This window comes from Crinia signifera, chromosome 19 (assembly GCF_055691185.1).
Source record: "Crinia signifera chromosome 19, ASM5569118v1, whole genome shotgun sequence".
NCBI lineage: Eukaryota > Metazoa > Chordata > Amphibia > Anura > Myobatrachidae > Crinia > Crinia signifera.
Window position 1 is genome coordinate 74,326,306 of NC_139226.1, and position 144,179 is coordinate 74,470,484.

At 44.3% G+C, this 144,179-nt stretch overlaps 2 protein-coding genes across 4 annotated transcripts; one reads left to right on the plus strand and one right to left on the minus strand.

The window, feature by feature from the left end:
* Positions 1-32,220: 32,220 nt before the first annotated feature.
* On the minus strand, positions 32,221-69,878 carry AP5B1 (adaptor related protein complex 5 subunit beta 1). The gene is made up of 3 exons (XM_083162782.1): positions 69,722-69,878; positions 65,774-65,963; positions 32,221-35,491 (listed from the first exon to the last, which is right to left on the minus strand). Exons 1-3 carry the CDS (start codon positions 69,829-69,831, stop codon positions 32,864-32,866), a joined length of 2,928 nt encoding a protein of 975 aa, XP_083018908.1. The 5' UTR covers positions 69,832-69,878; the 3' UTR covers positions 32,221-32,863.
* Positions 69,879-70,075: 197 nt separating this feature from the next.
* CDC42 (cell division cycle 42) lies at positions 70,076-115,783 on the plus strand. 3 transcript variants are annotated; one of them, XM_083162783.1, is made up of 6 exons: positions 70,076-70,216; positions 95,072-95,220; positions 97,917-97,989; positions 98,152-98,261; positions 100,718-100,915; positions 114,550-115,783. In XM_083162783.1, exons 2-6 carry the CDS (start codon positions 95,116-95,118, stop codon positions 114,637-114,639), a joined length of 576 nt encoding a protein of 191 aa, XP_083018909.1. In that variant the 5' UTR covers positions 70,076-70,216; positions 95,072-95,115; the 3' UTR covers positions 114,640-115,783. The 3 variants fall into 3 exon arrangements, with proteins under 3 accessions (XP_083018909.1, XP_083018910.1, XP_083018911.1); XM_083162784.1 differs by lacking the exon at positions 114,550-115,783 and adding an exon at positions 112,947-114,309; XM_083162785.1 differs by lacking the exon at positions 70,076-70,216 and adding an exon at positions 70,287-70,402.
* Positions 115,784-144,179: the final 28,396 nt, after the last annotated feature.

Genomic DNA, 144,179 nt, shown 5'->3' on the forward strand with positions numbered 1-144,179 from the left:
GGTGCTGGTGTCTGCCAAGAGGGTATTTTTGTGTTCCATCTCATACACATTGAGGCGTTCTTTAGTGCGCTTGAGCTCATGACCTGCCTCCTCTATGACGAGGACCATCAGGTCATGGCTACATTTATTTAATATGCCCACCCAACGTCGACAGAACTCCGGGCTGTGTCGACCAATGGTGGGCATGTTCCTCACCCGAAAGCCCCGGGGGATCATACGCTCCCGTACATAATCTGACAAGGATACTCCGTGAAGCAGATAGTCGATTTCTCTTTTTCTCAGTTTAAACCAGTCACGGTATAGGATCTCTGAGTTGGGCCTTTCTTCAATGTTCTTAAGGCTCTGGGAGAACAATAATTGTGCTGTGTGCTCCTCTGTGAAACTGTAATGTTCCTTGGCATCCACTGCCATACCCGTGAACCCCGGTGTGGGCTGACTGGCACCCTGGTCCCGGTCACTGGGTCCCGCCTGCGCTTTGGGCTGGGGTAGCGACATGATGTCGACTTTTAGGTAGAGGTGTATAACAGGTTCAGTTGCAGACTGAGGGATTTGTGCAGGAGATCAGTGCACGTGACAAGTGCAGGAAGGGGGAGAGGGGGATGATCACCACTTGTTCCAAAGGTAAAACTTCAGGAAATAGTTGAGGGTGCCTTGGCTCCAGTGGTCCGAAAGGGCCTAGTATTTAGGGCAATGCGGTCCGGCACTCACTCCTCTTGGTCAGCTGCCCTGGTGCCCGACAAGCGGAGATGATGTAAGAATAAATAATCAGGCTGGCACTCGAGGGTCTTGGATACAAAAACAGTGTATTCACAGCAAATAAGCTCCAACGTTTCGGGGGCTGCGCCCCTTTGTCAAGGTGTGTGATAAGCAAGTGACTTTAAGATCTTACCTTAAATAAGAAGTGGTGAGAGAGAGGCAGCGTGGGACGCTGTGCTCAGGCTGCCGCGGCGCTGGGGGTGAAAGCGGAAGTGACGCGCCGGGTGGATGACGCTGCCGGATGTGTCAGACAATCGGAGCTTGGAACGCAAGCTCTGGCGTGGTCATGGAGACCATATTCAACTGGCCTGGAAATACCAACGGCACCTTCGCTGCTAGCGGCTCACGCTGCCTGTGAAAAAAAGTTGTGTACATAAGTGACATGTATTACAATGCATAATAAAACAGTGACAAATCTTGGGCACAAATTTAAATATACATATGATAAAAGTGTTAAGCGAAAATCGCTGTCTAAAACAGTGCTGCTGTGCATTATTAAAAGGTCTGCAAATTGAGTTACCGTTTGTCTACCACATCTATCTCTATTTTAACTCTATGTGAGCGGTCTGGGTCAGGAATAGTTCAGTGTACACCGGGGATATGGGCAGTCAGGGTGACCAGACTCTGATGTCATACTCAAGGAGTCTTATAAGGGGTTATATTAATGCCATACTCTTAGGTGTCCCGTTTCCCCACTTTCTGGATAGACAAGTAGTGGGGAGTCGGTCGGCATTATGATAAATGTCGTCAGAAGTAAATGTCGTCAGAAATATATTTGGGGGGTGGTCCTGTCCCTTTAAAAATTTCTTCTGATTGTATAATTATGTGTCCTGAATGATGTAGTGTATACCATCTGTGCTAGCCAATGTGTAACTTTTTCAATATAATGGCTCATGCCTCTTGGCAGGACAGGACCACCCCCCAAATATATTTCTGACGACATTTACTTCTGACGACATTTATCATAATGCCGACCGACTCCCCACTACTTGTCTATCCAGAAAGTGGGGAAACGGGACACCTAAGAGTATGGCATTAATATAACCCCTTATAAGACTCCTTGAGTATGACATCAGAGTCTGGTCACCCTGACTGCCCATATCCCCGGTGTACACTGAACTATTCCTGACCCAGACCGCTCACATAGAGTTAAAATAGAGATAGATGTGGTAGACAAACGGTAACTCAATTTGCAGACCTTTTAATAATGCACAGCAGCACTGTTTTAGACAGCGATTTTCGCTTAACACTTTTATCATATGTATATTTAAATTTGTGCCCAAGATTTGTCACTGTTTTATTATGCATTGTAATACATGTCACTTATGTACACAACTTTTTTTCACAGGCAGCGTGAGCCGCTAGCAGCGAAGGTGCCGTTGGTATTTCCAGGCCAGTTGAATATGGTCTCCATGACCACGCCAGAGCTTGCGTTCCAAGCTCCGATTGTCTGACACATCCGGCAGCGTCATCCACCCGGCGCGTCACTTCCGCTTTCACCCCCAGCGCCGCGGCAGCCTGAGCACAGCGTCCCACGCTGCCTCTCTCTCACCACTTCTTATTTAAGGTAAGATCTTAAAGTCACTTGCTTATCACACACCTTGACAAAGGGGCGCAGCCCCCGAAACGTTGGAGCTTATTTGCTGTGAATACACTGTTTTTGTATCCAAGACCCTCGAGTGCCAGCCTGATTATTTATTCATATATATATATATATATATATATATATATATATATATATATATATATATATATATATATATTTGTTAGCTGTTCTACGTTGGGTTAGTAAATAGAGTTCTAATTCTATTCTCCAGTGGTAAAACATTGCAGGGGAGCCAATGTTCAATAATATGCAAAAGCCTGCATGCCATTGTTAAATTAATCCAGCATACAATGCTTAGCAAATATACTTCTAGGTAGTAAGACTTTCTTTATTTCACTACTAAATTGCTGCACTTTTTGTTTTTAAAATATAGCTGTTTTGAAGGTTAAAATAGTTTTTTGTTAATTTAATTACTATGCAGTGTTTACATTTGTATGCACTTTATTATTATAATATTGCTCTTTTGAGGTTTGAATTTTACTACTTTCCATAATTACCAATTGTTATTTATTCTGTACATTCAAGAACACATTATATTTAACCTGCATACAAATACATTATTATATATCACATCCATGTCTCATCAATACATATTTAAAAAAAATATATACTGTGGATTAGAAGTTTATTGTGTACAGTTTGCTACACTTATTCACCCTACATGGTGCATTATATATATATATATATATATATATATATATATATATATATATATATATATATATAAAGGGACAGTAACCCCAAGTGTGCCACCAGTGAGCAGCTACTCTATAAGTCACCCCTGTTAGCGGGAGACGAAAAAGAAATAAAGACACCGGAATATAGAGCGCGCTAGTAATCCTCCACCGGTACTTATGTAATATCTGGGCTCCCATTTTTCTTATGAGGCCGCGTCCACTCGCGGAGCTCGCTGCGCTCGCCACGCTTCGGGCACGGTGGCTCGCTGCGCTCGCCACACTATATAAAATAAACTCCATGCGTAGTTGGATAGTAGGGGTATGAAAAAATGGGGTGCATTTAACATGGGAGCCCAGATAATACATAAGTACCCCTCCACCTAATTGGTGTGCAGTGTTTCAAAGTATAATCATATTTGATACAACAATATATTATAAAACAAATTTTTTTTTTTATTAATTAAAAGATTTTTCTTTAAAAAATTTTTAGTTGTATTCAACGATTTCTTTAAAGTTGCCATGTTAACCCAACGTGTTTCGCCCTTTTACAAAGGCTTCCTCAGGGTTTTTTTGATATACACTGCAAATGGTAGAAATGCCATACATAAATATATATATATTGTGAGGATTCTGGGAGTATCCCCGGCAACCTAACTCCGTTGCCTCTGGCTGGGGTCGACGGACGTGTGCAGTGCTAGGCTTCACCTGGGCCCGTCTCGGCTGAAGGGCGAATTAGGTCCGCCCCACTCCGCTACAGGCAGGTCTTAGGAAAATACAACACATCTGCCGAGGCCAGGAGAGAGCAAGGGGACAGCCTAACTAAACCCCAGAACCGGGGAACTCCCAGAAACCCCAGGGGAGCAATACTGCTCACTAGGTGACACAAAATGGCAACAATGCTTGTGAGATGTTATATAAAGAAATGGCAACAATGCTTGTGAGATGTTATATAAAGAAATGGCAACAATGCTTGTGAGATGTTATATAAAGAAATGGCAACAATGCCCAGAAGGTAATATCATAAAATAGCAACAATGCTGGTGAGATATAATAAAGAGAAATGGTGATAATGCTGACTGAGAAGCCCAATACGAAATGGTGCCAAACAGCAGGAGGAGAAACACAGGGTAACCCCTGACTTATCTGGGAAGATGACAGGATCCCAAACAAGCCTCTGCAGAGTTCTGAGGACGATGAATCCCACAGCTGGACACACTGGCAGAATTCCAGACACGGCAGGACAAACCAGGCAAGGCAGAGCAGGCGGCGAACAACAAGGGGACTTCCGACAGGGACCAGGATCAGGAACACGAACTTAGCAACAGCTGACAGAACGCTATAACCGGCGTCAGTGAGAGAAAGACGTTGGCTTATATTTGAAATAGCCGCCCCCTGTGGTGACATCACTTCCTTGTACGCTCTGCATATTCTTCCCCCTGCAGGAGCGGCCGGAGCGGAAGCTCGGGGTGTTGCCTAGCAACATCCCCGAAGCTTCCTGATGACGCGCATTGGAGGATGGCCAGGTACGGCGCCTAACATATATATATATATTCTCCCCAATAGTGGTGAGGCACCAATCTGTCGATGTACAATCCTTATGAAACCAGCACTTTTATATAATGACAAAAATTTGATCCAAGCAATTGCTTTATTTGATTCTTCATAAAACGGAGAAACGACCCAACGCGTTTCGTCAGGTATAGCCAGCAGACTCTGCTGGCTATACCTGTGGGAGATAGAAGTCCTCTAGTGGCTCAATACATTTGTGTCTACCATCGATAAAAAAGTTTCCATCTTTTTATTGGTGAAACTCATAAATTCCTAAAGGAAATGGCCAGATAAGCCATTTGGAAAGTTATTTTACGATTCGTATTCTTTTTTAATAATTATCTAACCCCATTCAAGGGTCTCCTACCAAGGAATAAATAATTTTTGTAGGATTAACAATATGGAACGCACAGGACCTCTATTATGATAATAGGATATCCTATATCAAACAGAAGATTGTACCTGTTATTCCCCTGATGAAGTCTTTTTAAAGACGAAACACGTTGGGACGTTTCTCCATTTTATGAAGGATCAAATAAAGCAATTTCTTGGATGAAATTTTTGTCATTATTTTAAAAGTGCTGGTTTCATAAGGACTGTACATCGACAGATTGGTGCCTCACCACTATTGGGGAGAAGATTGTGGTACTTGTTCCCTTGGCCCTCGGGGAGAATTGTGGTTGGCAGCCTATCTGTACAATTGTTTATATATATATATATATATATATATATATTTCTGTGTATAGCGCGTGGAGGAATATTGGGGTTTTATATTAGGCACCGACTGCAGGTGCCTGTATGTAGCTGCGTGTGGACGGCGGCACTCGGTTTCAAGACCTTTTGCAACTTGATATAAAACCCGCTGGGGTTTGAAACATCGGTTTCCTAAACAAGGTCTCCTGGCTGTTATTTCTTACTGAGCCGAGTGCCGCCGTCCACACGCAGCTATATATATATATATATATATATATATTTATATTATATATATATATATATATATATATATAGCTGCGTGTGGACGGCGGCACTCGGCTCAGTAAGAAATAACAGCCAGGAGACCTTGTTTAGGAAACCGATGTTTCAAACCCCAGCGGGTTTTATATCAAGTTGCAAAAGGTCTTGAAACCGAGTGCCGCCGTCCACACGCAGCTACATACAGGCACCTGCAGTCGGCAGGTGTATCACACGGAGGGCACGGGCATTGCAGATATTAGTGGATACAGACTCATTTTGGAGTGCCGCACCTATGAAAAAAAACAATATATATATATATATATATATATATATATAGTGTAGCAGGGGCTGCGGCACTCCACGGACTAGATAAATGAGGCACAGGGACACAGCGAGTGGCCGACGTTTCGGAACTTTAATCCGTCTTCTAGGCAAATGAACAATAACATAAGGAACAACACATACCTTTAAGTCATGACTGGATCCGCCTCCAAACGCAAGCCTCCCGTCGCGTGCTGGCGTCCTTCAGTACTTCCGGGTTGGGCGACTACTCTGTGGGAGTTGATCACTCATTACTTCCGGAATCCTTACACGGAGCATCAGGTTGCCTAGCGACGGTGACGCAGAGGGAGCGTGGACAGCCCTGTAATGACAGCACACCACAACTTAGTGACAAAGAAAAAGAACAGTGAATAACAATAAGTGAATGAACATAAATGCAAATAGTAGCAGCATCATGACGGCATCAGGGGATACATAGGGGGATTGTCAGAAGAACATTCCATAGGATAGCTGTTCATTAAGACCTTTCGGTCTGACCGTATCGAGACGTGCTATCCATTGCGTCTCCAATTGAAGTAACCGCTTGCTTCTGTCACCACCCCTTAAATCTTCAGGGACCTGATCGATAATGACATATTTCAAACTGGCCAAACTGTGTTTTTCTGTATAGAAATGTTTTGCCACAGGCTGGTCCATGGGTTTCAGATTAATGGCAGCTCGAATGGCGGTACGATGAAGAGCAATTCTTTCTTTAAATGCTCTGATAGTTTTGCCCACATAATAAAGGCCACAAGGGCACTTTATTATGTAGACCACATGTGAACTAGTACATGTGAGGGGGTACCTAATCTTATATTCATGGCCCGAATGAGGGTGGAAAAATGACTTAGTGGACATCATTGAGTTGCAAGTGGTGCAACCAATACACCTATAACAGCCTCCGGGTTTAGACTGTGTACCAGGGGGAAGTCTCTTGGAAATATCCGTCCTCACCACCCAGTCTCGGATATTTCTCCCTCTGGTATAGCATGACATGAGGTTGGTATTTTTAAGCTGTTTCAAGTTTTTGTCATGCTGAATAGTCATAGAAGTTTCGAGGTGGTCTTGATCTCTTTATCGGCAGGGTTGAATGACCTCACCCAGCCAATCACATCCTTCTTCACTCCATCAACAGGTTTCCTTTTAAGTGTATTAATTCTTTCAATTTTGTCAACACGATTTCTGGCAGCTGTCAGGATAGTATCTGAGTAGCCTCTGGACTTAAATTTTGCTTGCATCTTGGACAAGTCCGCATTGAGAGCAGCTGGCGAGCTCGTGACTCTCTTAACTCTCAATAGTTGGGAGAAAGGCAATCCTCTGATAAGTGCTGGTGGATGAAAGCTCTGAGCCAACAGTAATTTGTTCCGATCTGTCTCTTTAGAAAAGATGGAGGTACTTAGTTGACCTGACTGCAATGCAATATGCACGTCTAGGTAATTCACAGAATCTTGACTCATTGTGAATGTGAATTTTATCGGACATTCAAGGGCATTGATGCCGGCGATCAGTTCCACAAAGGCAGCTTGAGGGCCACCCCAAAACAAGATGACGTCTTCTATATATCTCTTGTAAAAGAGAATATATGATGACATATTGGATTTGAAAAAGAGGTTCTGCTCCAGTTCGGCCATATACACATTGGCATACGACGGAGCTACGGGGGATCCCATAGTGCAGCCGGACCGTTGGCGAAAGAATTCTTTATTGAATAAGAAAAAATTCCTATTCAAGGTCAACGATAGGAGTGAAATAAACAAGTCCACATCAGGGCCCTCATAATTAGGTGTAGACATCAGCAGATTCCTCATGGCGCTTATTCCTCCTTCGTGAGGAATGCTGGTGTATAAACTACAGATGTCCAGAGTGACAAGCCATGTCTCAGGGGGTAGGGCATCACATCTATTCAGATTAACCAGCAGGTCAGTGGTGTCTTGGAGATGTGTAGGGAGCTCACGGATGATCGGTTGCAGAAAGTGGTCGAGGACTTCCTTTTTGACAACCTGCTGAAACTTAAGAAAAAGGAAGTAGAGTTCCTATTACACGGCGTGACCCTCTCGGAGTACTTCAGAGAGAAGAAAATTCAGAGAGGATTTAGAATTAGAAACATGCCCACCATAGGGCGCTACAACCATGATTTCTGCAGGAAGTGGTGCGCCATCCTGAACAATTGCTCTTTTGATTTGATGACATTAGTCATCAGTGAGGCCGCCAGAGAACTGAATGTCATTAAAGAGAAAATTGATACATTTGAACATCAGCATTTAACGACTTTAATCGAAGATACAGAAGGTGATTGGGCTAATAAACTGTCGACACAGATTTCAGCTTTCAAGAAAGATTTGATTGATTTCAAGAAAAACAAGTTTCAGAGAGTCAATCGTGACTACACTGAAATGAATGTGTATAGATGGCTGACAGGCCCACCTAAGTCCTTTAATCGAGAGAGACGCCCACGAAGGAGAGGCAATAGAACATTCACTGATCGTGATTCCAATAGTGACACCAGATCTTCTGCGAGCGATGCTGGGGCGAGAGCAACAACGTCAAAAAACGAGATGCGCCCCAAGACTGGGGTAAAGACAAGAGCGGGAAGGGCAAAAGACAACGACCCATTAGAAGAGGAGGACAGTGTAGAAGATCCCAAGCGCTGCGGCAGAGGCAAGAGGACCTAACTTTTAATATTTCTAAAAGAGTGTTGTCACAGACCGAAATTGATGTCCTGAATAAAGGGATGTCTTTCGTTCCAACCAATAAATTCGACCCCTTTAATTAGAAGGTCGAGACTCTCAAATTGAACAGGACCCTCCGCCTCCGCGAGTTCTTCGCACGTGATGACATCGTACCTCCCATTAGAACCCCATCCATCTATGACATCTTTAAAAAGAAGTCAAGTTTTGACCCCACCTCGTCCAATCAAGCAATTAAAAGCTTCACAAGCGTCTTGGAATCCAAAGTGTGTATTGACCACTCCCAAAAATGTAAGACTATCCATCCTAATCTCACTAAGGATGAAAGATTGGCGTTGCGTAATTTACGCACATATGACGATGTCATGATCCTCCCCGCTGACAAAGGGGGAGGGATCGTGATTTGGGACCTAGATGATTATAAGTCTGAAATCTACTCACAAATTAACAACAGTGAGATTTATGAAAAACTCCCTTTGAATCCTACCGCAGCGTACAAGTTAGAATTGGATAAAATTCTCACTGAAGCAGTACAAATGGATAAGCTTCCAGCATCGGTAAGAGACTACCTGACCACTGAGACACCTCGTGTGCCACTACTGTATTGTCTCCCGAAAATCCATAAAAACTTGTCGGCTCCTCCTGGTCGCCCGATAATATCGGCGAGGGATTCACTTTATAGCCCTGTGTCTAGTTTCCTCGACCACTTTCTGCAACCGATCATCCGTGAGCTCCCTACACATCTCCAAGACACCACTGACCTGCTGGTTAATCTGAATAGATGTGATGCCCTACCCCCTGAGACATGGCTTGTCACTCTGGACATCTGTAGTTTATACACCAGCATTCCTCACGAAGGAGGAATAAGCGCCATGAGGAATCTGCTGATGTCTACACCTAATTATGAGGGCCCTGATGTGGACTTGTTTATTTCACTCCTATCGTTGACCTTGAATAGGAATTTTTTCTTATTCAATAAAGAATTCTTTCGCCAACGGTCCGGCTGCGCTATGGGATCCCCCGTAGCTCCGTCGTATGCCAATGTGTATATGGCCGAACTGGAGCAGAACCTCTTTTTCAAATCCAATATGTCATCATATATTCTCTTTTACAAGAGATATATAGATGACGTCATCTTGTTTTGGGGTGGCCCTCAAGCTGCCTTTGTGGAACTGATCGCCGGCATCAATGCCCTTGAATGTCCGATAAAATTCACATTCACAATGAGTCAAGATTCTGTGAATTACCTAGACGTGCATATTGCATTGCAGTCAGGTCAACTAAGTACCTCCATCTTTTCTAAAGAGACAGATCGGAACAAATTACTGTTGGCTCAGAGCTTTCATCCACCAGCACTTATCAGAGGATTGCCTTTCTCCCAACTATTGAGAGTTAAGAGAGTCACGAGCTCGCCAGCTGCTCTCAATGCGGACTTGTCCAAGATGCAAGCAAAATTTAAGTCCAGAGGCTACTCAGATACTATCCTGACAGCTGCCAGAAATCGTGTTGACAAAATTGAAAGAATTAATACACTTAAAAGGAAACCTGTTGATGGAGTGAAGAAGGATGTGATTGGCTGGGTGAGGTCATTCAACCCTGCCGATAAAGAGATCAAGACCACCTCGAAACTTCTATGGCCCACTATTCAGCATGACAAAAACTTGAAACAGCTTAAAAATACCAACCTCATGTCATGCTATACCAGAGGGAGAAATATCCGAGACTGGGTGGTGAGGACGGATATTTCCAAGAGACTTCCCCCTGGTACACAGTCTAAACCCGGAGGCTGTTATAGGTGTATTGGTTGCACCACTTGCAACTCAATGATGTCCACTAAGTCATTTTTCCACCCTCATTCGGGCCATGAATATAAGATTAGGTACCCCCTCACATGTACTAGTTCACATGTGGTCTACATAATAAAGTGCCCTTGTGGCCTTTATTATGTGGGCAAAACTATCAGAGCATTTAAAGAAAGAATTGCTCTTCATCGTACCGCCATTCGAGCTGCCATTAATCTGAAACCCATGGACCAGCCTGTGGCAAAACATTTCTATACAGAAAAACACAGTTTGGCCAGTTTGAAATATGTCATTATCGATCAGGTCCCTGAAGATTTAAGGGGTGGTGACAGAAGCAAGCGGTTACTTCAATTGGAGACGCAATGGATAGCACGTCTCGATACGGTCAGACCGAAAGGTCTTAATGAACAGCTATCCTATGGAATGTTCTTCTGACAATCCCCCTATGTATCCCCTGATGCCGTCATGATGCTGCTACTATTTGCATTTATGTTCATTCACTTATTGTTATTCACTGTTCTTTTTCTTTGTCACTAAGTTGTGGTGTGCTGTCATTACAGGGCTGTCCACGCTCCCTCTGCGTCACCGTCGCTAGGCAACCTGATGCTCCGTGTAAGGATTCCGGAAGTGGTGAGTGATCAACTCCCACAGAGTAGTCGCCCAACCCGGAAGTACTGAAGGACGCCAGCACGCGACGGGAGGCTTGCGTTTGGAGGCGGATCCAGTCATGACTTAAAGGTATGTGTTGTTCCTTATGTTATTGTTCATTTGCCTAGAAGACGGATTAAAGTTCCGAAACGTCGGCCACTCGCTGTGTCCCTGTGCCTCATTTATCTAGTCCGTGGAGTGCCGCAGCCCCTGCTACACTGTCTATCCCCCTCTGCTTGTATGCACCCCGGCACGTTGTATCCATCTTCCGGAGTGCCCTCACTGGCCTGCTATATATATATATATATATATATATATATATATATATATATATATATATATATATATATATATATATATATATTAATATTATAAAAATTTCAGGAAAACAAAGTTTCCCTTTTGATAAAGCTCTGAGAAGAGAGTATCCTTCCTTGTCAACAGAACCCGCCTCTCAGCAGGCTCCGCCCGCTATTAGGGCTGCTTCCAATAATTTCCCGGGCTGGTTTTCCAACCCAATCCGCCCCTGCAGATGGTCGTCCAGTGTTTTAAATAATTTTTTACAATTCTGCCACCGCTGATGAGCACTGCCGCTGCCATTGCTCCTTCATAGTGCTGCCCTTGACCACTCCTTGTCCCTACTCCACCGCCACCAGCGCTCCAGTTCCCTCTCCACTGCCAACTCTCTTCCAGCACCCAATGTGCCATCGCAGATATATAGTTTATGTAACAATACATCCGAGTATAAATATAAAAATAGTGTATAAAGAGCTTGTAAGAAAATATAAAAGAGCAGATTTCATTTTTAATATACACATCATACTTGCCTACCCTCCCGGAATGGCCGGGAGGGTCCCGAAAATCGGGTCCCCCTCCCGGCCCCCCGGGAAGGTGGGCAAGTCTCCCGCATTATAGCCACAATCCCTGCTCCCCCTTCCCCACGATATAAATTGTGTGGGTCCATGGGGAGGGGGCGGGGCTAAATGATGCAAATTGCGTCATTTTGCCCCTCCTCCCATCCACGGACCTCCAAATTAATGCGGCTGTTGGTAATGGTGGCGGGGCTTAGTGACATCAGCATCACCCCACCCCCAAAACGGCGCCTCGTCCAGCCCCCCTTTCACTCCTCTCCAGGCTTCTCCCAGAGAGGAGTTTGCAAAAGTAGGCAGGTATGATACACATTTGTCATAGTTGTGTAGCACCATCTACTGGATGAAGAACATTATTATTAATTCATAAGAGACAAAGGGCTAGTCGATGCCTTCTAAAATATATATGTATCTTTTGAAAGGCTCAAAAAAAAATAATAATAGGAAACTCAATCTAAAATCCTTATAAAAATGAATAGTGAAGGTGATAACAATAAATTTGTCAAATGATCCAGGAAATTATTTTTATTATTGTTAAATGGAAGGAATAATAAAATTTTTCATATTTCTTATTAATGCTGCTCTGTAGGAAAGGGGTAACAGTAATTAAGGCTGAAAAAGACGTTAGTCCATCGAGTTCAACCTATTTCACTTGTAACTACTGACTTGAATAAGTCATATCTATAGGATTCACCTTGTGTACAGTAGCAAAATGTTGTGGAAGATTTTTTTATAGATCATACATGTTCCTGTATTCTAATTCTTAAGAGATTTTTTGTTCCTACCACATATTTCAGGCCACAGGAACATTCCAGGCGGTAGACAACATATTTGTGATACAGCAGTAAATCATCTCTTTAGTTTTATAGTGTTTGGTGAGACCAGAGTTACTAAACTGTTTTCCGTCTTTGGAGTGGTGTAAGTTTGTCCCAGTTGCAAGATGAATATTGGTGCCCCCCCCCCACACACACACACACAATGTTATTCAAAATATATAGTCTGTTATGAAATATATATTATATATATATTATATACTGTATATATATATATATATATATATATATATATATATATAAAGAGAGAGAGAGAGAGAGAGAGAGCACATATATATTTCAGAACTCATATTGAGCATGTCCCCCCCTTAATGTCTCTTCTCTAGTGTAAATAGAATTGAATTTGATTACTAATATGGAGTGTGCATCTGCACCACATGTCTTTCTTTGCAGAACTACAAGTCCCAGCATGATAGCACCTCATGTAAACCGGGTGTGCATTCTAAGATCCCCCCCCCCCCCCAAGCTAACATTGTGTACACCTGAAGGTTGGGACTCCTTCAACTTAGAGTAGCACCCCGCCCACCTGATCTGAACATTAGTTCACCAGTTTGGTCCCTGGTAGCCACAGACTGCAAACTGAGGGCACAATGGGGCAGATGTATGATCCGTCGTTATGGGGGAGAATGGGTATTAGCGCACGTAGCGCATGTGCACTGATACCGCTTCTCCCCCATGTATGAAGCAGGTGAGATGCGGTAATGGACAGGGGCGCTATGCGCCCCTGTCCATATCGGCGCTGCTATCAAAATGATAGCAGGCCGAATGTATGAACGGTCAGCATCGCTGACCGTTCCGCACAAAGCCTGCTTTGGCTTCGCCAGCATCAGGCTGGCGAAGCCCTATCTAAACAGCAGGGACAGCGCTGTCCCTGCTGTTAGGTCTGGGCTGCGCTGGGGATCTCGCGTGAACAGCGAGATCCCGCGCATGCCCAGTGCAGCCGGCCGGGGGACAGGAGATAGCGCATCAGTATTAACTGATTCGCTATCTCCAGAAAGGGACATCGCCGGAGGGGGGAGTTAACGCTCCCCCGCTTCGGCAGACAAGATGTTAATACATCTTGTCGATGTCCCTTCCTGCTTCTTTTGCAAGACAACTGTGCAGAGAAAATGAATGGAGGACACACTGCTTAAATGGTATTAATTTTATATATAAAAGATAGAAGATCACGTAGTACACAGTATAAAAATAATTACATATATAGAAATAAGCAAAACTAAAAAAATAAAAACATATAATTGGATGAGATCAATAATAAAGTAATAAACAATATAATGGGCTTGTTTGAACTAGAGACCATATAATATGGCTTTTTAAATGTAAAAACTAGACGTCTAGTTTGGGCGCTCCGCTTTCACATGGATTTATATAGCAGCAATTTCTGGAAGTCCAAAACAGTTTATTGTGCTGTAGTGAATATATTCGATAAATATCCAGATAAAGTTATTAGAATAGTTGGTAATTGGTACACTGCGTGATTTGTTGAACTGAGCATGTAACTTCACACGCATCCAAATACAGATAGCCGGGCAGTGGCGGGGATTGCGGTAATTGGGAAAGTATGGTTTCAGAGCAGGGCTCTAGTTATATCTCACCCCTCCAATCAACAGATCGTCAGCTGGTTGCTCCTGAACGGTGGGGCGGCTGGAATAGTTCTCGTATGGGACGCTGCAATGCGCCGTCAGCCAGCGCCAATTCCTCCGGCAACAGGAGCGTCCAATTCGTGCAGACGCTGGGAAGGATGTTGGAGATGTGAACCCGGCAGGGTACAGGGTGAGTAGTCCGGCAGGGTAGACGGAGTAGGAGTGAGCTGGACAGGTGCAGCACTCACGTCTGCGGCAGCTTGTAGCCCAACTGCGTCTAAGATCAAGTGACGTCAACGCGTTTCGTCTCCTGGGTCCAATGGAGACTTTCTCAAGACAGATTGATCTGTCTTGAGAAAGTCTCCATTGGACCCAGGAGACGAAACGCGTTGACGTCACTTGATCTTAGACGCAGTTGGGCTACAAGCTGCCGCAGACGTGAGTGCTGCACCTGTCCAGCTCACTCCTACTCCGTCTACCCTGCCGGACTACTCACCCTGTACCCTGCCGGGTTCACATCTCCAACATCCTTCCCAGCGTCTGCACGAATTGGACGCTCCTGTTGCCGGAGGAATTGGCGCTGGCTGACGGCGCATTGCAGCGTCCCATACGAGAACTATTCCAGCCGCCCCACCGTTCAGGAGCAACCAGCTGACGATCTGTTGATTGGAGGGGTGAGATATAACTAGAGCCCTGCTCTGAAACCATACTTTCCCAATTACCGCAATCCCCGCCACTGCCCGGCTATCTGTATTTGGATGCGTGTGAAGTTACATGCTCAGTTCAACAAATCACGCAGTGTACCAATTACCAACTATTCTAATAACTTTATCTGGATATTTATCGAATATATTCACTACAGCACAATAAACTGTTTTGGACTTCCAGAAATTGCTGCTATATAAATCCATGTGAAAGCGGAGCGCCCAAACTAGACGTCTAGTTTTTACATTTAAAAAGCCATATTATATGGTCTCTAGTTCAAACAAGCCCATTATATTGTTTATTACTTTATTATTGATCTCATCCAATTATATGTTTTTATTTTTTTAGTTTTGCTTATTTCTATATATGTAATTATTTTTATACTGTGTACTACGTGATCTTCTATCTTTTATATATAAAATTAATACCATTTAAGCAGTGTGTCCTCCATTCATTTTCTCTGCACAGTTGTCTTGCAAAAGAGTGTTTAAATCTATCCATTAAACTGTCAGCAGCGCAGGTGCACACCTATTTTCTAGACCCAATTTTGCTATCTTCTATTGTGGGATAAGGCATCCCCACAGGTGTTGCATGCAGCAGCAGAACAGCTGATTAATTGAACACCACGGTGTGAATTTATTTTTCTTTACACAGCGCTGGGGACCTTGCTAAACTGAGATCTGGTAGCTTAACCACTCTCAGTAAGTAAGGAACCTCCTTCCCTTCCTGCTTCGCCTCGCTATTGAGGCGAAGCAGGAAGTAACATAGCGGCGCGATAAGCGCTGCTATGATACATCTGCCCCAATGTAGGTAAGACCTAAAAATTTACACTAATTGCTAGTCTTGGAGATGAATTTGGGGCGCGGCTCCCTTTGGGTTGGTGTAACCAAGTTGCTTTCGGGGTGGCACACCCTAACATTTATTTAGCACTATTTATTTTCACTAATATTATACTTCCTAGCACTACACTTTTTAACCTCTAGCTCCTGCTTCTTTCTTATTAACACACATTTATAGCTTAGTTTTTCACTTGTGTGCTGCCCTGGGGTGACTGGCTTATGCTGGCCATTTTGGTGTTCCGCGCCCCAGATTCTTAGTATTAGGGACCCACCAGAAATAAGGTTACCGTGAAGCTGGTTGGTGGGCAAATATTTCTTGGCCAATGGATATACCAAGAACCTCTATTATTGATTGAATTTGATTAATAATATGGAGTGTGCATCTGCACCACATGTCTTTCTTTGCAGAACTACAAGTCCCAGCATGATAGCACCTCATGTAAATCGGGTGTGCATTCTAAGATCCCCCCCCCCCAAAGCTAACATTGTGTACACCTGTACACCTGAAGGTTGGGACTCCTTCAACTTAGAGTAGCACCCGCCCACCTGATCTGAACATTAGTTCACCAGTTTGGTCCCTGGTAGCCACAGACTGCAAACTGAGGGCACAATGTAGGTAAGACCTAAAAATTTACACTAATTGCTAGTCTTGGAGATGAATTTGGGGAGCGGCTCCCTTTGGGTTGGTGTAACCGAGTTGCTTTCGGGGTGGCACACCCTAACATTTATTTAGCACTATTTATTTTCACTAATATTATATTTCCTAGCACTACACTTTTTAACCTCTAGCTCCTGCTTCTTTCTTATTAACACACATTTATAGCTTAGTTTTTCACTTGTGTGCTGCCCTGGGGTGACTGGCTTATGCTGGCCTTTTTGGGGTTCCGCACCCCAGATTCTTAGTATTAGGGACCCACCAGAAATGAGGTTACCGTGAAGCTGGTTGGTGGGCAAATATTTCTTGGCCAATGAATATACCAAGAACCTCTATTATTGATTGAATTTGATTAATAATATGGAGTGTGCATCTGCACCACATGTCTTTCTTTGCAGAACTACAAGTCCCAGCATGATAGCACACCTCATGTAAATCGGGTGTGCATTCTAAGATCCCCCCCCCCCCTAGTGTAAATAGTCCCAGATTGCTTAATCTTTCCTCGTAGCTTAAATTCTCCATTACCCTAAAAAGCTTTGTTGCTTTTCTTTGGATTTTTTCTAATTCTATGATGTCCTTTTTATAGTGTGGGGCCCAGAATTGTACTCCATATTCGAGTTGCGGTGAAACCAATGATTTGTACAGAGGCATATTTACTTTTGAGTCCCTAGTTTCCATGCGCCTTTTAATACATGCTAGAGTTTTGTTGGCCTTTTTTGTTGCTATTTTACATTGAACACTACACCCTAGTTTGTTGTCTATTTGGACTCCTAGATCCTTTTTTGAGTACTGAATTACCCAATTCATCCCCGCTTAGGTTATAACTAGCACACTGGTTATGTCTCCCAAGGTGCATGACCTTGCATTTGTCCACATTGAACCTCATCTTCCACTTTTTTGCCCACTCATCTAGATTGTCAAGATCATTTTGAAGCGTGGTGACATCTTCTGATGATTTAATAACTCTGCTTTGTATCATCCTCAAAGATGGATACATTGCTGAGTAACCCCATCCCAATATCGTTAATAAAAATGTTAAATAAAATGGGCCCTAGAACCGAACCCTGTAGCACTCCACTTAGTACTTGAATCATATTTGAAACGGCACTGTTCACGCCCACTCTTTGTTCTCTATTACACAGCCAGTTCCCTACCCATCTACAGATATTTGCCCCTAATCCCAGGTCCTCCATTTTATTTATCAACCTCATGTGTGGTACGGTGTCGAAGGCTTTAGCAAAATCTAGGAAGATCACATCTACAGCGTTTCCATTATCAAGGTTTGGTACTTGTTTCCTAGCATGGCGCCCACTAAGCAAATAGCTTAGTGGGCTATTCTGCGTAGGAAAATCGATGCAATTTTCCTACGCAGAATAGCCCACTAAGCTATTTGCTTAGTGGGCGCCGTGCTAGGAAACAAGTACCAAACCTTGATAATGGAAACGCAGTAGATGTGATTTTCCTAGATTTTGCTAAAAATGGATACCATCTCTTAAAAATCCTTCACATACAGATGGGTCTTGTCCCATCCTTGCTGGCGGGTCGCCATGGCGTCTGCGCTGGCGACCCGCCAGCAGCCACGCCAGCGAGGAGACTGAGACGCGCGTGCGTCTCACGCGCACGCGCGTCTCAGTCTCCGTCGCTAGCGCGACGGAAACCCTGTCCGTCTCCGCCTCAGGGAGACGGACAGGGTTAGGGGGGGGTTAGGGCAGTCGGCGGGGACCCCGGGTTACCGCCGGCAAGCCGGCGGGGACCCGGGGAAACGTATGGAAGCGCCGTCGGAAGGGGACGCGCGCGCCTCTCGTGCGCGCGCGTCCCCTTCTCACGATCGCCATGGCGCTGGCGGGGGATGGCGGCTGGCGACGCCAGCGACATCCCCTGCCAAGATGGGAAAAGACCCATCTGTAGTTTACCCACTATTGATGTTAAACTAACAGGTCTGGAATTAGCGGGATCCTCCTTTTCCTTTTTTGAATAATGGCACTACCTCTGCTATTCTCCAGTCTTTTGGTACCTTTCCTGATGATAGTGAATTATCAAAGATATAATGTAGAGGGGAAGCTAATTCCTCCCTTAATTCCATTAGTACCCTAGGATGAATCCCATCTGGCCCAGGTGATTTATTTGTTTTGATTTTGCTGAGCCGTGATATTATTTTCTCGGTAGAGAAATCAATATTGAGGTCCGGCTTGTTCATCCCATTTGTGGTATGTGTGCATTCCACAGTCTGCTCTCCCTTAGTAAACACTGATGAGAAGAACTCATTTAACACTTCTGCTTTTCCCTTATCCTCGGTTACTGGAAAAAGTTTTACGGAGGATAAGGGAAAAGCAGAACTGTTAAATGAGTTCTTCTCATCAGTGTAGACCACACTGAGATTTAAATGCGTGGCCCCGCCGTTCTGAATCTGTCCAAGATTCAGAATGGACGGGCCAGATAATTTCAGTGCAGTCGCTCAGAAGCTCCTGCACATCTCCCGCATGTGTGGCATGGGCAGATGAGCAGGGCCTCTGAGCGGGTGATGTGACACCCTCCCCCCCCCCCCCATTTGCAGCAATTCCAAAACCCCCACTCATGCTAATTCCGGCCCCCCTCCTGGCAATTCCACCCCCCCCCCTCGCCCACTCGCGGCAATTCCAAGTCACCCTCCCCCACTCACAGCATGGGCGCAGCCAGCCGGCTTGCCATGTCATTGCCCCACCCCCCAGCTCCAGATGGGGGCCGTCAGTCCAATGGCAGAGGAGGGGCAGTAAAGAGCTCCAGAAGAACAAGCTCTGGGAGGTGGCATCCATGCAAAACAGCTGAAAAGGCTGCCGCCCCCAGGTGAAGAATGCAGATGAAGAGGCTGAAGCCCTGGGAAGCAGGGGGCCAGGGGCTCACAAGCCCCCCTGGGTGAAGACAAGATGCAGATTAATAAAATATTTAAAATCTGGTGTTTGTGTTTTTATTTTAATATTTCCTTTACAGGGGGGCTATAGGTACTGGAGGGCCCTTAATGCCCCACATGCTGGTTCCTGTGGTCCTCCCAAGTACCAGCATGTGGGGCAGGCTTGCTAGGACCTGTAGTCCTGCTGTAAAAGACAATATTACAGTTTAAACAAGCTATCAACCCTGCACCCACCACCAAGGGGTGCAGGGGATAGTCCCAGGCTTCAGCCCAGGCCTGGGGTGCCCTGGAGAGGGGGGAACCCCTTTATTTGGGGGGTCCCCACGTCCTTTAAAAACTCCTGGCCTGGGCTGACTAGTTAGGGTGTGTAATGCTTTGGCCACGGGACCCCATCAAGCGTGTCCCCTGGCTAAGGCATTATACTCCCTGCTAGTGGAGCCTGTTGCTGGTCCCCCAAATACGATGCACCCCTATTCATTTTGTCCCCCGTATTTTGGAAACCTGTGCGGGCTCAAGAGCCTGGGGCTGGTCATGCTTGTGGGGGGGACCCCAGGCTATGTTTTTATTTTTACATTATTTAATTATTTTTCTATTATAGACAAAGAAGATGGCACTCCACCAGGCTCTATTCCAACCCATTATTTCAAGATGCAGATTACTAAAATATTTAAAAACCTGTTTGTGTTTTTATAAAATAAAATATTTAAAAACCTGGTGATTGTGTTTTTTATTATTTCCTTTACAGGGGGGCTATAGCTACCTGTGGGCCTTTAACCCCTTACCGCCGCAGCCTGTTTTTGCCTTCCTGACAGAGCCCTTTTTTTTCAAATCTGACATGTATCACTTAAGTGGGGATAACTTTTTTTTGCTTTTACTTATCCCAGTGATTTTGAGATTGTTTTCTCGTGACACATTGTACTTCAAGTTAGTGGTAAATTTTGGTCGATACAGTCTGTGTTTTTTTGTGAAAAATACCAAAATGTCGTAAAAAAATTGAAAATTTTGCAATTTGCAAAATGTTAAATTTTCTGCTTGTGAGACAAATAATCATACCACTCAAAATAGTTAATAACTAACATAGACCATATGTATACTTTATGTTTCCATCATTATTTCAACCTCCTTTTAATTTTTTTGGACACTAGGAGGCTTAAAATATGAATAGCAAATTCTCAAATTTTCAAGAAAATTTCAAACACTGATTTTTTTAGGGACCAGTTCAGTCCTGATGTGACTTTGAGGGACTTGTATGTGAGACACTCCCATAAATGATGCCATTTCAAAAACTGCACCCCTCACAGTATTCAAAACAGCATTTTGGAAGTTTGTTAACCCTTTAGGTGTTTCACAGGAATTAAAACAAAGTGTAGGTGAAATTTCAAAATTTCATTTTTTTTGCAGATTTTCAATTTTAATACATTTTTCTAAGGAACACAGTAGATTTTACTAGAGAAATGTGACTACAAATTGATTCCCCCAATTCTTTTGTTTTCATAAATATCCTATATGTGGCCCTAGTGTGCACGTTGACCAAACCACAGGCTTCATAATAGAAGGAGCACCTACTTGATTTTGGAGCCTCCTTTTTATGAGATTATTTTTTAGGCACCATGTAGGTTTCTAGGCACCATAAGATGCTAAAAGTTAGGAACCCCCCCACAAGTGACCCCATTTTGCAAACTACACCCCTCAGGGAATTCATCTAGGGGTATTGTGTACATTTCAAACCCCCAGGGGTTTCACCAATTTTGGTACAACTGGGCTGTGAAAATGAAAAATAACATTTTTTTACACAAAAATGCAGTTCTGGCTCAAAATTTTTCATTTTCACAAGTAATGAAGGAGACAAAGCACCCCAAAATCTGTGCCCCAATTTCTCCCGAGTACGGCAATGCCTCATATGTGACCAAAAAATACCATTTGGGTGCATGGCAGGACTCAGAAGGGAAGGAGTGATATTTGGATTTTGCAGCACACATTCTGGTGGAATGAATGGTGGGTGCTATGTCGCATTAGCAAGACCCCTGAAGCACCAATACAGTGGAACCCCCCCACAAGTGACCCCATTTTGCAAACTACACCCCTCAGGAAATTCATCTAGGGGTATAGTGTACATTTCAAACCCCCAGGGGTTTCACCAATTTTGGTACAACTGGGCTGTGAAAATGAAAAATAACATTTTTTTACACAAAAATGCAGTTCTGGCTCAAAATTTTTCATTTTCACAAGGAATGAAGGAGACAAAGCACCCCAAAATCTGTGCCCCAATTTCTCCCGAGTACGGCAATGCCTCATATGTGACCAAAAAGTACCATTTGGGTGCATGGCAGGACTCAGAAGGGAAGGAGTGATATTTGGATTTTGCAGCACAGATTCTGGTGGAATGAATGGTGGGTGCTATGTCGCATTAGCAAGACCCCCGAAGCACCAATACAGTGGAACCCCCCCACAAGTGACCCCATTTTGCAAACTACACCCCTCAGGGAATTCATCTAGGGGTATAGTGTACATTTCAAACCCCCAGGGGTTTCACCAATTGTGGTACAACTGGGCTGTGAAAATGAAAAATTACATTTTTTACACAAAAATGCAGTTCTGGCTCAAAATTTTTCATTTTCACAAGGAATGAAGGAGACAAAGCACCCCAAAATCTGTGCCCCAATTTCTCCCGAGTACGGCAATGCCTCATATGTGACCAAAAAATACCATTTGGGTGCATGGCAGGACTCAGAAGGGAAGGAGTGATATTTGGATTTTGCAGCACAGATTCTGGTGGAATGAATGGTGGGTGCTATGTCGCATTAGCAAGACCCCCGAAGCACGGTGAAATAATGAACCTAATAATCCATAGATGTGTGGTATATTTTAAAGCACTCCTTCATACATAGGCCGGGTTTGTCGGGGCAAGTTTCACAGTGGAAAATAGTTTGCTTTCGTATTCCCTTTTTATAGCAAACTTTGCACCTTTTTTGTGTCCTGCCCTTTTTCCCAGTGGAGGGGATTTCGTTAGGAAAATGCTGCCCTGATACAATACGGGGGCCAGTACTAGAAGTACTGGGGCCAGTACTAGAAGTACTGGGGCCCTCTGCCTGCTGGTTCCCAAATATTAGGCCCTTTATGACTTCCTCTTGAAAGTGCATAAATGTCCCCGTCTGGCTGGTAGAACGGAATAGTACGTAAGCGTTATACAGTGCCATCTGGATGATATACACAGCCAGCTTCTTATACCAGATTTTTGTTTTCCGCAGGGCACTGTACGGCTTCAGTACCTGATCTGAAAGATCCACTCCGCCCATGTACTTATTGTAATCAAGGATACAAATAGGTTTTGAGGTGTGGGTACTGGTACCTCGTACAGGGACGGAGGTGGTACTGTCTCCGTGAATTGTTGTCAGTATAAGGACATCCCTCTTGTCCTTATATTTGACCAACAACATATTTTCGGTGCATATTCCCCTGCTTTCACCCTTTTTCAGTAATTGGGCAACGTGCGTTTTTGGGAGGCCTCTTTGGTTCTTGCGCACAGTACCGCAAGCTGCTGTACCTCTTGAACCAAGGGCCTTAAACAGGGGGATGCTGGTGTAAAAGTTATCCACATAGAGGTGATAACCCTTATCCAGGAAGGGGTGCACTAAATCCCAGACAATCTTTCCACTAACACCTACGAGGGAGGGGGGGCATTCTGGCGGTTCAATTCTTGTGTCCTTCCCTTCATATACCCTAAACCTGTGGGTGTACCCTGAGGTACTTTCGCACAGCTTATACATTTTTATGCCATACCTTGCCCTCTTATTGGGAAGGTACTGGCGGAATTTAACCCTTCCTTTAAAATGTATAAGTGACTCGTCTACAGAAATGAATTTTTGGGGGATGTACATCACAGCAAATTTGGCGCTGAAATGATCAATGACCGGCCTGACTTTAAAAAGCCAGTCAAAGGTGGGATCATCTCTGGGTGGGCACTGTGCATTATCGTTGTAATGCAAAAATTTAAGGATCGTCTCAAAACGAGTCCGGGTCATGGCCATACGATGAAGTGGGGTGCTGTACAGAACATCTGTACTCCAATATTGCCTAATTTCTGGCTTTTTAACTATGCTCATATGTAACACCAGACCCCAAAACGTCATCATCTCTACTGCATCTACAGGGGTCCACCTAGCAAATGATGACGTGGGGTTTTGGGCAATAAACTGCTGGGCATATAAATTACTTTGGTCCACCATTAAATTTATAAAATCATCAGAGAAAAAGACTTTGAAAAAGTCAATTTCTTTGAGGCCTGTACTATCAAATTGGATTCCTGGGTTGGCCAAAAACTCAGGAACCTGGGGCTCAAAATTGTCTGGTGGTGGGGTCCATACGAGATCAATCATTGGGGGGGGGGTCTCAGCTGCTCTACGGGGGCATCTTTGAGGGGGTCCCTCATCACTAGAGGAGGAAGAGGAGCTTAAGACAAATGCCAATTCATCGCTTACTTCACTGGCTGTGTCAGTGTCAGAGGCAAGAAGGGCATATGCCTCCTCCGCTGAAAACAGTCTTTGCGATGATTGGGACATTTTTATTATTTTTAAGTGTAGTGTATAGTGTAGGGGGGGTACAAACTTTATTTCAACACGGGGGGTATGTAGTGTGTATGTAGTGCTTTAACACGTGTAAGTTAAAAGAAAAAAAAAAAAGCTCCTGCGCCAAAAATTGAGCACAGATGTTGGTCAAAAAAATCAGATCAGCCCTGTGCCAAAAATGCTGATCAGTGATGTACGTCACTGATCAGCGCTCAGCGGCCACAGGACACCCACAAAAGCACCGTGGGTGTAAAAACAATTAAAAAAAAAAAAAACCACAGCAGTCTCCAAAAAAAATAAATAAAAAAAAACTGCTGATGAGGCAAAGGCAACAGAAATTTGATAAAAAAAAAAAAAATAATAGATCAACCCTATGCCAAAAATGCTGATCAGTGATGTACGTCACTGATCAGCGCTCTGCGGCCACAGGACACCCACAAAATCACCGTGGGTGTAAAAAAAAAAAAAAAAAAAAACCCCACAACACCCTCAAAAAAAAAAAAAACTGCTGATCAGTGATGCAACACTGATTAGCAGTGAGGGGCAGCAGGCACACAACTGTGGGTGCAACCTGACAGGGTATATATAAAAAAAAAAGGTACTTGTGAGTTATCCGGGCGCCCGATTTTAGATCGGGTACCATCGGATCGGATCGCGTCGCATCGCGTGTTAACCAAATGGCATGCGATGCGACGCGACGAGATCAGCACCCGATTTTAGCAGTGTACCCGATTTTAACATTGGAATCAATGTAAAATGGTCCCTGAGACCCGATTTTACATTTATTTCAATGAAAAAATGCCCAAAACCCCCAAAAAGTGACAAAACTTAAATCCCATCCCCATTGTTAACGCCACTCCACTATTGACGCCAACCCGAAGCGTGGCGAGCGCAGCGAGCCCGCGAGCGGCGGCGGTACGCGTCCTCCGACCTTTTCATGCACTACTATCCACTAGGGCGTGGAGTGAGAATAGAATAGTGTGGCGAGCGCAGCGAGCCATCGAGCCCGAAGCGTGGCGAGCGCAGTGGATACCTGTGAAGCCCCCGAAGGGACGCGCTTACCTGTGAAGGTATCCGCGTGCGCTCGCCACGCTTCGGGCTCGGTGGCTCGCTGCGCTCGCCACACTATTCTATTCTCACTCCAAGCCCTAGTGGATAGTAGGGCATGAAAAGGTCGGGGGACGCGTACCGCCGCCCCTCGCGGGCTCGCTGCGCTCGCCACGCTTCGGGTTGGCGTCAATAGTGAAGTGGCGTTAACAATGGGGATGGGATTTAAGTTTTGTCACTTTTTGGGGGTTTTGGGCATTTTTTCATTGAAATGTGTTAAAATCGCGTCGCGTCGCATCGCATGCCATTGTATACCATACAATAGCATCCAATGCGACGCGATTACGATGCGATTTTGGATACATGGAAATTTCAAGGGAAATCGCGTCGCATCGCGTCGCATCGTACTCTTATTGTACTGACATTCAATTTCAACATCGGGCGCCCGGATAACTCACAAGTACCAAAAAAAAAAACCCTGCACCCCAAAAAAGGTGCTGATCAGTTAGTTTATACTAATCAGCACAAAAGGGGGGCAGCAGGGGGCAGCAGATACAAAATTATAACACACAATTTAAATCTCTGACACAATGACGCTGCTGCAGCAGACAGGAAGCAAGAGCAACCAGGAAGCAACCAGTAGCTGGCAGCACGGATGCCACCAACGCTGATCAGGTCAGTATAGAGGGTGGTGTCAGTGGCAAGCAAAATAGTGGGGGTTGTTCTGCCAAGTATCCACCATGTATTCGAATCCCGGCTTCTCAAGAAGACTAACAGTATTTTGAGGGATTCTTCCCATCCCAGTAGCGACATGTTTTCCTTACTCCCCTCCAACAAGCGTTATCGTTCTGTCTTGTGTAAGTCTAAACGATACAGAGAGAGCTTCTTCCCAACAGCAATTCGTGTTTTAAATTCTTAGTCGGAATTTTTCTGGGTACAGATCTTATTTGCATATTGTTCTACTTTTATTGTCTTTTTCTCATCTTTTGTATTGTTCATAACTGAATTTCGTTTAATGTTCATGTATGTGAGCATTTTATGATAATAAAGACATTATTATTATTATTATTATAGGGCACAGATGGGCACGGAGACCGCTCTGCACGCTGTTCCTGACCGGAATGGCGGCTGCAGGGCTGTCTCCGTTATCTCATTTGAGGTGTAATGGCTGTGATTGGTCCGTCGGTCCGACGGACCAATCACAGCCTTTGGGGGCAGGTGGGGTGACCACCAGTGACACCCTTACACCCTGTGGTGATTGGTGCTGTACTTAACAGCACCAATCACCACCGATCCCTGTGTCACCGGCGAACGTTATTCGCCGGTACACAGAAAACGCTATAATTGGCTGTTCACATTGAACAGCCAATCACAGCGATCGCTGATGGGCAGGGGCATCGCTGCCCCCCCTGGGCAATGAGGGAAGATGTCTGCTGTCAGGGACAGCAGACATCGGCCCTCTGTCACCGCGTCTATAGACGCGGTGACAGTTAAATGGCATGACGTACATTTATGCCATGTGTCGGGAAGTACATCCCGACCATGACGTAAATGTACGTCAAATGTCGGGAAGGGGTTAATGCCCCATATGCTGGTACCTGTGGTTCTCCCAAGTAACAGCATGTGGGGCAGGCTTGCTGGGACCTGTAGTCCTACTGTAAAAGACAGTATTACAGTTTAAACAAGCTATCAACCCTGCACCCACCGCCCAGGCCTGGAGTGCCCGGGAGAGGGGGGACCCCTTCATTTGGGGGGGTTCCCACCTCCCTAAAAACTCCCAGCCTGGGCTGACTAGTTAGGGTGGGTAATGCTTTGGCCTACGGGGGACCCCCACTCACTTTGTCCTCCGTATTTTGGGAACCAGGACCACTCCTAGAGCCCGAGGCTGGTTTACTTTTTTGGGGGGGACCCCACCCCATGTTTTTTTCTTACATTATTTATTTTTCTATTATAGACAAAGGAGACACTCCACCAGACTTTATTCCAACCCATTATTTAAATGTGAAGACTTTTTTTATTCCCCTGAAGTCGCCGAAACACTTTCTGTAAGAGATTTGAAATCGCTCATGCTGAATTTCTGGTACAAATCCCTCTGTGTGTGGGTTCATTATCTGAGAGATTCAATTTAATGGAAATCTCTCATGCTTAATCTTCCATTATGAATCTAGGTCACAACTCTGTTGGAAAACTATGCAACCTGAAGACCTTTTCAGCCACTTTTATTGTACTGGAGTGTTTTCTTCGATATTATAATATACATCACTTTGTGAAATGTTGTAGTTCTATTTGAACACACACACATATATATTAGAGAGAGAATATTTTTGCAGCATAAAAAGCTCTATATAGTACACTTTATGCTCACCAAGCATACACAAGTATATTTAATTATTATACATGTACACTACCTACCATTGTGAAAAAAATATATAGTAAATAAAGCATACATTTTTTTTTAAGGATGTAAATACTCACCAATAACAAATAGAGGGGCAAATGTATTAAACTTTAAAAAGGAGATAAATGCGAGAGTGATATATGTCCAGCCAACCAGCTCCTAGCTGCCATTGTTTAAACACTGCCTAAAACATGACAGTTAGGAGCTGATTGGCTGGACATTTATCACTCTTTATCACCTTCATGTTTATCTCTTTTTTTAAGGCTTAATACATATGCCCCAGAATGTGTATTCTGAGGAATTTTCTCTAAAGCAAACTTTCACTGTTTATTTCTGGTAATGGTGAACGAAGACTCTTTGTTGACAAAGTCAAAGTACTGTAAGCACTGTGATTGGTGACTAGTGATTATTTATTTACAGTTTCTTATATAGCGCAGCATATTCCGTTGCACTTTATAATTGGAAAACAGTGATAAAACAAACTGGGTAATAACACACCGACAAAGGTAGGATTACAGGAGGGGAATATAAGGATTGAGAATATAAAGATAGGATGCAATAGCATGGCAGTCCCACCAGATTACAAGAAAGTCCTGATGGGATGCAATTAGATATGAATGCTACTGAAGATGATGTATCGGAATATAAGCATGTCTGAAGTGGTGAGTTATCAGTGAATGCTTTAAAGTTTGAAGGCTAGAGGAGAGTCTTAATGTGTGTGGAAGGGCATTCCATAGGGTGGGTGCTGGCCAAAGAAATTCCTGCAACTGTGAATGGGATCTACTAATGAGTGTGGACGAGAGACTCAGATTTTGTGCAGAGGAGAGGTCAGGTGGGGATATATTTTGATATAAGCAAAGAGATATATGTTGGTGTAGTCAGGTTAATGGCCTTGTATGTGAGTAAAGTATTTTATATTGAATACAGTAAAATACAGGCAACCAATGGAGGGAATGAGAACAGATCAGCAGATGTTGAACATTTAGTCAGGAAAATCAGCGTTGCAGCTGCATTCAAAATGGATTGTAGTGGCAAGAGGCTTTTCTTAGGAAGACTGGTGAGGTGGCTATTGCAATAATCAATGCATGAGATAATGAGTGCAGTTTTGCAGTGTCTCGTGTAAGATATGGATGATTTTTGTATATGTGAATGTGAGGAATAAAGCACAGTTCACAGTTAAGGAGGACCCCTAGGCAGCGAGCTTGTAGAGTATGATTTATTGATAGAAATATCAGGTTGGTAACTACTCTTGGCTGGTGGGACTATAATTCTGTTTTGGAAATGTTGAGTTTGAGGTGGAGAGTAGACATCCAAGATGAAATGCAGAAAGCCATTCAGAGACATAGAGCAATACAGATAGTGACAATTCAGGGGAGGATATATATATATATTTGAGTATCATCAGCATACAGACGATTTTGAAAACCGAAAGAGTTGATTAGTTTGCCAAGAGAGGAGGTATAGATTGAGAAACCCAGAGGACATAAGACTGAGCCTTTTGGATCTCCAACTGTTAGATGTAGTGAACTTCACTGGATGGTTGTTGTTTGGCCTAGCGCATCCAGTTATCATCCAGCTTGCAAATTCACACGACTGCGATCAAGTTTAAAATACCTCCAATGACTGGTCTTTACCACAAGGTAAAAATGTGCTATAATTGGATAGCTCAATAGTACTATTATTACTGTGTGGTAAAGTAACACATGTAATAGGATGTCCTAAAGTGATTATTTACAGATGGAATCGCTCTCGGAAATGCAATCGCCAGCCCTCGCCACACCCACCAGAATGAGGTGCGAGCACCCCAATCCGCCCCAAACTAAATGGTTTATTTTAGATGTTCTATCCATTTTTGGCTGATTTTGTATCAGATATTTACTAAAGTCAAAACAGACTAAAAATTCATATAATTTAATAGAACTTTACACTTCAATAGAAGCAGGAGCGTAACCCCCAATGACAATACTGGTGCCTGTCCTTGTGTTTCCCTCCTATATCCTTATAGATTGTAAGCTTACAAAAAAGAGAAAGGTGTGTTGCTGGGTGATGCACCTGAAGAATGATTCATTTAAAATGTAACCTTTATTAGTTATATTGTTAAAAAATGTAGCGAAGTATTAGACACACAAATCACACAACACAAAGTGAATAAAAAGGGATAATATACCCCAACTCTGTATTCTCCCCTTTCTGATCTCCCACTAATATCAGTATGGTGTTTTATCAATCCAAGAAAAGCGACACCTGATCTCCTGACCAATGGAGACCCTCACTGCCCCCACTAACTGGACACTATAAGAGGTTAAACACAACCTTAGAGCTCTCTCATTGTGCTTTTTCTTCTTCTTGGAATATATTCTGGATAGAATATAGTGAGCTCAGACCAGGTTTGCTGCAGCGCTATTGAGGAGACGGTAACTGTTGCATTCCTGTATGTGAATACTGTATTGTGGCTGATTGTATTTATCTGTTGTTTTTCCCCTGTTAGTTTAGAACCTATGTTTTATTGTATAGCAGTCTGTATATCTTGTTATCTGCTTCTATATGTCTGTAACCCCCTATTGTCCGCTAGGGACAGAAATACATGATACAGGGACTTTATCCCCTTTTTCCGGAATTTATACAGTCTTAGCTTTTATTCGCAATAAGTGGAAAGGTTTATAATGAAACCGTACCTGATTTTGTACTTACAGATAGCGCAGGCCTTATGCTTGCTGGCGAATCGCCAGCAGCATGCTGCTGGCGATCCGCCAGCAACACGGCGCGCCATCTGACTGAGACGCACGCGCGTCTCAGTATCCGGGCGGCCGGCCGGCGAGGCGGACGCAATACTGTCCGCCTCCCGCTCGAGGGGGGCTGGGGGGACCCGAGGAGGCTGTGGGGGGGTGCGGGCGCCCGGTGTGGGCACCGGGCGACCGAGGGCAGCACCGTCGGAAGGGGACGCGCGCGCACCTCGTGCGCGCGCGTCCCCTTCCGACACACAGATGGCGCGGGAGCAGGGAATGGCGATGGCGACGCCATCGCCATCCCCTGCAAAGATGAGCCCGGCCCCATCTGTACATTTGAGTACCAAGTACTGCGAAAAGATACCGCTTTAATGGTATCGGTATGGCGTGTTTTATACACGGACAAAGTTCGCTACGCTTTGTTCGTCCGTAGCTAGGAATAAAAGGTTATAGGTTTACGGACACAGTACGTAAACTGCGCACTTCACTTATTATCTATCGGTTTAATCTTATATGGACATTGATAAGACACATCAGCTCATTGTCGATCATTGGATATTTGAAAATCTATTTAAAGGATCATTTTGCATTACACTTTCGATTTGTTACCGGTCTGCTTAACTCCTGATGAAGTCTTTATAAGAAGAAACGCATAGGGTTGGGTCTTACCTTGTATTATCTTGAATTGAACTAACAGATGTGGATCACAAGATTTTAATGAATTTGTAATAAAAACCCAAATTGTATTCTCATCAGTTGTGTACATTTCTCCATATTTGTCCAAACTATTGGTGAAAACCTATATGATGGTGGATATCAATAGCGCTCTCTATTTATTCCTTTTCTACCTTCTTCTTATCTCCCACTAACAGGGGGGATTTATAGAGTAGCCGCTCAACCATTTGGGGCACACTTGGGGTCATTATTATTATTTAAATACCTGTTTTATATCATATTAAGCACCATCTGGATTGTTTTAAATTTTATTTTGCTTTTTGGAGGATGGCCGACCCCCTATCGGCTGCTGATATACATATAATATATCTGGAGCACTGCCCACTCTAGCACCTGAGATATTACTGTGTGGTCATTTTTATTGTATACAACATACTTGCAGTTATGAATCTACTCCAGCTGCTAGCTCCAGGGCCTGATTTAGGGGTCAGGCCACCCATAGGCACCACATTTTTGGCCGTCCTCTGGACCTGGAGGGAGGACCCTTTTGGAATTTTTAAAATAGGAGGGAGAACAAGAGGGCTGTTTTCCGGAGTTACCTCTTCCACTTGTCCAGGCCACCGCACTCCTCCTCCTCCTCAGCAGTCACTGGCGGGCAGGGAGAGGGCTATGACACCCGGGTGGCAGTGGTGGTGGGCACCAGCAGCCCAGACACCGCGCACCTCCTCCACAGTCACCGGCAGGCAGAGAGATGGCTGAAACATCCAGGCAGCAATAGCGTGGTGGTGGGCACCAGCAGCACGGACACCACGCTCCTCCTCCCCAGCACCAGTCATTGGTGGACAAGGAGAGGGCTGAGATACCCGGGCAGCAGTGGCAGCAATAACGGTGGTGGCGGGAGCTAGGAGCCGGGTAACACACCCTAACAGGGCTGAGGGAGGGCGCTGCAGCCCAAAGTGTGCCCATGCGGACACTTGGGGAACTCTGCCTAGCCCGGAGATTCCGGCAGCACTGAGAACTCAGGAGAAAGCAGCACCGCAGCCGATGACGTGATGTAGACCGGCGGGATGCTGCTGCTGCTGTGGGATGATGAGCCGCGCGGCCCTCCGCACAGTTCGCCCCCCCCCCTCCCCCATAAAATGACCCTGCTGGCTATCGACCTTAACATAAGCCACCCCTAGGCCCGGGCCTCATGTGCCTAGTGGCAAATCCGGCCCTGGCTAGCTCACGGAGTAGCCTCCACATTCCATTATTTACAGAACCTCTGTGTCCAGGAAGATAAAGAATCGGGAGCTTCCACTTGGAAATATTTTTAAAAAATTGTACAAGTCACCATTAATTACATTTAACTTCAACTATCCTTAACCGTGGAGCTTTGACCACAATTATTTTTTGGTGCATGACATACTGATGTATGAAAAGGAAAAAGTGAAATATGCCTTTACCCTAAAACCTATACATTTTGCATGGTACTGTATACAATAAGATTTATAAAGAAGTTTAAGACATAAAATCACTTTATAGATCAGTCATCTGATAAAAATAACATGCAAAACAAGTGTACCATTCTGCAAATTTACAAGGTTTTAGAATATAAAATTATTTGAATAATAAAATGATAATGCTTTCATTGAGAAAAGCTATACAAAGGAAATATATCAAACACAAACAATATAGCAACATTTTTGCTGGTAATTTCTTCAATGAATATTATAAGCGAAGTTCTTTTTCTATGCTCAACCTCAGCACTGTGCCGTCTTATGTATAGCTCAGGACCTCAATGATCTACTGCTTTCTACCAAAGGTCACATAGCATAAGAATAGATGTAAGGGTGAAATCAATAGGAAATTAATGGTTAGATATACTTGCTAATAATTATATACATTTTGCATTTCTTGATACAGATTTCATAATTAGAATAACTAGCACACATTTTACTGAAAAATAGATTTACTAAATGTGTTGTCCCCTCCTTGATCAAGTGCGTCACATTTATTATCATATTTTCCTATAGATCAGAATTTTAAACAACTCTGAATAGTCAGTATATTTACACACATGTAACATTCAAAGCAATCATTTTAATCATTACAGGACACATCGAAGAGGTGAGTATTTAGATGCAGCAGTAACTTCCAGTTATCAGTTCTAATCTCAAAGTGAGCACTGTCTTTAGAAATGCAAGCCTGCATTAATATATGAAACTGGGGCGGTAGAAGAATACCAATTTTGTATCCATGATCATGATAAGAGACCAGAAATCTGGAGAAATGAGACTGCACAATATTATGAAGAAAGGATTCTGACATCTTATAGCAAAATATGCTCTCTACACATTGGTTCTGCTCATCTGGCTTCAAGGCATCCCAGAGCTTGCCAAACAGATGGTACCGAACACCAAGTGGGGAAGAAGCAGGCAATGGGACAAAAAGGTCTGGGAATGTTATTTTTAGGGGATCAAGCTTTGTATGATAAGTTAGTCCATCCTGAGTACTGTATGTGGCACTCACCAACAGGGAAGATGGACAGGGTTCCCTTGGAACCAAATTAATTGTGACAACAGGTGGATTTCGATCAGTGTACAGGCATGGAACATTTATGTCACCTATTGGTTCATAATGGCTGTCTGTTAGATCAAACTGAAGTACAATACAGAGCAACTTGTGGTACTTTTCTTCAATGTCTCCTCTAAAAATCAAATGGTACTTTAATGTAAGCAAAAAGTTACGATGGTCAGCAAGTTGCCGATAGTGGTCTTGAAGAGAGTATTCCGTTATTGCACTTTCCTCTGTAGATACCTCTGCATTAGGCGAGATAACACTTGCATTATCGAGAACTGGACACAACTGGAGAACTGGTTCTTCTGTGTTGTGAATAGTCAATAAGGTGGAGAAATTTTCACTTTCTGTCATAATTGAAGACAAAGATCTGGCTTTCATCTGACCACTTGTGGGAGACATGTTTAGAATTTTCCAAAGCTTTTCACTGGACACATTAGAAAGGAGAATGTAATATAAACGTGAATGGTCTTTGATATCGATGTCTTCAAAATGATGCATAAGATATTGTAAGAGGTTTGCCAAGTCCATGAATACAATATCAAGATGTTCATGTTGAAGCACATACTTACACACAGATAGGAGTGCATTACCCAAACTCCAGTCTCCTTTTTTACATAGATCATAATGAAACACAACATGCTTCAAGAACTCTACTGTACTTCTCTGGGGAATTGTATTCTCTTGGGCTACTCTTGATAGAATCTTGAGATGCCACTGAAGGAACTTCATGCTCAACCTGTCCATACGAAGATTAACAATTTGCCTTTGTAATGCCTTTGACAAGGAGATTGGCCAAGCCTGAAATTCAAGCAAAGATTGTGTCTGATTAATTAGGTTAATAAAATAAGGGGCCAAACAACTGTTGTGCTGATATAAATCTAAAAGGCTTCCTGTTAGATTATCCATATGCTGCTCACAAAAATGAAAGTACTGAACAAACAAATATACAGAGCGAAAAAAAGTAGCAGTGACCTCTCTGTCCGCATTTTTTTCAACCATACTATACAGGGACAATAGATGTTCAAACAGGTATCCAATGCCCCTCTCAGCATGAAATCCCTCATTTTCCAGGTAAACCATGCTTAATAAGTTCTGCCTGCAGAGCATTGTGCTGCAGTCGTTGAAAATGTTGGGAAACAAAGACGATGTCATTTGGACAGTGAGTAGAACGGGCAAGTTCTCACCAGGGTTGGAATTAAGAGGCCTGTTCTCTGGAAAATGTAACAGACAGTCCATGTAGAATAGTTTGACTGGTGTGCAGAGAAGTGGGTGCTGCGTCATCCCCACCAGCCTCTGAAGGAGGAAGTGTTCATCCTCAGCTGTGAATAGACTGTCTGTAAACACAGCTTTCATTTGAAGAATACTGTGAAAACATGATATATCCTTTGTTCCAAATAAGCGTACAAGCTGTGATTTAAAAATCACAGGTGATATGGTGCGAACTAGGGCCACAATCTGTATTATTTGCCAAAACAGAGTGTTTTGGCACACAGCTGTGAATAGATAGGAGTCCTCTAATAATAAAGCCAAGATAGATTTTAATTCTTTTGTCTCGTTGTTGGATGGGAGCAGGAAAAGCTGTTCTCCTGATGCAGGCTGTAGTTCCCTCATGTCTTTGGTAGCATTCCATACAAAACTACCATTGCTCATAAGCATTTGTTTAAGAGTTCCCTGAGATGGACCCTCTTTTTGTGCCAAGAGCTGAATTGCATTCTTTAATGTTAAGCTATAGAGTAATGTGTAAGACTGATGAGCACTTGTAATCTCTTGTTGTTGCATTGAATATAACTGTTCCACCCTCTGAGATAGAAGCCCAGGGTAGCAATTTTCCAATTCTCGCAGACATTCACACGCTGTAACACGCAAGGGCCTGTTGGCTGTGCCTTGCTTCTTGTCATTAATGTCCGATATTATGTGCATTAGCAGAGAAGCAAACTCTTGTGCTACTTTGCAATTCCAATTGAAATTATCCGTTGTAATCAAAATGGTTTCAACTGCGAGCAGAAGTTGGCATTTTAAAGTTATACTTTTGATGGAAGTTGACATCTGTTGAAATATATTTATAAGAATCTCTGTGGTAATCTCGCCTGCTGTCTTGTCTGGGCATAGGAATGTAGGAAATTCTATAAGTAGATTCAGCATCAAAATCTGAAAGAAAAAAAAAATATGTTTAAAATATGCAAGCTAAACAAGAACACAAATATAAATTAAAAAAACAAAACTATTATTATTACAAGAGAGCCCGTATCCCATATTTATTGCAGGTAACAACTGACAAACTATTCTTTGAATTATTGTGTTTGTTTGTTTACCTTGCCTAGAAAGGGTGGAGCACTGACACATGACAGTAGAGATGGAGAATGAGGGAGGAATGTAGAGCCTAAAAATGGAGCTATCCTTATGGTCATATGGCTACAAGTTCATGATGTCTACATTGACCATGTTGAAACTATCTTTTTCAGGTTAATTTAACCCTCTCGCTAGCACTAACCCAAATGTCCACATTGTGCCAATGTCGACACGCATACATACATACATACATACATACATATATATATTGTATACATCATGAATGTGGACCTTCTGGTGTCGACATGATCACTGTCAAATTCATATGACTTTCCTGGTTAAATTATAGAAGTGGATGCGGTCAAAATCCCGGCGGTCGGAGTCCCGACGGACGAAATACAGACGCCGGAATCCCGACCGCTGCAATGCCAGCACTTTGTCCCTCTATGGGTGTCTACGACACCCATAGAGGGAGAATAAAATAGTGTGCCGAGCATAGCGAGGCACCAGGCCCGCTGTGTGGCATGCGCAGCACTGTGTTGGCATTGCGGCGGCGGTATTTCGACCGTTGGGATTTCATACTGATCCCTATAGAAGTACCATTCCAAGTATGGCTTAAAATCTGCCATCTGTTCATTACAAATCTAAGGTCAAATGAATCAGAAAGTTAGAGATTTTGGGAGAAGTGGCACAAAACCAGGTTGATTTTGTCATGTAATGGATTACCGCTTAAAAAAAATAAATAGGAAAATTATCCAAAAAACTCTCACTTTCTGATTCTCACACCCTCTTACATTTGGCCCCAAGTGTCTGATTTCCAGGCATTTGCTGAAACATCTATGGATACAGAAACAAGAGAATAACGCTAATTTAATAAGGTTTTTCTTTTTTTTTTTAAAGATCCCTACAATTAATATTTTGGCAGTATAAGCACGGACATCGTTTGCTCCCCAGGGATGCAAGTTACTAGAATGATATGTAGAATAGTGTTCATTCTAGGACCCGCCATATTTGAAAAGCCATGTAGTTCCTCTTCCCTGCCTGGGGTGTCGCTGTCTGGTGTAGTGCTTCTAGCACAGTGCTTCTAGCACTTCTGGTCTGTATATCATCACTGATATGCAAACCAGACCTGTGCTAGAAACACCACAGCAGACAGTGACACCCCAGGCAGGGAAGAGGAACTACATGGCTTTTCAAATATGGGGGGTGCTAGAATGAACACTATAGAAAATGAAGGGCCAGGCTTCTGGGTTTTCTCCTTGAGAGTATGTGTGCATACATTGCAGCTCACATATCATGTCACTTTTTGGGTCGACGTGTGTAAACAAGTTTGCGGCCAATAATACAGTAAAGCAACCTCCGAGCTGTCTTTGCAGTCTGTGAAATACTGTAATGTCGAAAAATGTCGCTGTGTCACGAGGACCATATCAGAGAAAGGTATTTGAACGGTAAGTTCTTACAAAAATCCCCTTTTCTCTTTCAATGGTCCTGGTGACACAGCTTTACATTGGGCCGGTCAAGAGCTGGTCCTTTGGGAGGGTACGCTCAGGTTTGCAGTACTAATCACTGCTCGCCCGAATGATGCGTCCTCCGACGCGAACTCATGGAACCTATAGAATTCGGTAAAAGTGTGAACAGATGACCAAGTGGCAGCCCTGCATACTTGCTCAGCTGTAGCCTCATGGCGCACCGCCCAAGAGGCAGCAACCGACCTGGTGGTATGTGCGTTTATCCTGGCAGGTACTGGCCTACCAACTTTAGTATATGCAAAAGCAATTACTGATCTAAGCCACCTAGCAATGGTCTGTTTTGAAGCAGGCCATCCTTAACTATGTCCACATAAATGCGCAAACGACATCCGAATTCTTTGATTTGTCCCTCTTCCTGGACCCCTCAGGGGGTTTGTCACCAACTCCCGGACCGCGGGAGTCTCTTACCGGGTCCGGGGGCGTGTATGGTGCGGGCGGCAGGGCTGTTACCGGGAGTCCAGGGGTCGGCTGGCGGGGCAGCTTATTCCCCGTCGGTGGCAGAGGTCCTCCTGCAGCGCCGACGGGGACAGTAGGTGTGCAGCTTCCGGGTTGGCGGTCGCACGCTCACTAGGTGTGCGCGCGCCGCTCTAGCTAGAATTTAAAGGTACAGGCAGGAATTAGGTAGCCAGGCTGCAGGGATAAAAGAAGTCCCTGACAGGCAAGCCTGGCCAGAGTAGAGGTTCACCTTTGCCTACTCCAGTGTTCGGTGTGTGTAAAACTAGATAACATAGTTGCTGACCCGTGCTAGTTCCTAACCATTCTTATGTTTAATCCCTGTGTACTTCTTCCATGCTTCCTCATGTACTGACCCGGCCTGGCTCTGACTATCTGTTTGCTGCATCCTTTGGTACCGTACCTGTTTGACTGTTACTGACCCGGCCTGATTCCGACTACCTGATTGCCTCATTCCTTGGTACTGCATCTGCTCGATTGTTACTGACCCGGCTAGATGACCACTCTCCCATATTCTGGAAGCTTCTACCTTCTCATTCAGGAAACCTGACCAGGGGGCCGCGACCGATGTTTCGGGCGCCGCGAAATCCCAAATCCCAATTGGAGGGGTCACTGGCAGAAAAACCCCGGCACGGTTAGACTCCGTGCCCCTGTGTCAGGTCTAGCCAATTCCTGAGTCAGCAGAGCTACCCTTCGGTGATTGTGACAGAATACTTTGGCCCATTGGAATATGGATCCAGCTAGTGGTCCGTCTCCTAAGGAGCTCCTGGAACATCTATTGACCAGGGTGAATAAGAAAGAGCAGGATCAGGCACAAATTATGCAGTGCTTGCAAACTCTGATGCAATGTATGGAGTCGCCACCACCCCCACATCCTCCGGCACCAGCACCGCCAGCGGTTAATTTCCAAGTAAGAAATGTTAGGTCAGCCGACCTTAACGGTTCAAACTGAGGTTTTTGAAGACCTGCCAGCACCAAAGACAAATCCCATGGTGCTACTGGTTGTTTGTATGGAGGTTTTAATCTGGTAACCCCTTGCAGGAATAATAGCCACTCTAAGAGACTGAAGACTCAGTCCTGAAGAAAAACCGCCCTGTTGGAATTTAAGCAACTTAGACAACTTGAATCTAGCAGTGTGATCCTTTTGCCGCTCACACCATCGAATATAAGTCTTCCAGACCCTATAATAATTTGCTGAAGACACCGGCTTCCTAGCCTTAATCCTAGTACTTATCACCGCCTCTGAAAATCCTTTCTTCTTTAAGATGGCAGTTTCAATAGCCAGCCCGTCAAAGTTAGCCGAGCTATATCCTGATGAAAGAACGGGCCTAGTCTTAGAAGGTCTGGTCGCAGAGGTAGATGCCACGACTCTACTGACAGTCTCTGAAGGCTGGAGTACCAAGATCTCCTTGGCCAATCCGGCGCTAACATTATGACTGCAATCCCCTGCGACTTGACTCTCTTCAGTACCCTGGCAATCATAGGAAAAGGAGGAAAGATGTATGCCAGTCTCCCTGTCCAAGGCACCATCATAGCATCCACTGCTGTGGCCAGTGGATCTCTGGTCCTGGAAAAGAACCTTGGCACTTGATGATTGAATCTGTACGCCATTAAGTCCACCTCCGGGAGGCCCCAACGAGCCACAATCTCCTGGAACACCTGTGGATTCAGCGCCCATTCTCCTTCCAGAAGCTCCTCTATGCTTAAGAAGTCTGTTTCCATGTTCTGTACTCCTGGAATGAACACTGCCGACAAGGTCGGAACATTCTTTTCTGCCCATATCAGTATCTGTGACACTTCCAGCATTGCCATCTTGCTGCGTGTGCCCCCTTGATCATTCAAGTATGCCACCGCCGTGGCATTGTCCAACTGGATTCTTAAAGGTCCATATTAAATTCTCCTTGGTTAAATTCTCCTTGGTCCAGGCTCAATAGAACCGACCTCAGGGACTCCATTTAGAAATGATCCACCCACAGGTGAAGATTTAAAGACTTCAGAAAGATCCTCTGGTTTGGGTACTAGGAAAAGAATGGAGTAAAAACCCTTCTTTCTCTCCTGCTGCAGTACAGGGACCACCACACATTTTTCTTGAAAAGACTGAGTAGCCCCCAAAAGGGCTTTTCTGAGACGTGCCTCTTTTGGTAATGGTGTAGGTAAGAACCTTTTTGGTGATAAATCTCTCAAGTTTATCTTGTATCCGAGAGAAACTACATCAAGGACCCAAGGATCCTATTCCAATAAGGCCCAAGTGTCCCGATATTGCAGATAGGGGAGTCTCCGGGTTGTCATGCTGAGGATTTTTCTTCACCTTTGGCACTCTGTTTCTTATTGAAAGCACCAAAGCGGGATAGTGGGGCCTTCCCCTTTCCTGACTGGAATTTTCCTCTGTAGGATAGTCCTTTAAAGAAAGGGACAAAAGGATGAGCGAAAAGGCCGAGAATCTTGAGTTCTGTTTAATGGTAAGGGCAGGCAGAAAATTACTACCCCCCCCCCCCCTGTAGCCTGTTTAATAATGTCCTCCAATTCGGAACCAAACAGACGGTTTCCTTTAAAAACCATTGCTTCTAAGGACTTTTTGGACTCATTGTCCGCCTCCCAGGCCTTGAGTCACAGAACTCTCCTAGCATTCACAGAGACCGCAGAAACTCTGGAAGCCATTTTGAGCGCCTCTTCTCCAGCCTCTAAATTATACTCTGCCGCAGCCTTTAGTTTTTCAGCCAGAATTAAGACCCCTGGGTCTGAATCTACCATTGCACACATAGCATTTGCCCATACAATCATAGCCTTAGAAACCCACGCAGAAGCAATAATAGGTCTTCCAGCATGACAATCACACCAAACACACTGCCTGGGCAACTAAGGAGTGGCTCTGTAAGAAGCATTTTAAACATCCTTGAGTGGCCTAGCCAGTCTTCAGACCCTCAAATGAGGATTTGGCCTGTTGATATTCCAGTTAGGTGGCTGTGGAGGGGGAATCTTTAAATAAGATATATTTGGTTGACAGGAAGCTTGGGCCTGGGCAAAATCTTGGGCAATGGATTTATTTTGTAATGGGGTGTGTGATATTATAGCTCCTCTAATAGTGGCCTTAGAGGCCTGCCAGAAGAGGAGTGGGTTCGACAAAGGCGTGGAGTGATTATGTTCTGCATAATCATCCCATGCAAATAGGACAGCTGTCTTCAAGGAGGTGGAGGTGGGAAGAAAGGAGGGGCATCTCCATGTGATAATGGGCCTTCGTTCGGGGGAGAGGCATATTTTTAGCCAGATAACCGCATGGTCAGAAAGGGAAATGGGTTCTATAAATGAGGAAAGTATTGCAGGGAAAAGGCTAGATGAGAGGAGGATGTAGTCGATACGGGAGAGGGTGCCGTGGAGGCGGAAAGGCATGTGAAGTCACGTTCCGTAGGGTGAAACACCCTCCAGATTATCAGCAGTTGTAGCCTCGCCACCAGAACTAGGACTTCCAACCTAGGAAGGGGTCTGGTCGAGGGGACTTGTTTATCTAGATTAGGATCAGAAATTAAGTTGAGATTACCACAAAGGACAATTGGTAAATGGAGGAGGGCGGTGAGATGTAATATGTCAAGGAAAAACTGCCTGGTATATGTGTTGGGAGCATAGACATTAAAGATTATGTATTGAGATTGTGCAAGGGTGATGCGACAAAGGGTAAATCTACCTTCCGGGTCGGAATGGAGAGTCTCAGCTGTAAGTGGGATCTGTCTCCTCGCAAGGATTGCAACCCCCCGAGCCCGGGAATTGAAGGAGGCAGAAGAAAACCTGCCAATTGAGCATTGGAATTTAGCTGTCTCAGGCTGGGTAAGGTGGGTTTCCTGCAGGTACATAACATCCACATGTAGTTTGTGAAGATACAGCAAAACGTGTTTCCTCTTCTGAGGAGAGTTTATTCCATCCACATTCCAGCTACCAATTGTCAAAGTGGACATATGGAAGGAGTGGAAGTGGGCTAAAATGAACCACATATGATAAGGACATTTTTATCAACATGGTTAGTACATCAGAGCTGCAAGCTGGAGGAATAAGGGAAAAGGGAGGGGGTGGGGGAAACTTTGAAAAACAGACTTCCAAATGGAGAGGCTGAACATCTGCGATTGTAAGCAGAGAAGTTCAGTGAAGGGATGGGGGGTCGAGAGCGACTCCTCCACCTAGGCGTCACCCCCACACACGCAACAAATATATAACATAAATAACTAACAAACTAAGCATTTCGCCGCCCACCACAGGCGTCGGAGTTCTAGAAATAAAGGGGGCGGGGTGGGAGAGGTAGAGATTAAGAAGAAGGGAGAGGGACAGTAAATCACATATTCAATAACAAAAAATAAACAGTTGCATTTATCAGAATAGAGTATCCTGGCACAATGAAAGGGCATAATGGCAAGATTGGGAGAAAAAAGAGGGGGGTGGGGAAGGTGGAGTCCAAGTCCCTGGTCAGGGTAGGGTGGCATGTAGCGGGCGCACATCCGGCTAAAGAAAGGTGTGGGCATCGGGAGGGTTTGGCTGTAATAGGAGGGGACCAGCAACAGTAATGTAGAAGGAAAGTTCACCAGGCTGGATCAAAAAGGGGAGAGGCAGTATCGGATCGTCAGCCCAGTCCTGGGCCGAGCGAGCAGACGCTGCATCGTCTTGAAGGTAAGCCTCAGCCTCAAGGTGGGAGGTAAAATCTTTAAAGGTATTGCTCTTGAAGATAAGAATCCTGGTAGGGTATAGTATGGCGAATTTGGTCCCATCCCTAATAAGTTTGGCGCACATAGGGGCAAAGTCGCTGCGAGCCTTAGGTAACTCTGCGGAAAAGTTCTGAAATAGCAGGATCTTGTGACCCTGCCATGTAAGGTCCTGGAGTTTTCTGGAGGCAGACCACAGGAGTTTTTTATCGAGGAAGTTCAGAGGTTTGAAAATCACAGCCCCCGGTCTGGCACCATCTTGTGGCCGAATGGAGCCTAACCTAATTAGGTCATCGCACCTGTCTGAAATCTGGAGCAGCTCATGGAGGGTCACCCGAATAAAGTCAAATAGATCCTGACCCCTGACCGCCTCAGGTAAACCTATACGCAGGCTACATCTGCTGGAATGATTTTCAAGGTCCTGGACCTTGTTATGCAGATAAGTGATTTCTTTCTGGGCAGTCTGCAGGGAGTCTTTAAGTCAGCTACAGATGGGGCTGGCTTCATCTTTGCAGGGCTGGCGTTTCTAACGCCAGCCCCGCCAGGGGGCGTGCGCACGAGATGCTCACACGCCTCCTGGGCAACGGAGCCTGCCTCCAGTCCCTGCCGCCACCCTGGCCGCCTCAAGCTCCCCCCTAACCCTGCCCGTCTCCCTGAAGCGGAGATGGGCAGGACATGCAGCGTCCCAGCCGAGAGACTGGGATGCACGTGCGTGTGAGACGCACACGCGTCCCAGTTCAGTGTAGCCCCTGCCGCCGGCGCTCGCCAGCGGGGAGGGTCTGGCGAGCCCCGGCCAAGGATGGCAGGGGCTCCATCTGTATGTCAGCAAAATTTGCACCCACAGTCTGTTCCCTATTTTGGACTCTCTGTTGTAATTGTGCAATTTGCCTGTTAATATCCGTTGTCTGTTCCTTTAAAAGGGGTCATATGGCAGCTCTTAAGGCTGATACCATGGTAAGTGACAGGGGAGGTCAGAGGCGGCAAGAGGAGGTCTGGGGATCCGAACTCACTGTAGTGGTGCGTGGTGTCTTCTGAGGGGGAGCTCAGAGCGCTGGAGAGCAATGTCTCTTTAGTGGCTGAGGAGGGAGACGCTGGAGTGGCTCTGCAGGATGTGGCATCCTGCGCCATCTTGGATCCTGGCGCAAGGTGCTCCTTCTCCCTTTTCTGGCGGCCGGCGGTGCTGGGCATTGCGCTGAGGTAGTGCTTCATGCGGCGGGGTACTTGGGCCAGGCAGGAGAGGTGTGGGGCGGGCAGCTGGGAGGCTTGTAGACTTATTTGATGCGGCGTGGGGTGCCAGGGCAGCAGAGCTCCACAATCCCATTACCGCTGCATCTGAGAGCTGAGCCGGAAGTCTGTGAATGGATGTTTATGCTAAACATCCATTCACACGCGTGCAGGGATTTTTGGTGCGCACTGTCTCTCTCTATAGTTTGTCTGGCTCCTACACTTTCATCCTGGCTCCCAGATTTTAAAGAAATTTGTCAAGCTCTTTGCTACAGTGTGTGCAAACCTGGTCAAAAACTACAGGAAACATTTGACCTCTAATTGCCAACCGAGGTATTTAAACAAAGTATTGAGTTAAAATGTTTGATTGTCCAAATATTTATTTTCTGCAAGAATATAAAAAAAAAAAAAAAAATCAGACAATGTGATTTCCAAATTTTTTTTTTCCACATTCTGTCTCTCACAGTTGAAGTGTACCTATGATGGAAATTACAGACTTATCATCTTTTTAAGTGGTCCAACTTGCACAATTGGTGGCTGTCCAAATACTTTTTTGCCACACTGTAAATACACACACACACACACACACACACACGTTTTATAAAAATTATTCTTACAATTCAAGGAGATTTGTTGATGGTGGTAACTTCTCTGTCTGGTCCTCTTTTCCACTAATTTTACTGCTTGATACATCAGCCCAGAAGTCTGTAAATTATGACCATATCCTAATCTCTTGTTTATTCCATCCTCTGCCATCTTTGCTAAAGGCCTATATACACTGGGTGATTTTAAGCTGAAAGCAGCCCAATTTTGTCATTTGAGCTGCTTTCAGCTCAAAAGCCGCCCAGTGTGTACGGGGCAGCGATGAGAGGTGATGCACGCTCCCGCATCATCACTGGTCTGGCCAATCTTCTGCTGGTATTACCAGCAGATGAGGGAAGGGGTGGACAGCTTTCCATAGTTTCCTGCTATGGAAAGTCGCCCATCCCCAGGAAAATCACTTAGCCGGGAGAAAAATCGACCAGTGTGTATGCATTGTTCAGCCAAGTGATTTTCCCCATCATCGCTGTACATACACAGTGTGTATGGACCTTTTCCCTTCTTCCTTTCACACTGCTTTTCCCTGAACCAAAGTTCTACCTAGAAGGCAAATCATTTTGCTGAATTTCGCATTTGACAATGGTTTACTTGTCTATACAACCTATTGTTACAGATTTATTTGATACAGATTTAAGCAATATGGATCTTATCTTTTCCTGCTAGATACATGAAGTACAATTAGATCTTCGATTCTATTTGCCCATGACATAATGATTGAGATCAAAAGTCACAAGCCTTCTTTTGGTGCATCCTTGCTGGCTTATGAGGGCTACCAGTCCAGTTTGCTGAATTTGGATGTTTTTGATGTAAAAATAATTTGCATTAATTCGCTTTTACTTTTATTTATTAACAGTTTCATATATAGTGCATACATATTCCACAGTACTTTATATTGCTTTACTTTTGACTCCATACACATTGAACAACTATGCAGTGAACCAGAGCTACAGTAGTTTCTATGCACAAGCTTGTGAAATGGATAGAAAGGCCAACCCCAACATACGACATGCAAATTGAATAGCTCTGGCAGTGCTTCCTAGAGTTTAACACAAACTGAGAAACAAGGGAAATACCAAGCTTTACAGGGGTGATACAATATTGTCGGACTGGAGTGGAGTGAGAGACAAAGAGGGTGTAGGGAAAAGAGAGAGAAACAAGATGGATGGATGGTCATGAAGAAAGGGGGGCTCTACTGCTCTCTGGCTAGCCTGCAGCAATCTCGGGGACTCACTCTGGCCACGGCTCACTCCTGGTCTCTCTACCGCTGAGCTCCACTGCTCATAGCTCTCCATCTCCCTGGCTAGCCTGCTTTGGCAGAATGTGTCCCCAGGGACCTACTCCGGCTGTCGGGCTTCTCCTAAACCATGGGTCTTCAACCTGTGGCCCTCCAGATGTTGTGAAACTACATGTTCCATCATGCATTGCCACATTTTTTCCTTTAAGAGCATGCCAAAACTGTCAGGGCATGCTGGGACATGTAGTTCCATAACATCTGGAGGGCCACAGGTTGAAGACCTGTGTCCTAAACCCTGGCTAGGCTACAGCAGAGCGCATCATCAGGGATGCACTAATTTTCTAAAATGAGTCCCCAGCACAAGTCTATCATGTATTTATTGAAGTATTAAATGTACCCTATATTTAAATTTATTTACACCTAGTTATTGATCTAGCGCTGTTACTTTCCTTTGATTGTACCTTTTGTAGAGTGATGACCCCAACCACCTTGTAGCAGCTGCTTGACCCAACAGGTACATCACGGAGTGCCCCACGTACTATATTTTAAATATCTTTTCCTTACTTGTATGTTTGTGTATTGTACAGATGGAGCCAGCTTTAACTTTGCCCAGTGCTCACCAGAGAATCCTGTCTGGTGTGAGCCAGCGATAGGGACTGGGACACGCACACGCGTCCCAGTTTCACGGCGGTCGGGCAGCGTCTCTCCTCTTCAGGGAGACGTTACCCAGTTCAGAGGGAGGGGGGGGAGGGGAACCGGCGGTGACGACCCCCCGGCAGGCTCCGTTGCCACAGGGTGCTGGTGGGGGCTGGCGATAGAATCTCCAGCCCCTGCAAGGATTGCAGCGGCTAAATTTGCATATATTCAAATCTTGTACAATCAAATACAAGTTCCACAAGATTTGTCAAGTGGCCACACAAGACGGTGGTGGATAGTCTAAGGCTGGCATTTCCGTTAAACATAAATTACACTAGACTATTTTTCAATTTCAGGAAAGGTGAATTATATTTCTTTACTTCAGACCCATGTTATCTGTGGATGAAGAATAAAGTAGTCACTTTTTAAAGGGTCGATCTCCAGACCTGGGCTTTTGGGGTGGCTTCCACAAAAACTAGAAGTTTTGTTGGAGCATTTGTTACAGCCCTTGGAGGTTTGGATGATGACCACAGTAAAGAAGCTTAAGTAGAGGCACATTTCTGTACTTTAAAACATTTGGGAAAAGCAGAGGAATATTGCACTACATTTCACAGATGAGCTTACAGACTGAAATAACAAAATGATTTGGCACTTGAAGATCATTAAATATCGATAGATATATTTGAATATCTGTTGATACACTACATTTTAAATTGGTTTGGTATATTGTTTTACAATGCCACGAAACACAACAAAATGATGTATGGGCGTATTAAGATATGCTTAGAAGAAGAGGGAAATAGCCCAAAATGCGCAAATTAAATTCCAATAGGGAGAAGTATATTACTATTTCATGTGGTATACAGAAATATATTAACTCGTGCTCTGATGAGCGTGCTAGCACCGAAACTGAACTGGTACTAAGACATATATGCCAGGAGGGTGCTGACAGTCTGCATCGGAACACCAAAGTGCAAGTGTTGGAAACATAAATAAAGGGGTTGGGGTGGGGTTTTTTTTGTGGGTGGGGAAGAAGAAAGAGGGGGGTAGAGGGGAAGGAAGGGGGAAGGGATGGGAAGAGAGGAAGAGAAGTGGAAGGGGAATAATAGTAAAATACATTCTGGAGCGGATAAGATAAAAAGTGTTGAAACATAGTGTTGAAACAAAAGTGTTGAAACATGAAACATAGGTTGGTGAACCACTACCCCCTGAAAACAAAAGGAGTCTCGATGGATAGAGACCAAAAAGGCTCTAAATTCAACAAGAGAGCACAAAAGATGCGTTTGTGTAAGTCTAGATGTAAATGTGATATGTATCAGAACTTAGAATGTGTGTTGAAATGTCAGCGAAGAAGAAAAACTCAGGGATTGGAAATAGGAAGAAGGCTGGAAAGCCTAGATAAGGAGGCTAAAGGGAAGACAAGGAAAAGCAAAAACAAGAGAAATAAGTATGGTTAAATATTGACGGTTAATGCAAAAGGTGTGAATTCACCCCAAAAATGGAAAAGAGTCCTTCAGTAGCTATATACACATGAAATAGAGGTGGCAGCTATACAAGAGACCCATTTTTGTAGGATTAAAAGCACCTAAAATGGGAGACCATAACTATACAAAGGCCTATTTCGCTAGTAATATCTGTAAGAAAAGAGGGTTGGCAATCATTTAAAAAAACAAAACACAAAATTTGAATTAGAAGCTCAAATTGTGGATAAACAAGGCAGGTATATTATATTGAACGGGGTATCGGAGGATCAAGAAGAAACACTTATAGCAATATATAGAAACTTCCCCACCTCCATCTCAATTCAGTGTGGAGACCATTCATCTCCATAACAATCAGGAGATCCAGCATTGGAAAATATTGGTCCATACCTCAACCAGTCAACTGGCAGGAGGACTCCCGAATTTCAATTTCCCCACATCTGTTACCATGGAGTGGTAAATATACCCATATAATATTAACTGTATTCCATCTATTCCACTGTTCCCCCATTCCAGGGCTTTCTATATAGGTCCAACATGCAGAGTGCACCCATCGTTATTTGTACCCATATGTTGTTTTTTTAATACATGTATTTTAATCATTGCTGAAAATTTCAGGTTATTAAATATATTGTAATAGTTCATCCAATCTCTTAACTTTTTTTAAATTCAACCACACAGTGGTTCCAAATATCCACACAACATCTTCAATAGCGCTGCTATAGAACCTTGTGTTTGACCAATTTTCTTATAGCAATATATGCACCTAACTCGGCCCAGGACATGTTTTTAAAGAATGTATTGAACAAATTAAAACAAGTAGAAAAAAAAAAAAGTAATCGTGTTAGGAGACCTGAATGCCACATAGACCCACAGATGGATAAATCAACAATAAAAAAAACCTGCAAACCCTTGTGAAATTCTCACAAAAAATGAGTACCAGTATTTTTGAAGCAGGACTGTATGATGTCTGGAGGGTGGAAAACCCGACTACTAGGGACTATACTTTTTTTTTCTACTACACATAAAACATATTCAAGAATTGATCTAGTATTAACAGATAAAAATACATTACAACAAATTATTTTTTTTTACCAAAAACCTGGTCCGATCATGCTCCGGTCATGGTTATTTGGGATAACAAAAGCAGGGTACCTAAACATAGAACGTGGACGATACCAAATTATTTGATAAAAAGAACTGATATAAAGCAACAATTAGAAGAAACCATAGAACAATTCTGTAATACTAACACAACAGAAAAACAAACCAGATTAATTTTTGGTGTACTCTGAAGGCGGTGTTAAGAGGTAAAAATCATTCAAATAAAAACTAAAGAGAGGAAACAGGAACAGGACAGGCAAAGAAAGCTACAAGACAAAGTAAAAAATTTGGAAGTAAAACACAAAAATTATCCAAAAAAAGAATTATAAAATATTGGGAAAATTGAACAAACTATGGGCAGAAACAGAAAATAAAAGTAATTGTATTGTATGTTCTTATATGTATTGTAATTTATTCACTGCTCTCTCAGACCCGGCCTATCACATTGCATTTGCCGCAAAATCGCATGCGATATAGGGTGTGCGATGCCATGACATTAGGTATACAATAATATGATTGTATGTCCCAAAAATAGGTTTAACGCCCCCCCCCCCCACACACTATCCACGCCACCCCAAAGCGTAGCGAGCGAAGCAAGCCCCGTGAGGGGCAGCGGAACGCGTCCTCTGACTTTTTCATTACCCCACTATCCACGTCGGTGTGGAGTTGATTTTATATAGTGTGGCGAGTGCAGCGAGCCCCGCGGAATACATGTAAAGTAATTTGCGTCCCCTCGCCTCGCTGCGCTCGCCACACTATATAATGTCAACTCCACGCCAACGTGGATAGTGGGGGAATGAAAAGGTCGGAGGACGCGTTCCGCCACGCTTCGGGCTGGCGTGGATACTGGGGGGTGCGTTAAACCTATTTTTGGGACATACAATCATAATATTGTATAGCTAATTTCATGGCATCGCACATCCTATTAAATCGCATGTGATCGCATGCGATTTTGCAGGACATGTGATGCAATGTGATGCGAGGTACAAAGGGGTACAATGAGCATAGAAAAAATGACATGAAAAAAAAAAAATCGCATAGCATGCCGCTATAATGGCCCATGCGATGCGATTTCCCTACGGTGCCGTACGTAAGAAATCTGGGCGCCGTGCTACAAAACAAGTACCCATGTATGATATATGATCATGTCTGATGTATGTTTTTGAAAATTGATAAATAAATTATATGAAAAAAAAAGAAACACTAAATATATTTAACCAATACATTTTTAATGATTTTAGTTTGCATTTTTACTCACTGTGATGAGAGGCGTATGAATACAAACAGCCTAGATATAATTATGGTTGTAGATATAGTAGATAATAGCTGTGATCTATATCCTTCTCGTATTAGGATTACCGATTATCTTCAAATAAGACCTCAGTTTATTATGGTTTTAGCATCTCTCTTGCTCACATAGGGCCTTATTCTAGTTCACTCTTTCTGACAAAATCCTTCTTAGATGGACAAAACCATATGCACTGCAGGTGGGGCAAATATAACATGTGCAGAGAGAATTAGATTTGGGTAGGGTTTTACTTCAAAGTGAGATCTATATTGCAGTGTAAAAATAAAGCAGCCAGTATTTACACTGCACAGAAACAAAATAACTCACCCAAATCTATTTCTCTCTGCACTTTTTACAGCTGCCCCACCTGCAGTGCACATGGTTTTGTCCATCTAAGAAGGAATTTGTCAGAAAAAGTGAACCAAAATAACCCCCATAATGTCCCTGCTATCCTTGTGGTTCAGTTATAGATCTGTTGCCCAGGAGCAATTTAATTATTTACATGTGAGCTTGATTAAGGGCATCTGAGAGAGGAATCAGAAGAAAAGGACCCAAATTGCAGGTGTTTAACTTCCCATTCCAATCTGATGCATCGCATCGGATCAGAGCCGGAGATAGATACTGCTGCACCAAGGATCCATGGGATCCCACAGTCAGGAAAAGGATCGCATATGATGTATGATCCTGCTGCCCGGGAGCTGCCGGGCAAGATGGCGGGGTATCACATGCGAAGTACAGCATGCAATGCCACGCTGTAGTGGATGGGGGCCTTAGAGTGTGCATCCGCATTTTTCTTCCTCCTGTATCGCAATAGAAGCCTCAACAATGTAGCACAGATTATTCTTTTTTTTTTAAATGGTGTACAGTTCAGTTCCTAATTTTTCTTCTAAATTTGTGTATATAATGTACACTTGAAGGTGAGGCTTATTTATTCTGGTATTGGCACCCCTCCCCTCTACCCTCAGGTGTTTTAATAATTAGCACAGGTTCCTATGCTGCTGACTACAGGTTATCTTTAAATGAAGTTCATTCTCCTCTGCTTTACCCAATCTAAACCACATATTTTGTCAAACTAATCCACTCTACATTTCAGTATAATCTGTATGTGGATGATACTCCAATTGACCTATCCTCCCAAGATTTGTCACCATCTCTGTCGATCCCTGTCACAAATGCCTTTTCTGCCATTTTATCTTAGGCCTGGTACACACCAGAACGATTAGGGCACGATTAGGGCAAATTTCGACGGTTGTAACGACGGTTGTGCCTGAATTGGTGCACAATCGTTTGTATTTTACTCACGATCCTGGTCGTTTGCAATTGGATGCGCGCTCCCGGCACGTCGTATGTCGCATTGGAGATTTTGCCTCCTGCAGCAGAATCAGCCGATCCGACCGCTGATTGTGTGCTGATTTTATGCACATCGTTAGCACATTGTGTGTGCTTACGTCGTCGCGACCATCCATCTGATCCGGGTTGTTTACGCCAGAGATCCTGATCCTCAGCAGGGATAGCCATGCGGTACTTGGTATCCTGCTTCTGGATGAGGGGGGTGACAAGACGCAGCAGCTCCTGGAAGGTCTCATCGTCCATGCGAAGAAAATTCCGATAATCCTGGGGATTATTCTCGCGAATCTCCATCAACAGGGGCATATGAGACCGCGCCTGTCGGCCTAGGAGCCACTGCTTGGTCCAGCAGGACCGAGCCTTCCTACGCTGGGCCCTCATCCTCCTCACCCCCTGAGCACAGCGTAGGAAAGCAGGAATTCTTGCTGGAAAGAATCCATAATGCAAAAAGCAGAATGGGAAAAATAAAAGCACACTTTGTAATGCCAGGCAAAAACAAAGCAGACCAAAATAACAATGTGCAGCGTTCAGCAGGTATACACCAAGCCTCACTAGTCACAAAGCAGAAATGAGGTCCTTTAAAATGGCTACTGGTCTTTGTACCCCCTCTGCTAGCCCAGCCCTTATTCTTTGTATTCTTTGTCCCCCCTCTGCTAGCCCAGCCCCTTATTTACATGTCAAAAACGACCATGGCCAGTGCACACACGATGCACTCACGATCCGCACATCCGATGGTCGTACGACCGTCGGGAGCGACGTCGTATCGTATCTACATCGTAAGTACATCGTTTGCAAAAGAAACACGATCGTAAGCACATAGTCAGTAGGCCGCGAGAGAGCGCTCCAGGGAAGTGCACGTAAAATCGTTAGCCGATCGTTAGACGATCCTGATCTTTCTGGTGTGTATGGGGCCGTAGATGTCATCTAGTTTCCAACTTGATAACTCTATAACGATTGAAATCTGGACAATCAATCCTACCCTTCAAGCTCACTGACTAGATGTCATCCTTGACTTTGTACTGTACTTTGTTCCCCACATTCAAAATTCATGTTAAATGCATCTAAAAATAAGGAACTTATGTAGTAGCCGGGCACCCAATAAGCAATTTGCTTAGTGGGCTATTCTGCGTAGGAAAATCGCATGGGCCATTTTAAGGGACGTGCAATGTGATGGGATGCGAATTTCCTATGTAATTTATTCACTGCTCTCTTAGCCCCGGGGATCGCATCGCATCTCCTACAAAATCGCATTTATAGGGTGTACGATGCCATTACATTAGCTATACAATAATATCATTGTATGACATCCAATGAGGTTTTAGGCACCCCCCCCCACACTATCCACGTCACCCCAAGCGTGGCGAGCGCAGCGACCCCCTGCGAGGGTCGTCGGAACGAGTCCTCTGACCTTTTCATACCCCCACTATCCACGTCGGCGTGGAGTTGACTTTATATAGTGTGACGAGCGCAGCAAGCCACCGAGCCCCGCAAGTGGACGCGATAATCCGCGTCCGCTCGCCATGCTTCGTGCTCGGTATCTCGCTGCGCTCGCCACACTATATAAAATCAACACCACACCGACGTGGATAGTGGGGGTATGAAAAGGTCAGAGGACGCGTTCCACCGCTGCCCTTAAAATGGCCCATGCGATGCGATTTTCCTAAGTTAACGTATGTATACAAATTGGGCGCCTGGCTACTACATAAGTACCATAAAAAACATATCCAAATGCAACCACATCTTACACAAGGCACTGGAATCCTCTAACCAATGCTCTCATTATATCCTACATTGATTATTGCAATCTTCTTCATACTGGTCTTACCAAAAAGAGACTCTCACCACTTCATTTCATTCATGAATACAGAATCTTCGCTCAGTGTTTATTGTCTGCTTATCCACTATTTCAACCCTCCATTGGTTACCTGTTTTGTACTATGTTTAATGTAAAATACTTTACTTGCTCACAAGGCCATTATCCAAAATAACACCAACTTGCATCTCTTCGCTGGTCTCAAAATATCTCCAACCTGATTTATTTGCTCTTCACAGCATCATCACCCACGCTCATTACTCACTCCCATTCATGACTGCAGGACTTTCTGCTGGCTCCACCCACTCTGTGGAATTGCCTCCCACCAGCAACAGGACTCTCCTCTAGTGCGAGATGTACTAAACATTGAAAAGTGATAAAATGGAGAGTGATAACCCACCAGCCAATCAGCTCCTACCTGTTATTTTTTAAACCAAACCTGTGACATGGCAGTTAGAAGCTGATTGGAAGGTACTTTATCACTCACCATTTTATCAATTTACACGATTAGTCTCCAATCTCTTAAGTACTCTTAAGTGGATAGGATAAACTGTCCTATCCACTCACATGCCCACTGTTTACACACATTTTCTTTCTTCACTTTCCATCCTCCTGACCCCAGGCCAACAATACTGTGTGACCATATCATACAGCCCACCAAGAACCTTTGCAATCTGGTGAACCATTATGCAATATACAAAACATATTATTATTGTGTATCAATGCCTATTTCTCTATAAATTGTAAGCAGGGCCCTCTTACCTCTATGATGTCTGTCCGTTACTACCCAGTTTTGTTTTATCCCTGTTTTCCAATTGTAAAGCGCAACCAAATTTGTTGTACTATATAAGAAACTGTTTAATAAATAAATAATAGTACTACCTGTACGACGTACAGAGTAGACCATGTATTTGCTTCTGCACATAACAGATCGTTTTATAGTAACTCCTGGCCGCTCTTTCACATGCCTTTCTCTTCTTGCTCTTGCCCTCATCATTCTCTAACTGTGGCCTAATCGGTGTTTTTGTTGTCTGTCCTTTTTTTTTAACGCAATCCGTGTTTATTATGATAAGATAACAAACATACATTGTAGTATAAACATTTTCAATGGGACTACAAAGAGTGTCAAATCAAAATAGCAAACAGTATGTATTCTAATTGCTGACAAACGTATGTATTAACATTTCAAACTGAAAAAGATAACACATTTTAGTGTAAAAGCAGTAGACAGGCAAATACGGTAGTGATCACAGAATGTAAAGAGAGAAAGAGAAAATAGGGAAGCGGGCAGAGCAGTTAGAGCGAGATTCCAACCAGCGCCATATCATGGTTGTGGGGCAGGCATCAGTGAAGGCTTACCAACATATGATGCATAATCATGGCTTTCTTTAACGTTCAGCCTGGGGGACCAGGTGGTGATAAATGTATTAGAGGGTAGTTTGGAGGAAGAGGAAGATGTAAGGTCTTCAATAAGCATGTAGCGATCTATCCTTAGGAACCAATGGGAGATTGGGGGCTGTGTTTGGGTTCTCCAGAAACAGGGGGTAGTTGCTCTTGCGGCATTCATTAAGTGTCGGAGAAGGGATTTCTTAAACAATGTAGATAGGGATCTCCATGAAGTTGAGCAACTAAAATTCTGGAGTGTGTGGTAAGGGAGTACCAGTAATCAGTATGGATAGCATAGGCGTGCGCAGTCCATTTTCTTAGGGGGTGCACCATTGGAGGGGCGTGTCCATTAGTGCAAACTAAATAGAATGTGATTTATTTATGTATATGGGTTTCAGAATTAATCATTCCCCTCCACACACATACTAGAAACAGGGACAGTGCGTGGCGACAGCTCTGCAAAAATTTACACTGTAATGCCCTTTACACATAATGCCACACACCATAATGCCACACACAGTAATACCCATTCCACATAATGCCACCCAACATAATGCCCATTACACATAATGCCACACAGAGTAATGCCCATTCCACACAACATAATGCCCATTACACATTATGCCAGGGCTTGACAATTTTTTCTTAAATAAGTTTAACAGGGATAGTGCGCAGCACACCAAAAATTTACACCGTAATGCCTTACACCTCACACACCCATTACATAGTATACCACATGCCATAATGAACAATACATGTTATGCCACACACCGTAATGCCCAATAAACATTATACCAAACACTGTAATGCCGATTACACATTATGCCACACACTGTAATGCCCATTACACCACACACCATAATGCCCATTACATGTTACGCCACAGACCGTGATGCCCATTATGCCTCACACGAGGCCCATTACACATTATGCCACACACTGTGATGCCCATTATACATTATGCCACACACTGTGATGCCCATTACACATTTTTTGATACATGTGATGCCCATTACACATTATGCCACACGCCGTAATGCCCATTATACCACACACCGTAATGGCTATTACATATGATGCCAGATAAGTGTTGCTTACCTACATGTTAATTACTATGGCCTTCATGCTCGATGCAATGGGGGTTACATGTCTGGAGGGCTCAGGAGGACTCAGGGACAGGGCAGAGCCTGGAGACAGCATTGAAGTCAGCCGCCACAGTCGGCACTGCACCAGCGGCTGTGGCGGCTAGAACAGGGCTCGGGAAGAGAAATCCGATCCCATCCCCCGGCACAGAGCCGGCCCTAACTATTTGTTGGTGCCCCTTCCAGATAATCCCGACACATTAATGTGGCATGCCCTGATGCAATGCACCAGCATTAATTGTGCCTCTATCTATCTATCTCTGCAAAGGCAGCATTGAAATGGTTTGGGTAGTGGTGCACTCTGGCATAAGGCTAAGCTAGAATGTGTGTTTGTTTTTTTAAACAATATAAATGAAAAAACATAAAACATCTGACATGTAGAGAAAGACTAGCGCTTAGGAAAAAATTCAGAATTTTTAGGAAAAGCTTTCCAAATATTTGAATCTGCAATATACAGTATATGAGGATGCACAAGGGGAGAGATGGAGACATGAAGAGAGAAAGGGAATGTGGAGAAACATGGGGGGGGGGGGGCATGAAGAGAGAGATGGAGTAGAATAAGAGATGGACAGAGAAACATAGGAAGAGAGGGAAATGGATGAGAGATGCAGAAAAAAAGAGGGATGCATAAAGAGAGGGGGGGTACAGAGAGAGAGAGAGAGAGAGAGAGAGAGAGAGAGAGAGAGAGAGAGAGAGAGAGAGAGAGAGAGAGAGAGAGAGAGAGAGAGAGAGAGAGAGAGAGAGAGAGAGAGAGAGGGGAGGGGGTACAGAGAGAGAGATAGAGGGAGAGAGAGGGAGGGGGGTACAGAGAGCGAGAGAGAGAGAGAGAGAGGGAGGGGGGTACAGAGAGAGCGAGAGAGAGAGAGAGAGGGGGGGGTACAGAGAGAGAGAGGTACACACAGAGAGAGACATGGAGACAGAGAGTATAGAGTATATAGTACCATTCATCTCTGAATGTGAGGTGCACAGGTCAGAGAGCAGTTACCTGGAGCAGCTCTGTATTGCAGGGGCTCTCACATCATGAAGCCCGTGAGTGGGGGTGGGGGGGTTGTTAGGAGGATAGACAGTGAGGAGATGCCAGACAGCGGATACAGCATGGTGTGAAGTGAGGAACCCACTTGCCGGGTGGAACTTTCAAGGAGAGGACAGAGGAGCTGCGCGCTAGTGTGAGTCAGCCCAGGCTTTGCCGCGTCATCTGCAGTGACAGTCTGCAGCCTGAGCTACGCTGTGTCTCAGACTCGGTACACTGATCTGATTGATCGACCAGCAGGGGGAGTTTTCAGGTATTTCCAGTACTGCCTTCGCATCATAATCAGCCCGCCTCTGCCACCTCGTGATGTTCCCTGCTGCCGGATATTTAATGAGCTCCAAACGCAGCACCAGCAAGTACCCCAAAGTTCTGCCGGCGACCGACCCTAGGCATGGAGCGCCCATAGTTACCCCCACTGTGCAACGTCCACGGCAGGGGGAGCGGCAAACTTTAGCCTTAAAAAAAAAGTTAGAAACGTCGGCAATCGTGCGGGGGGTCATTAGGAGGTGCCTGTGCACCCCCCTATGCCTATGATGGATAGTCTCCTAATTGTCATCCAAAAATCAGTCAGTTCGGGGCACTGCCACCAGTTGTGTAACGGGGAGCCTTGGGAGCGTTGACATCGCCAGCATGTGTCAGGAATAGTAGGGAACATCCGATGTACATGTACCGACATCTGTACCACCTTGAGAGGATTTTGTGTTGGGTCTCAAGAGTCTGAGTCGAGGATAAACTGGCAAACGTATATTGGAATATGGTAGGCCACTGGTATAGTAGTTGTTAACTCAGATTTCCATGCCTTAACAAAGGGGGGTAGTTCAGGCAACAGGGCTTCTGAGCACATTTGGTAGATTATAGATACGAGGTGTTTAGGTGGAATGTCATCTAAGTATATTTGTTCAAATCTGGTTAGGGTCCCTCTAAATGAAGAGGTATGGGAAGATTGGATGTAATGTCGAAATTGTGGGAATGCCTAGAATGATCTTGCAGGTAAGGAGTATGTATTTTGGAGGCTGGCGAAGGAACAAAGACCTGAGTTGGACAGTAAATGGGAGACGCGGGAGATTCCAGCTAAGGACCCGGTCATCAGGGAAGGGGAGGCCAGTAGGGAAGTCCGGATTACCAAAAAGGGGTGTGGGAAGGGAGAGTCCAGGACTAAATAGGGTATGGCGTTTAAACTTTTGCCAGCACTTCAAAGTGGGGTTCAACGTGGGGTGTGGCGGTCGGGGCAAGGTAGTGGTCCAGGGAAGTATATGCAATGGTAGCACAGTTGCATGGTTTAAGATGTGGACCCACTGTTTAGTAGAGGGGGTTCTAGACATCTCTACTATTCTATTGTGTAGTAGTTATTTAGGAACTGAGGGAGTTGTAGTCCTCCTCTAGTTCTGCTATTAACCAAAGTCGCTTGGGAGAGAGACGGGCTTTACTGGCTCCCCAGATAAATTTCCCTATTAGGCTCTGTAGGGATGTGAAGTAGGAGATAGGAATTGAAATCGGTAGAGTCTGTAAAAGATATAATACTTTGGGGAGAATGTTCATTTTCACCGTGTTAATCCTACCTAACCAGGAGAGTCTCAGAAGACCATCTCTGGAGATCCACTTTCAGTTTAGTCATAAGGGAGAGAAATAGATAAAGGGGTGGTGGTGACCCTGACCACACAGAGTGGGTCTGGGTGCAGGTGCGCCTGGCTGGAGCTGTGTTTCCCTAGCTGCTGCTCTGGGACAGGATAGTTAGTCCTGTACTGAATGAACAAGAAAAGAAAGGGGTGTTGAGCTGCGCTTGGTATAACTTTGTAAAAAGTGAGGTAATGAAACCTGTAAAGTTGGGTGAAAAAAATTAGGGATTGGTTGATCTAGTACAAAAAGATTTAATGTCTAAAATACATATAGCCAGAATACATTGATAATTCTCTAAAATCACATAAAATTCATATCTCACCAACCAAACTGGGGAAAATGTATGGCCCGGAGAGTCCCAAGAGTCCTGTATAGGGCTGAGATGTAAATCGTCCTGTATGCAGCTCCATACAGGACGATTTACATCTCAGTACAGAGGTACTGCTGCAAATGTTATGGCAGAACTTAACATTCTTACTGAAAGACCCTGGCACAGCATCACAAAACATCCGTGGTAGAACCACAATTGCCAAAGTTCCGACTAACGACAACAATACAAAAAGGTGACAGAGATTGTGTCGGGAGTAGAAAGTCTATTTGATGCTTGGAAACAGGTAATCGGATCTGATGAGTCATCCGTCACACAGTTCCCTACATCAGTCCTGATTTATGTGAGGAGAACGCCCAAGGAAGCCTATAATATTCAATGTCTGCTTTAAATTGTAAAAAGGTGGACGTGGAATGGTTCTGATTTGGGCTGCAATATCGTATGGGGTGACCCAGGAGGCCTGGCGCCTTATAAATTGTGTTAGGGACGCTTTGTGGTTTGCCAGAAATCGTCTCATACTGAGGAGACAGAATGATCATCCAGGACTGCCGTAGGCTGGTTCACAGCCTGCTCAGAGACTATTCCATTAGGGATAGCCCTGATGAAGAAGAGCGCTAAATCCCCCCTTCTTCTGGTCCTTTCCCCTTGTTTGAACTGTTTTATAAGACTTTGGGACCGTGGTCCCTTCCCCCCTCACTTCACAATGTCTGATGTTTTGTTGATGTCTTTGTATTTATTGCCCTCCCCTTATATGTGTCTGTCTGATCAATAAAGCTTCAGGGCTTGTGATTCTCCCTACCCTCCACACCCATAGCCTTGTATACTGTTGTGCAATGTTAATGTTAGAATGCATAGTATAGTCTATAGTGTGAGTTTATCTTGTACTGTATTTTATCATATGTACTATACTGTATGCATGTGTGCTGTGTTTTGGCTGTGCTGCGACACGGTATATATGTTGTAATTGTTATTGTCTGTTGTTTGCATTGTTTATGTACAATAAAGATCTGCTTTTTCCATCAAAAATGGCTTGTTTTCAGGTATAGGACAGCATACGATGTCCTTTATCAGAAGCATTGTAAAGACCAGTAGTAGCCAACTCCAGTCCTCAATTGCTACCAACAGTGTACATTTTCCAGATCACCTAGCTGTTGCATAGGTGTACTCATTACTCAATGACACATTTTAAAAGATCCACAGGTGGAGCCAATTACTTCTTAATTCTGTGAGGAGACCTGGAAAATGTTAACTGTTGGTAGCTCTCGAGGACTGGAGTTGGCTACCCCAGGTACAGACCATGCTTCTGATGAAGGACAGCAGTCTGAAAGTATGCTTAACCAGATTTTTTTCATCACCAATTGGAACCTGTGGATGTCTGATAAACTTTGAGACCACTGGCATCTCCATGTGGATGTGGTGGACTTCTTGCGAGAAATAGTAGACATAGTTACCTAATGTATATTGGTGATATGTGATTTTAAAAGTCTTTTTATGTGAGTGTAAATATAACTAAATGTTCAATTTTATTGAAACAGAGTTGCACTATGTACGTTTGTTTTGAGTTTCCCCAGAATACAAGGAAATAATACAAGAAAGGAACGGGAATATCATATCTGTTCCTGTATAGGATCTCAACGCTATTAAACTCAGATAGAATGTGAGTGCACTGAGAATATAATATATCTCATCGCCAAACGTTATTGTGCACCATTTGTGTTTTATTTTCAGTTTCAGAGGAATAAAGAATTCCTGCTCTTCAAACAAACAATCTGACAGGGAAAATATTTTCTGTCAGCATCAGGTGGTGGGATAACCATAGGCAGCGCCACTGGGACACAACTTTTGGGTACTTGTGAGTTATCCGGGCGTCCGATTTTTTGATTGTATGCCTTAAGTTAAGGCATACAATCAGATGCGATGCGATACGATATCGCATCGCATCGCATGCGACCATCGGATGCGATGACCCGATTTTTCCATAGGAATCAATGTTAAAATGGACTGAGTCCATTTTAACATGGAATTCAATGGGAAAAAGGGGTCCTTTTCATACCCCTACTATCCAAGTAGGCATGGAGTTGGATATAAACCTGTGGCGAGCGTAGCGAGCCACCGAGCCCGAAGCGTGGCGAGCGAAGCGAGCCCCGCGAGGGGCCGGTATTCCGTGTCCCCTCGCTACGCTCGCCACAGGTTTATATCCAACTCCATGCCCACTTGGATAGTAGGGGTATGAAAAGGACCCCTTTTTCCCATTGAATTCCATGTTAAAATGGACTCAGTCCATTTTAACATTGATTCCTATGGAAAAATCGGGTCATCGCATCGCATCGCATCCGATGGTCGCATGCGATGCGATGTCCCGATCCGACCCGATTTAAAAATCGGACGCCCGGATAACTCACAAGTACCAACTTTTGTTTTCTGTGTAGGTTTTGGGGTCTTGGTTAAGGCCTATTGTGAGCACAGGCAGCAGCCTAAGAGTGTTTTTGCGCATTGTTTTTCACTTTTGTTGAAACATGTGAACTTAATATTATACTCGTAAAGTAAGAAATGTAATGTATGTAATGTCTTTCCCTCCTGCACCCTTGCTTGATGCTGCACTGTAATCCACAAAAAATTCTAGTATACGCGAGTATACAGTACATGGCCAATAAAGTTGATTTTAATTCTTATGTACCCTGTACTTTGTTTGATCTTCCGGTAGCTCCCAAAGCATCTGCTGGTAGATTGTGATCAACCTAAAAACCCTTTGACAACTTCGGGAGTTTCAGAAGCCCAGGGCCAAGTGGTTCAGGCACAGGGGTGACAACAGGATGTCACAAATTCAATGAGGAGCATACAACGCTGCAGATCTAGACTAAAAAATCAGTCATTCAGAAACATTTGGTTTAAATTACAAATGTAACTAGTTTGTATCAATGACATCTTTTGTCGTTTATCTAGTGTTAATTCTAGCACCCGCTATCTTTGAAAATCCATGCAGTTCCTTTTTCCTGCCTGGGGTGTCGCTGTCTGCTGTGGTGCTTCTAACACAGTGTGGTCTGTATATCAGCATTGATATGCAAACCAGATCTGTGCTAGAAACACCACAGCAAGAGGAACTGCATGGATTTTCAAAGATAGCGGGTGCTAGAATGAACACTATTATCCATTTGGTCAATTGCTATTTTCTCTCATTCATTACAAGATTTTCATTCAGGGCAGCCAGATAATTGTATAATTTATGCCCAACTTTAGTGAAGTGTTCTGCATGGGGCAAGTGTCTATTGTTGGCAGTGTGGTGTCACTGGGAAAATTTCTACCAACAAACTTTTGTTGCACAAGAAAGTCAGGCCCATTTCTGTGAGGCAGTATTTCATGCCCTACCATCCACTAGGGTGTAGTGGGAGAATAAAATAGCGTGCCGAGCGTAGCGAGGCACCGTGCCCGAAGCATGGGCGAGGGGACGCCGTGCTACGCTTTAGTGTTTTTGTTGACATTCCGGTAACAAAAAAATAAAAAAAATAAACAAAACCATGTCGACTTTTTCAATGTCTACCTAATGACCCTGTTGACCAGTTATAATTCAAACACTGCACCTTTAGCAGGTATTAGAACTTTAATTAGGGCTGTAATTAGGTGTTCACCAGCGGTGCCTTGCCCACAGTGTATCTGCACCGTGGGCGCACTGGTGGCTCACACCTAATCTGCAGAGGGGGGGGGGGAGAGTGCTGAGCAGGGGAAGCGCCTTCCCTGCTCTGCATCCTGCTGATGCAAGGGACTCTGCAGTGGGGTGGAGCTACATGGGACCCAATGGTGATGGAGCTACAGGGACTCAGCGGGGTGCGGAGCTAATGGGGATTTAGGCTGCTTCTGCTGCTGAGTAGCAAGATGGAGAGGAGAGACTGCTGCAGTTACAGGGCCACACAACTAGTGAGATTGCACTCTACAGTTGTTTGTAAGGTAAAGCTGGGTACACAAATATACAATCCCTGTTTCTTGCAACCGTTGGACCGACCGTACACCCGGACCATCCACAAACAACAGCCGATCACGCGCGTACACACCTGTACAATTTTACTTGCGGCGTCCGATGTACTCCCGTCAAAACAGTCGCAAGAAAAAGATTGTACCACCGTACACACTGTCTCGATTTGGGCTGACACGTCATATGTGAACAAAATTATCATAATGGGCTGGGTTAGTAGTCACCCTTTTACCCATTAAAAAAAAACGACGTAAAAAAAAAAACGACGTAAAAAAAAAACAAAGTGGGGTCCCCCCCCACTGCCGAAACCAGCACTCATCCATTTGGATGAGAGGCGCGGAAGATGGAACATCTCTGCGCCTTTCATTCCAAGCGTGTACCGGCGGCGGAGACGGAGAAGATGAGGAGATCATCGCCAGAGGACCTGGGTGAGTAGGATTTCCTTCCACAGGTCCCCCATGGATTTCTTCGGATCCAGGACCCCGGACTCTTCAGCCCTGGAGCCCCGGACCAGCCCCAGAACCAAGCCACCGGACCCAGGGACCTACCGACGGGCTCAAGATAGGTAGGTATCAGTATGTATGGGCTTTGGATGTATTAAAGTTTTATTTGTATTGTGTGTCAGTGTGTGTTTATTTGACTTTTTTTTTTTTCTGTAGAACTACAAGTGCCAGCGGGCCCTTTAATGCCCCGCATGCTGGGACTCATAGTTCCACAGGAAAAGACAATAGTTTTTAATTCTATTTTTTTTTTACACTCAATCAGCCCGGTGGCCACCACATAGGGCCACCGGGGACAGCACCAGGCTTCAGCCTGGTCAGGTAAGTCCTGGAGGGGGGGGACCCCTTTATTGGGGCCCCTGGCCAGGCTGACTGGTCGGTAGGTTAATGCTTTGGCCGCGAGACCTTATATAATAAGTGTCCCCCGGCTGTGGCATTACCCTGCTGGCTGGTTTGGCCTGGGGCTGGTTCTTAAAATACGGGGGACCCCTAGTCATTTTGTCCCCCGTATTTTGGGAACCAGCCCCGGACCTGGAGCTGGTTTTAAAAAAAAATCAGCGAAGCCCTATTTGGCGGGTTTCCTGATTTTTTAATACCAGCCCCGGCTCTGTCAGCCTGGTGCTGGTTACGGCAGTGGGGAGGACCCCACACCGGGTTTTTTTTTAGTCACCCTGCCAGAGATGATGTAGCTATGGCGTTCCAGCTTTGGAAGTATAGTCGCAAGGATGGCAGCATATCGGTCGAACGTGCGTACACACTTTTGTTCCGATATGGGGTCGTCTGTCGGATGAAAATTAAACAGCAAAGAACCGTCGACTGACCGAGTATGGACAGTCAAGACAGTTTTTTGCCATTTATCACTTGTACGGGACAGCGTACACACTTATACAATTGAACGGCCGTCCGACCCAGAATGGAAGAACGGCCCGACAAATGTATATATGTGTACCCAGCCTAAGAGTGAGTGGTGCGCATCATGGAGACCTTAGGAGGAGGTTAAAGTTAGTCTGCAGGTGAGGAGGTTAGGGGACAGGTACGCATGAAACATCCGTGTGGAAAGAGCCTGTAGGAGTGCATATTTAAGATAAGTGATTAGCCGTGTCAAATTTTATCTACAGATGTGTCCTCTCATAGTTGCTACAGTCACTTAAACAGCCCTGCTAGTTGTGAGCAAGTTTATTAATACTTGGCATTTTTTGGTGCTTTTTTCCCCCTAATAATGAGTCTTATTTGTGGCGCTATGTGAGTAAGATACATATGCAGCAAAACTATATACTGCAACATTAGTGTTATCCTGGAGAAGACTACAATGTTGCATTTCATACTGTATGTAGATACAATCACAGTCACACACAGAATAAAGGCATGGCAAATATGTTACATTTGTACCACCTGCAGTGCACATGGTTTTGCCCATTTTGTAAACAAATTTGTTCTGGGATGAAGTCTAAATAAGGCCCTTAGTGCAAAAGAGACATCCTGCTTACTTCCCTTTGAAATTGGAAGATGTCCATTAGTGTTATCAGTGCAGAAACAAGTGGGACCCGGTTAAACCCATCTACAGTGCGGAGAAGTCTGGCCTTCATAAGTGGTCTTCATTGAAGAATTGTGGCTCAAAAGCTATACCTTCAACATGGAAACAAGGCCAAGCGACTCAACTATGCACAGAAACATGGGGACTGACGTGCAGAAAAATAGCAGCAGGTGCTCTGCACTAAGGAGTCAAAATTAAAATACGGGGGGGGGGGGGGGGGTGAGTTTAGCAAGAATCGCAGAGAATATGGTCACTGAGCGACCATATTCCTGTGCGTATGGGGGCGACTGTTGCCGGAAGCGCTACATTGGTCGCGGCTTCCCCCGACAGGGTGTGCCATTTTACCAGCGACCATCGCTTGCTGCAGATGAAAATGGGACACTGGGCAATATGCTTGCTGAGCGATATATTGTTCAGCGATAATCGCTCACCGAGCCTATCGCCTCGTGTGTACGGGGCATAACAGAGGCCAGTTTGTTCGCCAAAGTGCTGGTGAGCAGTTGAAGCATAGTGGATGGTTAGGGGCAGCATTTCAGAGAATGGAGTTGAGGATTAATGGCTTCATCAATGTTGAGAAATACAGACATCATGTAATACTATCATCAATGCATTTGACTGGCTACAAATCTATTCTGCAGCAGGACAACAACCCCAAATATACAGCCAATGTCATTATGAATTATATTCCTGGAAGGGATGACACAGCCCTTACAGAGCTCTGATATCAACATTATCAAGTCTGTCTGGGATTACATGAACTGACAGATGGATATTAGAAAGCCTATATCTACAGAAGATATGTGGGTAGTTTTCCAAAACGTCTGGAACAACCTCCATGTCAAATTCCTTCACTGTGCAAGTGTACCTAGAAGAATTGATCCTGTTTTGAAGGGTGGTCACACAAATATTGATGTGATTTAGATTTATCTTCTGTTCGAGAACATTTTGATAATTGATAAAATATAAACTATTAACTACTACTTTTGAAAGCGTTCCAATTTTGCAGCATTTTCTCCATAGCTGCCTAAAACTTTTGCACAAAACTGTAGATTACAGTGGGGAAAATTCCATAATTATCACTCTTCTCTCCTGCATTAAATAATAACATATAAAACCCTCATCTCTGTTATTACCAGGACTCATTTCATCACTGTTCAAGTGTCAATTTTAAAGCACAACGGTATATACTATTGCTATATATATATATATCTTAATAAATAATAAACCGCTCAAATGACAGTCATACCTTTGTTTGGTCATTCAAACTTTCACTTTTAAGATCTTTTAAGAGCTCATCCAAAAAACTTTCTGCTGCGGTGTTGGATAAAAAGGATTTAGGATTGGAACAAAAGGATGACACATTCTTGGTCCAGCTGACATTGTTCCTCGCTGTCATGGTGCTGAAGTAGTGGCCAAAGCAGAATGCCACGTGTGACCTGTAACAACAAAGTGTTAGAAATATGCAACATAAACATACTGAAATGTACATATCAAGCACTGGGTTCACAATTTTGTGATTTCTTGGCTGATCATATTAAACACTCCTGATCAGCTGAGTACCTCCTATGCTGCTCAACCATGTGACCCTGTACACAGAGATCTAGAAATAGCTCAATCTTTTCGGGCTTTTACTGCATACACACCTATACAATCAATGGGCCCATCAGTTGATTTCGGTTGATCAGGCTGAACACTGCATAGAGGTGTACCGACTTTACATTATGCTAGTAAACCTTTCAACCCAGCCCTATTTCTCAACTTACCTTGTTGCTGAAGAGCTCTACTCTCTCCTTTAGTCACAAACATCCTGTCTTGATTAGTGCCACTGGTTAAGAAAGGGCTCTGAATTTCAATGTGCATGACAGAAATAGCACAAACTTTCCAGCACTATTATATAATCTAGCAAAAGGTCCACAGGTCCACCCCCTTCTTGCTGTATACTTTCCCCTTCTCGCCATAGAGTGGTCCTCTGTACAGGTGTATACTATGGCTTGTTGCAGTGGGAGACATTGGTGGAGGGGCATATGCCAGAAATGGAGCAGACGTTAGCAGATTATATATCATTTAGGAATAACTATGTAATATGACCACAATATTCACCAATAGATTAATAAATGTAAACATAGTTAAGTTATAAATTCTCAGTGATCTCAATAGTTATCACAAGTTATGCTTGTCTAATGGGGCCTACACACGTAGTGAATTAGGAGCATTTTCTAAGCGATTTTACTAGATCGCTTGTAAATGCCCCTAAATTGCCCCATGTGTAGGGGCGATAATGATGCACGGCCCTGCACGATACTATCGCCCAGCGATTTAAATTCAACATGCTGGATATTAATTGGTCAGGGCCAGTGTTCTCACCAGAGAACACTGGCCCTGACAGATCGCTCAGCACGGATACATTGCTGAGTGATCTTCCTTAGCAATCTGAGCGATCTAGCATTGCTCAGAATGCTCAGCAAATATCTACATGTGTATGCCCCTTAAGTCAAAAGTGCTGATTCTACAGTATGCTAACTCTTGCGCAATTTTTCTTGTGGCAATAGTGGCTCTTGAAATAATAAATGCTGTTAAAAGATTTAGTTATGCAGCAGTGACAGTTTCCATATCTAATGTTATTCTGTGCACCAAATATCTTGGTATCTCACTAAAGAGCAAACAGGATATACCTGGATTTGGTATATTTAAAAAAAACCCGAAGGGGGTATGGGTCGACTCAGTCTAACATGCATTGGGTTGACCACTGAAAGTTGACAGGGCTTAGGTCGACACCTGAAATAGATCAACATGGCTAAGTTTGACAGGGTTGGAAGGTCGACACAAGCATTATGAAAAAGATGAAGAACAGCACCTCTTCACTACAATAAAATACACACAACCATTGGTTAAAAGTAATGTTTATATTTAAGTCCAGGAGTGAATGAACACCTCCTATATAGGCGCCCTTTGTCTTTGTCTCCAGTAGAAAAAGACCTTGTTGACACAAGCATAATGTCGACATGCATTTTTTTGTCTCAAATGGTCAACATGAAATAGGTTGACATGGAAAAGGTCAACAAGAGTTTTGATTTTTTTTGTGTCATTGTCGACATGGACCCCTAATTACTGTACCACCTCCGGCGTAATGCCTCACTGTGCTACTGCTGCACACTTTACCGTTCTCAGTTGTAGCACATGTGGCTAGTAAAGCATGAATATGTCTAAAGAAAGAAAAATTGTGAAAAACCCATGTCAACCTTTTCTTGTGTCAAAACCTATTGCTCGTGCTGAACTTTTTTCAATTTCAACCAAGTGTATGTCGATCTACTAAATGTTAACATAGTGTTCATTTTAGCACCCGCCATATTTGAAAACCCATGAAGTTCCTCCTCCCTGCCTGGGGTGTCGCTGTCTACTATAGTGCTTCTAGCACAGTGTGGTCTGTATATCAGCACTGATATGCAAACCAGACCTGTGCTAGAAACACCACAGCACACAACGACACCCCAGGCAGGGAAGAGGAACTGCGTGGGATTTTAATATATAACGGGTGCTAGAATGAACATTATTAACAAATAATTTACTAAAAGTGCCCAAACCCAGGCTCAAGTGGCAACTTTAGATGGGTTTAGCCACTTTGCGCAATAAAGTTGTGTACACACGGTGCGGTGTGGTCACTAGCAATTTTGCTTATTATCGCTCAGCGACCATATTGCACAGTGTAAAATTTTTTTAAGGGACTTCTTAGTTTTGACTGACAAGTCAGCACTGAAAAGTCAAAATCGCAGCATGCCCCTACAATGAGGGACCAGTACAGGGCTCGTTGCGGAGTGTGCGCCTGCCAATATCGCTGTGAAAACACAAGCAATATGGTCACTTAGCCACCATTTAGCCAGCAATTCTGGCTAATGCCAATCTTAGGCAACACAGACTGTGTAATGGTTAGCACCACCACTGAGGTCATGGGTTAAATTCCCCATCATGGCCCTAACTGTGCAGAGTTTGTATATTCTCCCTGTGCTTGCCTGGGTTTCCTAGCACAATCCAAAGATATACTGATAGATTAATTGGCTTCCCAAAAAATTAACCCTAGAATGAATGTGTGTACATGTGAGAGGGAATATAGATTGTAAGCTCCACTGGGCCAGGGACTGATGTGAATGTTCAAATAATCTACCATGTTTCCCCGATAATAAGACAAAAAACACCCATAGGGCTTATTATCAGGGTAGGGCTTATTTTAATGCCACTCAGTCCTGCTTTTATCAACATCCACATTATGCCCCTCAGTCCTGACCTTCACCTTATACTTTAAGCACAACTTAGTTTTCCTTCCACGTTGTTCAGCCTATCCGTGGCCGCTGTCACTCTGCTCCCGACCATGTACTGTACAGTCGCCGCTTGGATGGTGCGCGGTGACATCAAATGCGCAATGCATTCCTGGGACCGGGAGGCTTCAGCAGTACCAGGGATGCTACCGCAGCAGCATCCATTTCATGCAGGGCAGGGGCGGAGCTGGAGGCATTGCACTGGTCGTTTAGCACAGGCACTCAGGAAAATTAGGTTTTCAGTAGGGCTTATTTTGGATAGTTGTCCAGAAATAAGGGTAGGGCTTATTTTCGGGGTAGGTCTTATTATCGGAGAAACACAGTACATCCTATCTGTGGTACCAGGTTTATGGAACACATAGAAGCTGCATGTAAAGAACAAAATGAACAGTATGTCCAGATTAAAGATGTTCTTACACCTTAAAGAAGATTTTTCTAATGGTTTAAAAAAATTCTAGCTTTTCTTTTGCACAACAGCTAGCATGTTAGTTGAACATTGCCATTATATCCCCTCCGGCAAAATTGTGTTGAAATACAGATGCAATAGGCTGGCAAGGATATATTTGCAAAATATACACTGTATTTCCAGAAATTTTTAAACACTAAAAATCAATACGAAAAAACCCCAGCAACTTGTAATCTGCTCAGTAAGAAGCAGCCACACAACTGACAGTAATTCTGCTTCTATGGGTTCTACAACATTGCTAACATTGATTTGAAATGAAAAAAAATTAATAATGTTGAACCCAAAAACCTAAGTACAGGTTTAGAAAACATGGTAAATTGCAAGCACAATTGTGCTATTGCTATAGAAATGTTGATAAAAGTGAAGACAAACAGAAAAACCCCATACACAGAGTTTACACCACTCAAATAGCCATTACCTGCTTCTATGCCTATGCCATGCAAGTGAGACCACCCGCTGTTGACATTTAATGTAAACCCAAAAACGGATTGCACAATTCTCTTCCTGCCTGATGCTGAAAACCAGCATGAAACTAGTGAAAGAGGAAGATACAAACAGCTGACCGGAAAAGACACACAACTGACTGCCATCTTTGATTTGGGCAATCGTTTCCACATTTCCTGTAGCAGAAATCTACAGTAACCCGATTAAAGCAAAAAGCAATAATTGTATATACTGCTCAGGCCGATGTTGATCCTGCTATGAACTATGGGGTGATAACGAGCCCGTTAAGCTGTTGAAGATTGCGATAGAATACCATAGTAAAAATGGCAGCTCGATCTCTTTCGGTGAGAAAGACATCGGCCCATTCGAGCGTGGTGACGTAATGACGTCGTGCTTGCCCCTGTCCATCAGCCCAAGAAACCCTGTGTAGAGCTGCCAACGCCCGGTGGAGAGACGGGGAGAGAGTGAGGTAAGTGGTCTCTCCGCCCGATTGGTGACAGACCCCATCCTCGGTGGCGGAACAGAGGGCTATCTCGGCGTGTGAGGGCGACTGGGGCTCGGTGATACAACCCACAGCACCACGTACTATCGGTGTAGTGGCCGGTACAGCCGCCTTCACGGGGAAGCAGGGATGATGCCGTCCTATTCTGCCGGGGTGTGTCCGCCCATCGATAGGATTTTTAAATGGTTAGGCCTATGTCGTGGTTTTCGTTGTTGGAGCGGTGCCCTGAGCTGGGCGTGCTGTACTCCCATACACCCTGCAGGGCGGCGCTCTCCCCCTACCTCCCTATCCGTTCGTGTATCTCGGGCTTATTTACTGTAGGGCAGAAAATACGGCACTACTCAACGATTAGGGTGTGTGATCCCCATTTCCGGAGAGCAAGGCCCTGATGTAGCAATATTAAATAGCATATACACTACAATATAGGCCGGTTAATCTTTTTTTTTTTTTAAGAGGGCTGGACAGTGTACCATTTTTTCAGGGACTTATTAGTTTTGACTGACAAGTCAGCACTGAAAAGTCAATTCGCAGAAGCTTGGAGGGGAGACAGTGGAGGTCTGCAGGCAGGCCCGGTTCTGACAGTGGTGCCCAGGGAGAACATTTCCTTTTGTAATACAGTTACAGTATGACGTCAATTAGTTCCAGTCAGTAACTTTACTTTTTGTGAGTTTAGGCAGCCAGCAACTTCTTTAATGCTTGAGAACAGGTTTAATATTGGTGGAATTCAAATATTCCAGGATCTCCGCTGCAACTCTTCTATGGTCTACTCTACAGTAACATAACTACAGACATGCGCAGCTCACTAGACCCTGTGGCATGACTGAGTTGATTATTTCACCATGCTGGGTGTGATGACATTGTGTTATGATGTCATCAGGCATGACATTCTGGGAGGAGTTTGGACCATTTTATTATCCTGGTGGCTGGCAGTGGTGACCATGGCAGTCAAGACCATGTGCCACACCAAACATCTGTACCAGGGCAATATCCCTGTCAGCCTGTGCCTCTGCAGAGTAGATGGGTGTGAAGTATGTTTTTTGGCAGAGAAGGAGGGAGTGGGTGGGTGTTATATATGGCATGAAGGAGGTAGAGATTTACACAAAAGGAACAAGTATTTTTAAGGGTAATATTTAATTATTGCGTCATTTGGTCATGAGCTACTGCTGGCTTTGGCATTTCTGGCTGCAGCCTCCCAAAGTGGCAAGCAAAAATGTGTGAATACTGCACTTTTTTAGCATTGCTCCGAGAGCTTTTGTCGGATTTAACCATTTTAAGCTGTGAAACAGGCACTGCAGGGCGCCATCAAAAAAATAAAAAAAGCAATTGACTATTGCCCTCTCTGTTTCCTGTCACTAGGTGGGAGATCGTGCACCCATAAACAATTAAATTGCTCCCCATGATATATATATATATATATACATGTAGGGGTCAAGCTGTATCCATATGATGATGGATATACATTTATCTCAATTTGAACAGCTATCTTTCTAATCTATAATCTGATATATTGGCGAATGAGTGAGCCTCTTGGTTGTATGGGAAGCAGAGCGGAAATGCAGCAGGGAGGAGGCGAGTGGGGAAAGGAAGGAGGGGGTATTGTCCTGAATAGCTGTCATCTAGCATCTACAGATTTCTTAATTCTTAACGGTTTCCTTGATAATACATATTCTGTTTTGTTGAATGGAGGTTCTTTAGGCTGTTATTTGTATGAAATCTGCTTGGCAGAGACTGTGGCATGCTTTGCTGTTCCCAAGTGTGTTATGTTGCAAGTATAAACTTCATCTGTGCAGGATCTAATGAACTGCGCTTTAATGACTCTCCTGGATACTAGACTGTTGTGAAACCCCAGCTACATATGTAGCTGGGGTGGTTTTTGATAGATACAGATATATAATATATTTTGTGTGTAATTTTCCCTTCAGTGATTCAGTTCTAGAAAGTAAGTCATTTTTCTAAGCCCTGCCCAGTGTCACCACTGCTTGTTTATTTCAGCGGGAACGAAGTTGTAATTTTCATGTGTCATCTTTTCAGATATTTGCATAGCAGTTAGGAGATATTTTTTTCTCTGTTGCAGTTCAGGTGTTAATGCAATGATTTGTAAATAAGTAATTGTTCTTGTCCGCACTCTTTCCAAAAACTTTACTGTATGAACTATCAGCTTTTCAAATTCCCCTGTAAGAGAGATTTAGTTGCACCAGCTCTACAATTATATATTGAACATATCAATTATTATACATTAAGCAATCCTATTTACGTGGGTCAATAACATTAAATGCAAAGGGTTTGTGTTGCTGTAGTGTTTCAAAGGCACTCTAAAGCTGGCCATACATCCCGATGACCAGCATCCGATCCATCTAACGATTTCCCTGGCAGCTTCCCAGATGCACGGTAGAGCATGTGTAATTTCACATAATATCTATTGTAATATCTGCAATTGCCAGCATACTGGTTGTTGGCAGCATCTTCAGATCTTACATGCAGCACCTAAAGGCCCCATACATTATGCAATATGGGGCCGATTCCATTGAATCAGGAGGAGCAATCAGGTAACATTGGCCCAAATTGAAAGTGTATGACATCCGATAGTATCTGATGCGCAGGCCCATGCGCATAGTATCGGAGGTCGGATGGGCTGCATAGAAGGTGTGTGTGTAATAAATAAATATGTATGTATGTGTGTGCTTGCTCCTGACGACGGTGGGAATACACGAGACAGCCATGGGCATCAGTGAGCTGACAGTGGACCACCATGTTTCTCTATAAGGCTGTGGTAATCTCCAATTTATAAAAAAAAAATATATATATATTATTATACACAGCTGTCAGCGGCATATCACAGGTGCTAAGCACCCGCGGTGTAATGCATCCGATAACGTGTGGGGCGCATACTCAAAAATCTTATTCAAAAGACTGGGTGGCTGCAGATTGGCTGAGAGTACTCAGCTAATCAGCAGCCTCTCGAATAGGATGCCGCTGACAGAGCAATCTCAGGCAATCAGCGCCTGCCCAGTCTTTTGAATAAGATTTTTCAATTCTGCAGCTTCCCATGTTTACATGTGATATATCACATGTAAAAAAATAAAAGGCACATCCAGTGCCAAATCTTGTGTTCTGATGTATGGCCAGCTTAACTCGAACCTCTAGTGGTCCAATTTCATCCTGAATCTGCAGAGAAATGCTTGCAGCTCTCTTGTGGAAGTCAGGGCTGCTGTAAAGTTAGGTTATTACCGCACTGACCACACTGGAGAATCTCGCCACAATGTCCTTTTCTTTTAATGTGTCACGATTAAAGTTGTATCCAATCCATATATTTGGGGCCAATTCTCTTCTTTGCATTGTGAAAAGTTCAGGCAGAGAGCTACCAGCATTTTCTACTTTAGTCTACTACGGTGATGCTGTTTGCACTGCGCTAGGGCTTGAATTAGCATCGCAACCCTGTTTAAAAAAAAATAGATTTCTGCTCGCACCCCAGAGTGGGTGTGAGCCAAAATACACTAGTCGGCTGTAGCAGTGCACTGATTAGAATTTCCCAATGCTATTCACAGCGTAGAGAATACAATTGACCCCATTGTTATACAAACGGAGCGCCTCTCTGCCAGCTTATGGAATCTCCAGCGCGCACGCTCGCGCTTCCCATCAGCACGGTGGTGGGGAGCGGACTACCTGCCTGCCTCTGCTTCAGGGAGACCGGCAGGGTGAGTTGGTGCTGCGGAGGGCGGCAGGCTCTGTCAGAGCGGGGTGTCTCGTGCGTGCGCACCCCAGCAGTGGTTTGGCGATTCTATCGCCAGGAGCAGCTCTTATGAGAGCTGCTCCATCTGTATACAGTATTTACCTCACAATATGATTCAATTGTTTGTCTTCCCACTAGGTGGCACCTAACCTAGCAATTCAGTTGTCTCTCAGTTCATGCTCGCACTCAGCAGGAGGGGGACATTTCAGCTTGCAACCTCCTGAAGTGTGAGCTTCAATGTGCAAAAACACCTTGGTTTGGGTGCTCATACTACCTTACTGGGAATTAAAGGTTCATACGCACTGGGTGTTTTTGCCCAGTGTATGCTCAGCGAAGATGGTAAAAATCCAAGCAATTTTCGGCTTTCCATGTGCATTGGTACTCATCCCATAATATATTTTACTTCTGTAGCTCTGGTATATCAGATTATCTTTTACTAACTAGTATATAACTTTTATTTATTAGGAATAATATGTTTACCAGAATACATTTTAAAGAATAGGGATTTCATAAAGGTAGTTTGTGGAATGTTTCTGTTAAATTTCAGTCATCAAGAAATGTTCTAGACCTGGGGTAGCCAACCCTAGTCCTCGAGAGCTGCCAACAGTGCATGTTTTGCAGGTGTCCTCACAGAATCACAAGTGAAGTAATTAGCACCACCTGTGGATCTTTTAAAATGTGTCAGTGATTAATGAGTGCAGCTGTGCAGCAGCTAGGTTGTCTGGAAAATGTGAACTGTTGGTAGCTCTCGAGGGCTAGAGTTGGCTACCACTGTTCTAGACCAACCTATTTTTGGTAGTTTAATAATGTGGGATTGAGGATGCAGTGGGCCTTAAGTAATTAACAAAGTGTCAAAGGAAAGTAAAATTGCAGGTGACAGTACAAGCAGACTATGGGGAGTATTCAATGGGATTTTTTTCTCCATGTGCAGCGAATCCTGTTTAGGATTCGCTGCACATTCGCAGGGATCCTGTGGCTGCAGTGTATGCCACATGTAGTGTATGGGGGCATTTAGAAGCATGCCTATTTGTAACCTTGACATGTTTACCTTACGTGATAACAGCACTTGTGAAGAAAGAAAAGTGCTTAATCTGTTAGTGACACATCCCAGGGGTGTGTTATGCTGCTTTCATCCCGTTTTTGTAAACGTTTCTTAAAACGGGTCTAAAGCCAGTTAAACCCCTTTCACATTGCATGTTGTAACTGGTATATTACCATTTCAATACCGTTTTTGTAACCTCCACATTCAACCCATTTCACCCATAAAAAACAGTGGATTTCATTTTAAATGGACATTTCTGGGACACAGGCTCACGTATGAGGTTTTTACAGCATACAAAGGAGTGGGTGGGTAAAAATAAAAATAGTAAGGTAAATAAGTAGAAATGTAAAAATAAAGTCTCCTCCCTGCATACAGTCATTAGGTCGACACTGTTGGGTCCACTTGCTGGAAGGTCGACATGAGTCTAGGTAGACATGGGGTTTTTCACTGTTTTTTTAGCTGAAATGTGCCAACAGACTGTATTTCATGCCCTACCATCCACCAGGGCGTGGTGGAAGAATAAAAAAACACTGTGCCCAAAGCATGGCAAGCGCAGCAAACCATTTGAGGGGGACGCAGTGCACTTAAAACAGTGTCCATGTCGACTGTGTCGACATTCGGGTAAAAAAAAAAAACCACAGTGAAAACCCCCACGTCGACCTAGATGCATGTTGACCTTTTGCCATGTTGACCTAGACACCTGTCGACCTAGGGACTTTTGACCAAATGATGGCAACACCTGCACAGTATGCACTGGTGTAAAAAGGCTCCCCTCTGCTCTTTACGTCCTGCCTGTGCCTGGTGAGATCACAAGGGAGATAGACTATCGGATACTACAGTCGAATTATCGACCACACTTAGGTCAACAGTCATTAGGTCGACAGGGGTGAAGGTCGACAGGTGTGTAGGTCGACATAGGTGAAGGTAAGGCCCTCTAACCCCCAAGTATGTCTGTTGTTACCCAGTTAGTTTTATCACTGTCTACTATTGTAAAGCGCAACGGAATCTGCTGCACTATATGAGAAACTGTAAATAAATAAATAAGGTCGGCAGGTGTCTAGGTCGACATAGGACAAGGTCCACGTGTTATGTCGACATAGCGTTAGGTCGACATGTGTTATGTCGGAAGGTCGACTGGGTTGTGTTTTTTTTTTTTTTTAGCCTACATGTGGTATTTCATGCCCTACCATCCACTAGGGCAGGGCTTGACAATTTTTTTTTTTTTTTAAATCAAGGAGCCAGGATGAAAGTGTAGGAGCCAGATATGCTAAAGATGCCCATACACAGTGTGATGCGCACCATGCATTTTTCTTTAGATCACATCATATCTAGTTTAAAATGCATGCGATGTGCTACAGCATCATGCGTTATGAACTAGATGCGATTTAGTTCAGAAACAACATGCTGCACATACATTTTTGTACCGTGGAATGCACAGGAGCACACATTGCCTTGCACGGTACAAAACATACCAGGTATGTGTGGGCACCATAACTCGTCCACAAATAAAAGCAAGGAGGGGGAGTTGGCCAACCGCCATTATAGGTCCTGCACGGCTGAGAGGGATTTAGGTGAGGGGGTGACAGAGTAACAGGTGGTAAGGGGAGGGTAATGAGGCGATGGTGGCAAATAGTGGGTGAGGTGACAAAGGGGGTCAGGTGACTGGTAGAGCTAAGGAGGGGGCAAAAGGGGAGGGGTGATGGGTGTGCGCTAGGGGGAGAGGTGACGGGAGGCAAGAGGGGGTAAGGTTCAAAGGGTCACTTGACATGTGACAGAGTGCTAGGTGACAGGATGAGGGGATAACAGTTGGTGAGGTAGGAGAGGGTGGGGAGAGGACGCAAGCGTCCTTCTTACCAGTGGGCCTCCCATTCACTGGTGGCAGGCTGTCCATCTCCCCAGTGCCGGCCACCGCTGCTTAAGTCTCTCATGTGCCACCCGCCGCTGCTTTGTTCTCCCCAGCACTGCCCGGGGGGGTCGGGCACCGCTGACTTTCAGCAGGTGGTGGAGAGAGGGCCCCAGTGCCTGCACTGCCGCGGTTGAGTGAGGGGGGGTCGGACACCACTGCTGCTGACTTCCAGTAGGAGCGGGAGAGTGTCGGTCGCCGGTGCCTGCGTTTCCGCTTTTTTGTTAAGAGGAGGAGAGGGAGGGGGTCGGGTACTGCTGCCCGCACTGCTGCGGACTTCCAGCAGGAGAGGGAGAGGGTCAGGCCGGTGCCTGCTTGTCTGTTAGGAGGAGGGGGGGTTTCGAAACGCTGCCCGCACTGTGCCACTGACCTGCCCAGGACCAGATTCTGCTCCCTCCCTCCCTGCAAAAAAATATGGTCGCCAGGAAGCAGAATCTGGTCGCCATGGCGACGTGGCCCCCGGTATTTGTCGAGCCCTGCACTAGGGCATGGTGGGAGAATAAAATAGTGTGCTGAGCGAACAGAGGTGAGTGATGCGAGGGGCTGCGATTGCCTTCCAACTGTGTCGACATTCAGGTAAAAAAAAACATGTTGACCTTCTGACTTGTCAACATAACCTGTGTCGACCTAGACACCTGTCGACCTTCCCCCCGTGTTGACCTAATGACTGTTGACCTTACTGTGGTCGATAAAACAATCCACACCCAGACTATCACCCTCTGTGACCTGCTCATTACTTGTAAATACCGTTTCAGAGCCATTCACACTACAAATAGATTTGCTCTGAAATGGGTAGGACACTGCTTTTAACCCATTTTGAATTACAGGTATTCTAAAAACGGTGAATTCACTCTGGACCTTTCACATTACAGCTAGAAACTTTTTAAACCCCTTAAAAATCAGCAATTTGCCGTGTTTTAGCTGTAATGTGAAACGGGTATAAGTTGACCTCCACTTTCCTGTTTTCTTCATAGTGCATATTGTATATCCAGTCTTACTAATGATCCATGGTTGGTGACCCGGCTAATGGTATGCATCATTAATGGTCACTGTGTTAATGTAAATAAAGACACATTTTTTTGAGGGAGTGGGACTTACACTCTGACCCATTATTGCCTCAGCATGGGTAGCGAAGGCTATGATAAGTGGGCTGAGGCTTTGGCTGATCAGCTGCGGCCTGATTCTGAGGCATTTTTTCTAGTAGAAAAGCTCAGGTGTGCTGCACAGCGCCAAGGGTATTTACAAAGGTGATGGCAGTAATGGCTGCGTCACTGAGACTCAAAAGGATTGTTATCAACTCATACTTAGACGACCTGTTATTCAAAGTGCAGTCGGAGAACAAGTTGGTGGAAAACCTGTCCATAGCAACTCAGTTTTTGCAGGACATGGGATGGGTTCTAAACATGGCCAAATCCCATTTAATTCCATCTCAGAAATTACTTTTTCTGGGGGTCATACTGGACACCCATTTACACAGGGTTTTCCTACCAGAATCCAAAGCAAAAGACATCCGTCAATTAGTCCTACTGTTACTGCAGGCTCACAGACCTACAGTTTGGCAGGCGGTGAGACTTTTGGGCAAGATGGTGGCGACTTTGGAGACGCTTCAATTTGCCAGGTTTCATTCCAGAATTTTGCAATGGAACATTCAATCTTGCTGGTCAGGAAACGTAAAGACCATGAAACAGGAAAGTTTGATTCTCAGGAGACAAAGGAGTCTTTACTTTGGTGGATGGACATAGAGACGTTGCAGCTGGGGCGGTCCCTTCGCTCTTGGGACTGGGTGGTGATAACGACTACGCCAGTCTCGGGTTGGGGGGCAGTTGCCCTTCACCTGATTACCAGATGGGGGGTGCATTTCTGGGTTGTGGGTCCCCCTGGACTGCTGTGGCAGTTTGGCTTCAGGAGCAACACAGATTAACACTTATTTACTTCCATCCCCATCGTGTTTTTTTTTTCAATGTAACTCATTTCCCACTTTCACTTCTCGCTACTTTACCTCTCTCTCACTTCGTTACAGCTCACTAACTTACCCCTGCAATTTTCAGCAGCCTCTTTCCCTAACCTATCCTCACTTTTTTTCACTAAATATTTTTTCACTTTCCTGTTGCCCTGGGGGTCACTCAGCTGCTTTGCTCAGGGGTGCCCTGCACCCTAGATTTGTACCCCCCCAAATGCAAATCACCTGGACGCGGTGGGCAAGCCTTTACTTATGGCCATTACTATGCAGAGAACCTTGCTAAAAATGCAACATCTTATTGCAATGATTATTATTAATAAATTGGGAGTTTGAATTTTGCACCTGCAACCTTGTATTTTTATAAGGTTGAGGGTAAGCAAATTATATGATGTCTGAGGTGTTTGTCCACAAAGATGCTGGCCTGATTTGTAAAGCTGCCTTACATAGTACAAGGCACAATAGGTCTCCGTGGAGGCTTAAGGTGCCCATACACTTACAATTATTGTATACAATATCACATCTCATCGCATCTCGGTTTTTGCAATGAGATGAGATCTAGTACAAAAAGTATGTGCAACGCATACTTTTTGTACTAGATCTCATCGCAAAACCGGGATGCGATGAGATTCGATATTGCATACAATAATTGTAATGTGTATGGGCACCTTTAGTCAGGAGGGGGGTGTTCCCACTCATGCCTATTGGCAAAACAATTGAATACAGATGGAGCCGCTCTCCTTCAATCTGCCAGCACACCATATCTTTATTGTTGGCGAGCGCGGATGGACACACGGTCTAGTGCTCCATTGCCGAGAGAGGGTTGACGCAAGCGTCTTGTGCGCCAGCATTCGCTCTGAGAGCAGCTCCATTTGTACATTAATTAACGTGCGACTAAAAGCGAATGTAATTCTTTTGTTTGTGAGTTCCCTTCTGGGTGTCCATATAAATAGGCACCTTATGTTTTTTTTTCTCATTATAATTATTGTCCAAAAGGATTGGGTTTAGTTGCGCAAAGCAGCTAAACCTGTCTAAAACAGTGGTTAGGGGTCCCAAATTATGGCATATCATGGGATCTCTAGGAAAAAAAGGAATTATCGGTGAGTATAATTCTGCCTTTTTTTCTTTTTCATCCAACTGGGACACTGGAGATTCAAGACAGTAGGTCATTCAACCGATTTTGTGTTTTGGTGTTTTTTTTTTTTTTTTTTACAAGCTTCATGTCTGTAAGCTATAAAAGCATGGTGGTGCCACTGCAGTAGACAGGGCTACTTCTCTGGAGGGCCCACTGCTGCCTTCCTAAGCAGGAGTCTGGCTCTGGGATCTGCAGGGACAAAACCACAGATACCTCCCCATGACTGCTTGCAGTTTAGTACCAGAGTACTGCAGAACATCCCGTCGGTCAGATTCCTGGGCCGTATTTATTTATTTATTTTTTTTCCTAATAACCAGACTAGTCATAATCCAATGTTTTGGCTGTCAAGTGTTGGAAAGTCCGAAGATCGGTGAAAAGGGCCGTGGATTGTTTAAAAATGTCTGTGAATTCGTCAATCTGCGGCCGATCTCAAGAGATCCAACTTCTTTAAAAAGTTGTACCTGACACCCTTCAATGTTGTCGTTAACGGCAACATTGAATAGATGAGTGCTGATATTTTCCATGTCTGGAAATATCGGCATAGATTGATGAACAAGAAAGGTATAAAGTAATGCAATCCTTTTTTTTTTTTTTTTTTTTTTACATTTTCTCTCCCCTTTACTAAAGATAGTGTACAGTAGTATCAATAATGCAATGATGGCTGGGTTTTCCTGACTTCAGTAAACTGTAGATCAGGGGTGGGGAACCTGTTGTTGTGTGTTGTGATGCGCCCGCCATGCACTACATGCGCGGGAGCATCAGCCTCAGCAGCCTCCATGACCTGGACTTAAAACAGGGTAAAAAAATAAAGTAAATGCTGCTGCTCTTGTGCCGCTCCTCTCACCCAACTACTCCCTTCCCCAGTGACTGAGATCCAGGGGTTGTCATTTACCACTGGATTCACCCCCAAACAGGCTTATGTGATTATGTCTGATTATCATAATCAGACATAATCACAGAAACCTGTTTGGGGGTGACACTGTCACTTTCTCCCCACTGCCGCTGCTCATGTGTCCGTGTGTACAATGCCCACATGTGCCGCTGTCCATGTGTACAATGCCCGCATGTGCCGCTGTCCGTGTGTACAATGCCCGCATGTGCCGCTGTCCGTGTGTACAATGCCCGCATGTGCCGCTGCCCGTGTGTACAATGCCCGCATGTGCCGCTGCCCGTGTGTACAATGCCCGCATGTGCCGCTGCCCGTGTGTACAATGCCCGCATGTGCCGCTGTCCGTGTGTACAATGCCCGCATGTGCCGCTGCCCGTGTGTACAATGCCCGCATGAATATATTAATTTTTATATGGCCCCCGAAGGAGTTTATAAATATCCAAATAGCCCTTGGTAGAAAAAAGGTTCCCCACCCCTGCTGTAGATGGACTATTACTATAATGGGGATCAAACCACTATAATGATGCTTTAGTGAGGTAGTATTTAACAGTCCTATGCTGTACTAGTTCTTTTGACAAACGTTTTTACAAAAAATTCAATTTTATGTATCAGTCTTTTCTTTTCTAATTGGTTTTGTAACTGAGTAATAGGCAGTTATATAGTTGACCCGGTCACCGGAAGACTGTAGTTAGCATCTGGAATTGATCTTTCTAATACCTAATTAGATGGTCGCAGTATGGTGATTAGCAAGACGTGTTCGGTTTTGGGATTGATTTATACGCAGGAAATAGAGCAATCGCACTAGGTCTTATTGTTCATATAAATATACAGGAGGCCACTCCTTCTATACTTATTCGGCATCCATCAATGCTCTTATTGAGGGGGTGCAGCCCCAGACAAAGGTCGTAAGTACAGAAACACAAGAAAGAAAGTCTGTTCATGGCGCACTTGGAGTACAACAAAATAAAATGTAACTTTTAATTCATTTTTTACTTCAACAAAATATTTAAAAGGATACAAATTGTGTCAAGGAAAATAAAGTGCCCAAAACATACTGGGTCTTCCACGACCGAGAGTAACCCCACGCATAACATCGGTTTCGATGTATGGGTGGAAATCACTCAGGTCCAACATCACTGTGTAACTAATAGAATAAATAAGGTAAATTGACAGACGCAACAAGTAGACGACACACAGCCTACTTTTATTTGATCACACTTTATTTTCTTTGACACAATTTGTATCTTTTTAAATATGTTGCTGAAGTAAAAGCAATTTTATTGAAATTTATTAAAAGTTTAATTTTATGTTGTACTCCAAAGTGCGCCACAAACAGACATTCTTTCTTTCCTGTGTTTCTGGGATGGATGTATAATCTGCTTGTAATATAGTGCTATTCTCCACCACAAACCCTCCAGCAGCTGTGGGATGCCCTGCAGTCTGCATGGCTCTAGATACCTGTGCCAACCTACCAGCACCTTGGGGAGTCACTCCCAATTTGTCTAGCTCAGGCATGTCCAAACTATGGCCCTCCAGCTGTTGTAAAACTACAAGTCCCATCATGCCTTTCCACAGTTCTATTAGGGAATGCTAAAACTATGGCAAGGCATGCTTGGATGTGTAGTTTAGCAACAGCTGATGGCCACAGTTTGGACATGCCTGGTCTAGCTGCATACGGCGGTTACACTGGCTATTAGCAATGGTCCTAATAGTGTGACTAGACTGTGTATAATAGCCAGCAACCATAGTACAGAATAGGCTTTTAGTTAGAAATCGTACATTCATTACTTTTTCTATGGCATACAGGCCATATGTGGCTTACGTTGCAAAGTATAAAATGCAACTACCTGCCAATTGTCTTTCGGTGGCATGCTTCTTAAAAAAAAGGTGGAAATTAGCTTTATTACTTGTTTGTTTTTGTTACCAATACAAGGCAAAGCATTTTGTGAAGAACAATTAAAGGTGCAACCTCTTGGGGCCCATACACCTTATGCAATATTGTACATGATTGTTATTTGAACTAGATTGCATTGCATACAGTTCAAAACTCATGCGATGGGCTGAAGCCCTCTGTTTTTTGAAGTAGATGCTATACAATCTAGTTAAGAAAGTACATGCAGCACATACTTTGTGCTGTGCCATGGGATGTGTGCGGGAGCACACATCTCATCGCACCCGTACATCGATGAGTTCAGTACGATATTGTATGTGTCCTAAGTTGCGCACAATCATGAATCTTTTCAGACATCGTATGATAAGATATTGAGTGATTCTATGCACATATTATATTATGTCACATTGTATAGTGTGTGTATATAAGATATCACATGTCTTTGAGAGCAAGGGAAATTGTAAACAATATCTAATCATATCCCATCTTTCTATTGTGTACATAGTCTACGAGGCAATTAACTTTACGTATGCAGAATCTCTAGTCTAAAGTGACAGGTTGGGGGGGTTGTTCAATTGTTTTTGTAGTGGTGGGTATAGCCATGTAAAATGGCTTAACCCAAACTAAATTACTGGATGTGACGTTAAGAGTGCACTTTGGGTGAATAATTCTGTTCGGCACTCGAGTGGAAAAACTCCTACAGCAGCTCTGTAGGGCACCAGACACTGATAGCCATTGGTGCAAAAATTGAATCCCCCCTCCTTTTATTTTAATGTTGCGAATTAAAACAAATTTGTTTAGCTGTGGAAGGAGCTATTTTATTGGCTGGTCTGTAAACTGCACTAGAGGATTTCTGCTCAGACGTAGTGGTTAGGGTCCCCAAACTACTGTCTGGGCGCCCTAACCAGTACTTTCGCAGGTTGTCATTTGTGCAGGACAATCCTGAAATATGTGATGGTTTCCTGGCAGTTGTGACATGTCAACAACAATTGAGTAGCTCCATTGGCCACAGATTACATAAAGTGTCAATTAAAATATCAAATTCTTCTCTTTAGTGTGAAGAAAACAACCCAAATTGCTAATGTCAGTCATTGCCTAATTTCATGTTTTGATAGATGCCCCTCCTCCTAATGTGTCATCCTGGTGCAGAGAATTGACAGGGCAATCCGGACTTGTTTAGTTGTATATTTTATGTATATTCAGCTTCTATAATGCAGTGTATGGTTATACAGTATTTTACCAAATGTGTGCTTTGCTGTGTTTTATATATGTAAGATGTGAAAGAGGAAGCTGTGACACAATCATGTATGTAGGAAATGGATACAGGAAATACTTGTCAGTTAATTTGTCTTTCTTTTAATCTGCGTCAAAGAAATGTGTACAAGCTGCTTGTGTGCATTTTCAGATTCAGATGTTTACATGCATTATTGTTGAAGCAAAAGTCTATCAGGCATGACTCCAGCAGCAATGGGCACTGCATTGAAACTTTAACATCAAATCATAGTGGTGTATTCAATGCGGCCAGCGAGGGGGTTAAACGGCAGGGATCGCAGAAAAAAGTGATCCTCGCTGTTTAACCCCTGCGCTGGCCGATCAACCTATTCCATTCGCCTGGGAAATCAGCGAGGATTTCCCCAAACAGGGAGGCTTGCGGCTAATGCAGGGAGCCTGCAGCATTTAGCTGCTTGCCTCTCTGTTTTAACTGCTGCATACGCCATTTCCCCCCTCGCTTGAAAAACCTAGCGAGGGGGAAACGGCATGCGCAGGAGGGTCAGTTGAATACTGACCCTGCGAGCTGTGACAGTATTGAATACATCCCATTGTCTTCTGTAGAGGCAGTAAGGGCAGGGGTGTTGGGATGTTGTCTTTGAGTATTCTGTGTAGTGTGATTGGGTAATAAAGTAGGTACAAAACCACTACTTTATTCTTGATGCAAGCATGCCAAGCAGTTAAAGGGTGCCAGATTGGCAGAACAGTTTATTTCTACGTTCAAAACATTCTCTGTCTAGACCAGGGCTTGACAAATTTATTCAAAATCTAGGAGCCTTGATGAAAATGTAGGAGCCAGAAAAAAAATAGTGACAGTGTGCGCCAAAAAGTAACACCATAATGCCTATTGCACATGTCACATACCCATTACACATACCCACATGCCACAATGCCTATTACACATTGTGCCACACACCGAAAAACCTTTTGCATACTATACCACACACATCAATGCTCATTACATATACCACACACCGTAACGCCCATTACCCAGTAAACCAAACACCGTAATGCCCATTACATATAATACCACACGCCGTAATGTCCATGGCCAGGGGCGTAACTAAAAGAAAGGGTGTCTGGGAGAGAGAGGCAGCATCAGGGAGGGAGAGAAAGAGAGTGTCAGAGAGCAAGAGAGTCAGGGAGAGATAGGGGTAGAAAAAGGAGAGTGAGCAGGAGAGACATTGCCATGACAGTCAGGTAGGATGGATGGATAGAGGTACACTACAGATTGGGGATAATGGTTGGAATGAGCACCATATGCTGCATCTATGAATATATGGATGGACTGGGGCAAAGATGGACAAATGGGCAGACAGTATGGGGGGGATCACACAGGTGAGGCAGACTGGCACTAGAGGGGGTGCAGGCCACACAGGTGGGGCAGGCTGGCACTTGCAGGCCACACAGGTGGGGCAAGTTGACACTTGCAGGGGGGTGTAGGCCACACAGGTGGGACAGGCTGGCACTTGCAGAAGGATGCAGGCCACACAGGTAGGACAGGCTGGCACGTGCAGGGGGTGCAGGCCACACAGGTGGGGCAGGCTGGCACTTGCAGGGGGTGTAGGCCACACAGGTGGGGCAGGCTGGCACGTGCAGGGGGTGCAGGCCACACAGGTGGGGCAGGCTGGCACTTGCAGGGGGGTGCAGGCTACACAGGTGGGGCAGACTGGCAATTGCAGGGGGGTGCAGGCTACACAGGTGGGGCAGGCCCACACAGGGGGGGGGGGGGGGGGGTTGACATATGTATGCTGGTGGTTAGGGCAAAACATGATACAAGAGGTAGTGTGCATTAGCCCGCCCCCCATATCCCCTTCCCTATCCCCTTGGGGTTACATACTTTTCCAGGGGTTAACATTCTCTGCAGGGGTTAACATGTGCTTACACGGGGCATAGAGGAGGCACCGAGTTCTTTGCAGCAGCTGCCGCACTGAAGTGGTCGACGGTGCGCTGCCGCTGCTGACTTCCTGCAGACTCTGTGCGCTGCCGCTGGTGGTCCCTTAGGAGGGGGGAGGGTTGGACACCCTGTCCGCGCTGCTAACTTCCAGCAGGTGGGGTACGGGGTTGGGCCCCACTCAGTGCGCTGCCGCTGGTCCTTGAGGGGGAGTCGGACACCCACCAGCCCGCGCTCCTGACTTCCAGGGGACGGGGGCTGGCGCCGCTCAGTGCGCTGCTGCTGTTCCCTGACGGGGGGTCGGGCACCCAGCCCGCACTGCTGACTTTCAGGGGACGGAGGCGGGCGCCGCTCAGTGCGCTGCTGCTGTTCCCTGAGGGGGGGTCGGGCACCCAGCCCGCGCTGCTGACTTCCAGGGGACGGGGGCGGGCGCCGCTCAGTGCGCTGCTGCTGTTCCCTGACGGGGGGTCCGGGCACCCAGCCCGCACTGCTGACTTCCAGGGGACGGAGGCGGGCGCCGCTCAGTGCGCTGCTGCTGTTCCCTGAGGGGGGGTCGGGCACCCAGCCCGCGCTGCTGACTTCCAGGGGACGGGGGCGGGCGCCGCTCAGTGCGCTGCCGCTGTTCCCTGAGGGGGGGTCGGGCACCCAGCTCGCGCTGCTGACTTCCAGGGGGCGGGCGCTGCTCAGTGCGCTGCCGCTGGTCCCTTGGGAGGGGGAGAGGGGGGTCATGCACCCTGGCCGCTCTGCTGACCTCCAGCAGGTGGGGGCTAGGAAACGCTGCCACTGACCTGCCCAGACCAGATTCTGCTTCCTCTCTCCCAAAAAATCTGGTCGCCAGGAAGCAGAATCTGGTCGCCCTGGCGACCGGTATTTGTCGAGCCCTGGTCTAGACCCAGCACCCAATACTTGGTGGAAAATTTATAGACGGTTTCACCATTGCATGCATGTGGCATCTCCTCAATTCTTATGTCATATTAACAGGCAATAGAGCAGGGGTTCCTAATCTTTTTTTGAATCATGGTACCCTAGAGCATGCATGTCCAAACTGTGGCCCTCCAGCTGTTGTGAAACTACACATCCCAGCATGATTTGCCAGTTTTAGCATTCCCTAGAACTGTGGCAAGGCATGATGGAACTTGTAGTTTCACAACAGCTGGAGGGCCACAGTTTGAACATGCCTGCCCTAGAGTGTCTGAATTTTTCCACTGCACCAATAGACCCCAAAAAATAACATTTAAGTAGCTATTGTTTGTGATTCTTAGGTTTAGTTATGTGTACAAACAAAAGCAAGCCATGCCCTTCAGGATTGGCAGCCACCAGCACTGGTTTGTCCATAAATTGAATTAATTCTGGACCACCAACCTTTGGCACCCCTGCACGTGTGCCAAGGTGCCCCAGGGAGCATGGCACGCAGTTTGGGGTGGCTGTATTTTAGAAGCTCTAGGAAGTAGAGGTGACTGATCCCAGGGGGAGTTGTGTACAATGCTACTGATTTTTATTTCGCATTACCTCCGGAGAACCCATTCCCAAATATGTGCACAAAAATTAGCAAATTCTTACAAAGCTACATAGGAATATTTCTAGCACAGTTCAAGCATACTGTAATTAAAACGTAATTTTTGAAACATTTTAAGCTTGTAGATAAGAGTTCTTATTCTGCTTGTATTCCTCACAAACCACTGAAAGCTTAATCCTGCTTAAATCATGTGAGTAAAATGCGACTGGTTTTGAAACCATACTGCAAAATAGTAAAGAAATATGTCAATACTGCTCTAACATACTGGAAAACTAGATTATCTTTACTTGTAAATAAGAAACCATAGAGCTATGATGACTCAGACTTTTAGGTTGAAATTCAATTGGTTTTCCCTTGAGTTGCCTCTGCAGTTCTTTTTGCGCCCCAATTTAAGAAAAAAAGTAAATATTTGACACCCACACACGCGTGTACTCCCATGACTTTGGACTGGAGATTGGACGCAAAGAACAATTGAATCACACCTTAAAGTTCATGATTGACTCATTGGGGGAAATATACTAAGATGGGAATAAGACTTCACATGTGATGTTGCTATGGGCAACCAATCAGAATCTACTTATTTAGCACCTTCTAGAACAGGGCTGGGCAACACCGGACCTCCAGATGTTAATGAACTACACATCCCAGGATGCTTTGCATTAGTTTTGCAAGGCATTCTGGGATGTGTAGTTCATCAACATCTGGAGGGCCGGTGTTGCCCAGCCCTGTTCTAGAAGATAGTAGACAGGATCTGATTGGTTGCCCATAGCAACATCACATGTGAAGTCTTATTCCCATCTTGGTAAATTTCCCTGATTGGGTGATTCAATTGTTTAGGTGGTGCTAGTTAATGTGCGTCCAATGGAGCAATTCAGTGTTTTTTTGGGTGCTTGCTTAGTATAGCTGCTGTTCTGCCCAGATATGGTGGGTATAGCCTTCAAAACCAGTCCAAAGTCCGGTATAGTGCACTCTTCAGCTTGCCACCTCAGGAGGCTGCATTCAGAAATTTGTGTTGTCAGCCTCTGGAAAATATCTGTATTGCCCTAATTTTTCCAGTATTTCACTATCATTCATATGGGATACTGAGGTCTCATTACATTGGGGAATAGAGGTCATCCGACAGGAGACAGGCACATAAATTTCTTCAACCAGGGTGTGCTGGCTCCTCCCCTCTACTTCCCCTTACTAGCCAGTTTTAGAAAATGTGCCCTCAGGAGAGGGATGTACACTCCTGGAGCTCCAGAGAGTTTTTCTTCAGTTTACTTTAATTTTTTATTTTGGGGTTGCTGTTTGGGCTACACAGCTTCCCTGCTTCGTGGGAAGCCAGGCGAAGGGACAGTTTCTGGCCTCTTAAGGTACCGAACTGATCCCTGCTGCAGGTCCACTGACCTGAGAGGGTGCTTGTTACCACGGGCATTGCGCTGCAGCACGCACACCCCTGGCTCAGCCTGAAGCCGTCGAGTGGTGAGTGTTACCCCGTGTCCTCACAGTGGGGTACCCATGTTCATGTGCGGCAAGATGGCGGTGGCCCTGCACAGGGACCGCTAACAGCCCCGCTCACACTGGATGCCAGGGGCTGCCAATGGACTACCAGGGTATATTCCGATTTATGTTAACTATTTATTAACAAAGGGCGCCAGTCTAAACATTAGTATAGCCCAGATGCCATTTGATGGGCAGGGCTTAGCTCAGAGCGGGACCATAGCCTCTCTGCGCGCCTATACACTGCTTCCTGTTTCTCAGCGGTGCAGCCTTGGGAGAGAGAGATTCTGACAGCAGAGACAAGTATAGCGCTGTGCAGCACACAGTGGGCTTCACAGCCACTTGAGAGCAATTGTATTCTATATACACATGCTTGTTACTACCAGTCCTTCTATCTAGAGGACTAGGTTGCAGGGTGCAGGTGTCCCCATATATCTGAGTCCCCCCACTGTCTGTTAACATTGTGCACATTACATATACAGATAGAGCAAGCACATAGCTATTATCTGTCTGACAATTTACTGTGTATCTGAGTGTTTGCAGTGTGTAAAGGCGGTGAATTTTTCTCTCCAAAATGGTGAGAGAAATAATTTGTATGATTTGCAGCAACAAGTTTGCTCCAAGTACTACATCACAGGTTGCTGTTGAGCAATGTATGTCTCCACAGCTCAGCAGTGTTTCTCCACAACTTAGTGGTATTTCACATGGTGAGACCCAGGGGGATGCGGTTATTTCCCGGCGGTCAAAACCCCAACGCTGAAATCCCGAAAATTTCTCCCTCCATGGGTGTCCACGACACCCATAGAGTTAAAATAAATTAGCGTGGCGAGTCCGCAAGGGGGGTTGGGGGGGGGGGGGGGCGATCCACGTCCTCCCCCTTGTCGGGATTTCAACCGCCGGTATTCCATACCGAATCCGGCCCAGGAACCCTCCTGGGCCAGCAGCACGAAAGCTATGTTGGAGACTGTCTCATCACAGTTGGCAGCAAACACACATTGCAGACCAAGCAGGTGCAGCAGGATTTGTCTGTGCTTATTGCTAGGGTGGATATTCTCACACCTCTGCCAGGGATATCCCTTAAACGGGCACTGGCTGCCATTTCCCCTGACTCTGATATAGAGGAAGGTGAGGACAATGGAGATGTGGAGATTGAGGTCTCTCAGGGGTCACCGCCTCCCATTCAAGGCACTGAGAACCAAATCCTGCTATTAGAGAGGTATTAGATTTACCTCTAGGGGCTCCTGTAGAAGGGGATTCTGTCTTTTTGTCTCTCATAGGGAACAGAAGCTAGTGTTCTCAGAGCAGGCTGACTTGGAGGAGGTCTTCAAAGCAGCTTGGAAAAATCCTGAAAAACGCTTTCAAATATCTAAGCCAGGCATTCCCAACCACGGTCCTCAAGGCACACCAACAGTGCAGGTTTTAGTTATATCCTGGCTTGAGCACAGGTGACTTAATTAGTACCTGAATGATTCTGATTAAACCATCTGTGCTGAAGCTTGATATCACTAAAACCTGCACTGTTGGTGTGCCTTGAGGACCGTGGTTGGAAATGCCTGATCTAAGCGTTTCATATCTGCCTTCCCTTTTGACTCTGAGGGTAGAAAGGAGTGGGAGGAACCTCCAGTAGGGGAAGCTTCGGTGTCCCGCCTATCTAAAAAGGTAGTGCTTCCTGTTCCGGGGACTTCGACCTTGAAAGACACGGTCCACAGAAAACTAGATGGCACAGTTAAGGCTATATACATGGCCAATGGCGCGTCTCAAAGCCCAGTGCTTGCTAGTTGCTGGATGGCTAAGGCTGTATTCAATTGGGCCAACCAGATCCAAGAAGGCTTACTGGGTGACATGGATGTGGCCACGGTAGCTGAAAAGCTGCATCACATCCAAGACACAGCAAAAATGTTGTCTGAGGTGCAAAAAGAATTAGGCGCCATTAAAGCACGTAACTCAGCCATGGCTGTGTCGGCCCGTAGGGCCTTATGGTTACGGCAGTGGGCCGCATATGGGGACTCTAAGCGCAGTGTGGAAAATCTGCCCTTCTCAGGGGACAGATTATTTGGCAGGGAATTAGACGACTTAATTTCCAAGGCTATGGACGGGGATGTCCACCTTCCTCCCATCTCCTTCCACACCGGTAAGACGCCCCTTTTCAGGGAATGTCCAGCAGTCCTTTTGGATCTCAAAATTTTGGCCTAAGGCAAGGGGTGTCTCAAACTCCAACAGAGGTGCTCATGGTAAGCCCCGAAAGACAGCAGCCTCTTCAAGCTGGGACCGTAGTGCAAGCACAGCTCGCGTGGGGGCTCAGCTGAATATTTCAGCCACGTGTGGGATACGTCATCCCTCGACCCTTGGGTCAGGGATATTATTTCGCACAGTTGCAAACTGGAGTTCGAAAGCCCTCCCCCTCAAAGGTTTTTCAGGTTCGGGACTCCCAGCAGCTGCGGAGGATCGCAGGATCTTCAGGCAAGCATTGCAAAAATTGTTACATGCCCACACCTGTACCGTACTGAACGGAACCAGGGATACTTCTCAAACCTGTTCGTGGTACTGAAGCCGGATGGCTCGGTCAGACCGATCCTCAATTTAAAATCCTTGAACCATTATCTTCGGGTCTTCAAATTCCGCATGGGCGGTCATTGCAGGGTTGGAAGAGGGAGAATTCCTGGCATCCATTGACGTTAAAGATGCCTATTTTCACGTACAGGTGTGGGGTCCACACCAGGCGTACTTAAGATTCGCCATTCTGGATGAACAGTTCCAGTTTCAGGCCCTACCGTTTGGTCTGTCCACCATTTCACGCATCTTCACCAAAGTGATGGTAGAAATGATGTTCCTTCTGAGGATTCAGAGGAGAAACATAATTCCATACCTGGACGACCTGCTCTTGAAGGCGGAGTCAGAGAGGAGCCTTCAGAAAGCGATAGAGATGACCAGACGTGTACTGTCAGACCACGGGTGGCTACTGAACATACCCAAGTCCTCTCTAGTACCGACCCAGCGCCTCCAACTCTTGGGGATGATATTGGACACGGTGGAGAGGAGGTTTTTTTTTTTTCCCTGCGGAAAAGATTGCCGCACTCCAGCAGTTACTGTTGGAAGTAGTGGCCCCAGAGAAGGTGTTAGTATACCTGTGCATCAGGTTGATGGGAAAGATGGTGGCCTCATTCGAGGCACTCCAGTTCGGGAGATTCCACTCCAGTGAGACCTTTTAAGCAAGTGGTCCGGATCACATGTCCACATCCACAGGTTAAAAGGTAAGACCGTCTCTGCAGTGGTGGCTCCACTCTCCAAACCTCCTTGCGGGATGGAGATCCTGTTGACAACAGACGCCAGCCTCCTCGGCTGGGGAGCGGTAACACAAGGGATACACTTTCAAGGGTAGTGGACACCTGTCGAAGCACAGCTCCATATCAACAGCTTGGAACTGAAAGCATCTATTACGCTCTATTGCAGGCTCATTTCCTCTTGAAACATCGGGCGATACAGGTCCACGCAACGACCGTTGCATATATATATCGGCAAGGAGGGACAAAGAGCAGGACATCAGGATTTAGCAGAATCCTTAGATGTGGTCAGAGCTCTGCAGGCTTACGTCAAGAGGACTGCACGTGTTTGGAAGACAGAGTGCTTTATGATGCACAAAAGAAAGGCTGCCTGGCTTCCAAGCAATCGATGGCTAGGTGGATCCGCTCCACCATACAACAGGCTTATGTGGCAGCACAATTGCTGGTACCGACTTCTGTGAGCTCACTCCACAAGAGCGGTGGGCGCATCCTGGGCGGCTGCTCGGGGTGTTTCTGCATTACAACTTTGTAGAGCTGCCACTTGGTCAGGTCAACATACCTTTGTCATATTTTATAAGTTTGACACTATGGCCAAGGATGATACCCAGTTTGGGCAGGCGGTGTTGCAACAGGCTCCGCACTTACCCATGCTTTCTGGAAGCTTTGGGACTTCCTTAATGTAATGAGAACTCAGTATCCCATATGAATGATAGAGAAAATAGGATTTTAATACCTACCGGTAAATCCTTTTCATGGAATTCATATGGGATAGTGAGCGCCCGCCTCAGTGCGGTGCCTTGTTTGCAGTTCTATGATCTTGTTTTATTACTATTCTTGCTTATTGCAAGAGTGTGACTCCAGTACTATGTTTCTGCCTTGCAGGTCCGTTGACCTGAGTTGGAGCATCTGAGCTTTGGTCACCTGTTGCTCCGTACGAATCACATTAGTGATCTATAAGTTAGAATCACAATAATGGGGTTAACTACATTTAGTTAAGTGTTGTGTGTGTGCTGGTGAGAATCTCACCACAATTTCTGTTCATGTTAATCCTACCTCACATAAGTTATCCTGGTACTTGTTTCCTAGCACGGCGCCCCCAATTTTGATCGTAGTACATCTGCACCTGCTGGGTGCTTTCAATGTTAAATGCAACGCCACCCCCACTATCAACACCAACCCGAAGCGTGGCGAGCGCAGCGGTACGCGGCATCCGACCTTTTCATACCCTCACTATCCATGTCAGTGTGGAGTTGATAGTGTGGCGAGCGGACACGGATTACTTTACATGTGTTCCGCATCCCCTCGCGGGGCTAGCTGCGCTCGCCACACTATCTAAAGTCAACTCCACGCTGACGTGGATAGTGGGGGTATGAAAAGGTTGGAGGACACGTACCGCCGCCCCTCACGGGCTCTCTGCGCTCGCCACACTTTGGGTTGGCGTTGATAGTGGGGGTGGCCTTGCCAATGGGGGTGCATTTAACATTATAAGCACCCATCAGGGTGCTTGTACAATTAAAAATCGCATCGCATGCCATTTGCTGGCATGCAATGCTATGCAATATTTCATTGTACAAGCACTCCTGTTAATTTAACATGAATATCGCATCGCGCACCACTAAGTATGGTATGCGATGGGCGCCGTGCTAGGAAACAAGTACGAGTGGGGGAGTAGAGGGGAGGAGCCAGCAGAGAGCATTGCGAGTATGCTTAATTACCAGAAATATGCACTGTGCAGAAATCTGCCCATGCCCAAAGCTCACAGGTGGCTCTTCCTCCTCAATTGCATTCTGCCTGGGCCCTGGCCCTTTCTGCGATGTGGAGGAAAGCTCTGCAGACACACAGAGATGTATGTATTATGTATGTAAAATTATACAAGTTGGTTGCTTTGGGCATCTTTACTGGCTACACTACAGCAAGAGGGATTTCATCCCTAACTGTGCGGAGTTTGTATATTCTCCCCTTACTTGCGTGGGTTTCCTCCGTATACTTCGGTTTCCTCCCACAATCCCCCAAAAATATACTGGTAGGCTAATTGGCTCCCAACAAAATTAACCCTAGAATGTCTGTGTGCATAGGGAATATAGGTTGTAAGCTGCACTGGGGCAGGGACTGATGTTCAAATATTCTCTGTAAAGCGCTGCGGAATATGTGTGCGCTAAAACTGTTAAAAAATAAATAGGTTTAAAATGGTTCCACCTTTTTCAGGCAAGGGGGTTTGGATGGCCAAGATGGCTTTTTTTTCACCGAAAATAAGCCATACTCACCGTACAACATCCCCTTCCCACCGCTGCATTGAATACACCCCATAGTAGGTACATTTGTTTTAGCTGCTTTTCTGCAACTAAGAAAAAGTAGTAACTATATAGGCTGTCTCGGCTTAAATAATCGTTGTGTTTTTTATACAACTGAAATACATTTATTGTTCATAGTTTTTGTTGCAATGTTTGGTTTTGCAGTTTTTAACAAAGCTTACAGCATATGCCATCTGTACAGCATTCTATTACAGTGGAACAAACAGCTCCTGACTGTCATCTGTTTAAATATCACGTTGTGTACCTGTGCAAAGTTAGCACTGATGCTTCAATAATCAAGGTGCAGGGCAGATCAAGATGTTCATAATTCAGTATGAGAGAGTGGGTTACCATAAAGTCCTGATGATACACCAATGGATATATAAATCTGCTAGCAGCCGATGAGAGAAGGTGGGGTGATCAAAACCATTGGTTAAATCGCTTTTATGGGAATTCTGCTAGATGAGTCGTTTCCAATGAATTATATAAAGATGATGATTTTTACCATATTTTCATTTCTAAAATTGTTTATTTTTTTGCAGGTCTGCATTAAACAAGCTGATACTGACAACCCAAGATAGCCGCCATGCAGACTATTAAGTGTGTGGTCGTTGGGGATGGTGCTGTTGGTAAAACATGTCTCTTAATTTCGTATACAACAAACAAATTCCCTTCAGAGTATGTACCAACGGTAAGTACAGTGACCTAACATAAGTACATCTGTCATGTGCTTCTGGTTCTATTAGGGATAACCATAATCTGTAATGAATCTATAGAAGTGTCTTTTAGGAGTAATCTATTGGCCTCAATTTTTTATCTAAAAAATAATGCGGCAATAGGGTGATATTAGGGATGCGCACCGGCCACTTTTTCGCGATTTGGGTTCTGATTACCTTCAGGTTTTGGGTTCTACTGGGTTTTGCCAAAACACCCCCTCAAGGTTTTGGGTTCTGTTTTAAAGCATAAAAAAAACCACTAAAATCACAGACTACAGTAGGTGTTTTTTTTTTTTCTCCTACTGTATTATTAACCTCAATAGTATTCATCTCCACTCATTTCCAGTCTATTCTGAACACCTCACACCTGACAATATTGTTTTTAGGCCAAAAGGTTGCACAGAAGTAGTTGGATAACTATGATAAGCGACACAAGTGGGTGGCACAAACAGTAGACTGATACAGCATACTTAATAGCACCCCTGGACTAATACAGCACACTTGGCAGCACCCCATGAATTATACGGCACAGATGGTGGTACCCCTGGACTGACACGGCACACATGGAATTATACGGCACACATAGTGACACTCCTGCAGTAAAAAGAGTTATTCTTTTAATAAAAAAATGGCAGCACCCCTGGATTGATACAGCAGACTTAAGCCCTGTACACACACATCGATTTGCTTTTGATTCAATGTTAGATTTGATTTTCTATTAGATCTGGCACTAAATCTTTTCATTCGATTTGCCGTTAGATCTGTACTTTTGCTTGAGATAACGAATTCGATATACATTCATGGTACATTGTAAACATTCGATTTACTAGATCGAATTCGATATTTCCTTGGCTGCACAGTAGATTTTTCTGTTCGATTTTGTGAAAATGGGAGTGCGCATCGAATCGAATGTAGATCGAAAGTGACACAAAAACCATTTGATTTTCATTTAGGATTCGATTTTGCTTCTAAAAGCAAAATCGAATCGAAAATCTGGAAAAATCGATGCATGTGTACAGGGCTTTAGCAGCACCCCATAAATTATACAGCACACTTGGCTCACCACTGGACTGATATGGCACACTTAGCATCACCCCTGGACTGTGACGGCACACTAAGCAGCACCCCATGAATTATACAGCAGACTTTGCAGCAACCCATGAATTATATGACACTTAGTTCACCCCAGGAATTATGCGTCACACATGCGGGCATCCCTGATCTGATACAGCACAGATGGCGGCACCCCTGGACTGATACAGCACACATGGCGGCACCCCTGGACTGATACAGCACACATGGTGGCAGGCATGGAATTATACGGCAGACAAATTCCTGCAGTAAAAATTGGTATTCTTTTAATTATAAAAAAAGTGCAGCACACCTGGAATTATATGGCAGACTGGCCTCATCAACACATCGGCGGGGAGCTTTTTCCTTGCCTGTCTCCACTTCAGGGAGACGGGCAGGGACCTGGGAAAGGTGCGGAGGGCTTAAGACGGAAGGGGGTGCGTGCGCCCCCTTTTGTCGGTTGGCGATGAGCCATGAGCAGCTCAAAGTCAATTTCCTAGTATACGCAAGTACACATAACCAATAAAGTTGATTCTGATTTACATGTACAGATGGAGCTGCTCCTGGCGATACAATCGAAAATCGCCGCTCCGACGGAAGGGGGGCGCACAAGACGATCATGCACCCTCCAGCAGCGCCCCCCCCCCCCCCCCCCAGTATGCCTTTTAGCGCAGATGTGCAGGGAAGCCGCTCCCCTCCACCTTGCTAAAGGCGTATGAGATGCTTGCGCGTCCCCATCAGATGGATCTCCTGTCCACCAGCTCAGGAGATCTGGCGATACTGCAGGCTGGCTGACAGGTGCTCCATCTGTAGCTGCTTTTGGTGCAACACTACAATGCTGCTATTGTGCAGTTGGGTTTTACATATTTTAAATGTGCAATTAGTTTGATAAAGTTTCTCTGAGGATGTGTTTGAGGGAGATATATCAAGCCGTGGAGAGTGAGAACCCAAAGAAGTAGCCCAATCTCCCACCGCCATCTTCCTTGACAGCATTGAACAGGGATCTCGGCAGAACATGCCCGACTTCACAAGCAGCGAGGCACATTCTGCCGAGAGCGGCCGGGAATTGACAGGCTCCCGGCCGCAGCGCGCCCATTCCGGGCCACTTCTCACAGCCATGCCCGCTTTTTGATGCTCTGCAGGCAGGGAGCCTTTAAAATCTCTCGAGCAGACCGAGAACGGGACAGGGTCACAGCTGTCAGGCCAGCACGACAGTCGTGACTACATTGAATACCCTCTTTTATCTCTCCGAGGGAAACTTTGAGTCTTGAGAGAATCTCATGATAAAAGGTCGGGTTGCCATTGCATTGCTTAAATGCCACAGTACTTCTCTAGCAATTGAGTCCACCAGGCTTGATATATCGACCCCTTTATAACAATTTTGTTTTTGGGATGCTTTCTAACCTAACTTCTTGCAGTATAAGCAAAAGAGAATAGAACCAGCTGTAGTTAGCTTGTACTGTGTATTTACAATTACAATATTCACAATGCATGGTGTGTCCATCTTGAACATTCTGTACCCCCACATGGCTGTAAGCACTTTGTTTTCTACTAAAATGCAATCTTCTTTCACATACGTTAATAACCTTCTGCTTCACAGGTATTTGACAACTATGCTGTCACAGTTATGATTGGCGGGGAGCCGTACACCCTAGGATTATTTGATACAGCAGGTATGTAACTTGTGTTACTAACCGTGCACAATAGTAAGTTACATTAAATAATGCTGATCCAGGCAGTAGGTTTTGCATATTTTAGAAGGTGATGTTATATTTCTATGCAAAACTTAGTCTAATTTTGTTCCATCAAATTATGAACTTCTGTTTTTTTAACAGGTCAGGAAGACTATGATAGGTTACGACCTCTTAGCTATCCACAGACAGATGTGTTCCTTGTCTGCTTCTCAGTGGTTTCTCCATCTTCATTTGAAAATGTGAAAGAAAAGGTACTTATTTTGTATGAGCTGTTTACTTGTGCATATTAGATTATTACCTAAATTATTGAGTGCACACTTTCCAGCTTTGAGATCCATTGTATACTGACCAAGACATGGCTTAATCACTGGGTGTGTCTGCTTTCTGCGATCACATAGTGCTTTAGACAATGTTCAGCACAGCAATAAAATAAACAAAGCCCTTATTGACAGATTTTTTTTTTTTCTTTAAGCTCATCGCCTTTTATCCTGTAGCACTACATATATAAACTGATTTTTGTAGAATTTGTTTAAACATCAGTTTGAAATGTCAGCGCTGTTTACAACATGTTTAGTTTTATGTTTGCAAACCAACTGTTTGAACAGATGAAGACTACTGGGAGACTAAAAGAGAAGACTGGGCCCAGCTCAATATCCATTATAATCATATCATACATACAAGGTTGTATTGTATGGTGTCCTTCTCCTGACAAACAGACCAAAATGTACTCTATAGATGTGTCCACACGGCGTGATTCAGGCTACTAGCCAATTTTGACTACCTTCTTCCTATCCTATTCTGACTGTAGTCAAAATTGTAGCCAAAATCGCATCATGTATACACTCTTCTGCATGCTGGTGTGGATGTAGGCAGATGGACCTTATTCCCATTCTTTCTCAATTGATACTCCTGTATAAAAACTTTTATTCTGATATATATATATATATATATATATATATATATATATATATATATATATATATATATATATATATATATATATATATATATATATATATATATATATATATATATATATATATATATATAGCAGTTGTGGGTTGGCGCCCCTTAGTGAGACCTTTGTTAATTAGGTCTGTGTAGCCTTAAGTTGGAATTCCATACAAATGAAAGTAAAGTCCAAAATTCATATACATTTATTAAAATGTCTCTGGTTCCACACTACAATGGTGGTTAGATCAGATCATAAAAAGTTCAGTGGTACAGTTCATAACAGCACTATAGACGATCCCAACGCGTTTCGTCCCCACATGGGACTTCATCAGGGGTTCGCAAAAAGCATAGGGACAATTTCCACAGTTTTTCTTGGTACGGGTGTCTTCGACTGGGTGTTTGTACAATGGGACCTTAAGAATTCAAAGGTACGTGTTGTCAAATTCATTGGGGGATTAATACCATGATCAATCAATCCAAATGTGTACTCTTTCTTACTCATGGGCTTGATTTCCCGATATTAGACTCGGCACAATCAGATTAATCAGGTCATATATGTGCGAATGATTGTATAGCTTGGGGTTTCTAAATACTAGGGTATTCACCCCGCTAATCCGTCTAAAACTCTGTTCACCTTTTTGGAGATGGTTAAGTATGGGATCCTTTTAGGTACCCACTCGATAGATGGATTAGAGCTGCGCCAATTAACCTTATTGGGTAGACACTCTTATTCGGGGACTGTCTTAGATCAAGATACACTTGAAAATAGGGTGCAGCCAGTACACAGTCATAAACTGATCGGAAAGAGTTATCACTGTCCTTTAGGAGATGTGTGTCAGTGTAAAGGTTCAGTGAGAATATATATATATATATATATATATATATATATATATATATATATATATATATATATATATATATATATATATATATATATGTTGTTATTGTGATTTATATTTGTCAAGTAAATCCTATTGAGGCTTATTTTAGATCTGTAATCCAGACTTACTAAATGGAGTTACATAATATTTTAAAAATCACAAATTTCTGAGCGACAGTTTATAATATCACATAGTGTATAGTCAAAAATGCACGTCCTGCGGGTCTTTAACAATGTCATCCTCCATGAGGTTGCCACCAATATTTCTGTCTGCATCGTGTAGTGAACACAGAGCTATAATGTTAGAATGTGTTTGAATTCATACTCGATAACCGCAATGAAATCAGGTGTGGTAGTGGTCCTTCGTCATCTATTTTTTTTCCAGATCATCAATCAAGGCAAATTGAACCTTGGTGTTTTTTAAATTTCTAGGTGAAATGTATTTGCTCATTTATGTATTCGGCGCTGCGGAACTCGTGGCGCTATATAAATAATCTCAAAATATAGAATTAATGAAAGTCTGCTAAATATTGGTGATTGGAGATTTAAATACACAAAATAGTAGCCTCGAGTAATTATAATGTGAGGAGTGCATTAAAAAGAAACAATACGGCCAAAACTGTAGATTTGTGAAGAACAAAATGGAAAAACAAGCTACTATTTAATTTCTGGTTGACCAAACCCTTATGAGATGATCTGGAACAGCACTGTGTTAATGTGAAGAAGAGATGGCCACTGTAGTAGTAGTTCTGTAAATACTATATTTTGAACGGTTTCTTTTAAATTGATGCAAAAATGTAAGAATACTTTTTTTTTATCTGTGAAAAAACATCTATAATTGCACCATTGACATGAACCTTTTTTTTTTCATAGTGGGTACCTGAGATCACTCATCACTGTCCTAAGACTCCATTCTTGCTTGTTGGGACACAGATTGATTTAAGGGATGACCCCTCCACAATTGAGAAACTTGCAAAAAATAAACAGAAACCAATCACTCCAGAGACAGCTGAAAAACTTGCTCGAGACTTGAAGGCGGTTAAGTACGTCGAGTGTTCTGCACTGACACAGGTATGGGAACTTTGACAAAACCATAGACATTGGGTTTCTAGGTAAAGAGTACAATTTTTTTTTTCTTAATCTGTGTGAAATAATTAACAATCTCCAGTTATCACCAAGTCCTAAAATCTAATCTTGTGTTACAAATATATAATTGATTTTACTTTACCATAGTCAACAAGTTGTATGTGAAATATTAAGTACACCCCATAATTCAATAGTTTTTGAATGCAGTTTTCATCAGTAACGTAAAGAAATCTTTTTTTTTTTTTTTTTTTTTTTACATTTAATTTTTGCCCACTTACAATATTGCTGCAGTGAATTAATGTTAAAACCTGGATTTCGTCTTGGCGTCTGAATCTGTATATGACGCACAAGGGTACTTGTTGTGAAAGTGTTAAACAGCTGCTGCATTGTAGCACTTCATAAAATAATTTAGGCCGCCAAAATTACAGCTAACATTGTGCTTGCAAAGTAAGATCTGCACAATGCAGTCATGAACAATTTCTTCTGTGCACCATGCTGCACTATCAGTCATTCCAATTTGCCTGGAAACAACAAATTGTGGCAATGTTTTGGTAATGTGTACTGTACCTTAATCAGTGTGGTGTTTGTCACATTGTTATTAAGGTACATCCAAGCTGAAATATAAAGCTGGTCACAGGCCTAATAGCATAGAGTGTGTGGTGGTGAGAACATGTTTTATGTAACTGCAGTAATAGGACACATCTGTAGTGAAACTTAATGCCAGTTTGCTCATTGTAAAATTGTTATACTCATACCGAGATGCTGCTCACACGAATGTGCTTGCGCAGTTTAGCATCTTTCAGTCAGAAGATCCGGTGCACATACATTCTTTTTCACTGTTGGTGTCTGGAATCATAAGTGTGTGTCTATTACACGCAGTTAACATAACACTCATTTGGAGTTCATTCATGTTCCAGATGTGACATACCTGGTGAAAGGCACGCACTCGCCATTGCATTCTTGTACCAAAGACTCACCCACAGCTCATTGAAAATACATTAGCTGGCATGGCCTTTCAGATTCACGGTTGCTGCTTGCCGTGTCTGTATGGTCTAAAATAAATATGTGCAAAAGATTGACAGGTGTTGTAAGAATAATTAAAAAATAGAAATGTTAGTGTTTTTTTTTTTTTTTTTTTATAAACAAAAGCAATTAAGTGATTAAACAGAAATCTAAATCAAATCAATGATTGATGTGACCACCATTTGCCTTCAAAATTGCATCAATTCTTCTAGGTACAGTATGTTATGTCCTACATCCTTGCTGGCGGGTCGCCAGAACGTACGCGCTGGCGACCCGCCAGCAGCCTCGCCAGCGAGGAGACTGAGACGCGCGTGCGTCTCACGCGCACGCGCGTCTCAGTCTCCGTCGCTAGCGCGACAGAAACCCTGTCCGTCTCCGCCTCAGGGAGACGGACAGGGTTAGGGGGGGTTAGTGGGGGGTGCGGGCAGCCGGCGGGGACCCCGGGTTGCCGCCGGCAAGCCGGCGGGGACCCCGGGTTGCCGCCGGCAAGCCGGCGGGGACCCGGGGAACTGATGGAAGCGCCGTCGGAAGGGGACGCGCGCGCCCTCTCGTGCACGCGCGTCCCCTTCTCACCATCGCCATGGCGCTGGCGGGGGATGGCGGCTGGCGACGCCAGCGCCATCCCCTGCAAAGATGGGACCTGACCCATCTGTACACTTGCAGACAGATTTTTGATTGAACTTGGCATGGAGATTGGTCAAAACATCTTGGGGAACGAAGTATAGATCTTCTGTGGATGTAGGCGTGCTCAAAGCTTTTTTTTCCTCTTCATGTAGTTCCAGACAGACTTGATAATGTTCGGATCAGGGCTCTGTGGGTGCCATATCATCACTTCTATTAGGACTTCGTGTTCTCCTTTATACTGAAGATTATTCTTAATGACATTGGCTGTATAATTGGGGTCATTGTCCTGCTACAGAATAAATTTAGAGCCAATCAGATGCCTCCACAATGGTATTGCATGAATAATCTTGGCACAATCCCAACTCCATTTGCTGAAATGCAGGTCCAAACTTGTAAGGAACCTCCACCATGCTTCACTGTTGACTGCAGACGCTCATTACTGTACTACCTTCCAGCCCTTTGGTGAACAAACTACTTTCCATAATTGTTTGAGCTCTGTTTTTTTCTGCTGATCTGCCTGAGCACACTATTGACTGGTAAATGATAGGTTACACTGCTTTGCGACATTTCCATCCCTTCAGTCACCCCCAGAAGAAGGTAATATTCCAGCAGGATAATGCACCTTGTCATGAGTTCAAGGAGTGTTCTGGAGAATGATGTGGCTATCACGTTTGCTCAACATGCATCCAATCAAACATTTATGGGATTTACGAAGAAGTAAAAAAAGCCAGATGAAGCGCTCCCACTTGGGATATTCGATTCGATGATGATCTTGTGTGTTCAATATTCTGTAGATTCCATCAACCTCAAAAACAAAATAAACATACAGCCCTTCTCATAGTGCAGATAATCTAATAATATATCCAGGCGATATATTTTATATGTATGAACTCTGTACCACAGTAGGGCCCTAACTTAGGCCACAAGACAAACTGCACAAACTCCTTCAATCTGTCAGTGTTCCTATTCCTTGTTCCAAAAGGTTCCTCAAATATCTGACAAAAATGGAAATGCTCCACACAGCGTAAAACATTGACATCATGATCCACAACAATAAAAAAAGACATAATAAGGGGCATAATACTGTATCTGGCCTTATAATCAAGGCTATGTGCAGATGTTAAAAAACAGAATCATTTTTCTGGGAGGTCCCGGGTCTCCAAAGGAATAGCCTCAAATGCCACTTAAGTCCAGCCTCAGATATAATGTCCCTCAATGATCAACCAAAGCCTTCGGCACCCTGAGCAAGTGGAATTTTATACCCTACCGTCCACTAGGAATGGAGAATATAATAGTGTGCCGAGCACATCGGTCCATGTCGTGAGAAATGTATGTCTACCTTCTGACTGTCAACTTTAGCCATGTCCAACTAATGTATGTCAACCTTCATATTGTCGATCCTATGTCCCATACCTGATCTTATAGGCACAGCTCTCCCAATACTTCTGCTCTATGACCAGGTAAAAAATAGGTATGGGTTGTTTGTCACATGAGATTACATTTTTAAAACTTGGAAACTTGGTGAGAACTGGACTGGTAATTATGTTCTGATATGATAAAAATAGCTGTACAACCATGGAAATTTTAATATGACTATTCCATTCTGGTTGCCTAGAACTAGGGTTGTTGGGTCATTTAGTTACCCCATTTTATAGCTTTAATACTGTGCCTATTTGGGAGTCGCAGAACATTTTCCCAGTGGCAATTTTTGCTCCAGCAACAACATTAACATTTTTTGGTACCATTAGTCAAATCTGTATTACTTTGCATTGGGTACCAAGTCACAACAAAAACAATGCACGTGTTGTAGAGATTTAAAGTGAATGAAGATGTAACCTCCTCCCCAGTATTGATGTTGATGAATGATCTATTATAGCACTGAACTAGCATTGTGCTAGAAAAAATGCATGGTACTTGTTACCTAGAACGGCGCCCATCGCGGGCATCGCATGTACATTGCATGCCATTATAATGGCATGCGATACGACCGATGCGATGCCTGCGATTTCACATAGAAATGAATGGTAAAAGGTAAATCGCGTCGGTCGCATGCGGCCAAAAACACGCATGCGATGCGACCGAAGCGATTACCGCGATTTACATAGGGAACAATGTTAAATGGCCCAATTGACGAGGGGCGGCGGTAAGCGTCCTCCGACCTTTTCATACCCCCACTATCCACGTCGGCGTGGAGTTGAGAATAGAAAGTGAGTCGAGCGGACGCGGATACCTTCACAGGTATACGCGTCCCCTCGCAGGCTTCACAGGTATCTGCGTCCCCTCGCGGGGCTCGGTGGCTTGCTGCGCTCGCCACACTTTCTATTCTCAACTCCACGCCGACATGGATAGTGGGGGTATGAAAAGGTCGGAGGATGCGTACCGCCGCCCCTCGCGGGCTCGCTGCGCTCTCCACGCTTTGACGTTGACGTTGATCGTTAACAATTGGCTGGGCCATTTCACACTCCAGGGTGGCTATTTGGGGTCTGTGGGCCATTTAACATTGTTCCCTATGTGAAATCGGGTCAATTGGGCCATTAAACATTGTTCCCTATGTAAAATCGCGGTAATCGCGTCAGTCGCATCGCATGCGATTTTTTTGGCCGCATGCGATGCGATCGACCTGATTTTTTTTTTTTCCTTGTGATGCCTAGGATCAAAATCGTCGGCGCCGTTCTAGGTAACAAGTACCAAATGCATTTAGGGGCTTACTTAGGTATATATTTTAGAATTTGTTTAGTAGCCCTTTAATTACAGTAGGGTGTATCAGGCTCTCCAGCCGACATGAAAGTAGGAGTCCCAGCCAACTGGAACAAAGTTCTCAACATCCTCTGTCTTCTGGTATTGATCAAATACTGCGTCAGGCACATATGATCCCCATTCTCCACACACTTAACGCACATGTTGACACATGCAGTCTGTGTGTGGATCAGCTGAGCTTTCAGGTGAGATGACAAATCCTTTCTGATAACATAGATGTTATAGCCTGCACACCTTTTATTTTTAGAATGAAAATCAATATGTCACTATTACAACTTCATTATGTTGTATGGTACTTTTGGGAAAATCTGAGTGAGTCAAGTCCATTATGGACCACTAACGGTGCATCGCTCCCTGTAAACCAAAGGCAACCACTTAAAAATGGATTTAGAGTCCAGTTGGCACCATTCTAAATGATTTGCCATGCTGATGCTTCTGTATCTAATCTTCTTTCTCTTTACTTGCTTAGTCAGACAGTGTATTTGCCTGCATGCTCTAAACACCAGGTTATGTCTCTTCTTCACATGGTGCCTGAGAAGCCTCAATTTCTACAGCTTTTGCGCTATTACCTTTTTTATTCACATATATGTGGAATTCTCATTTTGTCACCTTTTTTTCTACCTTTTGTGTATTGTACTTTTTTTCTTTTGAAAGCACATTTCAGCCTTAAAGTATCCCTACTATTACAGTAGTTGTGTTTTCTAATAATTATACTTTTTCTTTATGAAGCTTGAGTCTGAGTTCAGCCATGCATGAATCTTCACGTGTCCCGAAGTCAAAAACTAGAATGTCAAATATTAAATTCTGCCAATGTATGGTTTCTTTTACACATTGGGGTCTAAGTAATAAATACCAATGTGTAAATACAACATGACAGGAGCTGGTTGTTTAGTACTTTCTTTGTCCACTTTATCTCTATCCACCTTATTATTTGGTAATGTTTGTTAGCACTGGTTTTACATTTCCCAGAAACTTTTGTGATAGTTTTGAAAGACCTCTTGGGGTGACCGCATAGCCTCTTAGACCTGCTTGTTACACCTGGTGTGATTGTCCACACCATTAAATCTTTTCAATTATGAAATTTTTTTTAAATTAATGTCGGTGGTGGGAAACCATGGCAGATCAGGTTGGAGTGGATTATAGGTTCGCTGCAGTTATATGCAGATGACCTTGCTCTTATTGACCTACGAACCTATCTGTGGCCAAGAAAGAGTGCCCTTGTGTGGGAATTCTGTATATGGGGCCGAAGGGATTTGTTTGTATTCTCTAACCATACTAACAATAGCATGTCTTTCTCTAACATCCTATGGGATACTGGGTTCAATACTATGGGGATACTGGGTTCAATACTATGGGGATAGAGTTTGTAGGAACTCTATCAGGCACATTAAAACTTTCAGTGTGGGTGCACTGGCTCCTCCCCTCTGTCTCCCTCCACTAGTCAGTTTAGAAATGTGCCGTAGGGACCTCGTGACCCATCCCCCCCATCAAACTGGCATAGGGTGATTGCCGCTGGACCCCCAAGGCTAGCCATTATCTGTTTTTTTACTTAAAACGCTTTTTTTGCCAGTATAAATATGTTGAAGCCGCCAGCTCCTTGAAGGCGAAGCTCATGCTTCCTGAGGTCGCCATTACAGCTCCTCGTGGTGTGGTGGATCTTGATCCTTACAGCACGGCAGAGACAGCAAGTTAAAGGCTATTTAGCAGCTGCAGCGCTGCCTAGCACTGTATTTACACTGTGTTTTGCTATATCACTGTGTTTATTGCAAACCAGCTCTCTCAAATCTGTGAGCTAATGTTACAGGGTGTACTGGTCCCCAGATAGCTCTGTTTTCTACCCCACTTGCTAGGTAAGTATTTAATAATCTCATACTATGTATAATTACAGTGTGAGTGCTATTGTGTGGTTAGGGTGCAGCTTCATCATGGTGAATAAATTAACCTGTATGGTGTGCAGCACTAAGTTTATACTAGCTTCACAGTTACAGGTTACCTGTGAACCATGTATGTTACCACAGCCTAGTGGTGTGGCCACGCAGGTCAGTGGGGTACCCCCACAACTTGTTGGAGGGTCGCAGGTTGATTGTCAAGAACCTGCATGGGCCAGCAGCATAAAAACGCTAGACTCTGTCTCTCCACAGCTGTCTGCTAATACTCAGCAGACCCAGAGGGTACAGACAGAGTTGGCCATTTTGTCCGCAAGGGTTGATATTCTCACACCTCCCCCTGCACAGCTTCAGAAAAGGCCTGCTACACCAATGGCCCCTGATACTGAGGATGATGATGGCATCCTAGAAGAAGGGGAGGAGGAGGAAGAACAGGAAACTGTTAAAGAGCAGGCTCCAGCACAGGGGTCTGAACCCTTAATTAGAGCCATTAGAGAGGTTTTAGAACTTTCTTTGGAGGAACCCACTGAGGGGGATCCTTTCTTTATGACTCGGAAAAGACAGCCAGTGTATTTTCCAGAAAATGCGTTTAAAACTGCTTGGCAGAACCCTGAAAAGACGTTCCAGCTTTCAAAGAGGTTTGCTAATGCATACTACTTTGACCCTGCGGGTAGACAGAAGTGGGATGAGCCACCTGTTGTGGACTCGTCAGTCTCCCGCCTTTCAAAGAAGGTATTACTGCCAGTCCCGGGTGTATCTACACTTAACTGACAGGTCTTAAGCTTGGGGCACAGCACTAAAAAACTCTGATCATGTGCGGAATCTTGGTGTTGTCCTGGATAATGGCCTGACACTAAAACATCAGGTGTCAGCCACAATCAAATCCTCATTCTTTCATCTGAGAAACCTAGCCAGAATCAAGCACTTAAATCCCTCAGAAGACCTGCCTAAAGCCATACATGCATTTATATCATCACGACTAGACTACTGCAATGCTCTCTACCTGTTTCTTCCAGTAAAAGAATTGCACCGCTTGCAGCTGGTACAAAATGCAGCCGCCAGACTATTAACTAACCAATCCCGCTCCAGCCACAACTCCCATTCTCTACGCCCTTCACTGGCTACTCACTTTCAAGGCCCTACATGACCAGAGCCCAAGGTACCTGCAGCAGCTTCTGATTCGTTACTGTCCTACTCGATTACTACGATCCGCTGAAGGACTACTAACAGTACCCAGAATTTCCCTGAATTCATCTGGGGGTCGAGCTTTCAACTTTGTTGCTCCAACTCTATGGGACTCTCTTGATCGCACTGTAGAATCCTTTAAAAATAGACTAAAGACATACTTATTTACTCAAGCATTTCACTGACATCCACTGTTAAGCTTGTTTTGTATTTTGAGCTGTAAAGACAATGGTACAGCACTTTGAGTCCTATTGGGAGAAAAGCGCTATATAAATATCATCATTATTATTAAGGATGGTGCAGATAGACGACTTGAGGCCACGCTCAAGTCCATGTATGCGGCAAGCAGGGCCTCCCAACGCCCAGTACTGGCCAGTTGTTGGATGGCCAAGGCCATTTATACTTGGTCCACACAAATCCAGGAGGGTTTGTTGGGGAATATGTCTGTGGCTCAGATAGGTGACAATCTGCGTCACATTCAGGAAACAGCAAGGGGGTTTGCGAAGCACAAAAAGAATTGGGCGCAATAAATGTGCGCAATTCTGCCATGGCTATGCCTGCCCGGAGGGCCCTGTGGTTGCATCAGTGGGATGTGGATTCCAAGAAAGGTGTGGAAAGCATTCCTTTCACTGGAGATAGGCTCTCTGAAAGTGAGCTGGATGATTGCATCACCAAGGATACGGCAGGTAAATCCTCTTTTCTCCCGGCAGCACCCACAGCTGCAAAACGCTCTTTCACAGGTCCTTCCCAGCAGTCCTTTCGTGGGTCTAAGTTTCACCCCAAGGCCAGAGGTGCCTAAAATGCCAACAGAGGCACTAGAGCAGGCATGTCCAACCTTGGCCCTCCAGATGTTTTGAAACTACACATCCCAGCATGCTTTGCAAAAGTTTTAGCATTTTCTAGTAGCAAAACTGTGGCAAAGCATGCTGGGATGTGTAGTTTCACAACATCTGGAGGGCCAACGTTGGACATGCCTGCACTAGAGGCAAGTTTAGGAAGGCTAACCCCTCAGCCCATCAGGACCGTGCAAACACAGCAGCAGCTTCCAAGCCCGCTGCATGACGGGGTACACCTTCTCGAGGTGAGAGCCCGTCTGTCGCACTTCAGACATGTGTGGGATGCCTCGTGCCTAGATACCTGGGCCAGGGGTCTTATTTCGCTAGGCTACAAGCTGAAGTTTGCAAGGCCCCCTCCCCGACGATACTTCAAGTCGGCTCTTCCAGCCTCAATGGAGGATTGGATACTCCTACAGGGAGCTATTCAAAGGTGATTCTACCGGTTCCAAAGCAGGAACAAGGTCAGTGATATTATTCAAACCTTTTCCTTGTGCCGAAACCGGACGGTTCAGCAAGACCCATTCTGAACCTGAAATCGTTGAACTCCTTTCTTCAGGTGTTCAAATTCAAAATGGAGACACTCCGTTCAGTAATCGCCAGTCTGGAACAAGGGGAGTTCCTAGCCTCCATAGATGTGAAGGACACCTACTTGCACATCCCGATTTGGCCCCCTCATCAAACCTAGATTAGCACTGGGAGACGACCATTACCAATTTCAGGCGTCACCCTTCGGCCTGTCAACGGCTCCGTGCATCTTTACAAAAGTTATGGCGGAGATGATGTCCCCCCTCAGGCTTCAGAGGGAAATTGTGATCCCTTACCTAGACGACCTGCTAATCAATACAGGATCAGTGGAGGCCTTGAGGAGTGCACTCAATCTGACAATGCAGATTCTGAGAGACCACGGGTGGATTTTAAATATACCAAAGTCCTCGTTGATCCCTAGTCAGAGAATGGTATTTCTGGGCATGATTCTGGATACGCTGGAACAGAAAGGGTTTCTGCCAGTGGAGAAGGCTACAGCAATACAGCAACTGGTAAGAGAGGTTCTGACAGATCCTCTAGTCACTGTACATCTCTGCCTGAAGTTGTTAGGCAAAATGGTGGCCTTGTTCGAAGCTATCCAGTTTGCCCGTTTTCACTCCAGAACCTTCCAGCTGGATATTCTGACAAAGTGGTCTGGGTCACCCCTGCTAATGCACAGGAAGATTCGCCTGTCAACACAGACCAAGCTCTCTGCAGTGGTGGCTAATTTCACCCAACCTCCTGGCGGGTCGGAGTTTCCAGATCCAGGATTGGCTTCTGTTATCCACGGATGCCAGTCTAAGGGTTTGGGGAGGTGTGATTCAGGGAGTCCGGCTTCAAGGCAGATGTTCTCCATTGGAATCCAGGTTGCACATCAACAAGCTGGAGTTATGGGCAGTTTACTATGCTCTGTTACAAGTGGCTCCGATGTTACAGGGCAGGGCGGTGCAAGTCCAGTCAGACAATGCAACCACGGTTGCGTATATCAACTGCCAAGGAGGTACGAAAAAGCATGCCTTGCATGAGAGAAACAAGGCCCTGTCGGCAATCTTCATCCCGGGAGTCGACAACTGGGAGGCGGACTTCCTAAGTCGTCACGACCTTAATCCCGGGGAATGGGGGCTGCATCCACAAGTGTTCAGTGCCATCGTGGATCTGTGGGGGCTCCCTCAGATTGACCTCGTGGCTGAATCACAAGGTGGACAGGTACTGCGCAAAGACCAGGGATCCAGGGGCGGTAGCTGTGGATGCCCTGACTTGGTCATGGGATTTCCCATTACTGGCGCGGGTGCTAAAACTGATTCGGCATCAAAGAGCAGAAGCCATCCTAATGGCACCAGATTGGCCTCGAAGGGCCTGGTACGGGGACATTCAGGCCATGCAAGTGGAAGACCCGTGGCATCTACCTCAAAGAAAAGTCCTACTCCTCCAAGGGCCGGTCGTCTATCAGGACTTACCGCGGCTGCGTTTAATGGCCTGGTGGTTGAGTGGCAGATCTTAGGCCACAAGGGCCTACATCCTTTGGTCATTACCACCATGACTAAAGCCAGAAAACCAGTTACAGCTTCCCACTACCTCTCATATGGAGAAAATATGTGGCCTGGTGTGAGAAGGAAGGCTTGCCACCAGCGGTATTCCATCTGAACAATTTTTTGAGGTTTCTTCAGGCTGGCTTGGAATTGGGACTCCGGTTGGGTTCTTTAAAAGTCCAGATCTCGGCTCTGTATCTTCTTTCAAAAGAAGCTGGCGGCCATGCCTGAGGTTCAAACCTTTCTAAAAGGGGTCCTGAGGATTCAGCCCCCTTTTGTACCGCCCACTGCGCCTTGGGACTTGGAGGTGGTTTTATCTTTTCTGCAGTCCTCTTGGTTTGATCTGCTGGAAGGGTCTGATCCTAAACACCTTACATGGAAGGCTGTTGCCCTGCTGGCCTTGGCATCAGCCAGACGGGTGTCTGAGCTTGGAGCATTGTCATGTAAGAGTCCTTACCTGGTGTTTCATGTGGATCGGGCGGAACTCAGGACAAGGCCGCAATTCTTACCAAAGGTTGTGTCAATGTTCCACCTATACCAACCTATTGTGGTCCCTTCCAGCTCAGCACATGCGGATAGACCTCCTTCCTTGGAAGTGGTTCACACTCTCAGAGTGTATGTTAAGCGCTCAGCTAGACTTTGAAAGACGGATAGTCTTTTTGTACTTTATGATGCGCAGAAGAGAGGCGCTCCTGCTTCTCCATGGACCATAGCACGTTGGATTCGGTGCACGATCCAACAGTCATATGGAATGATTGGTTTATCCCTTCCACCATCGTTGAAGGCTCATTCAACCAGATCCGTGGGGACTTCTTGGGCGGCTGCCCGAGGGGTCTCGGCCCTGCAGCTTTGCTGCAACTTGGTCAGGTCATAACACATTTGTAAAATTTTACAGATTTGAGACACTGGCCAGGGAGGATTCCCAGTTCGGACAAGCGGTTCTACAGCATAATCCGCACTTACCCGCCCGTTCTGGTAGCTTTGGGACCTCCCCATAGTATTGAACCCAGTATTCCATAGGACGTTAGAGAAAATAGTATTTTGGTTACCTACCGGAAAATCCTTTTCTCGTAGTCCATATGGGTTACTGGGAGCCCGCCTCTGTGTGGCATTCCTGCTGTAAGACACTGTTGTTCTTACAATGTTAGGGATTGTTGCCTTGTTGTCAATTATGACCACCTTCAAAAGTTTTATAGGTGACATCAGAAGTTGTTGTTGTTTTTCACCTTTTTTTTTCTCTTTGGTTTGGGTGTGCTGGTATGAATATCACCACGTTTCTTATTCACATACTTCCTCACATTGCTCACTCTCCTTCGGCACAGTTTTTCATTAACTGACTAGTGGAGGGAGATAGAGGGGAGGAGCTAGTGCACCCGCAGTTTTAATGTGCCTGTCTCTCATTCGGAGGAACTCTATTCCCATAGTATTGAACCCAGTATCCCATATGGACTACGAGAAAAGGATTTACCGGTAGGTACCCAAAATCCTATTTTTACGACATTACTGGTGATTAGGAATTGCTGCTGTTAACTCAGCTTACTTTCCTAAGTGCTTTTCTTTTTTTTCTTTTTTTCATATATAATATCTGTTTTAATTTCTTTCTAACCCTCTAACCTGGCTGCTCTTTTCTTTCCTTCCCTCTGTCTTGTAGAGAGGTCTGAAGAATGTGTTTGATGAGGCTATCCTAGCTGCCCTGGAGCCTCCGGAAACTCAGCCAAAAAGGAAGTGCTGTATATTCTAAACTGCTTAACCTTTTCCTCTCCCCCCTCCCCTGTTGATGCTGCTTACTATCTCCATCTATTGTAGCAATTCAATCAAACCAGAACAAAAACAATAATAAAAAAAATAAAAGTAACATCTTGACAAAACCTGTGCGTCTTTCCTTAACCCCAACCTGACCTGTATTTGTTTTCCTGCTTTTAACCACTGGGCAAAAATTGGACTCTCTTAAGTGATTCTTGGGTTGCCTAAACATTTTAACAGCGAATAAAGAATATCCACTCTAAAAATGAAGTGTTTTTGTAAAAAAAAAAAAAAAAAAGTGTATTTGACTGTTTTTAGTTTAAATCATGGAGATTTTGCTTTTTTGAGAACTGATAGGTAAATTGATTAGTGTCCCAGATGAATACTTGCAGTTAGGACAGCCATGTTGTACACTTTCCATGAGAGCTTGCTTATCTCTATACTAGGAAGTTGTAGTATCAGAGGTGCAATTGTTCCTAAAGTTGTGATTAACAAAGTCCAAACATTGTCTTTCAACTTTTGTGATGGTCCTAGTACACTTTAACATTTGAAGTATTCTAGGCTAAATTGTAGTTAAGACTCCTAGCATGATTATGTGGGAAGAAGAGAAAGATTTAGGTCTTGCATTGAAGTTTGGAAATATTTAGATGTTAAAATAAACGTGAATGCTTTCTTTACTAGTGATTTTATCTTTTGGTAAGGATTGATTAGAACCCTTGTCAAATGTGCCAATAATCGCACTGTGCATTGTAGTGAATAGTGTCATATAGCTCTGTGAGATGATGAAACTGTCATGTAATCTGTTTTAATACTGCATTGTGTGTATTAAATATTTTCAGAGGTGAGGTGTGTTTCTACAATTTATCTGCTTGATTGACCATTTTTGTTCACTATAGTAGATTTTGGCAGGTATGATGGAGTGCTTTTTTTTTTTTTTTTTTAAATACCTTTTTGTATAAATGGCTGCTAAATGTGTTGGTGCCACTTCCACATAGTTTCTTCTAAGTCTCAATCTGTGCTGGGTGAGCGGCTTTGAAGTCATTCCTTACTATATGCTATTGAGGACATGGTCGTGGAGAAAAACAAACCTCAACTGACTTTCAAGCAAGGACTTTTCAAATACACACAAGAAGAGGCTCTGCCAGTATTTCCCTAACTTGACTCTGTCCTCAGTTTGCTGGACTCCTTCTGCTCGGTGTTTCCTCTGATCATTGACATGAGTATTACTGTTGTCCTCTAATCTATTCCGAAAATATATTTCAGTTAAATTCTGTTGTGGCCTATGACTTCTGTGCAAAGTAACACATGCGTACTCTAGATTCATTCTAGAGTTATCCTATAATACAAGAGTTTAAACTGGTTTAATAAGGTACACCTTGGGAGTGTTGGAGAACATACTTTTATTTGATATGTGTTATGGTGGCATTTAACATCTTTATTTCTTTTTTGAAAAATTTATTTGAAAAACCTTAAATGAGATTGCCCATGTTTTTCTCTTTGACCCTTTCCAGAAAGGCCTAAAGAATGTATTTGATGAGGCGATACTGGCCGCATTGGAGCCTCCTGAGCCCAAGAAGAAACGCAAGTGTGTGCTTCTATGAACACTCGTCAGCGGTCCCCCTTTTCTCCAAAGCTGGTGTCGGCGTCAAACAAAAGTTTTAAATCAAATTAAAGGTTAAAAATAAACTTAAAAAAATGCAATAATAAGGCCCTACATTCATCAACCTGCAGGCAGTGGGCGATGTGTGAAAAATAAGTCCAGCTACATAGTAAATTCCATAAAAAGATTAGATGAACGGGTGTGTTTCTACAGGAAAAAAGCAAATTTTTTTTTTATATGAATTTACAGTTTCTAATGTCTTATATTAAGAACAAGGCATGCTTCATAAATAACAGACTAATTTTAAATGTTTTATCAGCCCATCTCTTGTAAAAGTATTCCTTATTAGGTGACCAACAGAGTAGGCAAGCTCGATTGATATATTGCTATATTTATGTATAGTTTCACAACCAGAGTGGCCATGCAAGATTTTATCTTGCTCAATTAGTTGGGTGAAGGGTATTGCCTTTTCTTCTAAGCCTGCCATTCAGGGAGTGCTGCAAAATATTCAACTGATATCCTCCTAATCGATTACTTTAAATCCTTTTCTGCTAAAAGATCACGTGTGTCAATGACACCTGTTTGAAAGCAGGGTAGATATGCTTTTTTGACCCATAATTTTTTCTGATGCTGATTCCCCCCGACACGCCACACACTTTTTTTTTCCCCTTGAAATAATGGATTTGATTTTAATTTTATTTTGTCACTAATAAATGCTTCAAACTCTGGTCAAATGTATTAATGCCCAAGAGTATGTTGCAAAGAGGGGAGTGCTATCGTATGTTTGTTTTTTCTTTAATTTATTTTTTTTCTTTATAGTTTGCAATGTAAGGGACCAGTCAGAATATTGCCCCCTTTTTTATGTATTTGCATGCACATATACCCAGGAATTCTTGGGATAGGATTCCAGTCTAAATATAGTGTAAAAAAATAAGTAAAATAAATGTAGACACCAGTGTTCGTAAGGATTTTACCAAACTCACTTTTTCCCCCCAGATTTATTTTTAATATTTAGGGAATGTATTCCATCTTCCCAAATTAATAACTTGTAGGCTCATTAGTGTTGAACCAATGCTTTGTTTCATGTTTCAGTTCTTTGTATATGCATACTTTTCAGATGTATTAAACATAAAAATACCTTCACATATATGCTTATCTGTTATTCTCTGCTGCATAGCTTGCGTGTTTTTTTTTTTTTTTTTTGCTGAATGGATGTTTAGCAAAGGTAAATTATTTTATTTCATTTTAAAATCATCATCTTAAAATCATATTTTTCTTTCTGCAAAAGGTCTGGTTCCAGTGGGGTCTACACTAGGATATTACCTTCATAATGCAGGCATCATGTCATCCTATATACCAAGCACTTGGTCACTGTAAACTTTCCATACACTGTTTATGAAAGATTTTCGGTAGGCTTATGTAATGTAAATCTGATTACACACGGTGCAATTTTGACTAGATAGTCCAAAATCACCTACAGTAGGTTAACAAGAATCAGACCATTCTGCGGGTGACTGCTATGTGTGGTGGCGCTATCACCCTGCCAAATAGACTGTGCTGGCAAAACACAAGGGGTTATTCTGGTTGAGTCTCATCAATGCGAATTAGCAGCCTTGGGAAACCATTTTTTTTTGCAGAATTTTTATTGGGTTTTCAAAATAGAGGGAGGGGATACAGAAAAAAAGGGGGAAGGAGGGGGAGGGGCACAGGGTATAAATAACAGTATGCAGAATAACAGTACAAGCGTATATTCAACAATAATCAAAAATAGGTGGAAATTGCAGGAATGAACAGTAGAATGATAAAGCCAAATTCTATTGGAAAAACATAGGGAAATCACAACTGTACATGCGTCGGAGGTCATCATGAGCCTCTAGAGATGAACTCCTGCCAACCTGACCATTTCTTGAGCAATGAGGTATGGGAAGGGGAGTACTGGCAAAAAGTGGTTTCCATAGTGTAATTGTAGGAAAGCTTAGTTTTGATAAGGTCCACAGGGGGAGGGATCGGTTGTTTCCAAAACTGTGCGATGGAGGTTTTAGTGGCAATAAAAATGTGAGTGATTAAATATCTATTGTTAATGGGGATTGAATCTGGAAAAATATGAAGGAGTGCGACCTGTGGGGACAAGGAGATTTGAAGGCCAGTCACCTTCAGTATAAGGTCCTCAACCCAGCTCCAAAGGGTCCGGAGCAATGGGCAGGACCAAAAAATGTGAATCACATCCCCCACTGATCCGCATCCTCGCCAGCATGACCTAGACTGTGCTGGCCAGAATTTGTGTAGCCTGGCAGGGGTCAGATATATACGGTAAAACAGTTTTATATACATTTCAACATGGGAAATACATTTAGACATCTTGAAGACCGAGGAAAACAGGTGGGACCACTCCTTAGCATCTAAGGAGAAATTAAGATCACGTTCCCAGTTTGAATGTATCAGAGTTTTCTCAGGTTGGGTGGAGGCTACTAAAGTGGAATACCAAAATGAGATGCCTCCCTTCCGGTAAGGAGAAGTGAGGCGTGAAAGGATGTGAGGGGGCACTTTGAGAGGGGTCAAACAAAAGAGGGTATGTTTGCAGCCAATGCCTAATTTGCAGGTACTTATATAAATCAGCAGCTGGGAGAGAAAGAGGTTTGCAGTTGTGAGAAGGACTTGAGGACACCTTCTGAAAACAAGTCACTGATCTGTTTGGCACCACTGTCACTCCATGTAGACAGGTTTAGATTGGGAATCAAGGAGGAAAGCCCTAGTAATGTCAAATTAGGTGACGGTAATGGTAACAATAAAAGTTTAGAGAGTTTGTCCCATGCTTTAAGGGTGTCCACAGATGCTCTAAAAGCCTGTGTAGAAACCGATCTAGCTTTGGGCGAGCATATTAGATCCATCAAGGAGAGAGGGTTTAACATGCTTGATTCAAGGGCCACCCATGGTTTAAGGTCAGAGGGTGCTGACCAGTCGCTGATTTGGTTTATTAAGCATGCCAGCTGGTACAATTCTAGGTTGGGATAGGATAGTCCACCAAGCTCCTTGGACATCATAAGGTACTTTTTTGCAATTTTAGATTTTGCGTTCCATACATAGTTATTGAGGACTGTCTGGCTTTTATTAAGCCAAAAGGGTGGCAGGAGTCTGGGGATAGACCTAAATAGATAGAGGATCTTGGGGAGTATCGTCATTTTAACTGTAGCCAGTCTGCCCATCCAGGAAAACTCATGAGACAGCCAGTCCTTAGTAATGGCCGTTATTTGTTTCAAAAGGGGACCATAGTTAACCTCTACGAGAGACTCTTCGGTAGCTGATAATCGAATACCCAAATAGCATAGGGAGTGGGTTTGCCAGCTATATTTATATTTAGACTGCAGGAGGGATAGCGTATTAGGTGATACATTCAGTGGCAGGACTTCAGTTTTATTAGTGTTTAATTTATATAGTGAGGCTGATGAGTAATTCTGGAGGATGTTATGCAACTCTGGGAGGGACGTCACCGGGTCGGTCAGGAAAAGCAGGACGTCATCCGCAAATAAACATATTCTATGATGTGATCCATTAATGATTGGGCCAGTAAGGAGAGGGGAGATGCGTATGTTTTCGGCAAGGGGTTCCGTTGCTAAAACAAACACTAAAGGGGAAAGGGGACAACCTTGTCTAGTACCATTGCTAATTCGAAATGGGGAGGATAGGAAACCATTACTAGAAACCCGAGCACTAGGGGAGGAGTAGAGCGATAATATAGCATGTAGGAAGCGGCCTGAAAAACCATACTTGAGTAAGACTGCCTTCATGTAGCCCCAGAGGATCCTATCAAAGGCCTTTTCAGCGTCTAGGGAAAGTGTTACCAGGGAGGAACCAGAGCGGATATAATGTTCTAAGATAGCCAGAGCTCTCCTAGTGTTATCAGGTCCCTGACGGCCTGGAACAAAACCAACTTGGTCTGGGTGAATTAAGCTAGGGAGCAGAGGGTTCAATCTATTTGCAATTAGTTTGGCATATAGTTTAATGTCGGTGTTCAACAGGGCTATCGGTCTGTAATTTTGGGGATATGATGGATCTTTATTCGGTTTCAATATGGTGATTATGCGGGCCTCAAGCATTTCTTGGGGGAACGCACCTAATGTAGTGCCAGACTCGAACACACGCAAGAGCACTGGGGTAAGGGTAGGTTGGAAGGCAGTGTAGAAGTTATTTGAGAAGCCGTCTGGGCCAGGGGCCTTGTCTTTTTTCAGTGACTTGATGGCAAAACGAATTTCTTCCTCTGTCCAGGGGGCATTTAGAGAGTCGAGGGATTGGGCTGAAAGGGTAGGTAGGGATATATTAGAGAGAAAAGCGGATATGGACTCTGGGGAGGGCTGGAGGATAGTATCATCCTCGACTAGATTAGAGGCGAGCATAGTACTCTGCGAAGGCATTGGAAATATCTAGTGGGTTGTTGAGTTTGGCACCAGCAGTGTTATATAGAGTTTTAGTTGAAGCTCGTATTTCTTTGCCTTTCAGTTTCCTAGCTAGAAGTCGGGATGCCCTATTTCCTTCTACGTAATATCGTTGGTTCAATCTGGCAATATTCGCGTTAACTTTGCGCAGCGTGTAAACTTCCAATTCAGTTCTGAGTTTCACTAAATCTTGGAGAAGGGAGGAGTTATTGGGGTCTAGCTTATGTCTACCCTCTAATACAATAATTTGATTCTCCAAGGATTTCTGTGTCGCCCGTTCCTGACGCTTAAGTCTGGAGGCAATTTGGATGACAGTCCCACGGATTACTGCCTTAAGGGCACACCAAAAGTTGATAGGGGAGGTATCATCAGGGTTATTATGTTTGAGGAAGTCATTCAAGGAGGCCTGAATTGTTTGTGTAGCTTCTAATGAGGATAATAAGAAGTTATTAAATCTCCATGGTCTAGCGGCTGGGATTTTGTGGGTAAGGTCCCAAGTTGCAACAAGGGGGTGTGATCTGACCAGGTTATGGGAAGAATATTGGCTTTACGGATTTGTTGTAGGGACCATTTGTCTAGAAACATATAGTCTATTCTGGAGTAAGAGTGGTGTACCCGGGAGTGGAAAGTGTAATCTCTCATCGTGGGGTGTAGGGCTCGCCAGGCATCAAACATACCAAATTCCAATAATAGGAGCCCGAAAGCCTTAGAAGTGTGTAGTGAGTGTGAAGAGGGGGCATGACCGACAGGGTCGGTTCTATCTATTTTGGGGTCTAATAATAAGTTGCAGTCACCAAGGATGATTACCTTGCCTACAGCTATTTTTTTAACAGCGTTGAGGAATTTTCTGAGAAAGCGAAGTTGGCCAGTATTGGGTGCATATACGGAAGCTATGGTGACCGACTTGCTGTCTAATACTCCTATCAATATTAAATATCTACCTAGAGGATCAGCGGTTTGAGAAGATGAGGTGAAGTCACAGTGACGGTTTATAAGAATAGCAACACCTCCTTTCTTAGTGGGGCCATTGGCAAAGAAGCCTGTTGGGTAATGGTGGTCAGACAGAGAAGGGGGGGATTTAGAGGCAAAGTGGGTCTCTTGGATTGCTACAACATCAATTCTATGTGAATGAAAATCTCGAACGGCAGTCCTCCGTTTTTGGGGGGAGTTCAACCCTTTAGCATTAATAGACATAAACTGTGGCATGGTTATGTAATAGGGGGGAAATGGCGTAGGTGTGACCAAGCACCGTTAACAGGTAAGCAAAGATAAAATAAATACCCTGTGAGGAAATGGGGGCAACTGGGGGGAATGGGGGAGGGAGGGAGAGAAAGTAAACAAAAGGAAGTGACTCTACCATGAGAGTCATGTAGGCCACAAAACAGTGTGGCGAAAATTGTGGGGGTAGTGGCATTGTTCCTCACCACCGGGGACTAAAAAAATAAAATAGAAATAAAACTTTAACAGAGATATACTTATCAACAGAAAGAGAAAACATAAATGTATGTACACATAGATACGTATCCATATCTACCTATAAACACCCATGTGGCATCAGGTGCAGTAGGGTTTACCGCCCAGGAGAGACGGGAGTGCCGGAGGCCACTCACTAATGCAGAGTATTGGGGTAGCTATCCCCTAAGTGTAAATGTAATCAAAAAAACATAGCAATGGCAGAATAGTCAGCACACCCATATTGAGTAACAGTGAAAAGTAAAACATAGTTACATGGTCCCGATTTCAGCTCAGCGGGTGAGTGCCAGCGTCTGGACGGTAGAATTGGTAAGCCATAGGAGAACCCATGGCAAATGAGAGGTCTAAATGTAACCCTGATGTTTCCAGGGGTCACTTTTTAGGGATTGTGGACCAATCTTGCCTGAGCGATGAGGCTGTCTTCGGAGGGCCAGAAGAATAGGGGATTTGCCATAGTTCTAGCAGTTTCAGGCCCTCATCTACGGAGCGTAGCACGACCGTCGAGCCATCTTTGGTTATTATTAGCTTGAAAGGAAAGCCCCACTTGTATGGAATGGAAGCTTGCCGCAGGGCTGTAGTGAGGGCCGAGAAAGATCTGCGTTTTTGCAGGGTGGTTGAGGAGAGATCTCCATATAGCTGCAAAGGGGTCCAAGACCGAGGAAAGTAGGTTGGGGTCACGTGAGGCTCTTAAGAGGCGTTCCTTGGTCTGGAAGTAGTGAAGCCTTAGGATGGTGTCTCTCGGGGTCTTCTGGGGCATTGCGGGGTTTGGGCAGGCGATGAATGCGGTCAATTAGGAGTTGGGAGGGTGGAAGGTCTGGGAGCAGCCTTTGGAACAGGTCCCTGGCAAAGTTCTCAAGCTCAGAGGGGCGAATCGTTTCTGGGATCCCACGGATCTTAATGTTATTACGCCTGTCCCGGTCTTCAATATCCGCCAGTTTATCCCGAAGTATGGATAGTTCAGATTGCGTCGCATCATGGGCTGATATCAGATTGTTATGGGAAGTCACCATCTCTCCCATCTTCACCTCAAGATGGTCTGTGCGGTCACCTAACTCATGTACATCCTGTTTCAGCTCACGGATAGCTGACGTTATGTCAGCAGTAATGTCCTTCTTAAGGTCGCCTAGTAGTTGTAGCATCTTGTGGACCGTAATGGGCTCGTCTAAGGAGGTGTCGGCCGAGGATGTAGGATGGGTCGAAGCGGTAATTGGGGTACTGGGGTGTTGCTGAGAGGGTTGACCAGGGCAGCTTGCCATGCTAGGGGATTTAGATGCAGACTTGAATAAGCTTACTGGCAGCACTGCGGTAGGGGGTTTAAGCCGTTTAGGAGGCATCAGGGTAGTGGATAGCACCGTCTGAGGCAAAGATGGGCAGGGACAAGAGGCGATCTAGATGGGTTGGTGTGTATCAGCTGTGGTGGTGGGGAATCACTGTTAAGGAGGTTAAAGCAGCATGCTAGGGGCTACAGAATCCTCCTGCCAGCAGGAGCGAGCTCTTCTAGCCCCAGTGAGGGCATGGGGCAGAGGGGAAGCACAAAGAGGGTCCAGAGGAAGTCACCTATCCAGGCAGCAGTGGGATCCTATGCTGGCTCCTGACTCGGGTAGGAAGGGACTCTGTCCCTGGGTGCTGTGCCCAGGCTCACCTGAAGATGGTGGAGGAGGCTTTATGCTGTGGGGAGTACTTCAGAGACTCCCTGAGTGCCAGCTGGGTGATCCTCTCCGAGTGGGGTGCAGATACAGGGGTCCGCGCTGTCTGTGGCTCAGGCCCGGGTTCTGGGCCCAAATCCAGGCCGCGGCTTTGGCCAAGCTACAGGCCGCATCTCGCCGGGGCCACCAGGAAGCTAGCTGCTCCGTGGGCAGCAATCAGTGGCTCAGCGGGGACCCCGGGGGGCAGAGGAGCGCCCGGGATTCTTGGCAGAACCAGCTCGGTGAGCGGGAGGAGGGAGCGGCCGCGGCGGCCGGAAATTGAGGCCGCGGCTCCGGTCGCGAGGTAGGCCTCAGCGGGTGGAATGAACAGGGCGGCGGGCGAGCTGTTGCAGCGGTCCCGGGAGTTTTTGGGAAACCATTTTAACCACATTATTCTACTGATGCCCTAGTGATTTCTGTTGAATGAAAAAAATGTTGTTTTCAGAAATCTGCTGTAAACTGGCACAATAGAAAAAAAATATTCAATAGGCTTATGCTCTAGTGTATAAGTCTACTGAATATTTACAGGGGCTGGCACGTCAGAGCCTTGGAATCGCTCATGGAGATAATGGAGCATTAGGAGATTTTCCCTTAAGTCTGCCTTCTAGTAGGAACATGTTATAAACCACCCAACATAAGTAAGGAGGAGGAAAAATACCTCTTGCTACAGGTGGGAAAAGCGACCAGCTTAGGGGACATTATTATTATGGGTGACTTTAACTACCCAGAAATAAATAGGAAAGACAGGTCAACTAGCATCGCTAAGGGAAATGATTTTTCTCTATCATGCAGCAGGGGACACTGGAGATTACATCGGGTTGTAGAGCTGGGAATGCTGGGAGCTAGGCACTAATTTGTTCAGGCCAAGCTGGCTCCTCCTCTCTAAGACCCATCAGCCCTCAGTTAGAAAATTGTGCCAAGGAAGCTGGTCACAATTTCACCTGCTCCTGCAGGTCCCTTGTTTATTTGCATTAGATTGCTTTTAATACAGCTACTTGCATCTACAAGGACCCCTTCCCTGCTTACCAAAGAGAGCCTGGGTCCGGGTGTCCTGCGCCTTTGGCTTATAGCCAAGTTAGTCGGTCAGGGCCTCCTTAAAGGTCTGACCCGACTCAGGTGTTCCTGCGGCCTCCTACTTCAAGGGAACCATCAAACACCTCTATCGGCAGCCTCAGGGTTGAGTACATTGCTCCTATCTTTCCGCTCTGCGTTGCCTGCGGCACCCGGTTCCTGTGTGGACATTCCCCCCCCCCCCCCCCCCTTTGAACAGGCTGTGCGACATTGTCCCCTCATACTGAGTGCACTGACCATTAATTACAAGTGCGCGTCGGGGACAGGAGTGCAGCCGAGAAGCCGGCTGACGCGCATCAAGGGGAGCGCAGAGAGCCGCCATTAGCGAGACAGATGAGGCGGGCATGGCACGGCCCAAAACTGCACGCACACACACACGCTAGTCAGATAGCTATTCTAATGGACTGTTCTTACCTGCCCACAGGAATACAGCAGCCGTCGGCATCAACCTGCGTAGTGACCTTGGGCTAGAATTATTACCTGAAGTCTATTAAGACAACGGGCCCTGGTTTATCCTTACAAGGCTTGTTTTCCTCCAGGACCAAGAAGCCCCTGGTTAATTCTATTGTGTGTGTGTGTGTGTGTGTGTGTGTGTGTGTGTGAGAGAGAGAGAGAATATACTTGTTGGGTGTTACTACAGTGCAGATCAGGACTTGTGCAGCAGCCATGACAGGCAGGTCAACACTAAAGCCTCCCAGAAGGCATATTCTTGTTCTGTTTGTAATGCTAAGTTCACCCAGTATTCTGCAGACGGCAAAGAGACTACATGTCAATCCTGCTCTGCTTCTCCACTAGATTCTCAGTCAGACTCTCCCAGTTCCCACTGGGTTTCTAATTTAGCAGGCAACCTGTCTAAACTGTCTGCTGAATTAGCAAAAAGCCGTAACGCAGAACCAGCATGGATTACAACTCTTGCGTAGCTTGTTCCATGAACAAATTCAACACATACTGTGACTTGCAATCATTCACTAGAAAATTATGTCTCAAGAAGTACTTTAATAGCAATCCCATAGTTAGGAACCATGAAAACACAACTGACAAATATAGACATACACTCCAAAAACCACCCTCTACATTCAATCCGGTCCATCTAAAATCACATCATATAAAGACATTTGAAACACTGGTCATCAGAGACATGGAACACCTCGACGACACTAACAAACCACACAAACATACGAACCAGACCAATAACATCACCAAGAAGGAAAGGGAAGCCCTACGAGAATTAGAATCAAACCAGCACATTGTCGTTAAACCCACAGATAAGGGTGGGGGGGAAGGGATCGTAGTCCTCAATAAATCAGATTACATTGCAGAATCCCTAAGATTACTGGACGACACAACAACATATAAAAAAACTCAGTCAACCCGACAGATGACTTCAAGACGTAACTCGACAGACTCCTAAAACACGGTAGAGACACAGGTATTCTGAACAAAAACGAACACACATTTCTACAACAAAAACACACCATCATTCTGGTTTTTTACTATCTTCCTAAAATTCATAAGGATATTAACAACCCACCAGGCCGTCCCATCATATCCAGAATGCAATCACTTCCAATCTAGCACAATACTCTGATGGCTATCTACAAGACATTGTCAAATCACTCCCTTCATGTATCAGACACTACAGACCTTTTGAACACACTAAAAGACATTGAATGGCAAGCAGATTTCTGGCTGGCCACTAGTGACGTCACGTCTTTTATTTACAGTCATTTAGCACGATCAGGGACTCTACAGCACCAAACACTTCCTAGACAAACAGCCAGACCTACAACCGGAACAAACTAATTTCATTCTTGATGCAATAGACTACATTCTACACCACAACTATGTTTGGTTTAACAACTCTTTTTACTTAGACAACAGGGACCGCCATGGGATCACGGGTGGCGCCCAGCTATGCAAATCTATTTATGGGCAAGTGGTAGGAGGACTATATTTGGAATTTGCATGGCTAGAGCGCCAACCTGATCCTATGGCGGAGATATATTAATGACATAATTTTCATTTGGCAAGGTACAGAATCATCCCTTAACAACTTCACAACATACCTCAACCAAAATGTCTGAAATCTACACTTCACCACAAACACTAGCCAAGACCAAGTACAATTCCTGGACTTAGAAATTTAAATAGATAACGGACAGATTCACACGAAAACATATAAGAAAAATGACAATGTCAAGTTACATCTTGTACAACAGTGGCCACCATCGACCGTGGCTTGACAATATACCTAAGGGACATTTCAGGAAAATCGGATGCAACTGCACAAAGTTAGATTGTCACACAGGGACAAGAGTTAAAACAATAACTGCAAGACAAACAATATAACAAAGCTAAAGTTGAAGAAGCATATGAGGACATAATCCTCCTAGACCGATCCGAGACTTTGAAAACAAAGAATCCCACTGACAAACAAACAGATGATAATGTTACATTATATGTCACAAAATAAAACAAATAATGACAAAACACTGGCACATTTTACAACATGACAAAGACTTAGGGGATATCTTGAATGACCAACCCATGATAATATACAGAAAAGCCCCAGATCTTTGCAAAAAGCTCATACACAACCACATTAGACCTACTATGATGACCCAAACAACATTGACTACAATAAAAGGCTTCTACCATTGCGGAAGATGCCCAGGCTGCAAAAACCTGACCAACCACACAATGAACTGCTGTTTCAAGGCAGATAATAGAGGCTTTCGAACAGGTTGTCTGCTTCCATAGGCTATACAGTGTAATGTGCAGCGAACAGTTCATTCAGAGACCTTTGCAGTTGCTTCTTGATTTAAGATTCGCTGCAATTTGACATACTGTTGCTCTTCTGTTGGACTGGACCACTCTGGCAAGTCTCCTTTCAGATCGAGCATTAACCACTTGAGTGGTATGCCCGGAAATTTTCCAGGCTCAGCTGCGCTACCGCAGCGGGCTGTCCCGGAAAATCCCCCCCCCCCCGCGCCGGAGGTCCCCTGTCCTGCCTGCCAGCCCGTCACTCATGACGTCGGCGGCAGGCTCGGGTATCGGAGCGGTTCGGGGGGACTCTGGAGCGCTCAGGAACCCAAGTCCTTCCGAGCCGCCAACATCCCCCAGCCTGCTGCCGATGTCACTGCTCAATGTGACAGGCGGCTGAGAGGGGTACTAACGCCGGAGGGGGGGGGGCCTTTCAGCTTTCTGTGGTGGGTTTTGCTGAGGCAGGATAAACCTGCCCTGATAGGTTTGTCCTGCCCCAGCAAAACCCACCACCCAAGGGGTTAAAGTAGCCTGTGACGACCATAAGCCTGATGTTGAGACCCAGTTTTCTGCTTGGTAGTCCACTCTCTGTAAACATTAATAACTGCTGCTCTCGAACACTTCACAAGTGCAGCTGTTTCGCTGATACTGGTTCCGACTGTTCGAGACCTACAATCCTCCCGCATTCAAACTCCATTAAATTACGTTTTTGCCCATTTCTTCGCAATCAAAACAGTGCAATTGATGCTTCACTTGTCCAACATTCCCTTTTTATACCTATCTCGCCCTCTAGCGGCAACAACGTAAAGTTATGGCCAATCTGCGTATAAGTGTCAAGTGGTCCTAATAATTTGGCCCACTCAGTGTATAGCTCCAATAATGTCCTTTCATGAAACAGGATGTCCGATAACAGTTTAGACCAGGGCTGGGCAATAAGCGGCCCTCCAGCTGTGGATGAACTACATATCCCAGCATGCTTTAACTTAGTTTTGCTATTTGGCCATGCTTAAACTGATGACAGGCATGCTGGGATGTGTAGTTCATCAACAACTGGAGGGCAGCTTATTGCATAGCCCTGCATTAGACCCTGGTTCCACAATTACTATTAGAAAGGAACACATTAACTTTCTACATGGAATGTAGAAGGTATAAAGGGGCAGATGTATTAAGCCTTAACAAGAGATAAATGCAAGGGTGGTAAGGAGAGATAAACATCCAGCCAATCCGCTCCTTACTGACTTTTTTTCAAAAACAGCCTGTAACATGGCAGTTAGAAGGTGATTGGCTGGATGTTTATCTCTCCTTATCACCCTAGCGTTTATCTCTGGTTAAGGCTTTATACATCTGCCCCAAAGCCACCAAATGAAGAGTGAAAAGTTGTTGTGTTTTTTTTTTTTTACATTTAAAACTGCTTAAACTGTATATTGCAGTACTTCGGTAAAGCTCATTGGAGAAATACCCTTTGAGACACTTGGCATAATGAAAAAATTTAGGCATCATTCACTGCTAAACAAAAAGGGGTGTTCTCCTTAATAGACCTCTAAGATATACCATACTAGAAAAACTATGTGACCCAGAAGATAGATTTGTATATGGAAGGGGTTCTATATACTATTTCTACAATAGGTACTTGTGTATTTTGGCGGCGCGCATCGCATACCATAACGCATGCGATGGTATGCGATTTCGTTGGTTAGTGTACGATGGCATACAATTTTCAAATCCTTATTTGATCATAAGGATGATGCCACATATATCTTGTATATATTTCTATCTAAGTGCTACTCTTGTTTTTAATGTGCAGCCAACTATATATAGGTTCTAACAAGGATATGGTACCAGATACTTCCCTAGTGGTCTTCCATCCAGATACTGGCCTGGCCCAACACTGCTTAGCTTCCAAGGTCTAAAGGATTCGTGCATATTCAGTATGGCAAGGTCATATTGCTTGTATTGCCTAGCTGTTAGACACATTGGTACTTATGTAATATCTGGGCTCCCGTTTTTCTTATGAGAGCGCGTCCCCTCGCGGGGCTCCTTACGCTCGCCATGCTTCGGGCACGGTGGCTCGCTGCGCTCGCCACACTATATAAAATCAACTCCATGCGTGGTTGGATAGTAGGGGTATGAAAAAATGGGGTGCATTTAACATGGGAGCCCAGATAATACATAAGTACCGACACATTCTTTTTGCGCTTGCCACAGATCCCAAAAATAATGACAATTAAAGTTCACCATATATGCTGATCAATTATATAGGCACCACTACTACAATGACCTTTTGTAAAAGATACAATTTGAAAGCAAGCACCCTTGCCATTTCATTGCAAACACCCACTTCTGCTGTTTTTGGTCATGCCTTTAGGTATTGGACTCAGAAAATGAGAGTGTGGGGGTGACGGCTTGGGTATAAAAAGAAGAAGGGGGTGGTCATAAAATGTCCTTTCAGCAGGGAAAGGGCCCTGATACTCAATGCATTGCAGGATCTAAAATCTTAGCTTTTCTGAGAAAATGTGGCCACCTCTGAAAGTATTAAATATACAGAAAAATATATATATTTAACCAAATAATATAAGAAAAGCCAAATACAAAAGGAAAATGTTTCTCTTGTTATACAGCTGGTAAATTGTCAGTACATTGCCTGCACTGTTGCTACTAAATGTACCAAATCAATTGATACACATGTTAAACTCATGTATTAAAAGTGTCTAAGCACCTATCTGACTTTAGATTTACCAGATATCAGCAGCACCCTGCGCTGTTTATGTACCATCAATACACAAGAGCACACCAGTAATTTTCAGGAATTTCCTATACCAAAGGTAAGTAATAAGCTGTGTGTAGGTAAGTTTAGCAGATATCAAAGCCCTGCGCCATTTCTGTACTCCAGATATAGGAAACATCACCCATCAAGTAATTTAATTACCTGGAATTGCTGGATGTTTCTAAATGAGAAGGAGAAAATAAGATTTAGAATTGTCACAGTATCTGTGCTGACTGGCGCGGTTTACAGTACATAAGTGAATACACCCTCTTATTAATAAATTTGGCTGTTTGGGGGGTTCCAATTACTGCACGAAAGTTAGGAGTATACAGCTCATGAATGATCAAGAGGTATTTATCTTGACAGTTCACAGAATAAAGCATACATTAAGAATGTCACTGTTACAGACAAATGCTGCATATATTTGTAATGCCTTCCACTTTTACGGATCTTCAGCAGTGTTTCTGTATCGATGTGTTTATCCATCTGGACGTTGAGAATATGTTATAGTCTGATTAAACCACGTCACTTCCCAAGTTCCCAGCGTTCTGGAACTTGTAAAGTTCAAACACACCAAGGATCTATCAACTTGATAAGGGTGTAATTTATGGCTAGGTGACCTGGTACACAAGTACTTCTTATCCAGTGGCCTTCCCTTATCTAATGCCCACACATCTGAAAACTTTAAAGGATATGGGACTGGGCCTACATTAGTCTGTCTCTGCAGTACTTCTGAGCACACCCAACATTCAGTTTGGTTTAAAACCCTACCCACTAATGAGTGGTAATCACTCAAGGGATGTTGGCTCGTTTTGGTTTTTGTTATCGATTGACATTTTTGGATGCATTCCTCCTCCATCTTGGGTTTGCATTATCTTCAGACACAGTATTCATCAGACGATAACTTATGACATTGTCCCTGAACTACGTACTCTCCATACCTCTTATCAACTACGGTTCCGAGTAACATGTCAGGCTTCTTTAGGGATTTAGGCCCTTATTCAGATCTGATCAGAGTACAAATTTGTTCTCAAAATGGGCAAAACCATGTGCACTGCAGGGGGGTGGGGGCAGATGTAACCGGTGTAGAGAGAGTTAAATTTGGGTGGGGTGTGTTGAACCTTAAATCTAAATTGCAGTGTCAAAATAATGCAGCCAGTATTTACCCTGCACAGAAACAAAATAACTCCCCCAAATGTAACTCTCTCTATACATGTTACATCTGCCCCACCTGCAGTGCACATGGTTTTGCCTATTTTGAGAACAAATTTGTACTGCGATCAGATCTGAATAAGGGCCTTTATCTCAGCCTTACCATGGTCCGTTAACATTCTTTCAGAGCCATGCCCAACTCCTTCCATGCCCTGGCAGCCACAAAATGTCCTCGAACAAAACAAACAAAAAATAGGACGAGAGTCAGTTCCTCTCACTAGGTGTCTTTTCTCACTTTCTCTTTTACAAGTTGCCTGACCTTGGCTCTCCCAGAGTTCTCTAGAGATTTTTCTTCTTCTCCACGCTCAACACTAAGTACTTCCGGATTACTCGCTTTCTTGCAATGGGATGAGTGTACCCAAGTCTCTCTTTCAGTGACCTTCATAGATGTGGTACTGGTCAGAAAGACTTGGTATGGGTCCTTCCCAATGGTCTATCAAGCAACCTGAGTGTAGAAAATTACAGATCATAACAAAATCTCCTGGTTCAAGATTATGACAGTTCTCAAAAGGCATGTCAGGTGTCAACAATTTCAACTTTCTTTGTTGTGTCCTTAGTTGTTGGTTAATTTTCACCAGATATTGCAGTCAGTTCATTATTACAATTCAGATCATCCTGTGGGTCTATCATGATGTGTGGCTGCCTCCCAAACAATATCTCAAAGGAGGACAAGTTAAGCGGAGCTCTGGGAGTGGTTCTTATACTATATAGCACAATGGGCAGTGCCTCTGGCCATAATAACCCTGTTTCAGCCAATACTTTACCCAGTTTGTTCTTAATAGTACTATTCACTCTCGCCACCTTTGCACTTGCTTGGGGTTGGTAGGGAGTATGAGGTTTACTATTAATCCCTAGGAGTTTGCACATGACTTGAAAGACTTCCCCAGTGAAGTGAGTGCCTCTGTCACTCTCAATAACCTTTGGGATACCATACCTACAAACAAATTCTTGACATATTTTCTTGGCCGTGATAGTAGCAGTGTTGGAGACATCTGGGAATGCCTCCACCCAATTGGAAAACATGTCGCTACACACCAAACATACTTTAAGTTGGGTGGCAACTGTATGAAGTTGATTTGTATTAACTGAAAGGGGTCTTTCATAGGAGGAATGTAGGATGGCTCTGTTGCAATGGCCTTTCCAATGTTCTTTTTCCGACAAGTAAGGCATGACATTGCCACCTTACTTGCATGTGAAGCGAACCCATGGGCACACCAGTATGCCTTGACCAATTTGCACATACCCTCCTTGCCAAGATGAGTCAGCCCATGGGCTGCCTCTGCCAGGCCAGGAAGATATGCCCTGGGGGTCAGTGGTTTTCCTTGTCCATCTCTCCAGAGTCTGGTGGACTCGACCACATCCATTCAACTTCCAGACTGCTTTTTCCCATGGGGAACACTCATTCTGCATCTCTATGAGTTAGTGTGGAATGTGCAAATGTTTACAGGGGAGAAAATTTATTCGCAAGCTGTGCGGCCCTTTTTGCTGCCTCATCAGCGAAGCTGCTACCAATGGACACCAGTTCCTTATCTGATGTATGGGCCTTGCATTTGATAACAGCCACATTATCTGGTAGTTGGATAGCTACCAGGAGTCTCTCGATATATGTTGCATGCGCTACTGTTGTCCCAGCTGCCATCATGAAATTTATGAGGCGCCACTGGGCCCCGAAATCATGCACAACTCCCTTCGGCAAACTCACATGCCCTGGTCAGTGCCACTAGTTCAGCCACTTGTGCAGAGTGAGGTGGCCCAAGGAGTTTAGCCTCTACAATACCTTCTCCATCTACCACCATGTAACCAGTTATCCCGTCTCCATTTGTCTAGGACAGCTGTCATTGGTGAAAAAGGTTATATCTTCCTCACCTAACGGGTTGTCGCTAATGTCAGGATGCGCTGTTAAGGTCTGATTCAGCAGTCATGTCTTTCATCATTCTCCCCAAATTCTGCCAATTCTGCATTTTCAGCAACATTCCCATCATCCTCTCCCACCACTTGTGCCTTGGATGTCATATGGGGCAGGAATGTGGCTGGGTTTAACGTGTTGCATCTTGTTATGGAAATGTTTACTGAAACCATCAGTGCCAGCTCCCACTTGGTGAACCGAGCTGGTGACATGCCGAGTTTGGGCAGAATTTAGGAGTGCTTAAACAGCATGAGGAGCATGAACAGTCAAATAGTGTCCTAACACCACATCCTCACTCTTGCTTACTAGTTGTGCTATTGCAGCTACACTTCGTAAGCAAGTGGGGAGTGAGCATGCCACTGTGTCCAATTGGGCACTGTAGTACGCTATTGGTCGGTTGACATCACCATGTTTTTGGGTAACAACCCCTGCCACACACTCAGCTGATTACCATTCGAATAAATTGGTTTCCCATAATCTGACATTCCCAGGGCTGGGGTTCTGGTTAGGCTAGCCTCATCAAAGGCCAGCTCAGATTACACGGTATGAGAGACCCGGTCTGGCCTATTTGAGAAGACCATTTCCTGTAGTTGCAATGGAAGAATTGAGAAACTTGGGATCCAGTTATGACAGTATCCACACATGCCTAGGAAAAGTACGGATCTGTTGCTGAGTCTGCAACAGTGACATGTTCTGAATCACTTGGATTCTGTCATCAGTGAGGTGTCTCAATCCCTGGATAAGACAGTGCCCCAAATACTTAAACCTGGTCTGGCATAGCTGCAACTTGTCCTTTGATACCTTATGTCTAGTCTCTGAGAGATGCATCAGGTAGTTGTCTAGTATCAACTACTGATGATACAAATGAGTCAGAACACAACAATAAGTCATCAAAATTTTGTATCAATTCCCGAGCCATTTGTGGGCGGCAAGGCCTGGGAAAAGATACTAGGAATCCCTGGGAAGTGGGTACATTTGTACTGTGCTCCTCTGTATGGGAAAGCAAAAAGGTACTGGCTGTTATAGTGGAGAGGAACGGAAAAGAAAGCAGAGCAGAGGTCAATGACAGTAAAATGGGTAGAATGGGAATGAATTTGCATCAGGATGATGCACTACCTTGTTTACCCCTCTTAGAACCTGTATTAGTCTGTAGCCCCTCCCCCGCTCTTTACAGGAAAGATGGGACTATTAGCCATGCTACAGGGTCGAATTAGGATTTCCTGTTGTACCAATCTTTGTATTATCGGGTATACTCCCAGCTCGACCTTGGGTTTTAAGGGGTATTGCGGTATTTTTGGTGCTACCCTGCCAGCTTTTAAATTGTTTCTACTGGCACTACATTTGCCATCAATCCAGTGTTATTTCCATCTTTAGTCCATATGGAACTCGGTAGTTGCACTGTAGATTCATCTACCTTAGATGGACTTGAGTCTATACCAGTAGAGTATAGCCCCTAGAGGTGCAGAAAGTCTTGCACCTCTTGTGCAAGATTACCAGGTGTATTGAAGAATACACCATCTGGGGTGCAGTAGATGACACAGCCCATTATACAAAGCAGGTCTCTACCTAGAAGGTTGGTTGGAGCCGCTGCAGCCAATAGGAATTTGTCACTGGTTAATGCTGCACTTTACCCGTTACCCCCACTGCTGCTGCCATGTCATTTGTATAGTCTAAGTTGAGAAGAGAGTTGAGAACAGACCTGGTCACTCCTGTATCAACCAGAAAGGTTTGCTTCACACCAGCTACACTGACTCGCACCTGAGGTTCGTCTCTAAGATATTGAATCAGCCCAACCGGCTGTAGTATACAGGTACGACCTGTTTCCAATTGGTGTGCCTGACCCATCCCTAAGATTGTTCACTCTTTCCCACAAAATCCTTCTCAGATGAACAAAACCATGTGCACTGCACGGGGCAGATGTAAAATGTGCAGAGAGAGAATTAGATTTGGGTGGGTTATTTTGTTTCTGTGCAGGGTAAATACTGGCTGCTCTATTTTTACACTGCAAAATAGATCTCACTTTGAAGTACAGTAAAACCCTAACCAAATCTTATTCTCTCTGCACATTTTACATCTGCCCCCCTGCAGTGCACTTGGTTTTGTCCATCTAAGAAGGATTTTGTCAGAAAGAGTAAACTAGAATAAGGCCCAAAGTGAGGCGGGGCATGCGCTGAGACCTGTCTGGCCCCTCCAAGTTTCTTCTAGGTGGGTATCTATGTCTTTCTCCTCTATGTGGTTCCCAGGTAATTTTGTGTGTCATTTCTCCTAGGGATCTCTGTCATTGTACAATTTCTAGCTATATGTCCCTTTTTATTGCAGTTATAACACACCATAAGCTTTCTTTTAGCATCCCGATATGCTGCCTTGTGTGTGCGCTTGGCTGGAGCACTACTAAAAGCCTGGATGCTAACATCAATATTTCTGCCTGCATTTCCCAAGGCATCTATTGCCATGCCTCTCTAGTTAGGAAACGTCTGTACCCTGACCTTCAAGGTATGATGCATGCTCTTTGGGGGTCAGGGATACCAGTGTGCTTAGACACAGTTTGTAAGGCCCGATTAAAATGTTTACCCACCAATTCACGATCTCTTTGCTTGATAGTGAATATTTTGTTGTATTCAACTGTTGCTGGAAAATGTACACCCAATTGCAGATTGATTAGGCATATATTTTCATGGTTATCTGCATTCAGTTAAAGTTCTGTCTTCCCCCACTCTGCAATCCTCAATGTTTTTTGGATGTCGATATGGAATTGAAGATAAGCCTTAGACAGTCCGCCAATCTTTATTGGTGGGTTCATCTGAATTACCCAGGTCCTTTATAAATTTCTGACAGCCGGTCAGATCTTTCTTGGGATCTGGGAAGTCTGCGATGATGGATCGCAATTCCAATCTTGAGCAGGGACTGTGCATGTTAATTTGCCTAACAGGTGACACCCCTTCTCTATCTGCCTTCCCATAGGGAACATCTGGAGTGCGTAGAGGGTAGGTCTTTCAGCCACCCTTTTGGGTTCTATGGTCTCTGTGCTGTGTAGTGTACCACTCTTACCTGTTGTGTTGCTGATGTCCGCCATCTCCACCGCCTGAGAAACAGCATTGTCTCACTCTTCCTTTCATTCAGATTAATCGCTAAGGTCAGGATTGCTTCGTCATCACCCACAGATTCCTGAAAGGGAGTTACTACAGGGTATAGGTTAGATGGCTTTTTTTTAAATTTTGCTTGACTCCCCTTTGACGGTAACTGCCCCCTCTTGTGCATATGGAGGGGGTGGTGCAGTTGCATTTTTTTAAGCTGAATGCACTTACATTGGCTTACTTAAGTGTCACTTGCTGTTTGAGGAGATCCACAGACAGTTACCTCTCCTGGTATTGAGTGCATGGGATTTTTACCCTCCTCTAAAATACGGAAAAGTACATGAGACTTTCTTCAGTATTGATTATACTGGACATTTTTTGTTTAATAAGAACCAACTATATAAGATTCTTGTATTCGAGGGGATATCTATAGAGTAGCGTCTTTGATCTCTGTTGGCACATCTTGGGTCATCGAGGGTGTTTTCACTTATGTACTGCAAACAGCGCCTGTCAGCGCAGATACTGTGAAAATAAATATTATTTTCACCTTCTCATTTGGAAACATCCAGCAATTCCAGGCAAATCAATTACTTGATGGGTGGCGTTGCCTATATCTGGGAAAGAAATGGCGCAGGGCTTTGATATCTGCTAAACTTACCTACATGCAGCTTATTAATGGTATAGGAAATTCCTGAAAATGAACGGTGTGCTCTTGTGTATTGGTGGTAAATAAACAGCACAGGGTGCTGATATCTAAATCCATAAACATATATGTGCTTAGACTATTTTAGTTTAGTAACAACAGAGTTTGTAAAACCACAACAATATAACATTTGCAATGTACTGACACAATTTATGCCAATACCAGCAGTATAACAAGAGAAACATTCTTTTCCTAATATATTTTTCTGTATATATTTAATACTTTCAGAGGTGGCCATATGTTCCCAGTATTGCTAAGTGTTCGGATCCTGCAATGTATTGAGTATTAGGGACCTGAAAGGATATTTTCTAACCACTCCCCTTCTTTCTAAACCCAAGCCGGCACCCCCACGCTCTCTTCAATACCTAAGGGCACGACCGAAAACAGCAGGGTGCTTTCTTTCACATTGTGGGGGAAATTTACTAAGATGTGTTTTCTACTTCACATGTGAGGGTGCTAAATAGCAACATCACATGTGAAGTAGAATACACATCTTAGTAAATTCCCCCCTGTATCTTTTACAAAAGTTCATTGTAGTGGTGCCTATATAATGCCCATTTTACACCAAAACCTCTACACCTCTAATTATGACCTTCAATTGTCATTATTTTTGCTATCTGTGACAAGTGCAAAAAGAATGTGTCTCACAGCCTGTTCTGAGGCAATAAAATGAATATGAGCTTACCATACTGGATATGCCTGAATCCTTTCGACCTTGGAAGCTAAGCAGTGTTGGGCCAGGCCAGTACCTGGATGGTAGACCACTAGGGAAGTATCTGGTACTGTATCCTTGTTAGAACCTATATAGTTGGCTGCACATTCAAACTGAGAGTAGCACTTACAAGATATACGTGGCATTATCCTTATGAGGGACTAATAATTCTAAACTCTGCAGTGTATGTACACCCATATATGGGAACACTGCAGAAATTACGATGATCCTCCCCTTTACTCTCATGTGCAGCAACTCCACCATATACATTTACTGTATTGTTAATTGCTATCAAATAAAATAAATATTTAGCAGGGGCATATATAATATTTTTCTTCACATAAAAATTACTCACTAATAAATAGTAATACACAGCTGTCTTATAGCCATTTTCCCATGGTATGTGTGCTCCCACACAACAGGTTTTTTTTTTTCATCTTTTGCATTAAAATATTGACACCCTTTACTCTTGGGAGCACCACTGTCTGTCGCCGTTGTATGCACCAGTAATGTTGTGAGGGTTTCTAGGAGATTTATTTCAATATTGCAAAAAGTAAACAAAAGACGTTGTAGAGTCAGTAAATACCAGGATACTATAATCTTTATATACAAAGTACTGGTGCCGTTCTTCCACTCTCTTATTTTGGTAAATTTATATGGGCAGGGAAAAATACTAGAATATCCTTGTTTAAATTTAGCCAAACCCTAGACCTTGGAGGTATAATTCTTCCATGAATCAGAAGCTATACACTTGCAGCTAATTATTGTTATTGGTTATAAATATTGCTGAATTTGCAAACACTAGTTTAGAACAAGCATTTTGCTCTGCCATTCCATTACTGAGTTTGCTACATATGAGGCCCACAACTTTTCTGGCCTTGGTTGTCAGCAATACTTTATTAACCACATGTACATTATGGCATGACACGGCACTTATAACATTCTAGGATGGGTTTAACTGCCCATAATTCTATTTTTTTGCCTCTTTCCCATAATCTGGGATAAATCCAAGATTGCTAACTTTCAATACTATCACGTTCCTGGCATTCCCATCGACGTTGTATGGTGTTTCAGATATTGAATGAACGAACACTCAAGTGCTCCCCTAGGACAAATTACAAGACAAATACCCCCATATTACCATCCCTCTATTTGTATATTTTCAGCTTCGTAGTTTTTTGTCCAAACTACTTCCAAAGTTAACAAAGAATAATAAAACCCATGTGCTGAATGGTGTTCTTACGTTGTTTGGGAGGATATTTATACCTAGTTATTATACATCCATATTAAATGCCTTTATCAATTTAGTTGCGCTTTAGACAGGTATTGCCAAATGGACAATAGATCTTTCACACATTCGTCTTAAAAAATGCTTACTGCATTTACACGTCCTATTAAATGCTTATTTCTGCTTTTTTGCATAAATGAACTTTTGTCTATTACATAGATCTTACTACACTACTAAATTACGTTACATGACTTGAGTCTCTACTAACTCTGATTGTACTAAATGTGGTGAGGTTGAAGCAGGTCATTACCACTGTATGTGGATTGTCCTGAGGGCAGCATATTTTGGTCAATCATATGAGGTATTATTGTCACTATCTTTCCTGAATGGGTCCTATGGGATATATATTCAACATTGCAACACCCTAAACCACTATTGGGACAAAATTCTACTGGCTAAAATTGCAGCCGCAGGGAATTAAACTATAATCTCCCAATAGACCCCCACTGACACTATTACACTGATTTTATGAATGCCACTTATGATTTATCTATTCCACATGGATTTGTAGGAAATGGCTCTAAACAAAGATAAGCGAGCAGGTGTGTCCTTTACAACCTGGCTACCATATGTAGAAACGGTACTTGTTTCCTAGAATGGCACAGCGATTTCCATCGTAAATCTCATCGCATCCCTCTGGAATATTGCGGCATGCGATGCAATTCGATTTTTTTATTGTACAAGCACCCATGCCATGAGATGTGATGGGTGCTTACAATGAGATGTAACCCCCAGTATCCACGCCATCCTGAAGCGTGGCAAGCGGCGGCGCTACGCATCCTCCGACCTTTTCATACCCCCACTATCCACGTCGGCGTGGAGTTGATTTTAGATAGTGTGGCGAGCGGACGCGGAATATGAGCCCGATGCATGGCGAGCGGACACGGATAAATTTACATGTATTCCGTGTCCACTCACCACGCTTCGGGCTCATATTCCACATCCGCTCGTCACGCTTCGGGCTCGGTACGCTCGCCACACTATCTAATATCAACTCCACGCTGACAAGGATAGTGGGGGTATGAAAAGGTCAGAGGACGCGTACCGCCACCGCTCGCCACGCTTTGGGATGGCGTGGATACTGGGGATTGCGTCTCATTGTAAAAACACATCACATCTCATGGCATGGGTGCTTGTACAATTAAATATTGCATCGCATCCCTTTTGCTGGCATGTGTTGCTTTGCGATATTTAATTGTACAAGCATCGCACACCACTTAATAAGGTACAAGATGCCATGCAATGGGCGCCGTGCTAGGAAACAAGTACCGTACAAACTCTACTAGTGTTCATTCTAGCACACGCTATCTTTGAAAACCCATGCAGTTCCTCTTCCCTGCCTGGGGTGGTGTCACGGTCTGCTGTAGTGCTTCTAGCACTGCGTGGTTGGTATATCAGCACTGATATGCAAACCAGACCTTGACCAGACCTAGAAACACCACAGCAGACAGCGACACCCCAGGCAGGGAAGAGGAACTGCATGGGTTTTCAAAGATAGTGGGTGCTAGAATGAACACTACTCTACCTTTTTCTGTAAAAGATACATTCCGTAAAGCGATGCAATTAACTTCTTGGTATATTTTGCAGTAGTAGTCTCTGGGAATACACCATTTTAGTTCAAAATTAAATTCAAATTTAACCAAGTGTTTACCCTACTTCTCAGTGGTTCCTTGTTTTGTTTTCTTTTTGTTATTATCTATATTTATTATTATCTATAGTTATTATCTATTATCTATTTGTTATTGTTTTTATTTATCTCAATGATAGTTGCAGATTCTCACTCCATATTAGTCTTTTTACATTATTCGCATTAACCAATTTTATTTTATTTAAGTATATGATTTTTTTCTTATATTCATTTATGATATATAGTCTATTTCTGTATTTTCATGCTTAGTTCTAAAATAAACTGTTTTGATACACCATTTTTGAGGTTATCAAAACAGTTTATTTTAGAACTTTTAGTATTGAAAAGTCAATACTAAGGAGGGTATTCAATCGCTGTCGTGCTCCCGCAGCCATCTCCCGACGGGGGAGATGGCTGCGGGGCCCTATTCAATGCTGTCTTCCCCGACAGCATTGAACAGGGGTTCTCCGCAGGACCAGCCCAACATCACAAGCTGTCGGGCTCGTTCTGCCGAGAAAAGCCGGAAATAGGTGAGCTCCCTACCGGAGCTCGTCTATTTCCGTCCTCAACTCGCGGCCACGCCCCCTTCTCGCCCCTCGGCGGCCGGGACATTGAATCCTGACCGCCGAGCTCATGTCGAGCAAAGTGAGAATGGGACAGGGGCACGGCTGTCGAGCTTGCTCGACAGCTGTACCCCTGACATTGAATACCCCCCAGAAGTCAGAAGTTTTAAAGGAAAAATCTAAAATAAAATATCCAAATCTGTCAATAAGATCATGTCCTACAAAGGACTCTTGCTTCTCACCTTAAAATAGTGTTCAAGAAAAATAAAAACATAATCTCGTCTAGCCCCCATTATGATAAAAAAAATAAATAAATGAAAGAAGCACCCAGTACATCTAAAATTATGCAGTTAAGGTCATATATTGCTAATAAACAAAGAGAGCGCTAATGTAAAATAATATGTATCAATTTATTATATATAGAAGAACAACCTTAATAAGCCAAAACATTTTGACAAGAATTACAGCATATAAAAAACAATAAATACAGATACTTATTTTTATCCAGGAGCTTATTTAACTGAAATGCCACCTAAAGCTTTCCCCGTGTATCGATTTAAGGATATCCTTGTTCTCCTACAAGAGTAGCAAAAGCTTAGGACAAGTGTCATTAATTGTGAAACTTTGTAGACATGTGGATTAGATCAGTTCTTTCAAAGCACACATTAGAGAGGTACTTGCAATAAATATTCAAGTATGCATTGGTGAACTAAGAGCTCTCAAATCACAGTCTCTGTAATATAAGAACATACGTGCAGGTCATTCGGATGCACTATACCGGTAGGGGCCCGTGCCCAGTCAGATTGGGTTTACACTTATATCCAAGTGCAGACTACTTTGTTTGACAAACAGTTATAATTCCTCCAGCTGTTGCGTGGCTTGGAGTGACAGGGAGCAGACGTGTCTGCTGGCTCTTCCACCCAATAACCTAACAAACATCTGTTTTTAGCGGTGATACTTCTTTTGATCGGGCTCCACTACTGAGGGAATGTCTCCTGCATCTGCTGTGACTACCCAGCTGAATTTCCCTGGTCTCCAGCTCCATCAGCAGCCTGATATTAACGGCGGCTGTCCCGTCCTCATGGCGCTCCAGTGGCCACACATGATGCCCACTACATACTATATAACAAACCGTAATGCCCATTACATACTATATAACAAACCGTAATGCCCATTACATACTATATAACAAACTTTAATGCACATTGCATACTATATAACAAACCGTAATGCTCATTACATACTATATAACAAACCGTAATGCCCATTACACATCTGACACATAAATGCCACTTACCTACATGTTCATTGCTAGGAACTTAATGCTCGATGCCAGGGGCTTTATGATCGATGCCAAGGGGGACTTAAATTGCTCATTGCCAAGGTGGACTAAAATTGCTTGTTATCAAGGGGGACCCCCTCCCCGCTCTGCCCGGCTAAACTGCCCCTGTCCGCAGCTATTTTCACTTACTGTAAGTCTCCCGCTGGACTGCTAGCCAATAGGCGCTTGCAGTCCAGCAGCCATCAATGCTGCTTCTGATTGGCTGCAGGATCGCAAGCGCCTATTGGCTAGTGGTCCAGCGGCAGACTTAATAGCGGTGGAGAGGGCAGCTGAGCTCAGCCGGGCAGAGCAAGGAGCGGGCGGGGAGGGAGTGGGGGAGCGGGCTGCACTGCTCCGGCACCCTTTGATGTCTTGGTGCCCAGAGCTTGTGCTCCGCCCTCCCTACGTCCCTGTGGAGGGAGAGGGAGAGAGAGATAGAGATGTCAGGTGTCTGAGTGTCTCAGAAACACTGCCACCTGTTGGCAGTGAATGAAACTACATTTTTCTGGCAATAACCAGCAGACCCTTGGAAACAAGCAAGAAACCCCTCTGGCAATGAAAAAGAAAACTATGGCAACATGGATGTAGGGGGGGGGCGGCGGCACAAAATGTTATATTGAGCCACTGATATCACGCCCCTTTTCATGTGTGTTCCAGGGCTTGCCACCCACAACCCAAACCCCTTGTCCCAACATTTGCTCTTAAGGTAACCCCCAGTCTTAAATTCTCTTGATTTCCAAAATTGTAATCCTTCCCTTTACATAGGGCTACCATTGTATGTGTTGTGATCACATAGTGCATTTGTATCCCCTCTGTCTCTGTGTATCACACTTTATTCTCAGCAGATTACACCTTTTATTACTGAAGGGTGTGCAATTTAGAGCCAATTTCCCTACTATGTACACACCTGAGGTTTGAGAATGCCTCATCTAAATTAGCACCCCTTCCCCACCACCCTCTATGTTTTTAAGCAGGGAACCAGCATGGACTGCACTGAGCCACAGGCAAAACTCTAAGTAAGTCCTATTTATTTGTATATAGTGTCAGTAAATTTGGGGCTGATATATGGGCGTGGGGCCCCCCCTGGGCTGTTCTGTCTGGACTGTCTCAGGGCATCACTACTTAAATACACATTCCTTTTTTATATCATGTTTGTTTATTATTCACGTATGCACATTTTTTTTCACACACTCTCTACCTCTAAACAAATAGTAGGGACCTTCATACTTATAATTTCATCACTATTCTCTATTGTGATGCCCTGGGGGGCGGGTCCTAGGCTGGATCATGTTTCAGGGTTCCCTGCACCCCAGATGGTGACCCCATAGTGTTAGGGACCTGCTCGACAAGAGGTGACCTGGACGTTTGGTGGGTAGGTCAATATCACTGGCCATTGATATACCAACAACCTCTTATGATATATTATATTGTCATGTAATGATCGCATAGTGCATTTGCATCGCCTCTGTGTATACCACTTTATTCTCAGCATATGGCACCTTTCATTACTGAAGGGTGTGCAATTTAGAGCCAATTTCCCTACTATGTGTTGAAGTCGCTGAGTGCTACTGCGCATACACATAGTTTCTTTCAGGAAGCTTCAAGTCCCTAACCAAGATGGCCAACAGCCTTACTACTGTCCATACGTGGCACTAAATTGTCATTGTTAGAGCACTACAGCTGTTTATGGACATTGTCCACTTAGCTCCAGAGAGATGAGAGACCTTAGTTGCAGATGCTGCCATTACCACATCAGGCTAATACCGCTTGTATCCCATATTGCTATCTTCATGCAGTCATCAGTTAGGTATGGATCATTAGGTCACCAGCATTTAGGTTGACATGCAGGAAGGTTGACATGCAGGAAGGTTGACATGACTTTAAGTTGACAGGGCCATTAGGTCAACATGGGTAAGGTTGACAAGATCATTAGGTTGACATTGAAAAATGTGACTTTTTTTTAAACCCGAATGTCAAAACAGTCAACATAAACACTAAAACGCAGCACCGCGTCCCCTCGCATTGCTCACTATGCTTCGGGTACGGTGCTTCGCTAGTCTCAGCACCCTATTTTGTTCTCCCACCATGTCCTAGTGCAGTGGTTCCCAACCTTTTTTCTCTCTCGTACCCCTTGATTAAGCTTTTCATTTATAAGGATCCCCTCCTCTCAATTTGAACTATCCACAGTACTTACAAGTGGAGTGGAAGTATTATATTATATTAAGGAGTAGTGTGTGGTCAGGAATTGAGTCGCTCTGTGTCTGGCCGCTGGCTGTGTACGGTCTCCGGGGTTCCAGCTAACACCTGTAAGATTAATGTCACTTCTTCCTCCACCTGTGGCAGCGCAGGTAGCTCCCAGTGGATTGCTGATTGGACAAAAACATGAGAAGATGCTAATGACAATGAAAGAACCGGAAGTGATGCAACTTAATTCATCTCCATGGCAATGGGAGACTTATCCTGGGACCTTCCGCCATTATCAATATTATTTTCAAGTACCCCCAACTGGTCTGCAGAGTACCCCCAGGGGTACTAGTACCCCAGGTTGGGAACCACTGCCCTAGTGGATTGTAGGGCATGAATGCTGATTTTTTGGCTCAAAAAAACCCATGTCAACTTAATGACCCTGTCGACCTAGTGACCCTGTCGACCATCATGCTGGTGACCCAATGACCGCATACCAAGAGTTGGTGACCTACAGTACGGTATATGCTCTGTTTTATTTAACCCCTTCCCGACATTTGACGTACATGTACGTCATGGTCGGGAAGTACTTCCCGACATTTGACGTACATGTACGTCATGGCTTCTAACTGTCACTGCGTCTATAGACGCGGTGACAGTTAGGAGATGTCTGCTGTCCCTGACAGCAGACATCCCCCCTCGCCGCCCAGGGGGGGCAGGGGTGCCCCCCCCGGTCGGCGATCGCTGTGATTGGCTGTTCAAATC

Excerpts from the sequence above, each read along its gene's own strand:
- AP5B1 (XM_083162782.1), bottom strand. The coding sequence starts at position 69,831 with ATGCTGGTTTTCAGCATCAGGCAGGAAGAGAATTGTGCAATCCGTTTT. Across the intron at positions 65,964-69,721 it reads TGGCATAGGCATAGAAGCAG|GTCACACGTGGCATTCTGCT; the intron begins GTAATGGCTATT and ends TTGTTGTTACAG. Across the intron at positions 35,492-65,773 it reads GTTTGAATGACCAAACAAAG|ATTTTGATGCTGAATCTACT; the intron begins GTATGACTGTCA and ends TTTTTCTTTCAG.
- CDC42 (XM_083162783.1), top strand. The coding sequence starts at position 95,116 with ATGCAGACTATTAAGTGTGTGGTCGTTGGGGATGGTGCTGTTGGTAAA. Across the intron at positions 95,221-97,916 it reads CTTCAGAGTATGTACCAACG|GTATTTGACAACTATGCTGT; the intron begins GTAAGTACAGTG and ends TCTGCTTCACAG. Across the intron at positions 100,916-114,549 it reads AGTGTTCTGCACTGACACAG|AAAGGCCTAAAGAATGTATT; the intron begins GTATGGGAACTT and ends GACCCTTTCCAG.